This window comes from Lytechinus variegatus, chromosome 10 (assembly GCF_018143015.1).
Source record: "Lytechinus variegatus isolate NC3 chromosome 10, Lvar_3.0, whole genome shotgun sequence".
Classification (NCBI taxonomy): Eukaryota; Metazoa; Echinodermata; class Echinoidea; order Temnopleuroida; family Toxopneustidae; genus Lytechinus; species Lytechinus variegatus.
The window spans coordinates 21187527-21323079 of NC_054749.1; the positions used below are offsets into that span (position 1 = coordinate 21187527).

Sequence of the window (135553 nt, forward strand, 5' to 3'; positions counted from 1 at the left end):
GGTTTAGACATGAACTGTTACATTGGGGTTGAAACAAAAATAATAGATATTAAAAATTTAAGACATTTCAACTGCCGTTGGTAGATTCATATATTGGGAAATCTGCTTTAGTGACCATTGGACTGACTGACTGGATATAAAGACCACTGATTTGGTTTTCTTTAATGTTTTTCTTATTGAAACCTGTCTAAATGGACCACCTGCACAAAGAGTTATTTCCCTTGTCTTGTGTTTATAATATGCAGATTTCACTCTGTTTAGAAAAACCTAATAAGTAGGTTGGTTAAACTAAAAAAAAATGCAGAGCTATTTCATTTTTCTACATGTTTATATACAATATATATATATATGCCTACTTTATTTATTAGCTTCAAGAATAATTGACATTTCACTAGATAGTAGAATATCTGTATACTATCCAGTAAAGGACCAATTTGGTTTTGGTGTGTGAGGCATTTCAATGCAATAATAGTGTGTTGTATTAATTTATTTTTTTCTATTAAGCCTAGATTTTAAGTCGAATTCCATTTTTCTTTTCTTTTCCATGAAATGTTTATAGTCAGACTGTCAATACAAAATGTCAGTAATGGAACAGATATCTTGCTCTGATACACATTATTCATTGCCATAGCATTTTAGTTGGACATAATTGGTTTTGCATACATGCATACTGCATGAAACATACCTCTGTTAATTCTTTTTTAATTTTAAAGAATTTACATTGCAACGTATGTTGTATTTTTTTCATTTATGTTATTTCCAAACTGCACTTCTCTCAAACACGGAGAGGAAGACATGAGATAGGCCTGCTCATGTACATGTACAAGCTCCGAGTATGTTGCAATAAATGCTATTATTATGTATTTTAATGGGTTTTATGATGCCCATGTAGTTCAATCATTCCATACCAGACGGTATTCCTCATAAAAACTGTACCAGACGGTATTCCTCATAAACACTGTGATTAATTCATTGAGAAGTATCTGTCAAAGAGAAACAATAATTTGAAATTTTGAGGTGATATTTTGAATTATTGCCCCTTGTATCAAGATCGATAGAAATAATTCAAACACCGTTTTATGCCCAGAAAAATCAAATGCCCACATCGCTACCCTTTTAGAGAGGTTCTTATTTTTATAATTTTCTAACTAGAAGACAGGGATAACTTCTCCCTTTAACTGCTGAATTTCATACATTATGACACTGCATACATACCATTGTGTTACTTGTGCAAATGAAAAAAAAATTTCTTGTTACATAGTGGTAGTTTTTATACTTTGCTTTATAAACAAGATTAATTATATTTTTTGTTGTATTTATATTTTCTTTATAATGGGGGAAATCCATTCACCTTCATTATAAAAGTGGATTAACAATTGCTTAGCTGGCAGGAGAAATTAAATGAACGGCAAACCATGAAAAAGGGATATATTTGATGATTCTACATCAAAAGATGTTAGAAACAAAACCATTGTTACATCCAGTATCCATGTTGCACCTCTTCCAAGGTTACAACCTCAATCCATTTTTAGTGGTTTGCATATATATCAAGTAAAATCTCTTTGAACCGCACTGTGTATACTAATCTAAATAATTCAAGCACAAATGATTCTGTCAATAAGGGATCATAATCTTTATTTTGTCAAGGAATTTATGCTGGTGGTTGTAGAATGAATCTATATATGCATAGATCTATATGTATACCTAAAAGAAGGGTATGCCATATCAGTGTATTATAAGAATATTTTTACATGAATTAAAATCAGAAATAGGTAAAATTAACCTGTTTTGCACGGCTTTATTATAAATGTGGTATGAGCCCCCTTCTCGGTTCACATCCTCTTCCAGGATGGGGGGGGGGTACATTTTCTCAAAGTGATAAATGAAAAAAAAAAGTCCCCAAAATTAGTAGTCCCCCCCCCCTCTAAGGTACATGTATGCTAGTGTTAGAGAGTAAGAAAATAATGACGAAGATGAGAACAGTGATGATGACAATGATGAATATCAGGTGGTGGTGGTGATGATGATTGTGATTATAATTACGAGGATGGTGGTGCTGGACCTGGATAAAGATGATGATGATAATACAAAATTGTCACGGCATACAATGTCCCTAAGCGCTTCCCTTCATCCATCCATCCATCCACTCATTCATTCATCCATCCACCTATCTATCCACTGATTCATTCATCCATCCAGCCATCTTCCCACCCACCCGTTCGTCTATCCATCCATCAATTATTCATACCAGACAATTTTGGTGTTTGCTTTGTGGGGGCAGGGTGGGTATGGTTACTCGCCACAACCTACTGCCTTCATCTAATACATTAAGCTCATTGCAGAGCATTACCAAGGTGGAAATCGTCCCAAGCATCTTATCTAATCTTTCCCCCCGATTCAAATACTTTTATCTATTCATTCACACATTAATTACTTCATAGATTACCTATTTGTGTGCAATATTTTTCATGTCAGACTGGTGAATTTTGAAATAAATCATTAACAATCAATAGAGTTTGGGAAAATGGATGATATATATTTTATATGGCTATAATACACCCTAAACATACACATCTATAATTCAACTGTACACTTCCATTCATAGATGAAATACTGTACAAATGCATGAGTATAACAAACACACAAAAACATATATATACAGCAGAAGGGAATATCTGAAATATAAATGTAATTCAAGTTTGAAAATATATTCAATTTACTTTACTTACTTTACGGAATGTATGCTACAATATATGGCTTTTACCACAATACATTTTGTACAAGTGTGTTGAATCACTGGTTTATTGCAAAAAAATGTTGAGCCCTCCCCCCACCTTTCAGGGTAAAATTGTGAGGTAAAGGATACCAACCTATCTTACGATAGGGGTAAAATCTTTTAATTTCAGACAGAAATGTATTTGATAAATTGGACGGGTTATTGTCTGAGAAATAAGTGGACGTAGATGAGGATAAGCGAATGTGGAAATTGAAAAATAAGTGGAAAATAATGGCCCACTGGGAGAAGTTTTCAGAACTGAATTGGCTACCCTGGGTAAAATATGACATGATTATTATTATCATTATTCATCTAAGAGAGAGATTTCAACATAGTTGCATGTCACAGCATACAGATAATAAGATGATATTGATATTGAATGTGATTATTATAGCTGAGCCTTGTACTGAGCCATCTGCAGTTCGTGTTTCATCCTATCCGCTTCCAGCTGCCTCCAGCATCCTCGTCTCTTTAGAGCTGTTCCCTGGCATTCTCTGACCTTAGATAACGGATGTGCTCATCATAGCTGAGCCTTGTACTTAGCCATCTGTAGTTCGTGTTTCATCATGAAATGCAGACATTCATATTGGATGTGAACATCATAGCTAAGCCTTGTTCTTAGACATCTGTAGTTTGTGTTTCATCAGGAACTGCAGATATCCATATTGGATGTGATCATCATTGATGAGCCTTGTACTTAGCCATTTCTAGTTTGTGTTTCATCCCATCGGCTTCGAGCCGCCTGAAGTATTTAGCATCCTTGTCTCTGTAGAGCTGTTCCTGGTATTCTCTGACCTTAGGTAAGATGATGTACAGATATTGGATGTGATCATCATAGCTGAGCCTTGTACTTAGCCATCTGCAATTCGTGTTTCATCCTATCGGCCTCCCATTGCCTGAAGTATTCAGCATCCTTGTCTCTGTAGAGCTGTTCCTGGTATTCTCTGACCTTAGGTAAGATGTACAGATATTGGATGTGATCATCATAGCTGAGCCTTGTACTTAGCCATCTGCAGTTCGTGTTTCATCCTATCGGCCTCCAGCTGCCTGAAGTATTCAGCATCCTCGTCTCTGTAGAGCTGTTCCTGGTATTCTCTGATCTCTTTCTCCATCTTCCTCCTCATGTCAGACTTCAGTCGTTTCATGGCCTGCATGAAATAGGAGAGGAAGGAATGGTTATATCATAAGAGATAAACAAAACTTGTGATAAAGATAAAACAGTCATGGTGAGCATTCTAATTCTTTTTGAAAAAATGATCCACTACAAGGAATTGCTCTTATAATATCCTTATATTAAATCGGTGTGTTGGCTCAGTTGAAAGAGTGTCCATCACATGACCCGGAGGTCGGGAATTCAAGCCCAAGCCTGAATATACCAAAAGACTGTAAAACATGGGAGCTGCTGCTACCCTGCTTGGTGTGTTCAACCATTCAAAGGATTGAGCTACATTGATCTGGCACCTTACAGTGGCTGCCGGGTCCATGATCAATTCCCAAAAAGGAATTTTTGAATTAATTCTATTTCAGATTTAATTTCGAACAATAAAATATGGATTTTCATTTTTATATGCGATATGTTTTTCTCAGTGAGAGGGTCTATAAATACACAAGTCCTGATCAGGGCCTTTGTGCTGCAAGTTCAGACCACTTTCTTCGAGCAAAAAAGGTTTGAACAGCAACAATCAGCAACCCCTGATCTCCGGGTATGCCAACAATTTTTTTGATAAAACTTTGTAGTTTTAAAAAATTGGAAAATTGTTCAAAACATGTCATGAAATTACAGTTCTAAGGTACACTTTCTTGTTCTAAATCAATTGTTGCACATATATACTCACATTGGCCTGTGCTCTGTCTCTGACATTCACATCATGGCGTTCCTTGGCTATTGTTTCAGCAAGAAGGTTGAACTGATCACGATAGCTGGAAAATTATTTCATTAAGGAATTTTTCCATTTTACATAAATTATAAACAAACATATGAATTAAGAACACACTTAGGAACTATTATGCAATCAACCATCAATCAGAAAGATCAAGAGCTTTTAAATATCAAACTACAGCTTTAAATGAAGTATAAGAGTCATTTTTAAGTGTACAGTTTTGGAAACTTATGATCACTTAGATCTATGGAAAGCCACAACGGTTTTCCAAATCATTTTTATTCATTCATTTTTTTTATTAAAGCTTTTTGTGTACTTATTTGTCTTTTGTATTTCATTCATCTTTTCACTTCATTTAAGTTTGATTCAGTTTTCGCAACTATATGAAGAGAACATGTACAGCCTCAGAGGGTTTTTTTGATCCTCCTTGTTTGCTTTAGCTCGCGTTTGAATATGCAGATTTTGATAAACTATTAATACTAATATTTCATTGCAAAGTAAACTATTATATCAAATTATATCTATAAGCTCCACAGGATAAAGCACCTGACAAATCTCATTCATTACTATAATTATGACATTTTTTTAAAGGATACTAATTTTCAAGAGATTCTACTTCATCCTGTTGTTGTTTGGTAGTGTTCTCTCGTTTCTCCTTGGCGTATTCACGTAGCTCTCTGATCCTCATCTTCTGTATGGCCATGCCTTCCTCAAAGAGATGCTTGAATATCTGAAGCAAGTAGGAAAAGAGGGGGGGGACAAAAAGCTGGAATTAAAACAATTTTCAGTTGTGCCATCATTGCCACGAATGTTATCAATAAAATGGTTACCTCATACCTTGTGCAGCAAGTTTTTTCCCTTGAGATTACTGTGTAATTTTTTCATCAAGATTGTTTCCTCTCTGATTCCTACCATACTTGCGAGTAAAATTTGCAACTGAAAGCCTTTGTTTTGGGCAAAATATGCCATATGTTGGTGAGCTAGGTCTTAAATGTAAAAATGACAGTAAATAAAATTTTACATACCTTGAATATCAATCAATTTACACCTTGTATGTAAGGCAGGAGCTTAATAAAAGAATGCAGCATAAGACATCATTTACTATCCATCTATCGAAATTTGGATTGATTTATTATCAGTCTAAATACAGGTGCATAATAATTGACAGCCATAGGATAGGAAATGTAATTAGGTCATCAAGCTATGATTTGAGCCTAAACATTCTTAAATTCGAACTGCAATCTTAACCCTAATTCTCCCGGGGGGGGGGCCATAATGGCCCCCCCTCAACAATTTTCGCGATATATCTGCTGCGCGAAATTTTTTCACCTCGCAGCTCACTGACTTTTTACATTCAAGTCTCGCGCAAATTTTGAGACCAAAGTTGTGACACCCGGGTACGCGGTTACGACATTACGCAACATTATGCAAGTGCATGTCAGACCCAAAATTGCTCATAAACGTGATTTCATGTACAAATCCAATGCAAATTGCGTATTTAGCCAAAATTCATAAATGTATCATTATTTCTACTTTTACTGATTAAACTTAATTAATTTTGCCTTGTTTATGATCAGAATTATGTCTGGAACAATTTCCATTGAAAAAACAATAAAAAACAAAAAGTAAAAAAACAAAGAAATACATAAGAAATTCATAAAACAATAAAATACATGAGAAATTTATTTCCAAACCAAAGTTTTTTTGAATTACGATTGTTAAGAATGCTACAAAGAAAATTTTTACCAAAATTAGCATTCTAGGAGCTTTATTTAGTGAATTAGAGCAAAAAGTATGATTTATGCATAAATTAGCATAATTAATTCATATAAAATAAAATCTCATTATTTTGGAAAATTTTACCATACAGCCTTGTAGATTACATCGCACACTACCAGCGTGCAAATTTTTGCGTCGCTCGCGCGATCGGCGGCCGAGATCTTAAGGGGGGGCCATAATGGCCCCCCCGGGAATGACAAGAATCAAAATACCCCGGGAGATTTAGGGTTAATATCTCTACATTTACTACAGAGAGATGGTAATTTACACATTTCAATAAACAAATATTGTTAAAGCAGAAAATGCATAGGGTTTTCTCCTCATAATTTGTTTGAAAAATTCTCAATCTAACCTGTTCCTCCTTAGTTCTCCTCTTCAGGGCTCTGGATTTTGCTCTCACACGATACTCATCATAGTATCGTCTAGCCCGGGCATTCACCTGCCTCTGTTCCTTAGCTTTAGCCTGAAGAGCCCTCTCTTGATTGCGTCTTTCTTTGATATCTCGCTGTATTGCATTAAAAAAATAGACATTCAAAATGTCTTGTATGAAGAAGTAAATTGATGATAGAAAACTAGAAATTTGACGTGTAAAAGGACACAGATGCCCCCACTTAACGTGATCAGAATTTCATTCAATATGATTGAAGAAACTCGCATATATGAGAGTGACCTTTGACCTGCGGACTCCGAATTCAAACTTAGCCTGTATTCTGGTGTCATCTACCTACACACCCAATTTTTTTTTAATCTGTTGAATATTTCGTAAGTTATGCGGAGAGCAACTCACATAATTAATGAGCTGTGACCTTTGACCTGCGGACTCCAAATTTGAACTTGGCCTGTATTTTGGTGTCATCTACCTACACACCAACATTTTTTTCAATCCATTAAACATTTTTTCAAGTTATTGCGCGGAAACCAAGTGGGGGACGGACAGAGGCAACACTTAATGCCCCCTCTGTACTTCATCTGCGGGGGCATAATTACAATAATTTACATTATGCAGAACTTAATTGTATACTACCTCTACTATATATCTTTTGAACCATCAAATTCATTTAGAAAAGTTGGCTGATCATGCGATGTGAATACTGTGAAGCATGATCCATTCCATGTATCATCTACTTTTTTTCATGTTTTGACATATTGGTCTTCAAGTTATTCACAAGTCAATCCATGGGTAACATTTAACATGACTGTATCTTTGAGTTTCCTGTACCATGACTTACCAGTCTCTGATTATGGGCAAGTTCTTTCTTCATGATATTCACAAGGATTTCTTGTTTCCTCTCTGCTTCTTCAATCTACAAACAGAAAAGATACAAATAATATTACATAAAATTGTACTGCAAAATAAAATAGTTGCTGGACATACTGCAAATATCATTGTTTCATATTCACTATAATATACTTCTGTCTCCAGTTACGATGGCGACTCTCTCCTTTCCTGACTGTATAACTGCAGGAGACCCCACCAAAACATAACTTTCTAAATCTCCTACCAAGATATAAATACAGAGCTGCCAACCTGAAAAAGGAACATTTCAGTATTTTTGAAGCTGAAAATCAGTATTTCGGTGAGGAAATCAGTATTTTCAAAATATACCATAGGACCACACATACAACTATGGCAGCTCTGTAAATATCCACTAAGCACTAAATCTCTGGTGAATGACAAATTTGTAGACCCATTTTATAATTATCTTTTTCTTGAAATACTGAAAACAATGATTTGTATGACTAATCTGATCATTCTGTTTTATTGTTTTAGTGGCCAAAACATAGAGCTCTTTGTTAGCGCAGTGAAAGGAAAATGAGCTACATCAAATTATTATTGGATTGGATTTTGAAAAATGAATGAATACATTGATCAATTGCACAGTTCATTCTCATAAAAAATACAAGTCTGAACAGGCAGATAAAAAGATTATATTACCTTGGATTGTGTCTTAGGTTTCTTGTATTTCTGTGAGATAGCTGCCTTGGTAAGATGTTCCATGTGCTTCATCTGTTGGGCCCACATCCTCTGAGCGGTGTGAGGGGAGAGGTGAAGGAATGGGAACTCATGCATCAGGGTTGGTAGAAGGTCGTCATCACCAATCCGCACTGTAAATCATAACAATATAGAAATATAACACAGAGAGAGAGCAAGAAAAAAGATCTTATATTTGATTTACTGATGTCACAATTTCTTTCAGTTATATGAATGCAAATCAATAGGTTCTACTTAAATCAATCTGGCACTGCACAGCGGCTGCCAGGCCCACGATCAATTGGGCAAAACAAGTATTTCATTTCTGGTGTCTATTTCGGACAATAAAATATGGATTTTATTTTTAAATGATTGATTTTATTCACAAATTACCAGAATTTCAACTGAGATTACTTTACTAGAAGAGGATATCAAATTAATTTAATCAATTAAATTATAGGTTAACTGTATAGTAACTCTAGCAAGGGTGTTTGTTGATGTGAAATATCCTATCATACCACATAGTACACAGAGCAACTACCATTGGAAAAAAAAATAATTACATGTGATGGTACCCTACCATGTATCATCATATTCCAACTGTAATGCGGTTGTTATGTGAAAAATCAACAACATGTGTTGTACACAGAGTAACCATTATAAAAAAAACATGGTTCCCTTCCCTTGGCATTTTCCAATAACCTGGACTATCAACAGGCAATTCATTTTACAGGGCCAACTACATTTTTCAAATGGATATGTATGTATTATTATTTTGCATTGAATTATGTATTAACAATATCAAACAGATGCAATGATAGCCAAACTGAAGTAGTCACAGTAAATTATTTTTAGAACAAAAAAGGACCTTAACTTAGAGCAAATTGTTATATCAACAAAGTAAGTTTTGACATTGTTCAAACAAGCAGAATATTGTATATAGTGAAAAACTAGCTGAAAACCAATTTAACCAAGTAAGCTGAAAATCATTGACATGGATAAACATGTGCGGGTACGTGTTATATCACATATGGAAAGAAAATGGGGGAAAGGCCTCACAAAAGACTGAATGCCTTGCTTATTTTGCCGATTACTGAGTGATCACTCATTTTCTACCAGAATCATTTTGCACATATAATGTATTTGTACAGTGGTGTTCATTCTGTTGTATTCTGTGAAAATCAATTTTGTGATCATTACCACAACTGGATTTATCTTTAACACTGAGTGGTAAAATGTGAATGGGTTTTCTTCGTCTTTGCCAAATGCTGTGTATGAATAAAATTGATTTTTGCTTTATTTTCAGATTACTGCGCACCTTGCAATGAAAGAGTTCACATGAAAGGGTTGCTGAAATTACACACTGTATAAATTACAATTAATTGAATAGAAATAAATGGGTTGCATAAATTTATTCATTGAAATACACACCTTTTAATCAGCTATGATGATAAATGTGCAATGCAAGGAGTGCCATACTGGGTGTCATACCTGACCAGTGTTTCCACTATTCCTAAAATTCAGGAAATTTCGACTTTTTCCAGGAGAGGTTCGGGAAATGAAAATATTTCAGGAAATTTCAGGAAATCCGAAAATTACATTTAAACAACAAATGAACGTAGAATCTATCAATATTCAGGGTAAATTTAAACTTTTTACATCTATAAGTAGCTCAAAATTTTCTGCTCGCACTCCGCGCTCGCATTTTGTAATTTGTTCCTATTTGTTAAGAGGGCGTAAACAAAAAAATGCTAAATTCCTTGATTTTGGCTACCTACGCCAAATTTAGGCTCGCTGTATTATTGCCCGATTTTTGTTTAAAATCAAAACCTGAAAATTCCAGGAAATATCTATGAATTTCAGGAAATTTGGGATTCAGTTTCGGGAAATTTATTTTGGAGCTGTGGAAAAACTGTACCTGACAGACATGAGCACTATATAGGAATCCATTATTATTATTTTGATTATCATTACTAGTATCATTATCATCCTTAAGGAAAAAATAATTTAAGACTGAAAACAAAATTATAAAATCAGAGATGAAATTCTTGTGTGATTTGGATTTTTAAATGTTGATTTTACATAAAAAAACAACAACAATCAGTTGGACTCCCAGTCTCAGTGTTGAACGTGATCATGTAATCAGACAAGATTCAAAATTTGATTATGCATGCTACTTATATGCCTGACAATGATCTGAATAGTTTTGGGGTATCAAGGTCACAGAGGTCATTTTATACAAGAATACTAAATTCTCGCAAAATTTGGTTCGAGGTATCAACTTCAGAATTGGCCTTTGTATGTATATGGGAGGGAAGATGATTTGAGTAAATTGGGTGTCACAAGGTTATAGGTCAAAGTTCACAGATGCTCTTGTATACATGGAAATTGTGCATTCTTGCAATAAATGAAAAAAAATATATTTCAAACTTGATTTTGTATGCATATGGAATTGACAGTGATCTGATCAAATTTTGGATAAATGGGGCCAAAGGTCAATAATCACATAGGTTTATTGTATGCATGAATGTTTTCTATGATAATCTAAAGAACCATTTCATTGATCAAACTCAGTTAAGGCATACACATGACATGACAGTGACTGATCTAAACTGATTTTGGGTAAAATGGTCAATGATCATAGAGTTCATGCCTAATTGTCAAAATAATTTTAGATCCAAGAGATAAATTAGAATTAATCTTTGTTAATTAATGCATATGATAGTGATTGTGAGTAGGTTGTGAATTCTTTAAGTTAATTGTGCTATTGATTTCAGATCTGGCAATGGTGGAGGCATACATTTAGATTGCGCACAATCTAGAGTCAATCTAGTTTGACCTACAACTACCTGCTAACTGCTACAGTATTTTTCAATTTTATTTCATTTCAGGATATAGGAAATGAAGCCAGTGAAACTGTACGAGAAGACATACAGGCATATGAAGCTGCATCGGCAAAAGTCATGAAAAACAAGCATGTAGAAAATGGTGTACTTCAACTTCAAAGCACTTGCCCCCCCAACAGTATGGTGTATTCCATGCCAGCAAGAACTATTAAAGCGCTAGTGTGAAAAGGGGAATGGAGTCTGTGAAAAAACACATTAGGAGACCCAAACAACTTGCAAACGTTGCAAATAGGTGCAAACATGTTGCAAGCACTGCAGCAACATTGAAACACAAAGCAGATGACATATATCAAGAAATTTCAATCAAGTACCCAAAGACATATGAACTGTTTGAGAGAAATGGAAAGTTTTTCTTCATTTTCAGATTTGTCTTGGAAAGTTGAACTTATTTCCTGAAAGGGGATCTCTAGACAACAATGTGGAAATGCATTTGGTTACCAGAGAACACATGAAGGCTCTTGATAGGTCAAAAACACAACAGAAATCCATCATGCAATCGTTTTAAAAGCAAGGACGTCCAGAGTCAATGGGAACAGCTGTCATCACTGTATCATAAACATCTTAGTGTTTGGTTCATTAGTGGGACATGAGTCGGATGGAGATGCCCGTAGACGCAAGTTAATGGTCCAGATAGCGTTTAATCAATCAAACAACCATACTTTCAACCATCCAAATTTTTTATCAGAACCAGTAAAGGTGGAGGGAAAGCAGCAGGTAACTGGTCTGATGGATCAAGACTACATTCATAATGCTAAAAAGCTGATAAACCCACTAGACCACTCCAAACGGGTTCTAACAATGGGTGGCAACATGATCCACATGTCCCATGATGAACTGGTATTCCGTGTCAAAAATGCTGCATTACATGGACTTCGTAAGGGTGATGTTTGCCGGGACGATTGCAAGAACTGGGAGGCTGTCCAGCGCTGAGCTTTTCCAAAGGTTAGTGACTGTTTGATGTCACTAGTAGGATCGAAAGAAAAGCCTGTTTACACTTCAGGAACTGTTGCTTATTTGGATTTAATCTGGCATTACATCAAAATTTTCTACTAGTATTCAGCTTCACTATTTGATCGCATAGTATATATGCAGGATTTGTTGCAAACTTCTTGAGACTGTGGAGACAATGGATAATTCAATCACCACATCTGAATCTATCAGACAATTTCATCAGCAGAGAGACCTATATTGATATCTTTTTGAGTTGCCATTTTGCAATTCTCTTGGTAAAGGCAGCAAGGGACTTTGGTCCAGGGCATCCAGTGCTATTGCAAAGAACCGGCTCAGATGCTTGTGAAGACTTCTTTTCAGAGAATGGTTCATTTGTTATGAACAAACACACGTATACATATGGGGACATGATAAAACAATCTTGGTGCCATGAACCGCCTGCAGGAAATCGGAAGTGACCCTTGTGGGCCAGTTATCAAGAATGCTCATATCAAACAAGAAAAAAATTGGCATAAGGGAAATCCTGTACCAGATCCATAAAATGCTCCAGACCTTCATGGACCATCCTACAGATGAGAAGATAACATCTGCATGGGATAAAGGACTACAATGGGACCAACAAAAGGTAGCAGACATGGACATGCACATTGAAGACAATAATGAGTGGTATATCAATTCTGCAAACTTGGTCCAGGATAAGGAAGAAGACCAGGGCAATGAGCTCGCTGGAGAGCTGGAAGATGAAAGCAGTGAGGAATCACAGAATGCTCAATGAGGTAGGCAAATTGTGTAAATGGTCCCTGGCATCAAAATACAAATTCACATGTTCTGAAAGTTTTATGCTTTAATACAGTACAATATTTCTATTCAAACACTTTTAAGGATGTGTGAATTTGTTAATATCTTTCATTGTATAATATTTCAATCTCTCCACCCATTTTCATCACTTTCCCTTCAATGACACCTAAATGTATGAGCACAAAGAATTCACTGCCTTATCACAATATTGATCATCGATTCAAGATTTTGGCAACTAAAATAGAATATTAATCTTTTAAATAAATGTGGGCATCCATTATAATCTTCTAGTCAGATGGACAGCCTGGCTCATTTGTATTCATGAAATTTCAAGTGCATCAGAATTGATAATCTGATAATTTCACAAAGTTCAGTTTATGTAACTGAACCAGATCGACGAGGATATAGTAATACTTAACCTTGGTTTTACAGACTTTCTCACGAAAGCAGTGTTTTACTGCACCTACTGTAATTTAGCTTTAATTTAGGCTAAAAGATGGCTATTCAAAGTGGCTAAAAGAGGTTTCCCTGAGAGTAATCATGTTGGCCTTACTTTCAACAACTTCCAAAATGGAATCTATACCAGTACTGTTGTATTAATTTAACATGCAGTCATCAGTATGGTATCAAATTAATCAATTTCGATATTTACGCCACTTAGGGTATCAAATTAGGGGATTTTCCATGTTTACGCCACTTAGGGCTGCTTTTCTCATGGGTTACGCCATTTATGGTTGCAAATTAAGTTAATGTAGCTACGCCATTTAGGGTGCATTTCTGAGGTTGTCGGACACGGGTGGGTAGCAGTCCATGCGGAGAGTGACCACCCCCCCCCCCCCCCGGAATCTCTGGCAAAGAAATCTATATTTGTGTTTCTTTTTTATGTCACTGACACTCTTTTTCCTTTCATACTATTCAGTCATCACAAGTAATCAATAATAACAGAACTTACGTGGACGCTCTAGACCAAGCTGAGAGCTTGTCGGGCTGGAAGATGCTGCACGCTTGCGCTTGGAAGCTGGAGTCGGCTTTGTGGATCTTGAGGGTCGTCTGCTGCCCTCTGTAGATGGCACAGGTGCAGTGTATTTCTTGGCTGGCCTGTATTGTGTGGTCTTGGGTTTGCCATGAAGGGCTTTGTAATCTTCATCCTGTTTGGGTCAAAAAGAGCCAGAAGAAAGGAGATCAAAGTTGAAATAATTAAATCAAATTTTTTCCAGCACAACACAAGTTTACGAGTTACACAAGATCACTTTTCAAACAAATAAAGGAACTACTAGTATTCAAGCTCCATTAAACGCATTGATGTGGGAATTTATAAAAGCTATAAAAACTTGTATTGTAAGCATTGGAACGGCTATTATTAGGTTAAACTTTCCACTATGATCATGCTTTAGGTAATGTTTACCAATACCATCAAACATCCAAACTGCCAGCCTTGATAAATATGGATAAAACGATCATCAATATTCTGCACAAAGAAAACAGAAGGATGAAAATGTTTCTTTTTCCTAAATAACAAGACTACTTGCACATAAGAACTTGGGTCGAAAATCAGACATGGGCATTCACCTCTATCTCAGTGTTCAACATGTCAAAATCCTGTAGTCAAATCTAGAAGAGCATTATATGTATGAAGTGTCTATGCGCCATGGACATCAGGGCAGAGGATTATCTGTTGTTTTTTGAGGGGATGCAACAAAAGATGTCCCTCCCAAAAACAAAAGATAAACCTCTGCGCTGATGCCCATGCAATGTGTGATATAATTTATTTCAATCACTAATACTTCCAACATGAACTTTGTGGTAAAATGGACTCGTCTTACTCACCAGTTGTTTTGTGACCCTCTTGCGGCGAGTGACCTGCTGTTTTACTCCTCTCTTGACCTCGCGCAGGTTGTCTTCATACGTGTATCGAAGCACATCCTTCATCTTAGCCTGATGGCTGGCCTCATCTGCTAGCTGACGCCGCACTTTACCCAGGAGGCCCTTTGCATCTCGGTTCATGGCATCTTCAAATTGCACCCTGAGCGGTTCACGCCTCTGGGGAAGGGACTTGGGAAGTAGCACGCTGCGTTGTCTGTGGCCTGTAGATATTCAATCGTATGAATCCATGGATTAAAGGTTATCTCACTGTGGGACATTTCCCTCATGATGGACAAATTGAACTGTCTTTATTAAGATTTACTTTGGTGTTCTGAGGAAGACTTGTCATTCAAGGTGGCTGGCCTCATCTGCTAGGAACCATTCAAGGAACCCTCCTCAGGGGATATGTGTTCCAAATAAGATAAAGACTTCATTGTGGTAACTAAAACAGGGTAGCATGGCTCAGCAGTTAATTGAAATCAAAGTTTCCATGGAAGTTACCATAATGGCAAAGCTTGATGGGGGCCCTGTAAAGGGTTCAGGTGCAAATCATACTTGAAGGAGTTGTCCTCTTATGCAATTAATGTACGAATCTTTACATCCATAATTTTGTAGAATGGTTCTCAATTGTCCTCTCGCTTTAAACAGGGATGAAAATTATCTTGTTACAATTTCCTTGAATAAACAGGATAAGGTTGTAATAGAGATTTGATCCAAAACATGATAAGAATTCAGTTTGTTCTTAGGTTTAGGGGTGGGGAAGATTTAAGATTCTTGATGTGAGGATTTTGCATAGAAGCAATCATAATTTCAGGAAATATAGGCAAAAGGGGGGCAAAGACAAGGATCTGACTTAAACATTATTCCTAATCGGTCCCTGTCTCATAAAGACTTACAATCATGGAAACTACCATTGAAAACTTAAAGCTTAAATACTCTCGAGCTGATTAACATGGTAGTTATCCTGATTGCAAACTTACCGTCATTAGTCTTTTTTGGTCTACTGGTAACATCTAACACAAAACCAAAATAGGGATGATTGTCCACTCTACATCAATTATTACATGTTTAATCTTTCTCTTACTTTTATCGCCATGCTCTTTCATTTTCTTCACAGCACCAGTCTTCTTCCTAGTCCTGAGATCATAAGAATGAGCCTCTTCTTCCTTCTCTTCTTCTTCTGAGTCAGTCCTTGATTGATCTTCTCTTTCTGGTCTGGTGTACCCAGTGAGATGACTATAGGATGGGCCTGTCATGTCATTTTCTTCATCATCACTCTCTCTGCTGAATCTGAAGGGGGAGGAAGGGAGAGGGAGATAGATAGAATAAGTATAGGTATAACAATGAGACAGGATAGTGCATATGGAATTTAGGGAGTAAGAGAAATACTTCACCATAACAACTGGGTAAACTACTTGAATCATAAATTTCATACCCTATCTAAGGTTTTTAAACCACCTGACCAAAACGACCAATAGTTTACCTTACCTAAACCTTTGAGAAGGACGTTCTTCATCAGAACCTTCTGCAGGGAAACTTTGTCTTTCTTCATCTTCAAAAGCAACTCGTCGTCTCCTGGCAACCTTTCTCCTCATGAAACTCTATTAATTGGAAACAAAAACATTGAACCCTTTTAAAGTAAACCTCTTTCACCACAGAACAGTCTTTTCATATTTTCAAGTAATAAATGTGGTTATTTGTTACAGGAAATAAAAAGGAAGGCTTTTATGATTAGAAATGAAAATGTGAATGTGAAAGGTGATTCTTTCTATTGTTAAAAATTAACCTTTACAAAGTTGGGATGAGATTTGATCTGATTATAAACTTGACATTTCTTACTAAGTCACATGCAAATTTGCTCCAAAACTTGACATTTTGTTTCCATAGGACATGAAATTACAATGGACAAATTTTCCTACAGTTTCAAAATTCATAATTAACCTGCATTACAAAGTTTTCTATTTTCCTCCAAATGTTATGAAAAACTATCAACTAATTATTAAGCAACTCAGTGCAATGAGAAGGGACCAACAGTGGATGGATGAAGGGAACGAACAGGTGCAACACTTAATGCTGCCTTCAGACATCACCACCTCAGTCATAAAGTGCCCAATTTCTATGGTAAAAGATGACTTATTATTCCTACCCTGTCATAAGAGTCTTCTTCATCAGCCCCCAAAGAGGAGTCTTCTCGACCCCTCTCCCTTTTCTCTTGATCCAAACTCCTTCTTGCACTCCTCCTTAATCTTGAAGCGACTCCTGGGGACTGTCTGATACTGCTCACATCACTAGTCATAGATGGTATTGTTGTCCTGGAGTATGGTGGCAACATGGCTGGATACCTATCTTGTTCTGTTGTCGACGACACTTCTTGGCGGGGTGGTGAGTCACTGTACCTTCCGGTAGCAGATGAAAAGTGATGATGCGGTAGTCGAGTAGGGTATCTCTCCATTTCTGCTGAAGAAGCCACTTCTTGTCCAGTTGGTGCATCCATGTATCTCCTAGCTCCAGGAGATGCCTTATCCAGCGGGAGCTTTGCTGGGTACGACTCCGCTATTGCTGCACCGGAATGCCTTCTAGAAGCTGTAGAACCTTGATCCACGTTCGCACCATCATGCTTCCGCCTCAACTCGACTGGATATCTTGTCCGAACCGACTTTGCAGGAGACCCCCTAACTGGTGGTGAGTGTGCATGCCTCACCCTGGTCTTTGAATCAGGCTGTGGCAGTTTGGCAGGGTACCTTGCCTCCTTGCCATGAGGTGTAAGCGGTTGCCCAGCTGACATCAGCGGCACCCTTGGTCCATGCCCTTCTGATGAGGTGAATCTTGGTGATCTACGCTGGGAGGGCTTTTGATCTTTGGAGGACGAGCTGTGGGACACAAGGTGAAGAAAGCAATATAATTTAATACAAGTGGAATGCCTCTGGCCGTCTCACCTGCATCACGCGGTTCAATATAGCAGCAGTGCTGACTTTGAATACTACTCTAACTCACACAAGATGTTCAGTGATACATGGTTACTCTTATGTCCACTTTTTATGAACTAGACCAATAAACTTACAGAGATATGATGGTTATTCAACAAAAAAACCCAACATGGCCAAAGTTCATTGACCTTTCATGACCTTTGACCTTGATCATGTGAACTGAAACTCAAACAGGATGTTCAGTGATACTTGATTACTCTTATACATGTAGAAGTTTCATGAATCAGATCCATAAACTTTCAAAGTTATGATGGTAATTCAACAGATACACCCAATTCGGCCAAGGTTCATTGACCTTTGACCTTGGTCATGTGACCTGAAACGCACACAGGATGTTCAGTGATACTTGATTACTCTAATGTCCAAGTTTAATGAACTAGACCAATAAACTTTCAAAGTTATGATGGTAATTCAACAGATACCCCCGATTCGGCCAAAGTTCATTGACCCTAAATGACCTTTGACCTTAATAATCATGAGACCTGAAACTTGCACAAAATATTCAGTGATACTTGATTACTCTAATGTCCAAGTTTCATGAATCAGATCCATAAACTTTCAAAGTTATGATGGGAATTCAACAGATATCCCCAATTCAGCCAAAGTTCATTGACCCTAAATGACCTTTGACCTTGGTCATGTGACGTGAAACTCATGCAGGATGTTCAGTGATACTTGATTAACCTTATGTCCAAGTTTCATGAACTAGGTCCATATATTTTCTAAGTTATGATGACATTTCAAAAACTTAACCTCAGGTTAAGATTTCGATGTTGATTCCTCCAACATGGTCTAAGTTCATTGACCCAAAATGACCTTTGACCTTGGTCATGTGACATGAAACTCTAATAGGATGTTCAGTAATACTTGATTAACCTTATGGCCAAGTTTTATTAACTAGGTCCATATACTTTCTAAGTTATGACATCATTTCAAAAACTTAACCTCAGGTTAAGATTTGATGTTGACGCCGCCGCCGTCGGAAAAGCGGCGCCTATAGTCTCACTCTGCTTCGCAGGTGAGACAAAAACTATCATATCTAATCCAATCAAAAGGTGATTTGATATAGTGCCTTTTCCTTTCCGTTACAAAGTGCTGCGCACACACTACTCCATGTTTGGGCCACTAAAAAAATAATTCATAACATGAAAGAAGTTGAAACATTAAAGCAGGGTGCTTCATTACTTCTTAGAAGCACTTGCCCAGTCGGGCAAGTAAATTTTTAGATAGTTGGAATATACTTGCCCAAAAATCTATTCCACTTGCCTGAAAAAATCATTGAAAAAAATTTTGCCTCTCCAAAAAAAAGCTCTGCACTTTTATAAACCATTGACCTTTTTCTCTCTTTTGACATGAACTGATCTACTTTTTAATTGCACTTCTTTTTCCAAAGTAATTTTATCTTGCCTGCCATGACCAAAATTAGGGTCAATATATCATATCAACCCTAATTTTGGTCATTCTACTGTGAGACTATTGCTTGCCCAATTCGGGCAAGTAGTTTTGGTCTTTACTTCAAAACACTTGCCCGACTCTAACTTTTTCTTGCCCCGGCCAATAGGGCAAGTGCTAATGTAGCACCCCGAATTAAAGCAAAGAAGTGATTGAAGTTGACGTGAAGAGGTTTCATGGTCTGAAGGATATGTTCCTTGTTGGGGAATCTCTTTGGGTCCCTTCAGAAAGACTTGCTATACTCTACCCACAAACCAAACATGTTCAAAAATAAAATAGTTTGGAAAGCATTATGAATGTCATCGTGCCTAAGCACACATGGACTCGATTGTGTGATCGATATGCCCTATGCAAGAAAGGTTCATTATCATTATTATTATTGCTGAAATATTTCCGAGAAGTGCGGACAAGTCTGAATTCAATGCATGAAGTAAAATAAATCTGTAATGGACTTGTAAAGAAGCATCACCAACATACATATACCAAGCACAGAAGAGGAATACCTAAAAAAGTTTCCTACCCAGATTTGTCACGTCCCAATGCAGACTCCAGTTTGTTCTCTTGCTGTGGAGTCCTATGTCGAGAACCCGAATGTAATGGAGCTGAGGTTGCTGTGGCCTGCGGTGTAAGGCGGAGAGACCTGCGAGGTTGATCAATAGCAGTTTCTGGAATGTAGCCTTTGGTGGTTGAGGACTCAGTATGAACGGTTGTCGTCGCAGGTTTTCCTATGGCGAGGATTGAAGTTGGAAACCTTAATGTTTTTAACATTGTACAGAAAAGGTTGTCATTGGAATTAAACATGAAGGACGACAGACATGGAAACACCTTTCCTATAAATAACCTGGCATATTAGAAAATGAGTAAATGAGGCAAGATCTTTTTAGAAAATTTTGAAGTTTTGTACCCATGACTCATTTGTGAAAACAAAATATCACTTTATTCTTACAGGCAATCTTATCTTTTTCTTTTCTACATTGTAAAGAATATAATGGCTCATGACTGATTCAAGAAAAAACAATCACAATAAAATAAACATACTTTTTTCCTTTCAATATCGTTAGGTATATGTATTTGCAGATATGAATATGGTGAACAAGCATACATGCACTTGATTAACTTTCTTTCATCCCCAAGCTAATGATTTGATCACTCATGAACAACAAATCGTAAAGCATGTGTGGTAATATTTTCAAGCAAAGTAGAGTGTTATGAAAGAAATACATGTAAGTGATGTGTCAACTGCTATCGTACAATGATACCAAACACAAATCTTGCTGTTAGAAACACATAATAGTTGGAGACATATATGTATAATTGTGACCTTTGCAGATTACATGTGAGTAATCAAACCTGTCTGATAGCCTCTGCTTCTCTCCAACCCACTGAACTCATCTCCTAGACTCCCCAACAGGCTGTTGTATGGTGACATCTTCTCTGCCATGAAGGCCTTAGTATGGGCTGGCCGTGAGCGGATGGTGCTGGCGGCTGGTTTGGAGGCTGGTGATGGAGAGGATGCTGTACTGGGTGCCTTGGGCCAGGTTATAGTGGAAAAAGAACCACTCATTGGCTGTAAGCAAACAAACAAATAGAAAAACAAACAAATTGTCCATAACGGTACTGTAAACAAGATTTTTTTGTTCAAGCTTGGCAAGCCTACCAAAAGCGGATAATCTCCAAATTTTGTTGTGTCCCCTACTTGACAAAGGCAGTAAATGAAGTCAGATTGGATTACACAGCATCAGCTTTACATCCTCGCTATCGACAACAAATGTTAGGAAGAACATCGCTAATCAAATGCGATGTAAAGATATATATCTTTTGTTTGTTTGTATTTATTTCCATATAAAAAGATAAAATATATACATGATCTATTTAACATAACATACAGATGGAGGATGGCCCATTTCAGAGGTATCAATAAGATACCACTGTTCTTCCATGGGGTCCTTAAAACATAAATACATGCATATAAAACAAATATACAAAATATACACAAAACTTAATCAAATGCATGAAAAGAATGAAAATCTCTTAACTTTGACAAACCTATCATGAAATGTACTTATATCATTTATTTTATGTTTTTAAATCTTTGTACTTATCACACATAAAGAAGAAAAACAGTTTTTGAACTTGTTGATCTATGGATTTCTATTTGTGTGCTTTATATCTATAGTGGTGCTCAAATGTTAGTGAACCCCAACAGAAAGTTAACATATTTAAAGGGTTCAAGTTCTGCCATTTTTTAGATATGGCTCGCCGAACCTTGGTGTTGTTGTCTACATTCAACACTCGGCATGGAGGAGTACATTTTGTGGGGGGTTCACTAACTTTTGAGCACAACTGTAAATCACAAATAATCCATTGGAAATGAGACACAAAGATCAATTTCAACTTATAAACAGAAAAGAAGTCACAAAGAAATCATTCACATGCAAGGAAGACAGAAGAATGAGAAAGAGATAAGAATAATAATAACCTTACACTACAAAACCACTTTTAAAAAGGGACAAAACTTTTTTTAAATTAAACACATCTAAAACTTATGAGAGTTCAATGATCTTACATCTTGTGCAGACATAGTGGTATCCTTGAGTGTGGTATCGGTAAGCTCTGAGAGACGCCCTTCTGAGATACCATAGCTACTAAACATCTCGGACAGACCTGATTTCTGATAGGTTGAATTTAAATCCCTGCTCTTATCATGTTTCACAGCTAGACATCATGAAATTGTGAAGAGAAAAGAGGAAGCATTAAGACAAAGGCATTATAAATATGACTACATTACAACATAAAACAAGAAAAAGTAAAAGGACATGAAATATTGAAGGCCAAGGAGTAGGCATCCAAAGGCCTGGCCTTTGATTAGTGTAAATCCTGAAAATATATCATCTGGAGAGTTTTATAGAACTTAAATGAAATTTCATCAGATATAAATCTTACTACACAAGGCTCTTCATTTTCAAATAACCTTGCCAAATTGTTTTTCCTCATTTTGCATTAATGTATGTGCTGACCTATGACCACGGCATAACATATGTCCCAGACACCTATATAATTGTTTTCTTCATCACATTACCAATATTGCTCTATTGGCATCCCTATAGACATCAATCTTCAAACGAAGCAGAATGGAAATCATATTTACCCGTATGTTTGCTTCTGTAACTGGCAGATTCCTCCCCAAGTCTAATAAGCTCTGCCGTGGAGTTGCTCCCTTCTGATAGCTCCTCTACATCAGGGCGGGGTGAGATGCTACTTGGAAGAGAAATACTTTCAAGGGATCTGGATTATGAAATAAAGAAAACAGAAATTTCTCCTCACGTTGCTTCTCTGTAAGAATTTTTTGCTTAAATTTGACATAAAATGCAAAGTACCGGTATTGAATTTTATATCAAATAGTAAAAAAAAATTTCTCTATTCTAATTTTCAAATTATCAATATCAATGGAGAATTTGATGACAGCAAATTACCACAGCCTTCCCTTCCTAGGGGTTTTTACAAAGCAGGGGAGCATTTCGTGAAACAAATAGGCAGTTATTCTTCACTAAAAAAGATTAGAAGCTACTGAAATCCCCAGATCTAATTGGCTCAAAACAAACTAGTTGCTTCATGAGACACTCCCCTTGAATATCGATTGTATACATGTATACCAAAAAAAATTCTTAATGTTTTAGGGCACAAGTTACATTGCATAGGAAGAAAATATCCTCTTCTGACAAATAAAGAAATTTGCCTTAACATATGTTTGCTGTAAGAATGTTAATAATCTACATATAGATTTGAATTTCAGATTAACAAATATTTCACTAAATTTGAAACTAAATCCAGGTTCTGAAAACTACTGCAGCAAAAGAATTGCATGCAGAATGGAATTTCAAAAACACGTGGAATATTCTGAATCGCATTAAGAACAAAGCTTAAAGGTCAAGTCCACCTCAGAAAAATTTTCATTTGAATCAAAAGAGAAAAATCAGAAAAGCACAATGCTGAAAATTTCATCAAAATCGGATGTAAAAATAAAAAAGATATGACATTTCAAAGTTTCGCTTATTTTTAACAAAATAGTTATATGAACGAACCAGTTACATCTAAATGAGAGAGTTGATGATGTCACTCACTCACTATTTCTTTTGTTTTTTTATTGTTTGAATTCTACAATATTTCAATTTTTACGAATTTGATGATTAGGACCTCCTTGCCTGAAGCACAAAATGTTAAAATAATGGAATTCCATGTGTCCAGGGAGGAATGAAACTTCATTTCATATGACAATGACAAGAAAATAAAAATATTTCATATAATAAAATACAAAAGTGAGTAATGTCATCACTTCCCTCATTTGCATACCGACCGAGATGTGCATATAACTGTTTTGTGAATGAAGCGAAACTTTAAAATATCATAACTTTCTTATTTTACATCCGATTTCTGATGAAATTTTCAGTGTTATGCTTGTTGAATTTTTCTCTTTTTATTCAAATCAAGTTTTTGTTGGGGTGGACTAGTCCTTTAAGAACCCAACAATGCATTTTGCATGAATTGAAGTTACATCTCCTTCCTACAACAACTCCCTGATCAAACTAAAAAATCAAAGTGTGAATTGTAATGTGTAATGTACCTTGTTTTGATAATAGACCTGTCTCTTGTCTGTCGCCTGGAGGAACGTTCTTTCTCTGAATGGCAGCTCACTTCTTGAAGAGGCTGGAAGTCTGAATGAATTAACAGAAATATTGTCCATTATCCATGGTAAAGCCATCACTTTGCATTCCATTCAACCCAACATTGCAGTTTATCATGAAGGAGACTACATATTAGGCAAATTTAGAGACTATCACTGCCATATTCATAATCATAAAAAGAACAAAACAAACACCAAAAACAAATCAAGAATGAAAATTGATGGTAAATATCTATGATATAAATGTGCATTTTCACGATGGTTCATTGCTAATAATCAGAGCATATGAATGCCCTGGTAAATATAAAGAAAGGATAACATAACTAGTAAAATAGGAACTCCCAAATTATGTGCTTACACTAGATGCGATGCAAGATCGTTAGGTAAAATTTACTGTACAGACTAGCAACCAATAAGGTGTGCAGACAATTAAGACAAAATCATGGATTTTTTTTTTAAATTTGTCCATACTACACAATGATCAGTCAAAATCTTATAGCAAAGGATCATCATCGCCTAGGTCCCCCCTCCCCACTCTTAGGCAGAGGGTTAGCAGGTAAATGAATGCTGCAAAAAAGATGGAGTCTAGAAATGAGTAAAATTGGCTAGACAGGGATGATAGAAATAAAACAGTACCTCTCATTTACTAGAAATATAATAAAAGGTGCGATAGCCCAGTCGGTAGAGTGGGGGTTTCAGATTCCGTTGACCTGGGTTCGATTCCCACTTGGTGCGCTAGGGCATTTTGATAAGGCATTTATCCTCATTACCAGGTCCCTTGGAGAGGACCTTAAGCCTTCAGTCCTCTGGTTGCTTGCTTACAAACATTCATGCTTTCTTAGCAATTCAATCAAGTGAAAAATCACCACCATTACCATTACCATATTTCAATAATACAATACTTCAATATTTGGGGGACAAAATATTTTTTATGAACCAATTGTGGTTCTGAATTATCTGAAGAAAACGAAAGAGACAAAATTCTAGAGCTGATGGAATTTTGTGTACCACACCGAAAGGAATCTAAGGAATATGATTATACCGTCAATCTCACTGGACGTCTCGCTACCGATCTGTTCCATGACATAATCAACTAGGCCTTCAAGGATCTCTAGGAGATACTGGATGGAGACAATATCACAGTCAACGATGGCTTGACCAGTGATGTGGGAAAGATCACAATGAAGGACATCCCTGGACAGGCTATCAATCACGCACTGGACATTGTGAATTTCGTCCTCTCGGGTAACTGGACTCTGAATGATATCTGATAATGCAATGCACAAGAACATGGTAATGTCAAATTTTAGTAGAGAATTGCACTAGCTTTGTTCAATGAAATTGATTAGTAATGAAATATGGTTAACAAAATTGTATCATCTTTGTGTATTTAATCAGCTTCTTTTTGCACTCTATATAATACAAACAGAATATTACACAGTTACACTTTTAGTCTACAAAAGCTGACTTTCCATGAAAGGTCAAGGTCAAAACAATTGTCAGACCAGATAATGGAATAGATACCTCTTCTAACTTAAAGCCCCAGTCACATATAGACACGGATCCTCACGGATCAACACGGCAATGCCGGCATGATCCGGGGAGGTCCGGGATAGTTTTGCCCCGGATGACTGTAAACACGGCATCAACACGGCAGCTTCACACGGATCTACACGGACCATGCCGGCAGAGCACGTCGTCAACACGGACCAACACGTCAGCAACACGGACCAACCCGTCAGCTACACGGACCAACACGTCAGCAACACGGACCAACACGTCAGCGACAAGGACCAACACGGACCAACACGGACCAACACGTCAGCTACACGGACCAACACGTCAGCTACACGGACCAACACGTCAGCTACACGGACCAACACGTCAGCAACACGGACCAACACGTCAGCTACACGGACCAACACGTCAGCTCAAGGACCAACACGGCAGCTATATTGACCAGCACGGCAAATGAAAATCTGTTCATAACAATGAGCTGATATTTATCTAATTATTTATTTATTTATCTATTTGTTCATTTTTTCTCATCCTTGTCGCAAAATTATCATGTTGTGTTTAAAAATATATCAAAACTTCCTTAACCAGTAAAAACGCAGTTTTTTATACAACACAGTTTACTGTTTTAACAGTAGTTGTTAAATGTTAAGTACTTTAAATCTTGAACGACAAATGTAATTTCGATTTGATTTGATATCACTTCATTGAAATCACAATAAAGGAAAGAAATTTACAAAGTCTATACAAAACATAATAACAATTAAGATAGGCCCAGGTTATGACGCATATTACTGTCGATGCAGGGCAGTAGCATAAAACTTAATGTACAATTTCGATGTAACAGGTACATAACATATACATATAAAATATATATTTAAAAATGAAATGTGAAATAATAATAACAGACAAAGTAGTGGGTAAATATTAGGAAAAAAGAAAAAAAAAATTATTCATACATGCACTAAGTTTACAAATATTAGGTTGGGGCCAATCTCCAAAGCGTAAGAAAATATCCTGAATCATTTAATCATCCACTTGAATAAATTAAGCATGTTTGTGTCAACTGTTTACTAACTACTGAAAAGTTCATAAAGTAAATAGCGCTGTAATATTTTGATGGGGAAAAAAGAACACGGACTGCCAAGGATACTCCAGGCAGCCACACGGACCTACACGGCAGCTACACGGCAGCCACACGGACCTACACGGACCATCCCGGATGGCTTTGCCAACACGGCAGTCCACGGATGACGCCGGATGTTTTTGACAGTCAAAAACTGCCGTGTTGGCCTCCCGGACGTTCAAGGACCAACACGGACCACCCCGGACCTCCAAGGATGCCCAAGGCGCCAACACGGATCTCTCCCCGGACCACCCCGGATCAGATCCGGGATGGTCCGGGCTCTATATGTGACTGGGGCTTAAAGAGGCCACTGTGTGTGTTGGGAAGAGGGGGAGGTAACACAGTTCTTGGGGGATCCCGAGTGTATTATCAGTATAAATGGTATTAAATAATCTTTACCCCCAAATATATGCAAATGAAAATGTGGAAACGATTGTTTTTTTTTATATTATAAACACATTTTCTTTTAATTTATAAAAGGGGCAGTCACAGCCCGCCGCCCCCCCCCCCCCTTATACCACTAAGCCAGTAAATCTAAAATACTTGTTACCTTTGAGTCTATCTCCCAGGATCCCCTCATACAGAGTGACAAATGATGATGGCTCACATTCAGACAGACTTCTCACTGGAGCGATGTGAAACTTCTGGAACAGTTCATTGGCGAGAGCAACAAACCCTGTCGGAATAAAAAAAAATCATATGTGGAAAATATCAATAGCAGTAAAAAGCTACAGATGGGATTGCAGTGCTCGTGCCCAAGGCAATCCATATGATTGAATGCCTATGGGCTTGCATGCTACAGATTGATCACTGCGCATTGGTATTATGTTTTTACTTTGATATGTTACAAGAAGGCGGTGTGAACTTTTTAAAAATTTCCTTTATTCATAAAATCCACATTCAAGCTATCATTTATTATTATTATTGCAGGTCCTTGCAAGGAAATTTCCCATTTTACCATAGAATAAAATGCTAAATCAATGTTCCATGATACAAATAAGTAAAGAAAGTAAAAACATACCATCTTTATGGGAGCCTGATTCAGAGGAACCGTTCCTGGAACGAGGCATCACTTTAGCAGCAGCACAGTTTTATAAAATGAAATATCTGTAAAAACAATACCAATTTATGACAAATAATATTAAATATAAATATAAGAAAAAAAGGTTGCAGTTTCATTAGGTGTGCAAATAACATGATCAGTCATCTGCGAGTAAGGATAATATTTGTTTTGACTACGTCTTTTAAACAAATGATGAGTAGGTTTAATAACAAGTCCACTGGCATACTGCCCGTCTTGTAAGAAATAATAAAATGGCGGAACTGCCAACCAAGACCTGTAAAGAGAGATAAAAAATAATGTCCTCCTCATACAGGGTTCTTACACTTCCTTAAAAATAAGAATTTCAGTACAGAATTGAATAAAAGCATGGAAAATGTAATGGAAGTTACATTTTATCATTAAAAAATATATATCATTAAATCAGAGATAGTTTTGGAGGGAGTTCATTTCAAATTTGCATTAGGGGGGAATTCAAGGACGTTTAAGGCCTGGGAAATGAAAAAGCAAAACCTAGGACTTTGCAGGTTTCCAAGGACCCATGAGAACCCAGTGCTTGTTCAATCATAGTAATTAATGAATCATTTTTTTTAAATACCGGTACTAATCAAAATACAACTCGGCACCTAACAAGCCTAATTTTTCTTATTGCTTGACTTTTCCAGTTCCACTCCCACCATCCATCAGAAGAATCAGCACACCACGAACATTCCTGAGAATTTTGCCCTAGATCTACTACATAACTAGGCCTGTAGAAGCATGCGGCCAATATGGGAGACTCTCTCCAATAGGGTAGACAATCTCCCATATTGGAGACTAGACCAAAAGCTTCGGGCGCTTTTATATTGGTTGTTCTATAGAATTCTGTTGGCTCCACTCACAAATTACAAGGAGAAAAAAAAGTTTCAAAAATGTTTAAAAATTCCTCGAAACAGATCGCTGCCAGCTGTCTAATTGGAGACATGCTTTACAAAAGAAAAAAAGAAACAACATCAACCAAAATTTTATGTCAGCTCATTGAGGTCAAAAGCCAATTTGATGTGTGTAGAATCTATACCGTGAATTTTTAAAGTAGACGGTGTAATTTTTCATGAGGATGATGAGGAATCTGCTTATCACTTTCCATTTGCCGCCAAGGCCAAGGTAATCTTTTTGCAGCAAATTTAAACAAAGGAAATTGCATGATTGGTCTGCCAAACTGGAGACTGTCTCTGAAAAAAAACTAGGCCCTACCCTAATTAACTTACAATTATTCTAAAATGTAAATAGATCTAATCTCCCTGCCCTGGCCAGGCCAGGCGCATATTTTTTTTACATGAGAGTTCTGCTATACTTGCAATAAAATTCAAGAAAACTGGTGGTGAATGAGTGCCGCCGGGGCAAATTTAGATTGCTGAGCTAGCTGAGCCCATTAGTTCAGTGGCTGAGCCTGACATGCATATTGACTGAGCTATACAAACGTGCATGAATGCACATAGGCTAGTTGCTGTCTGTGTCAGTTAAGCATCATGTTAGCAAGAGCATCAGTTTCACCACTTTGGTTTATGTTTTTGTGAATTTCTTTCCCCCGTCTCTCCTTGATCTTTTCTATCGTGCCTTTCTTCGTTTTCTATTTTGTTTATTTCACTCTTTTCTCTTTCCTCTCACAACTTGTGTAATTCCTGTTATCTTCTAATTACTAATATTTCTTTAGTTTTTCTTTTCTCTTCTATCACCTCTTCTTATCTCTTCTATCACCTTTGTTTTCCCCCATCTCCCCTTGTAGTACGTACTTACTCTTTTAATTCCTGTTTTCTTTTTCCTTTCAATAAATCCCTCCCATGCACTGTTTGTCCTTCAACTTTTCCCCTGCTCTTACCTTACTGAAGAAAGTATTTGTCTCTTCAGTCTCTCACCTGTTTTTACCTTATCTTCATTTTTCCTTCAGTCTATCTCCTCTTTCCCATCCTTGTTTCTCTCCAATCTTTTCCTTTTGTATTTCTTTGTTTTCCCTTCCAATTCCATCTACAATATTTTCATGTTTTCCCTTTTTTATATTGTTATAATTATCGCACTGTAATCCCCAATCCCTGGCTTTCGTATCATGCTAATTTTGCTACAACCTGACATGTATGCCTACGTGCTGACGAGTTAAACTCATTCACCACCGGCACCACACCGGTTTTGTTGAATTTTATCGTGAGAATGCAAATGGCAAAACTCAAGTAAAAAAATAAGCCTAACAACAACATACAACACTAAACAATACATTACAAACGTTAGGCCAGCCGCGCCAAGGCCAAGCTAGCGCTAGCTCCACATCAAGATCAAGAAATCATGGCAAAATCATTTTTAATTCAGCACACACATGCACAAAAAAACAACAATGCATTACATAAAACGAACTCAGTATAAAACTGCCACTAGAAGTTGTCAAGGGGACTGACGCGAGATGAAGTATCTGGGACTATTCATTGATTTGTTTTAAAAACGAAGACGGACAGTGGATCTCTACAAAAAAAACTGTAATTCATAAGAGAAAATAGCGCAAAAGGAATATGCAACACCATATAAAGGATAAGATATAATGATAAGATCTTACTTTTGCATCTGCCTCTAAGTTAGACAGCGAAACTACAAGAACCCAAGACTTAAATTTGAGTTAAAACAACTGCTTCTCAGAATTTCTCGAATTTGGCGACCAACGAACGTAGAGGGCGTTGCGAGATACCCGATTATATTCTGTTCGTGATAACAAAAATGTAAAAAGTGCATGTGATCAGGGGGGCCACTTCCATTGACGAGTGGATACCATATGCGCGACCATGCCTGGGGTCTCGAAAAGCACCCTAAATACGTAATTTCCATATTCTGAAAATATTAACAAGAAAAGTGGGAACAAACGATACTCTTAGCAAATATGAACCCCTAAACAAGTACAGGAATATTTTATTGTTATGTCACGGGTCCTTCGGTCGTCGGTCCACACGCAAATCGCCTCTTAACACGTCTCGGGGCAAAAAGGACATCCTTTAACAGTTTGATTTTGTTTTATCATCCCCGCAAATTTGACCCTAAACACGCAACTTTCCTGGCGAAATAGATACCATTTTTTCATTATTTTTGTGTTTTTGACACCCTTATCACGTTACGTACGTAACGTGCCCTATCTTGAAAAGACATCCCTTTTACGTGTTTTTGGGCGCATGGTATCCACTGGTCAATATAAGTGCCCCCCCCCCCCCCGGGGATTAGAGAGATATATATCCCATTCTTGAACTCCATCTAACAATCTTTACAATATCCACTTTTCATGTCATTAGGCCACTATATAACACTATTATATATCAAGCATTTTTAATTTCAAATTACGCTTTGCATTGTTTAGTTTGATACTCATTGTGTTCATGATTACAAAAGGATCGAGTTTAGAATGCCATCATGTCGCTAGAGCTAGTCACCAAAATTGTGCTCGCTCCACTCGGAGGGGGCGGAACGAACCAAGGGGGGGGGGGGGCAGGGCAAAACAATTCACAGTAAGAAAAGGTGCCCTTTTTCAAAATGGAAATTCCCTTTTTTCAAAATAAAATGTGCCTTTTTTTCCAAAATGTCAATATATACCATTTTGAAGTAAAAAAATAATCAATGCATTTTAGATTAGAAAATGGCAAAATGTTTGACCCTGTGGGCTAATTATTTGCGCTCGCATCAATTATTTTTACAAGAATGCTTAGAATGTCCAGTTTACAGTTTTGAGGTGGAAAATCGCTATATATATTTGGCTCATGTTTCGCATTCTCATAAGGTTCTGTTCCAGGTGGGTGTTTCATAAAGCAGCTGTTCGTAAGTTAAGAGCGACTGGTGATCCTTTCTTGTGGTAAATGGTATAGGCGATGGTTTATAAGAATCAAAGGATCACCAGTCGTTCTTAAAGTCGCCTTAACTCACGAACAGCTTTATGAAACACCCATCTGGTCACAAAAATTACTTAAAATGTCCAGTTTTCAGGTTTGGAATATCACAAATTACGCTTCGCGTGCTCACATTATGAATAATATGATTGGCGAGATATGTATCCTATAAATGCAGTCCTTAACAGCTAGGTTACTCTTTTCTGGTTAGTAAAATTACAGCTCGCTCTGGCGATAATTCACATTATACATTACAAAACTGCAGTGCTCAGAATGAAATGTCGATTTGATCGAACTCACGATTCGCGTTTACAACATCTCGCAATTATCGACCAAAGGCGAAATCTTTCAACTTCAGATTTGATTTTTTTCCCCTTTCACAATCAGAAATCACTTTAAAAGGCTTTGCTTAACTTAACCTGTACACTAAGTACTGAAAAAATACTTCACGCAGGTAATCTCATGGTGAAAATATCCGTTTGCACCAAAATGCCCATTTTGACATAATTTGCCCCCCATGGAAATATGTTTCGCCGCCCCTGGCTTTATATTTATCAACAAAAAATCCCTGGTCATTAATGGTCCTCCAAGTTAACAGTGCTCAATCCGGACTTCACGATCGCATTGATTTCTTTATTGAGATACACAACTCGAGCTTTCAAAAGTGTGCTCAAAACGTCCGGTTTTCACGTTGGAATATTCATTTTTCAAAAATCAGCTCGCGCTTCGCGCTCGCATCATTTCTTAAGGAAGAAACTCGTACAGTATAGGTTTCACGGTAGGCATACACCATGTATCTTTCTTGGACGTTAGCGTTGGTCCTGAAAAGGACCACCCAAACTAGACGTTTCGACAAGTGTAATTGGCTTGTCGTCGAGGAGAATGAACAAAGTTTGTGACTTATATCCAGCCATGCAATCAGAGGTAATCATAATGCAATTAGAAACCGTGCATGCATACGGCACTTTGACAGAGTATATAACGCCGGGGGGGGGGCACTCAGTATATAATGCAAAGTGGGTATATGTGCCGCGGAAGGGACCTCCATTTTTACACTCAAATTTCCGTTCCAATGCAGCAGTTTTGTCTTATTGAGAAAAAGAACAAAGAAAGCCGCTCCAAAGCATAGCATTTTCTTCTTATCGAGAAGAAAGAAATCCGCTCCAAAGCTTCGCATATTTTTCGTTACGCCGTTCCGGTCGCATTGATATGCAACAATGAGCTGCAATTTTGGTGAAAAGCGGCCGCAGCGCGCTGTCCGACCTCGCCTCTGCGCGAGCGAACCCTGCGGAGGCCGCGCTTGCTGCATCATGCTCGCATGCCCGTTCCTGATATGTGCACTCACACGGTAGCGATCAGTTCCAAGGACCCGTTTTCACAAACATTTGTAGTTCGGATGTCCGTAGTCCGAGGACCCACCTTTTAACAATAAGCCCGCTCCAAGGCCCCCGTTTCGTCTCGCCCGCGGCACACCCCTACCACTTTTTTTGGTCGAGTGCCCCCCCGGGATATAACGCCTGTTCTTGCAAACTTTGCCCATTCTCCTGAAGACTTGTCGAAACGTCGAGTTTGGGTGGTCCTTTTTCAGGACCAATTGAAGATACATGGTGTCCCGTGAAACTACTACACTTATTCTTCTTCGCCATGGAAACCTTCATGAGAAACTCATGCATATTTTTCATTATTAGGAAAGTGAATACGGAATTAACCATTTTTTATTTTAAGCCTCGAAAAATCTCGCGCTTCGGATTTACAATAATTTCGGGTAGGGCATAAACAGTTACTCTGGGCGTTAATTTTTCTGGTCTGAATGCTTACAATATTAAAAAAAAATGATCTTGCCCTAGCTCGCATTATTTATTGAAGCGGCCGATCGGGGGAAATGTAAGTGACCCCCCCCCCCCCCCGTATTGGCGAACTGGCTAGCTGGATCAGCCCCGGGAAGTAACGAAACTGATCATCATACTACAAAGGGTTCACTATTTTTGAAGTCGGAACCCCCTCATACAAAATCCTGGCTCCGGGTCCTGGCTACGGCCCTGATTTGGGAATAAAATAAATGCGATGCTTAATTGGCCCGATCTTCTAAGAGGGGATAGTGGTCTTTTAGTGAAAATGTCGGACAAGCAAAATGAAGAAGCTTATGGTCAGAAAAACCTGACAAGCAAAAAAATAAAATAAAATTCACTTATTTCCAATTAAAGGTGATTTTGGGTGACCAAATTAACCCCCCCCCAAAAAAAAAATAGAATGTGAATCTGTCCTATATGTGCTTATCATTGGTAAAAAAGCGGCTTATAAAGCATACCACCCAAATTTCCAGGAGGTCTGTGTTTTTTGAGGGAGGATCATCCAACCTGGCTTCAAAACAAAGGAAAAAGAGAAAGAAAGGGGGGAATGGGTGAATTATTACGCTTCAATCACTATCATTTCTTCGTAAATACAACATTTCATATGCCCCTCAAATTGTTGACTCATTTCAAAGGAAAAATGCAGAGCAGTATTGGTAAGGGTATATCTTCAATATAGTCTTGGGTGAGCGCCGCGACTGTATGAAAGGATTTTAGGCCCGCGATCGATCCGACGATACCCGATGATGATGAGAACCGTTATTACTTCAGTATATATATCCGATAATTTGTTGGAAAAAAAGATATTGATGAAATGCTTTCCATTTTTCCCACTTCTCATCTTTAGATTTTGTTTTCTTCATTTATTATTTTTTCTTTCTTTTATTCATTTTGTCCTCTTCTCTCCAAAATCTTTAAGTTTATTACTTCTGTTATTTTCTATTCCTTATTTCCCCATGTCTTTTGGTCTTTTTATAACATTTTATTTCTGTATTACTTTTTATCTTCTTAATGGAGATAAGAATGGCCCATCTCTGCCCCCCGCCCCCCCCCCCCCCCCGTCCCAGCATAGCTCCCCTAAGCTATAGGCCACCGAATCGACCCCCCTTGCTATGAAAGGTCTTACATTCAGTCGTTCTATTTAACTAATGCTTACATAAATCGAAAATTAGTCCCATTAATTCTTAGGGAATGTCAAATATATTAAAAGTAATATAAGATATAGTAATAATCATTTTCATATCATTTGTTTATACCGCAAATAAGAACGAAATTGCATTTTGATGATATTATGGCCGATTGATGTAGGCTAGATTTAGATGGAATTCATTTTTCTGTAATTGTACGTGGCGAAGTCTGGTTAGCCGGCTAAAATGCTTCATTTTGTGCTTCGTTTAGGTGTCAGATTCAGATAGAACATCGATATTATTATTTTGTAAGTAAAACTCTAGCCAAAATCTATTTAAAGAATTTCTCAGATTATGAAAATAATGGGAGATATTAAATTTATCACCGACAAACAGAGAGGGATATTTGTTTTTTTACGTTAGAAAAGCTTAGGTCGCGTCCTATTTGTACGGTACGGACATCCACCGATTCGTACCGGGCCGGGCCGGGGGCATCAGGCGAGGTAAGTCGAGGAGAGCCGAAAAGGCGCAGGTGGGAGCTCAATACAAGTATGGACTATGGAAATATAAGTTTGGATCGTATTACCGAACACTTTTCATGAATTCAATCATATCAAGCACATTATTCTCATAAAATTCACCAAACTTTCCCCATAAATACAGTCAATGACAGTCGGTATGTAAAAATTCTGCTGAATTCATTTTCTTTCTTTTTTTCGCAATAATTAGTCGGTGTTACTGTTAGTAGGCCTAGGCCTAGTTAGGATATTATATTTATATTATAGTTGGCTTCCAAATCGGACCCCTCTTTGCATGTAAAATATTTTGGTCGCTTGGAAAAGGTTTTTTCAATTCAGATTTTTCTATGATTTTTAGCTCATCCGGCCCGAAGGGCCAAATGAGCTATGAGCTTATGCCGTGGCATGTAGTCCGTCCACAATTTCAAAATGCTGCTTAAAGTCTGATTTCAATTATGTTCGCTTTATATGATAGCACTAGGTGGGGAATTCAAAACGTCTACACAGAATTTCGAAATTCATTACCTTGAAGAAGTACTGGTACTCCCGAAAAGCGTACACGCTGTCCTGGAGAGGGTTAGCATTGTATGCTAATTTATGTGCATTTTTAAAATTAAAAAAAATGCTTCTTCATTTGTTGACCGATTTTGAATTTTTTGCTTCCATCTGGTAGAGCTTCATTAGGTTCACCAAACTTCTACACAGAATTTTGAAAATTTGACCAGAGCAATTTTTATGCTAATTTATGTGAAATTGATTTATTCATATTTTTAAAAATTCACATAAAATGCTTTTTCTTCTTTAATTGTTGACCGATTTTGATTTTAATTCTTCCAGCTGGTAGAACTTCATGAGGTTTACCAAACTTCTACACAGAATTTCGAAATTTTCAGTAGAAAATTATGCTAATTTATGCGAAATATATTCAGAAATCACTTTATTTGTTGACAGATTTTGATTTTTTTTCTTCCATCCGGTAGAACTTCATGAGGTTCAACAAACTTCTACACAGAATTTTGAAATTTTCAGTAGAAAATTATTTATGCTAATTTATGCAAAATTTATTCATAAATCAAAGAAAATGCCTCTTCTTTTGTCGACAGATTTTGAATTTTTTCTTCCATCTGGTAGAGCTGCATGAGGTTCACCAAACTTGTACCCAAAATTTTGAAATTTTGTTTGGAAAATGATTTGTGCTAATTTATGCAAAATTTATTCATAAATCACAAAAAAATTTTTTTTCTTCATTTGTTGATCAATTTAAATTTCATTTGCTTTATATGATAGCTCGTGGTGGTACAAAATTTCAACACAGAATTTTGAAACTAATATGCTTATATATTCATATATATAACTCACAAAATTACTTTATTTGTTGATTGATTTTGATTATTTTTGTTCCATCTGAGAGCTACATGAGATTCACCAAGGTTTTACACAGAGTTAAGAAATTTTGACTAGAAAGTTATTTATGCTTAATTTATATGAACTTTATTCAATTCATAGATCATAATAAATACTTTTATGTCATTTCTACATCAATTTCAATTCTATATCAATTTATATCACCAATATAATTCACTACAGTGTCAATTGTGTGAAATTAAAATTGTGTTAAATTTTGTTGTGTGATGCTGGATGAGCTCCACATCATTGATGTGCTAGTTTCACTCTTGCTTACCTTTGTCCTTATTAGTTGGTACTCAAACTCACCTCGTTTTATCTGCAGTCAAGACCTCTTCCCGCTATGCTAGTGAGAAGCGCTGATACCAGAAGAGGTATTTTAACGATTATCAGCCAATAGTTTGACTAATATAGACTCACAGACCCTTTACTGACCAAATTAACTGATGTCTATGGACAATTACACGCACTAGATCCTGCTCGAAATTTGACTGAATAAAGCCATAATCTGGTATGTATTTCCACTCCCCCATCATATATATGTTCTATATTAGGACTAGATATATTATTCTGAACCTTCTCCATGTTTTTATTTTTCAGTTTTAGTGGGGGTGCATATGGAACTCTTACCTCATCTTTCTAATCAAGGTCCCTTTTGGAGGATGTTGCAAAGTTTTGAGCATATGAAATTATTTTTTTAAGTGTACGATGCGCGCGTTCGATGATACAAGGCCTGTCGGTAATACAATTAAGCCTGAGTCATATCGATTATTTTGAAAACCGGTGTTCGACAGCTCTAATTCGATCGAACATCGATGCATCGAATATTGAAGGCGGGGAAAATTTAGTCTTTTGTTTTTGCGTCGATGCGATGCGCTTTGCATATGCACTACGCACTGACGCTGGCGTTGGCCGGGTGAGCGTTGCACAAGCAGATGACAGCAAAGTTCGTTTGTATTTTCCATGATCACAAAACACACAAAAAAGGCCGGGGACCAAAGCAGAATTCTTCCCAAAATATCTTCAACAATGATATTTGCAGATGACAACATATAAGTTTAAAATGAAACAATAATAAAGACATGAATCACGCAGAGTCGATCCGAATGATTTTCGGTCAACTAGCATTCGCAGTCCATTCACCAGCCCCGTCCGCAGCTAGCTAGCTCTGTACACTCACTCTCCCGAAACGACAGGCGTGCTTGACGTCAGCGCCAGCAAACAAGTGCAATCAACGGAGAGCGCTGTAACTTGCCTGAGATTGTGTAGTTGGATCCAAAATGAGCTCCAAATAAATTTATGGGAATACGTAATTTTCTCTGGATGGTCATTTGAATTGCTATTCAATGCTGATATAACGATTGTGAGGAAAGATTGTGGAATATGAGTTATGACGATGTTCGAGAATTAATCCTGATAATGACAATCCAGTTTTTTAGACGCAATTGAGCATGCAATCAAAATAAATACGAATGTTTCGAATCGAGCCCTAAATTCATCTAAATTATTACGATTTAACAAGATTTTATGGTCATACTAAGAATATTGACGATGTCAGCAAAGTATGTTATGTTCATATGGAAGAATTAATACTGGCCGGATTATTTCTATTGTTATTCCATCTCTGGACGTCTCCTCCAAGCTCCAAGAAAATAAGCACAATGCGCATGCGTGTTCGATGACGTATGACATATTTTCCCATTCATGAAATCTGAGCCCAAAGTTGGGCACAAACTAGCTTCAAATTGATGGGAAAAAAAATCAAACGCAATTTTCTCTGTTTTGTCATGTAAAATGTTATTATATGGTGATATTACGAACTTGAACAGAGTTTTTGCATGTAGACAATGTTCGAGAATCAATCCTGATGTGATGATTATTTTTTTAGACAAGTGCACTAGCTCGAAGTCAAGTCGATCGTCATGAGATGTCCGCCATTGAAAATTGAAACGAAATACAAACGTTTCACATCAAGCTCTAAATTCATATTAATGATTATCATATGCAAATTATTGTTAAATATTATGATTAAATAATGTTCTATGGTCATGATATTAATATTGTTCATGAAAGCAAGATTTATTTTACGTTGATCGCGTCAATTTCCGGCCATTTTCTGGTTTGATTAAAGAACAGTACTGCGCATGCACGATCGATGGCCATGACTTCCATTCATGAATTCATCGTGCATAAATTATCTCGGCACGAGCAGACGAGTAAGACTCGAACTATGATCGAAATAAACTTCAAATTAATGGTGAATAGCATAATTACTCAATCGGTTTCATTTTGGGGGCAATAGAAATCAAGTAAGTAGTAGTAAAGTTGGACATTACTGATATTTTGATGATTGATTGTGTAAACCAAACGAATCGGCCGGCCGACGTATTTTTTTTTTTTCGATGCACCGATTTTGCAAAATCTGCACCGGTGTTCGATCGATGTCATCGAACACCGATTTTAAAATCGATTCGACTCAGGCTTAAATACAATCATTCACTATATGAAGGGGGACCTAAACTTAAAGCTATATATTCTGAAAATCTTCTTAACGCGTCATTCTGTAATGACTGCCCCTTCCTCATCTTCAATCATCTTCAACATGCCCGGTTTTAGATATTACCTATCATCATACACTTTATATTTTTTATAATTATATTAGCAGCTGGGATAGAAGCATTCTGAGGGTCGTATCTCGATTTTTTGGGGGGGAGAATGATTGTTGTGTGCTATTTTAAACCCTCTTGTGATGTTTCATGGCATCTACTAATGCAATGGAGACCATTAAAAGCAGTTCATGCTATAAGAATATATTGTGTGGTTATGTGAGCATAATAGTGGTGATTGTTAATGTACATTTTTTTACTTAGCAGCTCAAGGGGAGGGGGTTTACCTTAAACACCCCTAAATAATACTTTCTAAAGAGAGTTAGAGTAAAGCATGTAATGTAATTTCCTATTTTGAAGCTGGCGACAATCAAATTCCCAAATATTCTAAATCATGCAATGCTACTTTGAATATTGCTGGTAGATCAAATTCTTTCTTTTTTTTCAAATAGGGTTTTATTTCCTATCTGGAGATGGCACCTTGGGGACTTTCTGACTTCTTGATATTAGACCCGTGAGTGCCGTGACGCTCTGCTGATATCAACACCACCTCCAGCGGTCGAAGACATTTGCGTTCTCAAGACAACGCTCAGGGTCCCGGAGCTGGTGACTTCTTGGTGGGTTCTTGAGGAATGTCATTGGTTTACTGCCTACGTCATACTGAGCATGGTGAAGGGTTGGGATTGGCTGAGGAATAACTGGATGCTGCTGAAAGAGATCATGGCTCGTAACCCAGAACTCCTGAGTCTCTTCTTTGCCCTCGTTCTCTCGGGTATCGTCTCTCATTTGGACAATCCTAAAGGGTAGGTTTCTTATTTCTTCTTGAATCTTCTGGAATTGATTTATGGTATCTTCAGAATGAGTTTACCACCCTTATTACGAGGGTGGTATGGCAGCTATTGAACAATTGACCATTTATTTCCTGAAACCATTTATTTATTACCATGAAGTGTATTATTGTGACTGGTCCTCAGTGAAGCTATAGATGTTGTATCTTTTTCTCAACATTAATCACAACATCAGATGTGGTACTGATATGCCATGGATCTTTGTTTACAATTTGCTCACTATGGTGAAAGGCAAGTGTTATTTCTGTAGTACTCAATAGTTTAAACATTGACTCCTGGTTCACTATTACTAGGTTAATGATTAAATATTATGATATTGTGATACATAGCAAAATCTATCTGAAGGTCTATGGCAGCATATTTGATGTTGTGATCGATATCAAGAGAAAGATCAAACAATGGCTTCCCTGAGGTGGCATCGTGTTCTAGTGGTACGACTCTCATTTTTCAGCCTGAGGGACATGGGTTCAATTCTAAGCCATGGCGACGGCATGTTTTCCTTTAGCAAGAGATTTATCTGCATTGTGCTGCACTCAACCCAGGTGAGGTGAATGGGTACCCGATAGTAAGAAATTCCTTGAATGCTCAATTGGCCAATCAAGGTAGCCATGTTAAAGCCAAGGTAATGATAACATTATTATCATGCTATGCAGGGCCTGCAGGGAGAACAGCTTTTGGAACCGAAGTGGGCCACCGTGGGTAAAATTTAACATTAATATTATTATTATCCATTCTCCCCCCCGAAACAGGAGCAAGGCAACCCCTTATGTCATCCCTATCCCTCCCAAGATCTTTGGCCCTCGATCCTCTGTCATTGAGTTTCCTACCGGGGACATGAATTCTGTCAGGAATGTGATAGCGTCAACCGGAGCTGAAGTTTGGATCATCATGTATTATGCCCACTGGGACGCCTACTCATTGGAGACCGCCAAGGAGTTTGAAAAGGCTGCTGAAAAGATGTCCAATCAGGTGAGTCTCAAAAGTCCTAACAAATATTTGTTTGCAATAACAGTGGGACAAAATAGGGTTGGTTGTGATTTTTATTAAAATTCATTTGTTATTTTTTGAGGTACGTTCATATTAAAGCTATTTTCACCTCTTATGCATACGATGGAGACTTCTTGCATATTATCATGGAGCAGTACGCATCCATGATACATGTGCATATAAAATGGATGCCATGGGTTGTTCAGACTTCATCATTCACAAGTTTTACCAACCTTTTCTGTTAAAAAAAATGTTAACAATTTATGAAATGGTGAAAATAGATTAGTTCTTCACATTTTTTCCCTTTTGAAATTGATTGAAATAATGAAATTCGGCAGGTTTTTACTCATGTCGTTCTGGTTGTTGCAAACAAAGTTGTTGTTTTTTGCCTAAGGATGAAAGAATAAACTGCTTAGAGCAAAAAAAAAGGAGCACACCACTGTAGAACTGGATTCATATTCCAACCACACCCCCCCCCCCAAAAAAAACCCTAGTAGGAAAGTGTGATGCATGTCTATGAGTTCTAGACTATATGAGTCAGGAATGTATGAATTTTTCTCATTTCTCGTCTTCCTTTAGGTGCTGTTCATGGCAGTAAACTGTTGGTATCCTTATGGAGGCTGCAGGAATAAGGTGATTGTCCCTTACTTCCCCATCATCTTCACCCATCGAGACAGCCGGGAAGGAATCCAGTATACTGGCATCCAGAGGGCGCCTGAGATGGTTGACCACTTGGAGAGGGTGTGTTCTCCTTTGAAGGTTGTCCAGGATCTGGAGTCTTTGAGGCTGCTGAGAGCACAGCATGATGTAAGAAACTGGAAAAAGTTTGGAACTTTGGACTTGATGATGGCGAGGTGTGGGATGATAAGTAGGAGGAAGGGGAATAGGATGTGTTGATGAATGATGAATGATGATGATGAATGATGATGATGACGACGATGAAAATGATGATGATGATGGTGATGATGATGATGGTGATGATGATGATAGTGATGATGATGATGATGATGATGGTGATGATGGTGATGGTGATGGTGATGATGATGATGATGATGGTGCTGATGCTAATGGTGATGATAATGACAACAGCATTGATGATGATTACAAAAATTTAAAAATTTGATGAGGAGGAGGATGATTTTGATGGTAGTGTGATCATAATTTACATTGTACAGTTCCTTCTTTAAGATGTGAACAGCCAAAACAAGTTTATTTGCACTTGGCTCCTATTTGTACATGTGTATAACCTTTACATTGTTTTGCATAATTGGCACACTTATTTTCACTCATTATGCACCATTCCATTATGGGGAACAATGAATACAGAAGTGGTATCTCACAAGAACCTAAATTCACATTAAAACCGCAATTAACCAGCAAACTTTTAATTCATAAATCTTTAACTTTCGGATTCTTCCAGGCTGTAGTACTTGCCTATTTCAGCTATGAGGGCACACTGGCACCCAAGGGCCTAGCCTCCTTCCAGTGGGCTGCAATGCAGCACCTAGAAAAAGACACTATCCAACCAACACCCTTTGCCATCATTACAAACAAACACCTGGCACGCAGTCTAGGCCTCTCCCATTCAATGAATCTCACCTTACTCAGAAACTTCAATGTATCTTTGGTAAGTCTATGATATATGGTCATGTTTGTAATGCATAGCAAGGAAACCTTCCCTTACAAAGCACGTAATTAATAAGAGCTTTTTTTGTAAATCTCACTTTATGTATCTTGATATCTTGTGTCTAAGAAGAACAGAAAAAAATTGAATCTTTGGTAGCTACGATTTAAAATATAAGAAAGTTATAAATGTGTGAACTTGCAGTTAATATAAGGTTGTTGGCCGGTTTTAAGAGGTGTGATGATTAAGATTAAACAGAGTGCTAGGTGTTATGTTAGTTTTAGATTTTTCTTAATGTGCAGATTTTCTATTAGAATATTTTTCCGGAGCAAAAGCTACAGAATTTCTTCATTCCTCATTTTTACTCTGTGTACTCATGCATATACACACTATTTGGTAACCTCAATATTTTTTTTATTTAGTATATCTGCCATATGTATTTCATAAAATCAAATGCCGAATGATCAATGAATACAAAGTATTTTATGTAAACTACTTTATAGGCTGAATGACACAAACATTTATTTAACTTCCATCTTATTTCTACTGCACTGTTTTTCAAATGATTAACGTGGACACTTGTTTCAAGTTACATTGATAAGATGATTTGCTTTTGAATTGCAATGATTGTACATATTTTATTTTTACAAGCAATCCCAAATAATTAGAGTTTCAGGATAATCATTACACCTTTGATGTTCGTTAACTAGCTGTTGAATTTTTTTCTTTCATTTTCAGTTTTACCCTCCATCACAAGAGTTCAAAGCAAAGCCAATCCTTGAATTTGTGACCGCACATAGAGAATCGGTGAGTATGAATTATTTGTATACACATAGTCTGCTAGCAAATGGTCTAATTCTCAGACCTCTAACACCATAATCTCCACTTGGTCTAACTGTAATTTGGTCAAATGTCCCATTGGTCTAATTTCCTCTTTATCTACTTATTGTTTTGCACTTTGTCATATATGAACATATTTTCATGAACACTTCATCTGATCATATACTAAGTGGTATTTCAAGCAGCTGTAAAAGAAGTAAACTGATCTGGAGTAATTAATGTGTGATAAAACAATATCTTATGCCTTTTTTTGCTATTATATTCACTATGCTTTCAAGATTTGTGCTTGTAATTGTCATTATTTTAATCCTTTTCAGATGGTGCAATGGATATCCCCACCCGGTCTGAAGAGTACAATCTTGTCTTCCCATGTCTTCACTCGCCCCACCCTCATTGTTTTCACTCCTCACCAGCATGATAACGTCTTTGCCAATTACTTCATGATGGTAAGAAATAAAAGGAATAGCTAATTTGAAGTGTTGGTCACTGCCAGGGCCCTGTAACATCAAGGAATGCAATTGACCATTGAGCCGATTTCAATGATTGATTGTATTGATTACTGTGTGTGATCAAATGTAAAAGTAAGTCCTACGATCAATCTCTGATATGTGATCAATTACTTCCTGACTACACAGCTTAAGATTTGTAGCACATCGTATTTGGCAAAATGATATGATTATGAGCATGCCTGAGGCAGCCGCTCTTACATCCTCTAAATTCTCACAATGGTTCTGGCCAATTTACCATCAAAACAATTATTTTGATTCCTTTCTTGAAATGTGATGCCACAAAGGCAGAGTTGGTGGATACTGTCTTGTCCGACTGCTTTCTGGTGTCTTCCCTAAATCTGGCCTCTTAGCAGCACGTGACAGAATTATGGGAGAATGCATAGGACAGTAAGGACACTGTCACCTTTCTTAAATTAGCATTGCAAATCTAAAGCTACCCATTATCAAAAGATGACTTGATATAGATTTATATACATTTATATACCTATACAGTTACGTGAAGCCACCCTAGAATACTACAACTGTGCCAATAACTCCTACATCCACCAACTGCAGAAGGTTATCCAGGAAGAGCGTAAGAAAAATGTCCCTCAATCTTCAGACTCTTCTACTTGCAAACCCAGTGAAGATTGCGTAGATCAGGTTTCATCAGGAGACAATGACTGCTGTCAGACCCTGGCCTCCAGAGGGCGTATTGAATCTGTTTCACGTGCGAGGGGTAACGTTTGCGAGATCTGCGAGACCTTCAGCCAGTCATTACAGCCATTCACCGACCCATGCACCTATCTTACATCGAGTTCAGGTTCGCCTTTGCTTCTTGATGCAACCATTGGCGTCACTGCATCAAGCAATGCCTGCCTCTACCTGAACAACTTCTACAGCCCTTTCAGCCACTATCGCCTCTGCTGCCAGGATATCGACCCCTTGACCTGTGACCTTTGCTCTCCATTCCATTCATCCCTGCATAAACATTCCCTTTTTAGTGGATCAATGCATTCACCCCGCACACAAACTCTGGAGAGTCATTTTGCTCCCCAGCATAAAATGTTTGATTGTTCTCAGCGTCTTTCAAAGGATCATATTGATTCTTTTACAATTGTTGATCACAATGCTGCAACCTCAAGTGGTGATAATGAACAACCCCAACATAGTCAATCTTCCAGGACTACAGTATTTAGCCATCAGGAAAATGATTTGGAAGCATACTCAGAAGGTCTTCAGAAAAAATTTGAACATCTTGGGTGCAGAACGAATAGAACGTTAGTTTTCCGTGCAATGAGATCTGAATATTTTTGGTCAATGGCAGATCGACTCGGACTATCATCGCAATATCAACATAAAAATGCAAGTGTAGGCGTAGCCATTGTAGATATACAGGTATGTCATGTGGCATTTAGTTGAATATTTCATGTTCAGAGCTTGATGGATGTGATACCTACCGGTATACAAGAAAGACTATTAATCTATTTGGATGGATGATTTTCTGGTCTACCTTTGATTGGGATCAGTTGAACCGTACTCTGAGGGATACTGATCAAATAGATATGCGATCACTTTACTTTTCCACCTTGAGATTTTCAAATATATCAGAATTCTGCAAGGGGTCCAAATAAATCCATTTATGTAGAAGAGTTGTAAAAGATGACCATCTACCAACCAATGAAATGGGAAATACTGCCAGTAAATCATGACAATGGTGGTTTAGTGGTGATGGTGCTGGTGATGATGATGATGGTGATGGCAACGATGATGATGACAATGATGATGATATGATGATGATGATGATAACGACAATAAGGATGAGCAGAACGATGATGGTGCTGATTATGATGAGGAGGAGGGGGATTATGATTAGGATGGTGAGGATGAGGTCGAAAGGAGCATGAATTACTGTATGGAACACATGATATCTAAGAGAAATAATATTAAAAATTTGACCTCAATGATCGATGATCAGGTCCTATACATTTTAGTACTTTCCATGATTTTTCTTTTGTGAGAGATCAAAAGCTTAACTTTAACCAAACAAAGATGAACTTTCATGATAAAAAATAATATTATGTCAACCATTTTCCTCTCCAGAGTGAAACCCACCATATCCTTCCATTGGACCAATCAGGTTTATCCTTACCACTCCTGAAGCAGTTCATCATCGACTACACCGAGTCTCTCCTACCAAGACATAGACATTCTACCTCTCCGTCCAGTACTTCACCCAGCACCTCAAGATGCACCAAGGCATCGGATGATACAGTATGCATTACAGAGGTCACAGAGGCAACATATGAGGATATGGTACTAAATACAAGCAAGGTAATTTTACGCTCAACCATTGTAAGATCTAAGGTGATCGAAATGACACCAGAGACCTGTAACATACACTTAGCGATTGATCTTGGGGTTGATTTCTACGATCAATTGCAATGATTGTTGTGCCTGAGTAATTATAGAAGTCTGCCCCATGATCAATTGCTAAGCTCTTGGTGGTGTGGTGAGAGGGCCACATTCTCAGGTGTCAAAAAGCATTGGCGAAACACATGTTTTCTCCTTGAGGTAAGACTGTCCACTTTTAATTTAGATTCTGGTGAACATTTGAGAAATCTTTAAACCTTCAGTTGGGAAATAATTTTTCAAATAGTCGGATACACATATCTCTCCCATTTTTATTTTTTCTGTGGAGGCTTTTTGTCCAGGATCCAGTCATGTTTATGATTTATAGTGCATTTCACTACATTTATTGATCTGTCTCACCCCCATATAATCTTCGATTTATTTCCTTCACATCCGGTTTTCTAATTCCAAAGGTCTTTTTTCAAAACAAACTTTTTAATCAGACATATGTCCTACTAAAATCCAATGACATCAGATTCCTTCTGGGGAGCGTTTCATGAAAGGACTTTTCGGACGTTTTATCCGACAAGTACTGTTTTATCCGACAGTTACTATGGTAACAGTGACTCTCAGCCAATCATTATCAAGGAAAGCTGTCAGATCTGACAACTTGTCGGACAAAAATGTTGATGAAACGCTCCCCTGAACTCTGGTTCTGCTTTACTGAATGTGCCTCTTTTATCTTTTTGTTTACATAAATAGCATTTTAGCTAATTAACATTGGATGCTGAATTTAAAAAAAAAGAAATAGGCTCCTTGTTAACTTAAGCACAGTTACAATTCTAAATTCAGAGGTCTCAAGTATATGATAAATATTTTGTCACATTAGACCATAATGGACTTTCATAAAGATGCTTGTAAAGCTACACATGACTATAGATATGACTGGAACATGTTCTTAAGTATTATACAACACCTTTTTAGCTTGTTGTATGCGAGCAAATGGGAGGCTGAATGTCAAACATTAGTACCGTTGCACGCGTACCATCGAAAATTTTCCTGTCAATAATGAAAAGTTGCTCAATCATTATAGAAATTAGAATTCAATGCATTGTTGCTTAGTAAGTGCAGGTGCAAAACGCGTAGGGCTTACTGGCTAATTGCGCATTGCTGCTGCTGATCAGATGCACGTTTGAGGGATTTTGCGTTTTGCTTTCAATAATTCTTTCTTATTTTCATAGATTAACGTAAGAAAAATTTATTATTATTCATATTTTTTGCTTACTTCCAAGGTGTTGTACAACACGAATAGCGAATATTCTTATTTGTGCAATTGTGTAACATTTTGCATTCGGTGAAAGAAAGATGCACTCTATTTAACGTGGCTAATGTCTTGTCAAATAGAGCATCTTTCACCTTATGTGAAATCTCGCACCATCGCACTCATGCCTATTCGTTATTTGTATACTGAGTTGGGTACAAAGGGATACATCATTTAGCCCAAGAAGGGTCACCAGTCATGTGTAAGATCATGTGTAACTTGTAATCAGCTTTATGAAACATCCTCTCCCACCCTCCCCCCTTAATTTTTTTGTTTAAAGTCAATGCCTCAACTAAGAACCCATTATGTTCCTTTTCTTCCAGGATGTCTTGCTGTTGTACTATGCCCCCTGGTGTGGATCCTGCATCAGAATCCAACACATCTATCTTAAGCTTGCTGCCCTCTTCAGATCACATGACAATCTACGTGTCGCAAGAATCAACGGTGACCTCAATGACCTTCGCTGGCACCTCCTGACCCCAGCATATCCCACAATCCTCTTCTTTCCCGCCCACGATAAATCAATGAGCGTCAGGTTTCCCCAAGAAAGTGCAATCACGCTTCCAAATCTTGTTGATTTTGTGTTGAAGCATAGTAGGTGAAACTAGATTAATTCAAGATTTATTTCTTTGATTTTAAGCAATTTACACTGTAGGTGGTTTCAAACCGCCTCGATCATAAGAATCCCTGTTAAATTACGAGAGCTATTTTAGGCTGAAAAATACCCATTAATTATTCCTGCATTCACACCACCCCGAAACACACCCTTTTGGATAAGTTCCTGAAGTTACGAGCATGCGCAGTATGGTCTGATAAGCAGGCAAGCAGCCACCCACGGCGCCCGCGTCCAACGACACGCTGGGCTTAAAGTTCCTGTAAATTGCTTTCACATTGCCAAAATACCTGCGACCTTGGAAAAATCCCCACGAAAGTTCTCGTAATTTCGCCAAGTACCTACTATTTAACGGGTATTTTCTTTCAGGGAAATTACGTGTAGTTTGCTATCACATTACCTGGTATTTTCTGATCCCAATCAGAGAATACCTGGAACTGACGAACTTCGAGGCGGTCTGAAACCACCTTGTATTTTTTTGTCATTTGATTGGTTCTATGGCAATTGCTCCACTGGCAACCCTAACCTTTTACCAGAAAAAAAGCTTGGAGCAATTGTCAGAGGAACCAATGTTGTGTCCATCATTTGAACAGTATCTTTAATATTCCAAAAGTTAATATTCTTGATTGGTCATCTTGAAGGTCAATCATTAGTATTAAAGAAAGATATGATTTCCTGAATGTTGATTCTGAAGCCCCCTTCAGACTTGGCAGAAAAAAGCATGGCATTTTTTAAAAATTGTATTCAGATGTGGCGAGACAAATCTTTTCATTTTATGTTAATAAAAAGTACATTAAGTCCAAGAAAATTATCAAAAATTTTATGGAGATACTCCTGAACTTGTATTGCCATCAGTATGATGTCATAATAATTCAATTCATTTGTCAATCTGGACTGATTGTGATGTGCTTTTTAAACTTGATTTATTTTGCCTTTTATTCAGTCATTGTTCTCAGTTGTCGCCTTGTGACAAACAAAAAAAACCTGTAGCCCCTTTAATATGTGTTTGACACCTCCATCCCATTGTAAACTCTAAAAGGTTTCCATGGCGAAGAAGAATAGTGTAGTAGGTTTAACGGTACACCATGTATCTTTCTTGGACAAATGTTGGTCCTGAAAAGGACCAACCAAACTCAATGTTTTGACAAGTGTTCCTGAAGACGACAAGAACACATATTTCAACCATCGAGTTTGGGTGGTCCTAATCAGGACCAACATTTGTCCAAGAAAGATACATGGTGTACTGTGAGACCTACTACACTATCTGTCCCATTGACTTTCAACACGTGAATGTTGCTACGCTCTATGGCCGAGCCTCGTCTATCGTACCATTTCTGTATAAGCCTTGATTCTTCTTATCGTATGTAGCTGACACTCTGCGATATCAACTCTTAATAGCAACATATTCCTTCCAAGTACCCAGATGTGCCGTTAGGGGTACTTCCGGTGCAAATAACTGATCATTGTTTGCCAGCATTACAGGAACATGGGACTGTTTCAAAATCCCTTCAGCTGTCAAACTGCCAACCTGTGACATCGATCCATGCTCGTGCAAACAAATTAAAAATCTTGTAAAGCTAGAGCAGCGATGAAATTCACACTTTCACAATCAGCTTGAGTTAGCTAGCTGTATATTATAATGCTGAGCAGAGCTGCTGCACTAACGGTGACCAGAAGTGCATGTCCCAGCAAACTTACCTTGGATGTTGGCATTGATTGTAGATACAGTCGAATATCGGCTGAATGCAATACTTCAGGGAATTGACTTTATATATGCTGCTTGTATATTAAAAAAAAGGAATTTCATTGAAATAAATCAAAGATTTTATTTTATGCTGAAATCTCTACCAATATAGATTAATTTGTTTGATTAAAGATTGAAAGGCTGACTACTAAGAGAGTTATATCATATAATTCACTAAATGTGATATTAGGACAATTTTTTTGCCAGCCAAACCAGTTTCATAAATACTTGTATCAATTACCAATCGCCAAATCTCCCCATGAATACAAAGGGCATATGAGTTTACATCTTTCTCGATCAGTACATGTGATAATAATTTTGTGATTAATCATCCTTAGGAAATTTATCAAGATTTGTTTGTATATATTTGTAATTCTTGTTCATAAGGACATATTATTTGATTTTAAACATTCTTTAATTCATCAAGGTGTATGGTTCTATTTTGAATCAGGATTTTGTTACTAATCTTGCCAACTCAATTATAAAGTACCATAGGTTACTTGATTGATACTGACAAAAATGTATTGAGATCATAGATATGCACCAATAAATTATTCTGACTTTGACAATAGTTTTGACCATTATTTTGGGAACTAGAGATTGAAGTTTGTAACGATGGGTAAATGTAACTGAAAACTCAGAGGCTCTTAATTCACAAAAGATGTTTTCTGAAACCTTAGTTTGCAATAGATAAGGCAGATTGAGTGTAGAGCTAGCAGTACATGTAAATTATGGCAGTAACATAGGAGGAAGGTCTTTGTTTTGGTCACAGGGTGCTGAATTATTTTTTTTCTGGTGTGAGTCCATTGTTTATATGAACTGATTGTAGACACATTCATTCCCCTCTATTGATTTAGTTTCAGAATAAGAATGGACTCAAACCACAGCAACAAGTGTGAGTTTGAAAAGATGGGGCTGCACTACCCAGTACCCACAGCATCACTCTTCTTATGTTGAAGAGGTACTAACCATACATGCCCCAAAACTGAACTTGGTATAAATACAACAAAATTGGTATTCAACCATGAAGAATTGTAAAGTGGATTGTGATTTATCACCATCTTGTGCAGTTTCATGGAGAAGAATCAAGGAAAGTGAAAACAAAATATGGTATTTTAGTTTATGAACTTTCTTGAGATAAATCGGAATTGATAATAACAAAAAGGACTTGCGTTCCTAATTAAACTCATATCCTAGAGTTGACAAAATAATTGCCGATATGGTCTGATTTAGGCAGTACATTACATGTTTAAATCCCATTTCTTTATCAAAGCTTGTCAATGTTATCTATATATCAGTAAGATATCAGTAGAAAAAGAAGCTGATAGGTATATTGCTATTATAACAGAGGTATATTTTCCTTGTTATATGATATTTTCATTTATAGTATGTAGTTCCAATCATGCCATGAAATTAACTATAAAATCTCTATGTAGTCTGTAGATTTCTAATATTTGCTTACTACTTTAAAACCTGTGTTATAGTCTTCTCATTTGATATTTACAGAAGTTTAAAAATTGCATAAAATTCTCCTTGCTATCTTGGTTTGGCAGAAGGAATAGATGAAGCATTAATTGATTTGTCTGTGGAAGGTCATCGATCTAAATAAATATTCTTAGCTGTAATTTTGTGCGTCAGGAATTTAAGACGCAAAAGAAAAATTTGTGTGTAAAATTGAATATTTATTTCATTGTTAAACTTGATAAGGGATATCAAAAGTTTACTCATAGCACATTGTATCCTTTGGAAAAGGTGCTATTTAAATCTATTCATTATTAAAACAAAAAAATTATCACAAGAAATGCTTGCTAGTCATAAAGCTGTGAATTGAGTTGTGTGTAACTTAATGCACAGCTTTATACCCACAGGTATGTTTCTTACTTACCAAGGAGTGTGGAATTTTTACACCTGATTATACATTTATGGACTTCAGTTTTGTTCAAATCCACAGCTGTGTAATTGTAAAGGTAATTTAAATTCAGTCGCGACTGTTTACTTTTAATAGAGATATATGCAACGTGATAGAATAAAGTTGCCATATATGTAGATGCTTATCAATCTCGACTGATTTTAGAATCATTATGTTTATTGAAAATATCATGTCGATGTTTATGAAGTAGATACACATTCCAGCTTATGTCTGTTTTCAAGGTAAAATATCCATTCTCTTTTTTTCAAACAAAAAATACAACAATACTTTAAAGTCAATGCTAGAGCCCATTTCCGAACCAATCTTTTTTTTTGTTATCATTGAGAGTGATAAAACGAAAGTACTTTTTTGACAATTTTAATAGTATTTTTGAATAATTCTTAGTCACCTACTCATATTATTTTTCAATTTGAAGGCACTTATATTCAACTTTTTTCATTTATATTTTGTTGCTTACATTATGTTTAATTTCTTGCTGTCACAGTAGGTATATTCAGACCAACTTAATCATCAGAAAACCCATAAATTTAAGATAACTTATTCAAGACTCAAAATATCTGATAATTATTTTCTGTATTCATACCAACCAAACCGAACAGCAGACTAAATTATCAAAGCTATGAGCATGTGCAGTATGGTCTGATCAGTAAGGCGAGGCGTAAGCGGCCAATGGCGCCCACGCCCAACTACTCGCCAAGTTTTTCGTTATTTACTTTCACCCTGCGACCTTGGGAAAATCCCTGTAAAGGTTCTCGTAATTTTGACAAGTACCTTCTATTTAGCAGGTACCTTCTTTTGGAAATACAAGTATTTTGCATTCACATTTTCAAAAGACCTGGTATATTCTGATTGGGTTAGATCAGGGCAAATTCCTGCAAATACCTGGTTTTCTTGAACTTTGAATAGGTCTGAATATGCCTTATATATTTATTTATAGTTTTAGAAAGTGGGCCCTACCTATAAAGGACTGTATTTTTATTCAGGGTCATCCTAAAGACTTCATTTACAGATCCCCAAGAGACATATCTGTAACAGAAGGTATTTCTTTTGCACATGTATATTTTGTGGTGCTGAAACTAATTCAACATTTTGTGGTGCTGAAACTAATTAAGCACTTACTCTGAGAAGACACATCCTCAACCATAAAGGCATGAGACAATAACAAGTATTCTAGAAAACAAAATCAGCATCAACTCGGTTTCAAAAAAAAAAATTCCGCTACCCATTGTGAGATAAGACACCTTACATAAAAGTAAGATCAGTATCTGTTACACAGGCACCCCACAAGTACCTTTCTATTGCTAATCACATTCACCATTGACAAAACTATGGGGATACCGGGAAGCTGCTGCATTTTTCAAAGACACAAAGGTCTCACTGTGACTCTCTTACTTCCCCTGTTTTTGTCTTGGATGATTGTGAAAATTGGTGAATTGATTGAAAAGACACTTTCATGCGTGAAAGAAATGGCTCTTACTCATTGGAAAGGTTCCTTGGTTCAAGTAAAAATGGAGTACTGAGTAGCAGTATGGGCCATAGTTTTATATAGTGGCTTTCATTGTTTCTTAAGTTCATCAATCTTCTAGATTAACATTTTATAAGCCAGTTCATAGTTCCACTCTGTATGTGATCAGAAGATTCTGCGTATGATCAGAGGAAGGCCATTTGTACTAAAGTGACATGGTGGTTTAAAATTTAATGAGAAAAGCACCAACTTTGGTATCTTTATTTTCATATATTCTTTTGAATTGTGATTGTCATTTACATCCACAAAAACAGCAATGCATCCAGAAACGACTGGTATTTCACAGTTTGCCAAGTACATTGTACAACAAGCTATAATATGCATTCAAAGTAGAAATGCAACAATTAACCTTCATAGAGTGTTCATTGGTGTGCTATTCTAGTTACCTGGTCTATTCAATTTCTTCATCCTGCTATGGAAGGCATGCTTACATAATATCTTCCTTTGAACTCTGCCTATCACGATGAAAAAACATGAAAGGTCATTTGACAAAAATTGTCCATGAAGTAATTACGAACTAGTCTATCGTGATAATCCCAACTCTTTGGAAAAGAGATTGATATAAGATGGACATATCTATACTTAATGTTTATTCATTTGTAACATGACTACAAATAAGAGAAGGCAGTCATGAGTGGTGTATGGGATGGTCAGTAATTATTATTCTACATTAAGAGGGAGATATATTGATAAATTGTGAATTTTATATATAAAAGAGAAGAAACAATAAATATATGGACATTGCAGTTTGTGTAGCATCTATTGTTTCATTTCTACGATCAATACATGCGAGTACATGTTAAGTCTGTCTAGTATCACTTGGCACTACAGAAGTCTGTTCAATTGTGAGGAGATTTGATACAAGAGATAAAAATTACATGATGGTATCACTTTGGAGCTGTTTCACAATGATTTTCATGTTAAGTTGTATTTAAATTCAAACAATCACATGGTTTTTGACACCTACTCTTGGTGATGACTGTGCAGTAGGGCACGTTTCCTTTGCATGATTTGGCCATTGATCAGTTAGCCATCTATAGACCTAGGTGAGTCAACCCAAGCCAAATCATTTTGGGACCACACGAATCCATTTACCTTATAGGCAAAATATTAATTTAAAAAGATAGATGTATATATGTTTGCACAATATGTGGCCTGTTTCATAAGACTTGTTACAATAACACATTTGCAATAATAGATTAAAGCTACTGACGTCATCTGATTTGATTGGCTGGTAGTATACCTTTGATATAAATTGTGCATTTGTTATTATAGCAAGTCTTTGTGAAACAGGACCTTAGTCTAAAACCTGCTGTGACCCAGGTAATTTACCTTAGTGAAGGTTGGCTTATGCAGACTTTATTGGAAATAAATTTTTAATTTAGTGGGACTTCAGGTCAGACATCACTCTTTGTGAAGCTGCTGAAGCACCCGAGGTTCATCAATTGTGAGATTGACTTGGGCAGAGATAACTGGGAATTAATTCTGCAGTTATTGATTCTCCTTAGAACAGGTGGTGAACATTCAATACAAAACATCCTTCATCTTGTTATCACATCTTAAGCAAAATATGATATATATCACAGATTGAAATGTCAAGTCTTGAGGTATCGAATTAATCTGTCATATACAAGCACAAATCCATACAGGTCATGAACAATTTCATCTACAATTAAGAAAGCCAAGGACCTTTATGAAATCTTGGATATCTTTGAAATGTCATATAGATTGAAATTAGGCATGAGAAGATGCAGCTTATTGGAGGTATTACAAATCAATCTTGCAATCATAAACATTCATTGGGTGCTATCACATAAAAAGGCAACTGATGTTTCTCCTACTTTGTTTCCCATATTAAGCATATCAAGATGCCATCAAATAAACCGAGGCATTATAAAGGATTTGGGGAATTATGAAATCATATCAATTTTTGTCAGAGTTTAGTTTAGCTTTCAGGCTATCGGGCATTTCAGGTGGTGGAGGTCGAGGCATACGGAAGTAGATCTTGAACGAATCATAGATAAACCATTGCAGTGCGGTCAGGGTACCTATCATGACGACCCTTGGTCCAAACCCCTTCCATAGACCTGACATCCCAAGAGACCTAGCTGCTTGGACCATGGTACTTCCTTCATCTTGGTTCAGCTTGGACACAACAGAATCTGCAGGATGGGATACAAGGACACAGAAGACTCCAGCTATGTAGCCTCCGACAAAGGTCACCACCAGTTGCTGGGGCTTGGTGCATTCGTCCCGAGGCTTGGGCACGACATACTTATACAGGGCTTCCACCGTGCGTTCAAAGCAAGCAAACTTCATCATGGTGTAGGGGATCTGACGGAACCAGAGTGGTGTCAGACCTTTGTAGAAGCTGTAGAATCCTTCCTGTGCCCACATCTTTGGCAGTGCTTCCCGCAGAGTTCTAGCAAAGCCTGGTTGTGTCTGCATCCTGACCTTGGCAGCTTCCATTGGACTCAGGGCGATGTCTGCAAAGAATTCTGCGCTGGCACTTGCAGCAAGGTAGACAGAGGTTCGGTACTTGTAAGACCACTCTTCTCCCAGAATGGCACAGTACTTGATCTTAAAGAACTCGTAAAGTCCAAACTTGTGCATGCCCTGCAGAGAGTAGCCAATTGCTGTTGGTGCCCAGCCAATTGCAAGTCCTCGGATGCCATCATTGGCAATGGTCATCCTGAAACCATGGATTGTATTCTTAATTGCTGGATCAACCTGCATCCTCGTCTTGATAATATCTAAAGGTACCACACCAGTGTGGGTGATTCCACAGCTCAATATCCCTGCCAGTCCACACATGGCAAGGTATTTGTTTGATCCAAACTTTATCTCTGACTGCAGATCATCCGTGGATACTGCTAAAAGCTGTCTTGGGTATAGAGCTTCTTTCCTATATCTGCAGATTTCGTATCCTTTTGCTGGAGGTTCCTTCAAATTTCCCTCCAGAACTGAAGATTCAATACTTGTTTGGTCACCCATAATAATAAATTCTTAACTGTGTAAATACAGTATGTGTAAGCAAGGTCTTTTTAGAAATGGCCTTTTGCAAGACAGTAAATACATACAGGCATCTGCTGGGTGTACTGCATCTGTTACTTAGAAGGCTCGTATTGCCAATCTAATAAACGGTATTTAAATTTATATTTTCCAAATATGTAGGATATGGTACACAGCTTATTCCTCTGATCCTTGAAAAAATGTTGACACTAAAACTTCCGTTTTTGTGGTAACCCTGTACGGAAAGTGTCTTGGTTTAATACCAATGTTAATGTAACTCAAATAGAGAACGAAGCATAGCCACTCTGATCATCTTAATATTGTATGTCCATTGAAAAGATTTGTCCGATTTGAACCAAGCCAAAATCACCAATCGGTCCTCGATGCCGGATGAGCACAAGGCATTACCCAATGATGTAGCAAATAATCAAGTTGTGGTATGCACACAAGTTCCTGAATTATGACGTTGGATCCTCGCAAAGTGTAAACGATTGCGCTCAGATCTTGACCTAATGCCCCTTGCCCTTTGATATCGTAGTTAATATTTATCAATGAAAGACTGACAAGAATGCTGTTTACGAACACGATTATTTCTCTTTTTTAATCATAAATTTGTCAATAATGAACAACAGACACACAGCGTGTACAGGTTATATCGTTTCCCATATAAGCAGTACTATGAATTGGTCTTTAGAATTGGTTCTTTCGAATAGCTTGTATATAAGCACAATGGGCATAAATGAAAAAATACCGCCATTATTCCCTATAGCTCACAACTTAAAATATCATGCATTATATTCAACGATGCATGAAGATCGACATGATGTATTTCCGCTTTGAATTTCTTTTTTGTTTTGGTTTCTGTTTGTTATTATCTGTTTGTGGGCCGGGGCCGGTGCTTATCCCAGCCGATCAATGTTGTTTCATAAAAAAATAATAAACGAGAATTAAATCACATATACTGTTTGATTGGCTCAGAAACATTTTGCATGTTCAACTTTAACATGTTTAAGCGGACTTCTTTTCACTTACTGGTCAAAAAATGATAAATGACATGTTAACTTCGGGCCATGATAAATCCATTATCCATAATAACTTGATTAATATAGGCTTATCCAAATGACCGGGATCCAGATGACGGGCGGTGAAGGTAGGGAAATCGCAGATTTGATTCAAGACAAGACAATTATTTAGACGACATGTATTCAGCTGTCAATTAGAATTTTTCAAACCGATATTATTGATCTCCGTTTTATCACGGATTTTCCCCCCTTAACAGTGGCGTAACAGGCGCCCCTCCCTCCCCCAATAGGCGGCGGAAGCGGGGGGGACGTGTCCCCCCGCTAAATTTTAGGTGGGGGGACGGTCCCCCCCCCCCACTAATTTTTTTTTGGTAACCTTTTTTTTTTTTTTGCTTGTCAATTTTTTTTCCTGCGTCCCCCCCTAAATTCACGTGGCCCCCCCTGAAACGTGTGTTGTCCCCCCCCCCTAAAATTTAAAATTTTTTACATGTGTCCATCCCAAAATTTCAGGGGACATGCACCCCCTAAAAGTAATTGGCTTCCGCCGCCAATGCCCCCCCCCCCCCGGCCCTGGCGGAGTTCACCGGTAAATTTTAAAAAACGGGAAAAGAAAAAAGGTGGAGAAAGAAAAAAGGGAAAGGGAAAAAGAGGAAAGAGAAAATGAAAAAAAAACTAAGAAAAAATACAAAAAGGGAAACGGATCAAGAAAACGGGGGAAAGGAAAGGAAATGAGAACACGTGAGAAAGAACATTTCTTTCCGATATACAAATACATTAGCGTGATTAGTAAGACAATGAAATAAATTATTGACAAAAAGGCAAACAAAAGCGGGAAATGCAGGTAGAATGGAATGAGCAAAAATCTAAATTGGAAAATAAAGAAAAGGGACAAGATAACACTACCGGCTGCCGGCAGGCTGCTTAGGATTAAATATAACGATCGGGAAGAAAGATGGATAGTATATAGCATTATTATAGCGTATGAAAGTCCGTCCTAAATTTGCTAAATTTACAAAGCTATACCAGGGTCTCTGTCCATGCAAGACCCCTTGCAGTGGGGGCTCTTCAACTATAATCTTTAAAGGGCTCTATAACGGGCCCCTAGCTGTATGATCCTGCATTAAGATTTGCGTTGAAGCACTGGCGTACGGGAGAGGGGGTGGCTCTACAGCCAAGGAGGCAGCGAAATGAGATGAATGAAAAAAATCGGACATATTTGCTAAATGTAAAAATCTATCACATAATTAGAATTTCATTTCAAAAGGTCATTTTTCTTTCTAGCTCGCTTCGCTCGCTGTCGACTTTTAAAAAATTATCCCACAAGGTGTGCTCCCTCAAAATATTTGGATGACTAATTACGTACGGTACACAACTGCATTGGATTTATATGTTGTGTGATGCAATTTGATTAAAATTAGTGGCCATCTGTAAGGTTTAAAATGGCTTTAATATCAAGATTTTCAAGAATCCTATTTGGGGCATTTCATGTGACGGTCTCAAAATGCAGCCTTTCTCATCAAAATCCCCGAATCGGTGTGGAAAGTAAATGGGTGCGAGACACGGGGAACCATTTTTTTTTTCAATCTGAAAATGACTGCTTATCTCTTAATTAAGCGTCTTATTGAGTATAAGATGATTTTCTTCCCGTGTTTTTTTTTTATACTATTGTTCTAAATGCACGTAATTCCCATACTGATTTCCACAGAAGTCTTTTCCCGGGCTTAATTCTTAGTTCACGAACCTTTAGAGGATCTTATGACATTATTTTCATTTTTATTTTTGTACTTGATCGAGGGATAAGCGTCTTTTCTCATGAGCCAGGGATCGGCGCCGTAAGATCGCCTGAATCCTTAATCGGAGTAACCCATCCCGGTGACCCACTGAATTTCGTGATAAAATGGGAGAGTAGTCGCAATCTGTTCACTAAATTGCCAATAAAAAGTCCCTAAAAAGTATGGTTCTCAAACAGATATAAATCTTATTCTTGTCCGATTTCTTCTTATTCTGTTTTTCCTTATTTTCTATTCTACCGTGGTCATTTCTCTTTATATTTTCTTCATATTTTGATTAATTCTGAATCAGGCTTTTCCATTTTTCCGAGATTTCTCATCGCTATGTTGTATCCCCCCAGCCCCCACAAAAGACCCTTCCGACCATAGAGATGTATAGATTATCTAGAGTGCGGGGTCCCCATAGGCGCGCGTACTTAACGTCTGTGATCGCGTGGAGCGGGGTCGGCCATTGCTCGATAGGTCTAGATTAGCAAAAGTACCCGGATGTACGCATAGCTCGGGCGTTGTAACGCTGAAAAAGGAATGCCGTCTCCGGCCTTTTTTCTTGAAGAAAAGAAGCCAACCTCATTACAATCGAAAATATTAATGACAAATTGCATCTCAATTAACTATTAGTGTGATTACATGTGGATTAGGCTGTGAATTTGGCATTTATACCTGACTTCTCTGGATGAAATTCTCTATTATGATTTTTTGCGTTTACCTCTCTGTTTATATGCCTATTTCCCGGGGCCTATTTTAGATGATAGATGACAATGTGTATTTATATCAGATAAAAATGAAAATATATAACGTACATTAATGGAAAGATTGAAAATTAATTCAAAAGACAGTGAATTAGCCCATCTTCTGTGGATTTCCCGACCTTGAACTGCATCGTCCTTTAATTTTCTCACATTTCCTCCATTCACGTTCTTTGATTCCATGTTCTCTTGACCAATTTGTTTAAATTGGATATGATTTTGTAATGTCCACGTAGGCCGACCAGTATGTACCTTGCTTTAATTTTCTTTGAAATATATCATTTTTTATGTACACTGATTTATATAACTTAGCGGTTTTGATCTTTGATTACTGGATGCAGGGCATTTCATTATTGTTCTTGGTAACTTATGAGTGTTGAAACTTGTGCTAATGGTACGACGTGTAGGCCTAAGTGATGAATTTTCCCATAGGAACTAATAAATTCCAAAACCTGTCGGCATATATGGCACTGAAAATGAAATTTAAAATGTCGTGAATGACTTTTTACTGTTCCAACTTTTTGCTTTTTAATTTGCTTCACTTTAAGTTACTATTTTTTTTTAAATTCGCTGTTTAGGGGGTGCATGGGTATAATTAAAGTGACATAAGCACCCAAGCAAATTCACTTTAACAATAATGATCAAAAAGAGAATAGAGGGGGCGCATTCGGACACCTCCCTGAAGTGAAAATGAACATGTACTGTCCCAATTCCAAAACCATTCCGCGCCCATAAAATGATATTATTATTTTGTTCATCCATGGAAATAACAAACCTGAATACTCATGTCCATAGACTAGCAATCGAAATCAAAAGAAGAAAACTAGAAAATCAAATTCAGTATATACTTTTAATATGACAAATAAAACTGAATATATAAAATGCGTATTTATCTGTTTAGTGTATACGTTTTGGAAATCTTTGCCATAAAGTTAATATTCAATCGACACAGACACAGTTAACACAATAATTTCAAGAAAGGAATATACAGCTGAGATTATAGATTAGGATGATCACTCAACAGCGGACAATTTGTAAAATCGTATTCCAAGTATTTGTAAGTTTTATTGTCAATATTATTGTTTAATATGTATGGTTTTGTATTCACAATTTTGCAACCGCTCTTATATGATAAGTTTATTAAGTTTGCAATTATCTCTTTCATGTCTGACATTGTTATCAATTGGTTTTATACACTCAGTTTTAGTAATAATATTCTATAATTGTAGTAAAAATACGAATTATAATATCCTCCTGAACCGCCCCTTTTCTTCCCCTATATTTCTCCATTTCCTTCTTCCTCTCCTTATATTACTAGTATCCTGTCCTTGATTTGTTCATATAATATTGGTCCATTGGAATCATAGGATCACAAACACCAGCTATATATATCAACAAAATATTTCAGCTGGTTTGCTATATCAGCATAGTATTTCAGCCGGGTTGAATCAAGTCCGACTTTCCAGAAAATCAAAGTGAATTGTTTTATGTTGCACATTGTAATTTGTTTACTCTCCGAAATATGGAAATGTTTGCAAGTCAGTAGTACACTGTAAATATCCTACCCCCCCCCCCCCTATTTAGGCCTCCTGTACATTGCAAAATTGTGCGAATGAATGCGCACATTTGATATGCAAATTTTGCTGTCAACGAACTTTTCTACATTTATCGCATGTAAGAAAGTACTAGTAATCAATATGATCGATGTTGCCTCCATTGGAAATCTTAATCATCAATTAACTGGACCAATGCGTAGATCATTTTTTAATATTAAAGTAATATGATACGAGTTATTGTGATGTTACATCGACGTTTAAGCCAACGGGGAAAGGGAGTTTGGCCCTATTCTAAATTTCTACATATAATGATTTCTATATATTGTGTAGATATAGATAGAAAACAACAATTATCAAGTGAAGAAATAAATTATCAGCAATCAGCATCATAGTAATTAGGAAATTATACTTGAAAAAATACAGTCGTGTTTTTTCGCGTCTCAGATGCATCAGTCAGTGTGATAGGGCCTGTGAAATTTTTGACGTACATGAATACCAAATTATATTAAAACATATTAAATTTATTAATGAGGTAGAACGAGATACCTAGGCCTACATGTTATTTTAAAAATTCATCACTTCCAAATCATTAGAAAATAGAAGTCATATCATTATATCGAAATGTTATGACCCAAGTAAAAAATTATTGGGGATGTAGCCTATTGATCTTTGGCATACTAATGTAGGGTATGTGCTATAGATAGGCCTATATAGGCATGCCTGTCTTCAGTTTTGTTCGATTTTTTTGTTCATTTGAACTTTAATCTAGTGCAATATTTACAATTTTGCTTTTCAATTTGCTTTCGCTCTCATATGTCATCATTTTGTTCCGGTTCTATGCTCATCCATGTACATGCCCCATAGGTACTGTACGCGCATGGCAGGCTGCGAAGACCTATCGAGTAATGGCGGCCGGTCTCCGCGTAATCACAGCGATTTGACGAAGTACGCCCTCTAGCGTTATTAAGTATATATCTCTATGCTTCCGACCAACCCCCCTTTTTTGGCCTGGCTTGTCGCCCTCTACGTTTATTGTAGAATTAATCTGCAAGTCATAGAAATACGTTCTATCTAACGTTAAATTTCTGACAACAGTGTATCCATTTAGACGATTAAATTAACATTTCCTGAGTAGGCTATTCTTTATCATTCAACCTAGCATGTCGGGGACCATTGTAAGTATTGTTTAAGAATGCAAAATCTTTTATGAAAGTATCAAAATATGATTTTGAAGGTTACTTGATGTGAATGACTGAGTCTGAGTGACTGTGCAGTCATGACTAGAGTCAAGATTTCACAACACTTCTCAGTTACCGAGCAGTGAGATCAAGAGAGCGAGTTAGCATAAGCATTGGCCATTGCACTGACTGACTGAGTCAGGCCTCAGGCCCAGTGCATATTATTATTGGTAGTGCAGTGCTGTGCATAAGTCGAATAGTCCATTCTTCATTGCATAGTGGGTGGGTGATTGTTGGTGTTGTTGGCTGTAGACATGGTAGACCAAAAGCTTCGGTCTCTGTTTTGTTGGTAAGCGGCAGGAGCCCAGGAGCTTACCGTGTAATTGACCATACTCACGGGACAAGGGTAGATTATGGTCAAAATATCTAGCAAGATAAATTATGAAAACAGAAATTATGCACTTACTACGACAGGGCGCGACAAACCCGCTTGCCCGGGGCAAGTGAAAATGACGTGCGGGCAAGCACTTCTCAAAGTCAATTGCCCGATCGGGCAAGTGGTTGTTGCGTCTTTTTTCTGTACCGTTCCTCGTTTTTCCATAAATCATCAAAAATCCACACTCAAAATCATGAATAAGCCTTAAAAAATAGCGAGTAGCGCAGTTTCAAATTCCGAAATTGCGTTATTTTTTCTGTACCACGTATTTCCATACATGGTACCAGGTATGAAAAAAATCAATGCAATGGCCGGGAAACAGTTGAATGTACATGTAGTATAGGGGTCCATTATGACTACCACCACGTGCAATTTCTAATGCACATTTTCCCCCTTCCGATATCACAATTCTGTGATAAAATAATTAGAATTACACAGGAAATAAATCACAGTCTAGTAACCGCGCATTGGTGAGTTGTCATTCGGCTTTGCTTTTCAAAACGGCCTATTAACATCAAAAATAACTTGCCGTATTTGTTGATTATAACTTAAAATTCATTTGTTTCCCTTTTTGAGGGGATGAGGTAAATATCAGACAATAAATCATCAAACAAAGCTCCATCTATTTTACAAGGCCGGCGGGAGGCTCACGCACGTGCGCATACTAGCTAGCCAGTCTGAGCTCTGTCTCTCTGCCAGAGCTCTGGGGGACAATTCGCTCAGTAAAGGCCTCAATGATGGTGATTTTCTGTTTCAGACAGAGTTTACATTTCGGGTATATTATTCAAAACTTCCAATGAAGTTTGATGATTTCTTCATTGTTATGTATATTTAAGTTATTAATGAATACATTCCCACCAAATTTAGACTCCCCCATGGAGAAATGCAATTTTCGTAGAAGTCTGCGTTTTCAAAGAACTTCAGGAAAAGTTAGGGTATGTGGGCCTTTATTACATGGCCGAGTACAGGTTATTGTACTGGAATAGGCGAAGTAGAAATTAGATATTGAATTAATTTATATCAAAGTTCAACTCACAGTCACACCCACACAAACACGCACACACAACACACACACACACCCAAGATTCTAAGCATAGTGAAAAAATTACTTAAAAATCATACAATATTAAACAATGTTAGTAATAATTCATTAATAAGTGAACAGGTATTCCTCAAAATAGATAAAAAAAGTAGCATGTGAAAACATGTAGATAAAATTATTGACCGAGTGGAACATCATAAAATTATGAAGAAAAGACTTGATGGTTTCCAAATAATTTTTTTTTTAAACAAGAAAATATGGAAAATAAATGACCATTTCATGGATTTAAAGATGCAAAATGTGAAATTTTAGCCACTCCACTTTTGATGATAAAATAATTTTTTCCGAGTCAATAAAGAGCTGAACATTTTTCAATGGCTTTCTTACTTTTCTAACTACGGTAAATGAAAGCAATTCTAAGGAAATATGGTACGCAGGAAGCAATTTCATGGATTTAAAGATGCAAAATATGAAATTTTAGCAACTTTTGTTGAAGGGTTTTTTAAAACCTTAAATACCCATAAAAAATTGATTTTTTTTTCTCCAAAATAAACGTAAAGACTTAGGCCTACGTTGCTGAAAATATCCTTTTCAATGTGTGTTCTTTTATACTGGACATGATTCTCAATTGTTATTTTGTATACCTTAATAAAAACAAGAGTAGTGCCGTCATAATGAAGAATTATTTAAAAAATTGGGCAAGCAGTTTTTTCTATCGGGCAAGCAAATTTTTTCATCACTTGCCCAACAGGGCAAGTGACGAAAATTTTTTTTGTAGAGGCCTGTACGACTATATGGATGATGGTCTAACGAGTGGCAGTTTTTCTGACATCTGGGCACAGACACTCCTAGTACCAATGAGGTCCAAACATTAACATGTATGGACCTCATAGGCGACATTACCCAAAAATATGGGTTAGACAATGCTGTTCTGATTTCCAACCCAAGACTTTGGTAAATGTACGCCTTAATACAAATTGGAGTTACGTGATATGACTTTCATTTGGTGGGGATACATTAAAAGTATTAATTAAGTAGTTCAAATTAAAATATATTATCATTAAACTTACATTTCAGGCCCTTTTTGTTGATTTTCGGTGAGCGTTCCACACAGCTGCGACGAGTGATCAACTCCAAAGTGATACGCGAACTGGTCAGCTGATCGGTCAGGTGATCGGTAGATTATCTTTTTGTCAGACGTTCATAATTTATGTAAAGCGTATCAATCTTCAGTATCTTGATTCCAAAGTATCAGTATTGCAGATAAATGTCATTATTGATTGGAATCAGTGGCGGATCGGGGGGGGTGGGGGTGGGGGTGAGCATTTCTGCCCGATCCCCCTATTGAGATTTGTAGTAAATATTTTGGAATTAAATACGTTGTTCATATTAGTTATGCGACCCCTCCCTTATGATGATCACAGCATTATTTGTAATGGGGATATTTCGTTCATAATTATTCTTGTCTCTTCTTTCTCCTTTTTAGCCTTTTTTTGCTTGTTAAAACCTTTTTTCCTTTTTTTTTTTTGGGGGGGGGGGGCTCGCCAAATTTTACGTGGGTCAAAATTACCTTCATTTTTTTAGTGACAATCTTTTTTTCATTTGTCCAGTTCTACGCGAGACAAAATTACCTTCGATCATTATTATAGTTAAAAACTTTTTTTTATTTTTTATTTATTTATTTTTTTTTTTGGGGGGGGGAGGTTGCCAAATATCACGCGAACGTTTGTCAGCTTTTACTGTTTTATTCGACTTATAATCAAATATTAAATGGGGCTTACCACAGTTTTTTTTAAAGTCAATTCATAAGAATATTCCTCCTCGGGATTTGAGCTTTCTTTCATGAAATATCAATTTTTTTCATGATTACCAAAAATACTTAAAATTTTTTATCGGTGTATGCCTATAAAGCTTTAGCTCATGCGTTGCGCCTGCCATATTTTAATGCTGATCAACTTTATGCTTTTAATGAATTCCTTAAAACAATAAATTCTCAGATCATCAATTTTGTCGCAATCGAATAATTCGATTGCGTCTCTCTATCAGTTTTGAATATTCATAAAAAATATCAGCTCGTGCTTTTTGCTCATAATATTTTGATTAGTAAATTCTTCTCTTATATAATCGAGTCGGATAGATAGATAGATAACTAGAGAGAGAGAGTTGGGGGGGGGGTCCCTCAGCTACTTGTCCTCGCTTATTTGTTATTATTTGTTATTATGCTCATGTTGTGAGAGCTTTGTGTTTTCACATTTTTTTCTTTTTCAACCTTTTTATTGTCTCGGAGCTTCCCTCTATTTCTTTACACTATAATGTAGTCCTGTTTCAATCATTGGCGGCGGAAGCCCCAAATTTTAGGAGGGGACAACCTAAAAAATTTTGACAAGCAAAAAAAAAGGCTCTCAACCCAAACATTTTAGGGGGGACGTAGGAAAATAAATTGACAAGCAAAAAAAAAGGTCAACAACAAATTTAGGGGGGAACGTCCCCGCTTCCGCCGCCTATGGTTTCAATTCTTTTTTTGTTCTCATTTCAATGAAAACATCATTATTAAACTGACGTACATGTAGAAGACTTTATTACGAAATTTTGACATTGTTTTGTTTCATTTGTTTGGCTTTCTTTTTTTCTTCTCCTCATCTTCTTTTTCTTCTTACTTTTTCCCTTTCCTTATTTTCTCTTCAGTATTTCATTCAGGTATCCGCCAATTTATACAACACCAAGCATATAGAGGCGGATAATCAGTGAGGGAGCATGACGGTGTGCCGCTCTAAAAAAAAGGAGGAATATTGGAAGAAAAAAAAAAGAAGGGATGGGGAAAAAATAAAGAAAAAAAAAGATGATGATGGCAATGACGATGATGAAAATTATCTTGGTGATGATGATGGTTGTGGTGACGGTTGTGGTGATGATGATGGTGATGCTAATGATAGTGGTGATGATGATGATGACGAGATGTAATTTTGTTATTTTGTCTTTGAAAAAATTAAGTAGTGCAAAGTTGAATTCATTTAAAGTTTATTATGAAAATAGCAGAAAAAAAATTGGTATGCGTTCGAGGAAAATCCATCCCCCACCAATCTTTTTCAAAGGTAAGATTTTTTTTTTTGCCCGGGGGGGCCACTTCCATTCACGAGTGGATACCATGCGCGACCATGGGGTCTCGAAAAGCACCCTAAACACGTAATTTCCATATTCTGAAAATGCACCCCTTAACAAGTATTGGCGTGTGAAACCCTACCCTTAACAAGTATTGGAAACAAAACGATACTCTTGGCAAATATTCCCTGAAATGAACCCCTAAACAAGTACAGGAATGTTTTATTGTTACGGGTCCTTCGGTCGTCGGCTTTACCTTATTTGGTTTAGTACGACCCCACCTAGCTTCTACACCTCGCGCAAATCGGACTCTAAACACGAAGTGTTGGAGCAAAAAGGACATCCTTTATAAAACATTTTGATTTTGTTTTATCATCCCCGCAAATTAGACCCTAAACACGACGGTTTTCCTAGCGAATTAATAGATACCCTTTTTTCGTTATTTTTGTGTTTTTGACACCCTTATCACGTTACGTAGGTAACGTGCCCTATCGTGAAAAGGACATCCTTTTTACGTTTTTTTTTGGTCGCGCATGGTATCCACTCGTCAATGTAAGTGCCCCCCCGGCCCCCCGGGTTTTTTTGTGACGGCGTAGGCCCTTGCAAGCAGCTATTATTATGGTAAAAAAGTAAATGAAATGTCAAGAAATACATGATAATGATTTTTATGGTACATTTTAGTAGGCCTATATCAATTCATACTTGTTATCAAAAAGAAAAAAGTGGGTCGTTACGGACCATTAAAAATGGGAAATTTGGGCATTTTATATTTAGGATAGAGCAACTGCTCGTTATAGACGTCACAATAAATCAAGCATTCTAAATTCATCAACTCCATTTTTTGTCAAATAACACCTTCATCGATATTTTGAAATGATTTTTCTCATATTTTCATCATCTTTTTATCAGGGTGAAATTCCCCTTTAATTTACAAAACAGATTCGCAAACAATATCAAGAGTAGTGGGAGGCAAGGGTGGAAATCTAAGGTAGGGGACCAGGGGCTGGAAAACAGGCAAAAAAAACAAAAACAAACTAACAAAAAAAAACAAAAAGGAAGGTTTATCACCCCCAAAAGAAGGTCGTCTCGTCCAAAATACATGTTTTACTTCGATTTAAATGATGTAGGCCTATTTCTTTCCATCATATATAAAAGAACAAAAATAGTAGGGGGACATTTGATAATGTGCCCCTACTATTTTGGGTTAGGGGGAAGTGTCCCCCTGGGATTTGCGCCCATGTGGGTGGGGGGTGCTGCACCTCCTTTCGGAATCATTATGGAACAGTGTGAATAGTCGCTGTGATTTCGATCTCATACCTATAAAAAAAATAGAACAAAAGAACGCCTTGACCACAGGCCAAAATGCCTAACAATTTTTCCGCGGCATTAACAACTCTCGTAAGGGGCGCTCCATTTATAAATAGAGTTGCATGTGTAGCTGTCTATGGCAACAGAATCCATCGCAGAATTGAAGCCAGAAGCGTGGGAATTTGGCAGAAAATTCAAGAAAAGAACCGGTGAGTACCGATTTAATAGTAATTATATATTCATTAACATTTATTGAATCATAAGAATAAAGATTTTTTACGGAAAGAAAGCTTAGTTCTAAGCTAGGGCTGCCCAAATGCGCGTGAGTGGAGTCTCAGTTTCTTAACACGGGTAAGTATTGCGGTGTCGCCTAGAGTGGGCACAGACTGGAACCTCAAAAACGAAAAGTTTTCTCCTACCCCCGTCTCGATCGGCCATTTTTGTTATGAATGGTAACAAAATGGCCGATCGAAACGGGGGTAGAAGGAGAGCTAATTGCAATGCAATACCAGGAAATTATTCCCTGACAGTGCCTGTGAAATAAGTGAGATGTCGTCATTGAGCTTGAGATGAGCATAATAGAAATTTAAAAACATTTCATTTTCATCCATGATCATACAGTCATTGTGATGCAGACATCAGGATGGGCATGCCATGATGGAAAATTTTACAATCTTGGTTTCTTTCCTAAAGTAAGGTCTAACGTTAAGTTAGATCTCCAACTGCTATGTTTTTCTTTGATGGCTGTTGATATCTAATGAGGATTTTGTGTTAAATTTGGGTCTAAATCCAGATGGAAAGTATTTTGATATAGAAACTAGAACTAGATGTAAATCTAAATGATCAAGAAAACAAAACTAAAACTTCTAGCATTAAAAAAGGAAATACCGGTATATTTTTTGTTTGTAAGACTTTACATGTATCTTATAGTTTAAAAATTTAAAGAAAAAATGTATTTTGTAATTTATGTTATATTGAGTTAACACAACTAATGAAACTGACTCCCTTGAAATAAAAAAATGTATTATTATGTCTTTTAGATCATTCGGATTCAGTCCCCTGATGGCAATAAACGAGTCACCCTTCCCCCAACAACAACCCTCTACAAGTTCTTCCAGAAGGTAACTTCATCTCTTTTTTTTCTCAGGGCAAAGGAGGATTTTTTTTGGGGGGAGGGGGTTAAGGAAAAGAGATGTTTTCTGCAACAAGTGCTGAGTTTTGACATTCATTTATTCATTTTTTTGTACTTTTTGAAGAGGGGGATTATTGAGATAATAACAGAATAATGTTTTAAAGCACTTGATTCCCAATTCTTCATACATGTATTTTGTTTTACATTGCAGAGGGTCATAATTATTTTTTTTCACCAGAAAATTGTTCATAGTTAACAGCATTGAAATACCTGAAGCTATCTCCACTTTTGTAAAGTACATGTAGTATTTTCTTTAACAGTTCTTAAATAGGCCTATAGTGCCATGAGAAGAATAGAATCATTTTAATGTAATTACCTTAGCCAAAAATAGTTCAAAACATTTTTTTATTTTATATATTTTTTTAGGCTTCTTGCATTGTCACTCATTTGAGTGATAAAGGTATATCTTTTCAAAGCAGGGAAAAAAATTCATGGGAGCTGGGGGCGATTTAGCCCCTGAAATACTCAACATGAAAGCTAAAAAAAAGAAGCTTTGGAAATCCCCATTCATAGCAAATAAAGCTTATCTAAAAATGTTGCAGTAATTTGTGAAAAGTAGCCCCAAGAAATAAAGAAAAAAATTAGTGTGTTTCTAAGAAATTTATCTTGTCAAATATTTGATTATGCTTTATTTTTCTAGGTTTCTCAGACAGTGTCCCTCCCTGCTGATGGCTTTAACCTCTACAAATCACGTGACAAGACAGATCAGCTCAAAGCCTCCAGCAAAGTCACACTTAAATCACAAAGTATCAAGTAAGAGAACTGCCTCTTCATCCATGATTTCTTGGGGGGTTACCAGTTTTTGTACAAGAAAAATTATGTTTAAACCTCGTAAACATTTTTTTAAAAGGAAGAACAGTAGTGGGAATGGTTCATTAAACTCTTCCTTAAAGTACGCTTTTAGGATTGACTGAATATGATGCTGATATGTTTTATTGATATTTCAAGAAAGTGTGCTTTAAAATCATCTCTCTAACCTTCATTGAATTGTTTCTAAAATGTAATGGGATCAAAAGCATTTGGCACACCAAGCATTTGAGTTTGGAAACTTGCTGGGATTGGAACATTAAATACATTGCTGATAGGATCAAAGGTTAACAGTCTGAATTACCACATTCCAGTTGTTGGTAAGTCATGCATTAATTTACAAATATACACAACAAAACAAGTAAGTCCCCCTAAATCAATTTGTTGTAACTTTTGAATGGAATTATTTTGAGAAATGATATTTCTTAGGTGGTTTTCTACACTCATTAAGTAACTCCTGGGGAAAAATGAGATTGATGGAGGAGTCATGCATGAGTAATTAAAGATTGAATTAAAAATGACCATTTTTTAAAGTCACAAGAGTCGTTTTTCAGATTGTGCAAATACAAAGTTAGGCAAAAGTTGTTTTAGGTGAATTTTATGGTGTTAATGCTGTTTTAATTTCCATCATGCCGCCGCCTTCCACTTTTCTTGCTTGACCAATAACTCCATTTTCCGCATTACAGGCAGGCGTAATAGCGACACTCTTTTTTAAAATAGTTTCAGATAACTTAAAAAATGTACTGATTTTATCTATTGTTTATCGCTATCTTTTCTGCAGGCATGGTGATATGATATACTTATTCCCAACTGCAGTAAAGGAAGATGGTATTGTAGAGCCTTCAACACAAGTCAAATCATCTATCCCCACCTCCTCCTCATCATCATCCCTATCATCGTCATCAACACAACCTCTGGCATCAGTTGTCGAGGATGAAGTTGACCAGTTTCTATGGAAACAGGATGGTAAAATCTACAGGAAAAGAGATGACCAATTGTGAGTAGCATTATTTGACAGGTTTCAGTTTAGCCATTAAGAGAAGAAGATGAATGTTTTCAGTAGAACAAAATATTGTTGGCTATCAATGCTGCAATTTGATATGTTTAGAAAATAATGAAGTAAAATCAATTTGATGATGGTAGGAGGTTATTACATTATGATATTTCTTAGGGATACTTAAAGCTCACTTGTGTAAAACATTTAAAGGGATGGTCCAGGCTAGAACTATTTATATATAAATAAGTAGAGTAAAATTCATAGAGCAAAAGGCTGAAAATGTCATCAAAATCGGATAACAAATAATGAAGTTATTGAATTTTGAAGTTTATCAATATTTTATGTAAAAAGTTAGATGCACATTGTCATTAATGTTTATCAGGTAGGCTGATGATATCACATCCCCATTTTCCTTTTGTTATTACATGAAATCATAAATGTTAAATTTTTTCATACATGTATAAATGATGTGTCTCCATTATGATGAAATATGTTGTGGCAAGAAATAATATTTTTTGTCTCACCTACGTTGCGGAGCGAAACATAGGTATCACTATTTCCGGTGTCGGCGGCGGCGTCAGCGTCGGCAGCGTCGTCAACAATTGTGTTGTAAAACCAAAATAACTTTCTACAGCTTCGAGGTGGGATCACCAAATTCATACCAGAGGTCCATCTCCTGAAGGCACAGGTCAAGTTCGAATATGAGTTGAATTTGAATAAGGTCAAAGGTCAATGAACTTTCCATGACTGGCACTGTGCTGTGTTGTACACCCAATAACTTTCTATAGCTTCGAGATGGGATCGCCAAATTCATACCAGAGGTCCATCTCCTGAAGGCACAGGTCAAGTTCGAATATGAGTCGAATTTGAATAAGGTTAAAGGTCAAAGGTCAATGAACTTTCCATGACTGGCACTGTGCTGTGTTGTACACCCAATAACTTTCTACAGCTTCGAGGTGGGATCACCAAATTCATACCAGAGGTCCATCTCCTGAAGGCACAGGTCAAGTTCGAATATGAGTCGAATTTGAATGAGGTCAAAGGTCAATGAACTTTCCATGACTGGCACTGCTGTGTTGTACACCCAATAACTTTCTACAGCTTCGAGGTAGGATTGCCAAATTCATACAAGAGGTCCATCTTTTGAAGGTGCAGGTCAAGTTCGAATGTGAGTTGAATTTGATTAAGGTCAAAGGTCAATGAACTTTCCATGACAATAAGTTTGCCATAACACCTTAATAATTCAATTTTACTATTTCACTCACATTATTATGAATTACATTCTTTTTCACTAACATTCATTTCCTTACTTCCATGGAAATCATTATAGCTTCATAGTATTAACAGCATTCTTAGTGTTATCTCATTTCCTAGGGATAAAGTAGGCCTATAGCATTATTGCATATGTAAACTGTCAGAACCACAATTCACCCCCTAAACTGCTGACAGCCTCGGAAGTCATATAGCATAGTTTTGACATACATTCTCTTCATGACTGCAATATGCAGGCGAGACAATGCTTGGCATTTGCCTTGTTTAATAAACCTACTTTCATATAATAAAATAAAAAAGAAATAGTAGGGATGTGACATCATCAGCCTGCCTAGTGAATATTCATAAAGACATGCCTAGAACTGTTTCACTGGAATAATGCAAATCTTTAAAATTCAATAGCTTCATTATTTGTTATCTGATCTTTATCAAATTTTCAGCATTTTGCTTTGTGATTTCTACTCTATTTATTGAGATATAAATATCTCCAGCCTGGATCATCCCTTTGAAACCATCTTTCAGTATTTTAGTATTAAAGAATTTTTAAGAAAAGTCAATAATTGTTCCCTTTTGGGGAGCACTTATTTGTTACTAAATAATCCCATCTTTATTTCAGATGTCACCATGGTGTCAATGCAAAGTGTGTCCATTGTGTACCATTAGAGGTAAGTTATACTTCTATCTCTACCTATACATGTACATGTACACACTGGGGCAAAATGATGCTTCAGACTTTGTCTATGTCTGGCATAATCTCCACAAAAGTAATTTCCATTCAATGAGTTCAAGAATAGTGATTAATTAATTATGATTTGCCCATGATAGATTCAAATGTTTATGATTACAATCACAATAAATGTGTATATATATTTTTTAAAGCAAAGTGAAATAGCGAACCCTTGTTAAACTGGGGGGGGGGTCAATTTGACAAATTTTGTCACCGTGCCGTCGCGCAAAATTTTTTGACCATGCCACTTCCTGACTTTCTACTTTCAAGTCTTGCGCATCTTTTAAAACCAAATACGCAGTTCCAAAATTGCGCAAGATTTTGTAAGTGCATGTCAGACCAAAATTGCTCAAAAACATGGTTCCATGTACAAAGTCAGTGCAAATTGTGTTTTTCAACCCCAAATCATAAATGTACGATTATTTTTTTGTTGATTTAAATGGATTTATTTTATGCTATTTATGATCGCATAGGACCCTGACATTGGAAAAATCAATTAAACACAAAAGTTTGATAGAAGAAATGCATAAGAATTTCAAAAACAAGAAAATATTTAAGAAATTACATTTTTGCAATTTGTTTCTAGATATTTGCTAGAAATGTGAAAATTGATACTGTCACCAAAAACTAGCATTCTTCTAGCTATATAAATTGAGATAAAGGCAAAAACATACAAAAAAAACAAATTTCATATGCTTATTTGCATAATTGAGTAATAAAAATATAAACAATATTGAAAATTTTACTATACAGTCTTGTTGTTTACATCTGGCTCTATACGCGTGCATATTTTTGAGGCGATCAGGCAATCAGCGGCTGAATTTTGGGGGTTTGACCCCCCTATATCCTGGTCTGAAATAGCCCAGTTGAAATAGGGTTAAAGGACATATAAATTAGTATAAAAAAAAGTCAAATGCAACCAATATACATACATGTATATACTGTAGTTTAGTGATTGTTTTGAACAAAATAGTCACTGTACATATCTAACTTTTTTTGTTTTGTTTTTCCCCTCAGTCCTATGATGAAAGATATCTGAAAGACCATGATCCTCCCATTAAACATCTATCCTTCCATTCTCACATCAGGAAACTCACTGGTGGTGTGGATAAGTAAGTTTAGAAATTTGGTTGCAAAACTGCCGTGAATGCCACAAACATTGCTGATGTTTGCAAACTTATTAGTTGTGTTGGTACTTTTAATCTTTGGTATTGAGATGTTTCATAATAAAAAGAAAAGGCATTCATTGCTTTTTTTTCGAGATTATTTAACTAAAAATATGGATTCAATAACATTTCATTACTCGAATGTACCAATAATCCTATGTCTGTTCAACCAATAAGTTTAAAGCCTATTGTTTTGTCTCCAGTTTTAATATTTAAGCTCTGGATGGACCGCGAGCTGATTATTATTTTCATTCTTAAAGGGGAATCCAGCCTTGGCCAAAAAATGTTGTGTTGGGAAGAAGAAAAATAAATTAAACAGAATGGCGAAAGTTTGAAAGAAATCGGACAAGCGATAAGAAAGTTATTGCTGCTTTAAAATTGAGATCACTAATAGTATGTAGATTTCAAATTGGCAACTGGGTAAGTAAATTATGACAAGGGGCAAGGACAACTTTCCCATAGGCCATGTACTTTATTATCAAGGATTTGTGGTTTTCTCCTAAGTACCCATTCCCCTGGGGCAGTAATCTTAATATAATCCTGGTATTGTTTTATGTCCTCATGAAAGAAAAATATAATTTGAAAAAAAACTTTGGGGAAAAATTTTAGCCATAATATGTATTGGAGTACATGGAAGAGTAGTCCTTGCCTTACATCACTATGACATCCCATATGCGGCCAATTTGAAGTCTCCATGGGTATAGTGATTACCAATATTTACAACTTTTAAAAATTCATAACTTTCTTGTTGTTTGTCCAATATTGTTCAAACTTTCACCTATTAACTTGTCTGATTTTTCTTTTTCTTATAAAAACAAGTCTTCATTTGGGTTGGATTCCCCTTTGAAAATGATTCCCCAATGCATCTGTTCTTACAGGTTAAATAAAGAAGTCTATTTCTAAGACCTTTAAAGCAGATGTAATAGTATTTCCATGTCAATTTTATTTTCCTCAGGGGAAAATTTGCATTTTTAGAGAACATTAGCTGTAAAATCAAACCAGGATGTACGGAGCACTCACCGTGGCCTCATGGTATCTGCACAAAGTGTCAACCAAGTGCGATTACATTAGATAGACAAGTGAGTACAGAGCAGTCTTTCAGTGTTTTAAAGGGACAATCCGACATGGGTACTAAAGGCAGAGCTGCCAAGTTGTATGGCTTTTCTGAATTTAGTACTGAAAAATTAGAAGATTATTGATGGTTTCATGCAAAATACTGATTTCTAAAGTTTCAGTTTCATGTGTTGTGTTATGGTATTTCTTTAAAAATACTGATTTCCTCACCAAAATACAGATTTTCAGCTTTTAAAATACTGAAAAGTTCTTGTTTAGTTTAGAAGCTCTGTAAAAGGTACTGTCAAATTAAGTGGCATCTCAGATATCTAGATAATAATTTTATTCATCTAATAACATGATGAGTATATTATCTATCCATTTGAATATAATACTAGTAGTCATAAACATGAGAATTTAGCAAATTATTCATTCAAGTTTCAAGATACTTTTCAATGCCTTACACCATAAACTGTAATAAGATTAACCATTATGTTCAAAAATAAATACAAACACAAATTATGATAGAGGTCTACGTATAAGTAGTAATCAAAATTATATTACTGCACATTTCATTTAAATATCCCAATGAATGTAATATATTTTCTTAAGTTGGTACAATTTCTTATGTTTTTTTATTGTTTATTTATCCTTTCTGCAGCACTATAGGCATGTAGACAATGTGATGTTTGAGAATCCCATGATGTTTGATCGCTTCCTAGACTTCTGGAGGAAATCAGGGAACCAAAGAATAGGCATGCTATATGGGAAGTATGAACATCATAAAGATGTACCTTTAGGAATCAAGGCTACCGTCTTAGCAATCTATGAACCTCCACAGGTAAATATTCATTGTTTTTACTGAAGATAGAACAATGGATTGTCTGTATTAATAGGCAGAAGCTAATCACTTAAAGGGGAATCTGACCATTGGAAAGTGTCTTCTTCTTTTTTTTAACAAACATAGAAGCAGATCAAGTCAAAGATTGAACAAAATCAGACTAAGAAAAAGAATTTTATAAATTATCAAAGTAAAAAAAGTTTCATCTCTATACCTCTGGGGACATCAAAATAGCTGTAAATGTATTAGGTAATTTCATTGTATCTCAAGGCAGGGTCACTTCCTCTGTTTGCTTTATTAAAAAAAAGTCTATTAACTCATTCAAAAGTTTTACTCAGAACTAAATTTTCTCTGTTATTTAGACATTTAACAGTATGCTCTCAATTTCATGTTTATGATTGCCATTCCAAGGGTAAAGGTGCCTAGTCGAAACCACTAATTTCCTATATTTAAGTACAGGACAGATTGGAGAGTAGCCCTTACCACTTTTCACATTATACTTGCCGAACTGCCATTTTGATTAAATACGCTCAGTGATCTCATTCTTTATCAGTTTCACCATTCTATTTCTGTTTTTTTTTAATGCTAATTATGTAATATTGATATTTTAAGTACCTAAGAAAACAATTTATTTCAACAAATTTTAATAAACCATAGACTCAGATCGTAGCAACATCATTGAATTAAAGCACCCTTTGAAAGCAGACTGTGATGTGCCAGCAAGCTACTTGCCAGGAATTTGTTTCTGTTATGCAGGTGGATTCTATTTTCCCTATATTACAGATATTCACTGTTGCTCATTTTTCAAGCATGTTTTTAATGTGTGTCTAGTTATTTGATGGTTCATTAACTAAATGTTCTCTATTATTGATTCAATTGCATTTCAGAACAGTACATCAAATAGTTTAGAATTACTAGAAGATCCCTTTGCAGAAGCCGTCAACTATGTAGCATCCAAATTAGGTCTTTGCAAGGTGAGCTATCCTTAGCATTTCTTATGCATTTGTTCAAGTATATATTGGATAATTCTCATGTAATAGTTGTGAGAGAATGTATGACACTGTAAGTACTTGTAGTCTTGGCCCTGTTACCCTGTATCATAAAGCTGAGTCATTGATCGTGGGACTGATGATTACAATTGAACACACACAGTAATCAGTGCAATCAATTGTAGAAAATTGCCCCATAATCAATCCCCAAGCTTTATGTTACAGGACCAGGATTTGAGTTCAAGCTTGCTGTTAAAGCCTATTGCACAGCTTAAAGATTTAAAACTATATGATCGGGTGAAGGGATTTGGATTTATTTAGAGCCACAGCTCGTGAGGCAATTATAATGGTTTGTCTTCTAGATAATTATATGACGATGCATCTCTGCATTCTAATGTGGCAGGTTGTGATAATGGATTACCCAAATATGCAATATTTTGTAGCCCTAGTATTTGAATCCAAGGTAGTGTTCAGACTTGTAATTGCCCTATTTATTCTTTTTATGACTCTCCTATGACTGGATGTGTTTAATTGTGTTGTTTTAGCTGTAGGAAACTCAAAATTAAAGTTGAAATTTGATTTAGTAGATTACCTAGTCCCATCATATGGGGAAAAAATACATGAGGATAAAACAGTTGTCAAATGTAAATGTTATAGTTAAGGCTGCATAATCTTTTCTTCCGTCTATTAGGGTTAAAAAGTAACAGAGTGAACACCCCTTCAAAGAGAGTACTGTACACTTGCAATATAAGCCTTTCCTTTGTTTATAATATTATACCCTCTAGGTTGGATGGATATTTACTGACCTGTTGGCTGACGACCTCACTAAAGGAACAGTCAAACATGTCAGGAATATGGTAAGAAATTCATTTCCCATCCATTTGTTTGTATTCCTTTGATATTTTTAGAAGAAAACTTATATCCTTAATCCTGTTTGCCCCCCCCCCCAAAAAAAAAAAAATCGCAAACAAACATCGCGATCGCGACATCGCAAGTGTGTGTCAGACCTAAAATTGATCAATAACTTTCATATAAATATTTTGTAATTTCAAATAACTGAGAATCTGATTTAGAAAGGGTCTTCATCACTTGTGCGTAAAGTTGGGTGTAGCTTCTGAGCAGCTATATGAAACATCACCAAGAAGTTTTAGTTGTTCAAGACTGTAGCTAGTGCTTCAAGATGGATTTGTCATGTTGCTTTCTAAATCATGCACTGTTGCCGCAGAGCTGCCAAGTAGAACTGATTTTCCGTATTTAGTACTGAAAATAGAGAAGAATACTGATGGTTTCATGCAAAAATACTGATTTCTTAAGCTTGAGTTTATGTGTTGTCCTATGGTATTCCTGTGAAAATACTAATTTCCTCACCAAAATACTGATTTTCAGCCTTGAAAATACTGAAATCTTCTTGTTCAGGTTGGCAGCTCTGTGTCGGTTAATGTGGGGTCTGTTACATCAAAGGATTACTGTAGTATTAGTTGTGTAAAAGTCCAATACCTGTTAGATAATGAACCTCTTGGTTTTGTTGAAAACACAGGATGCCCACTTCATGACAGCTGAAGAATGTATAATGGCTGGTGAGTTCCAGAACCAACATCCAAGCCCATGCAAATTAGCGACAGAAGGACATTTTGGCTCCAAATTCGTCACATGTATAGTAACAGGTATGTTCTGATTTTTTTTCTCTCTGTTTGTTGTTTATTTTTTGTTCATTTTTTTCCGAAGAAAAAATGTGGTGGGTGGACCACATATTCAGCCAAAATTCACACATTCTTTTGCACATCTTGGCTGGATTTTTGCAATTCCTTTCCTTTTGGGCTTTCTAAACTTCAGTACTTTAGTCTTATATGTATTACATTTCTGTATGAAAGGAACATAGAGCTGCCAAGTAGTACTGATTTTCCATATTTAGTACTGAAAAATGAGAAAAATACTAATGGTTTCATACAAAATATTGATTTCTTAGTTTTAGTCTTATGTGTTGTCCTAAGGTATTTCTTTGAAAATACTAATTTCCTCACTAGAATACTGATTTTCAGCTTTAAAAATTGGCCACTCTGCATAGTTGGCAAAAGTTTAGATTTATCTCTAATATTCGACCAATAAATGAAAATGAAATTATTCATATATTCATTTGTACTCATCATAACCATCAGAGACTTTGAAATATATCATCATCTGTTTGAATCATATTTGAATCTTACAGGTGATTCAACGAATCAGATACACACAGAGGCATACCAGGTATCAAATCAATGTATGGCACTGGTCAGGGATGACTGCTTGGTGCCTACCATCGATGCACCAGAGCTTGGCTATATCAGGGAATCTACAAATGAGCAATATGTACCTGATGTATTCTACACAGTAAGTCAAATCACTTGGTTTGAAGAGGGGAGGGAAAGTGAATGGTTTTCTATTTTACCATTGTATGGCACTTTTAGGGACGACTGCTTGGTGCCTACTACTGATGCACCAGATCTAGAGCTGGGCTACATCAGGGAATCTACAAATGAGCAATATGTTCCTGATGTATTCTACACAGTAAGTCAAATCACACGGTTTGAAGAGGAGGGGGAAAGGGTGACCGAAATTGAATGATTTTCAAATAAGTGTCAAGCCCTGGTTATGGATGCCTGGTTGTTGGGTAAGCTTTATTGGTATGTCATCTCAACATCGAGACATACAAACCTTTTTAAAACAAGGGGAGACTTTGACTAATTGGACAAATCTATGACTCGTGCAGAAGTGTACACTATCACCTAAGAGCCATATGCACTGATAAAAATGTGCTAGAGGTAGAATATGATGCCACTGGCGTTTTATGATAGAAATCAATGTGAATCGGGCACATTCTTTGACTTACAGTTCCAGGGGGTATTTCACAAATATTTAGTATGACGTAGAGTGTGTGCCCGTCAGCACTAAGCATGACTTTAAGTCATACTTAACTCTTTGTGTGAAACACCCCCAGGTATCCCACCTAATATTTTTTTCAGATCAGGGAATCTCAGACAATATTCTTTAATCCCATTGATAAATGAGTTTTTTTGTGAGGAATTCAAGTGTTATTCTCTTCATCAATTCTTACTCTATTCACAGGAAACTGACAGCTATGGCAACTCATCAAAGCAGCTAGCAAGACCCTTACCAGTAGAGTTTCTTCTTGTTGATGTAAGTGATAACACATCCTCTTGCCATACCTTTCTACCTGTTCATCTGTAATCAAGATGGAAGGTCGTTTTTTTTTTCAAGGCTCTCTTGTACTGAGTTTGATGATTGATTGTACTTATTGTTTATGTGATGATCAGTGTAATCATGCAAAACTTGGCTGTAAGATAAATCACCAACATTTCTGCTACTGAACCCAGATCATGGTGTATCTATATCTTTTTTTTATTTGTGTGTCTTGGTGTATTTTAAAGAACTTTTAGATTGAAGACACTTGGGTACCCAGATAGGTCATGTGAAGATGGACCCAAGTGGGTGTGTGATTTTTCTCATCAATTACTGAATAATTGATCTTTCTAAAAGTATTATGCTTGGTATAATTTGAAAATAATGATTTATCTTCTAGATTATACTGCAAATATATTTCGTACAATGAGAGATTTGTCACTCATTGTGCCGTGAGAGTATATTTTACTTTTTGTTCATTATTCATGAATTGAATTTACCAGTTACCGGCTGGGTTTCCCAAGGATGCCACATTTGCCTTCAACTCGCAGCCAGGTCTGAAGCCCTTCCCCATTGAGAACAGAGTAGGTGTAGGAGAGGTTCAAGGCATGGAGTCACTCACTCAATACATGGGACAGTTTGAGAGTGGTCAACTAATGGAAGCTATGCTGGACTTTCATCTCCTAGTCTATCTTGCCACTATGGATCTATTGCCACTCAGGGTAATTGTTTTCTTGGATCGTGTCTTTAGTGGGAGGTTGTGTTTTGGCTGTGAGACAAGGATGACCTGGTCATTGCCTTTGGTGGTGATTGTGATTGCAATGAACACTCCATGGTGTGCTGCGTCTGTATGAACCTCCGGTTTTACCCAACTTTGACAGGTTGTTGGTTGTTCTGTTGGATGTGAACTATCTTGATATCATTGGGATGAAGTTTGTTGAGGGATTGAGATGATGATGGTGATGATGATGATGGTAATGGGGATGATGATAATGATGATTACAACAGTGATGGTAATGTTGATGATGGTGGCGATGATGATTACTATGATTATGGTGATGATGATGATGATGATAACTTGCAATGCTTTTAACTATGTCAGTTTATTTCATTATGTTTATTGAACGCACATGTCTTGCTTATCCCCAAATCTATTGCTTTGATATATATGTGTTTTTTTTTTGTTTTTTTAGAAGAAGAAATGCATACATTATTTCACAATAAGGGATATGATAAGCCTGATTATATGGATTATCAAAATAATAATAATAATAGATCTATGCTTATATAGCGCATAATATTCAACAAAATCTCTATGCGCCTTACAAAAGGGATAATTTAATTAAGTCTAATACAGGTATACTTAGAATATAATACATAAATATTAATGAAGAATTAACAAAACATTGTAACATACCTTTCCTATACAAAATAATCTAACATGACAACAAGTACGTTTTTAAAGATTTGAGAAAAGTGGAAGTACATGTGATGGCCCTCAGATTATTAGGCAGTTTATTCCACAGTACAGGTGCTGCTGACTGAAAGGCAAGATCACAAAACGATCATGTTTCAGACGTTGGTACAGTTAATAAATTCTGGCTAGAAGAGCGTAGATTTCTTTGTGGGACATATTCAGTAATCAGATCATACAGGTACAATGGGGACTTACCAACTGATGTTTTATGACATATTGCTAGAATCTTGAAAACAATTCTCTACAAATATTCAATAAAAGTTAATCCCAAAGTTGCAATATCCTACAGCCCAAGCCAGAAGCCCATTCAATCCCTGTTTTATGTTAATATTCGTTCAGAATACTCGCCAAAGAAATGGTATGTTTTGCATTGAATTTAGATCAACCTCAATTTTAAATCCATCATACCTTTTATCATTTTTCATGTCTTGTATGCATTTATTTGGAACCAGGACCATATGGATCCTCTGTTAGAAGCCCTCAAGTCAAGAGACAAACATCTTGTGGATGCCTGGTCGAAATGTGAGCAGTGGGCGACGATGGAACACTTCATAGCAGCTCAGGGTGAGTGAACAATTCATTCATCATCGGGTTAGGTTAAGATAATTGTTGGTAGGTCGAAGGTCATTGGTATCAAGTCAAGTTTTGAGCATCTTGTGGATGCCTGGTCTAAATGTGAGCAGTGGGCAATGATGGAACACTTCATAGCAGCTCAGGGCGAATCAATCTAATATGCTACTCTATATAGGATTGTGCTAAGATTGAAATATAAGAATAGAAGAGTTACGATTGATCCAATCAACCACAACTATGGAAATTCAGCAACACCAACATCTAAAATACATTTTATTCAAAATATTTTCTAGATATGATGTATATTCATACATTCACTGTTTTCTGGACAATTCAGTATGCTTCTCTTTGTTTACAAATGACCTATGCAAATTTCCTAAAGAAAATAAATTATGACATTGATGGATTTCTGTATACTTGAGGTTGATTGGATCAATCGTTACTCTTTGTAAGATGGAGCCCAGATCTCTTCTGGGTCAGAGTAATGTAACCAGAAATGATTCATTACTTTATCAAACTATTTTATACCAAGTTTCTCTTGTAAAATAAAGATTTGGAATGAGGAATGATACATTTGCTATATCTAGAAACTTGTAATATCAACAGGGGCCAATTTCACAAAGAACTAACGACTAATGATCATTATAAGTTGCAATTATGGTAACTTCTATGGCAACAAGGCTCAGGAGCAAACCTACATCAAGGTATACATAGGGGCAAATTTACCATAATTGTATTTCTTTATGAACAAAGACTTTGGCCCCATTTCATTAAAAAATGCTATGATACCAAGTCATGCTGGAATGTCAACTATGATGACAAGACTGAAATTCTGATTTTTTTTATTGGCTCTTCCATTGAAAGCTGATATTCCAGTAAGAGTTGCCATCATAGCAACTTTTTATGAAATGCTGCCCTGATATCTTCATAATTGTTTACTACATTGAAGTAAAATTTAGACAAACTTCTTGATTATTCATTTACCAAACAACCAATTTTTATTCATTTACCAAACAACCAATGTTTATTACCTCACTCCTTTCCTCAGGTCCATCAGCGACGGGAGAGGCTGTGCCCAGCACGTCCGGAGCAAGCGGAACCAGTACCTCCAACTTTGTATCAGGGACATGGACCTGTGAACGGTGTACATTCATCAACCAGAACTCTGCTGCAAATTGTGAGATATGTGACGGCCCCAGGGGCTAGGCCCCCGAACGTGTACCTAGTTAGCCATCCTATCCTCTCTTAAAATGAAATCTATGAAGCTCATGTGTGTCATTGAATGAAAACTCCAAATGAAATGATAAAGATATTAACTAATTTATGGTGGTATGGTATTGATAAGTAAGAAGTGGAGAGAGTCAGTCGCAGATATTGCTGTTTATGGAACTTGTTTGCCTTTTGGGTTAAAAAAAGTGCTGTGAATTTATATGCACCTTGAAAAGATTTATTTTGCCAATGCAAACCATATCCAATAATCACTCATGTTTTCTGCTCAATGAATTTCCCTTAAAGCTCAACTCCTGTTTTAGTACCAACAAAAATATTGATTTGAAAGTAATCAAATATAATGTGAAATTGTCCACCTTGAATATAAAGACAAGTGTGCAAGTTAATCTTATATTCCATTCATGATTTTGGGAGACTTTCTGGGCATTTCTTTAAAGGTTGCAATGAAAAAAAAATCCACCTCAACATGGGCAATTCAATGAAATAAACCTTTTGAATGTTCAACCCCCATTTTGCTCCATATTTATATCACTTTGTGAACCATTCAACTCGGATGATTTGAGAGCATGGCATATTTTCATGTAGTGCTGGCTTTTCATAGATGTGATTGATTGGATCAATCACACTTCTTTGGCTTTAAGATCATTCTTTACTGTATCTCATAGAATGTCTTGATTGAGTATAAAGACCAGGGCCCTGTCTTACAAAGAGTTACGATTGATCCGATGAACCTCAAGTGTATGGAAATCCATCAATGTCATGTTTTTCCCTTTAGGAAATTTGTACAATGTCCTTTGAAAACAAAGAGAAATATACTGAATTGTCAAGGAAACAGTGAATGTATGAATAGCTATCATATCTAGAAAATATTTTGAACAAACATGTATTTTAGATGATGACATTGCTGGCTTTCCATAGTTGTGGTTGATCGGATCAATCAGAACTCTGTAAGACAGAGCCCAAGTTTGTATTTCATAATGCTATTTGTAAGTTTATGCACAGCTGCTAACTCTTTCTTGTGCTACTAATCATGTGTCCCTATGCACCTGACTTGGTACCTAAGAACATGTTCCAGTCGTGTGTAAAGTCTTGCATAACTTATTGAACAGCTTTGTACGACACCCCTAAGTGTTCCATGAAGCACTTTCTCAGTGATTTTAACTGCCGAATTTGCTCTCAGCCAGATACAATTATTTCAGTAGCTTATAACAGTCAGTGAAAATTACCCATGCACATCATTGATATGGCATAAACAAGGTCATCATCATTATTGTAAGTCTTATATGCAGGTATCATAATCCAATGTAATGAAAAAAGAGAAAACACAATGTACAACTGGTGCCAATTGATAACAGTGTAGGAGTGGTTTTTAGGAAAATATTCATTTGTTACTCATTGAAAATTGTATTTCCAGCAAAATTTGATAGGGGTGGGGGGATTGTTCCAAATCAACACTGTTACCACCTATTTTCATTTGTTGATATCATTCTGAATACATCAAGTAGTAATATTTCTATGAAATCTCATGTGGAGACATATGTTTATGTTTACTTCTTCTTTTTTCTAAATCACTTGTTTTTGTCAGGAATTAATAGTTAGAATATTCATTTCATATTTCTACTTTCAACTATATTTATTTCAAACCATCTCGTGTCATTTTGACTTTGAAGTTATGGTGATGCGCTCACTCCAAACTTGTCTTTATTCTAGGAGAAGTTCACTTTGCCAAAGGCTTTGTACAAAATGGAGTAGGGAATCAATGCACGAACGCTCCATTGAATGACTTGTCTTCTGCTATCATCGTTACAGCGGCAATCTAAACATGACAAGCATGTCCAATTGCATACAGGATAGATACATTTAAGCTTAAAGGTCAAGTCCACCTCAGAAAAATGTTGATTTGAATCAATAGAGAAAAATCAGACAAGCACAATGCTGAAAATTTCATCAAAATCGGATGTAAAATAAGAAAGTTATGACATTTCAAAGTTTCGCTTATTTTTAATAAAATAGTTATGTGAACGAGCCAGTTACATCCAAATGAGAGAGTCGATGTCACTCACTATTTCTTTTGTTTTTTATTGTTTGAATTATACAACATTTCAATTTTTACGAATTTGACGATTAGGACCTCCTTGCCTGAACCAAAAAAATGTTAAAATAATGGAATTCCACGTGTTCAGGGAGGAATAAAACTTCATTTCACATGACAATGACGCGAAAATCAAAATATTTCATATTTCATATAATAAAATAAAAAAGAAATAGTGAGTGAGTGATGTCATCAGTTTCCTCATTTGCATACTGACTGAGATGTGCATATGACTGTTTTGTGAAATGAAGCGAAAGTTTAAAATATCATAACTTTCTTATTTTACATCCGATTTTGATGAATTTTTCAGTGTTATGCTTGTTGAATTTTCCTCTTTTTATTCAAATCAAGTATTTGTTGGGGTGGACTTGTCCTTTAACATCAGTATTCTACATTGTAGTTGTAAAGATTGCAGTGTGAGACACACCTTTTGACTTTTCCTTTTGGATTGGGTTTTATCGTCTTCAACTAAAGAAAGATGAATCAGTTTCAAGATCTAAGATTTCCATGGCAACTATGACATCACAAGAATTGTTACTAAATCAGCAGGATATGATTTATTATGCTCCTAAAAATCTCCCTTTATTCCTTTATTGTTAATTCCATGATTGATTATTTAATGAATTGGAAGCTGTCGATGAAGTATATATTGTCTTGTTGATGAAAAAGGATGTAATTTTGTAAAGCAACGGAAATGTGTATCTTTATTTTGTCAGTTTTTATGGAGATTTCGATTATTGTAATATTTAAGATGTTGATTTATTTAAGATCTTTGATATGAATGTTGCTTTGTGGTATTTCATTAGAACATTGATAAAACTATCAAAAATTGGCATTAAAATATGCAAAGCTCATACGATTATGCTTTTTCTCAATTTCTGTGTCTTGCTTAGTTTCAGGAGTTTTAGATAATAGTATTGTTAACAAGCATTGATGAAGGTACATGTTCCAGACTATATGGATTGGATGGTGTAAGGTTGGAATATAATCCACCATCTTCAATAATAGCTGATTTGTGTCATCTAAAAAAAAGATCAGGAGAATCAAGGAATATAATATATTAAGGAATATAATATATTATATATAACCATATTATGGTTGATATCACTGCATCTACAATGGCACTTACCTCCATGATTGGCCGGCATTGAGGTCACATTTTGCCAGCCTCGGCCTGAGTCAAATGTACAAAGTCTATGGGAGATGGTTTTCTCTAGCAGCCTCAATACTTGTAAGTACTGGCATTGAAAACAGCCTTGATAATAGGTACTGTATCTTGGCAGTTTTAGGGCCAAGCCCATCCTAACAACAAGTTGAATTTGATTAAAAGAGAAGTGTCAAATAAAACTGCATAACACTGAAACTTTCATCACAAAATTGGATGTAAATTTGTGCATGACATTTGAAATTTTGCTTATCACAGAAAGTTTATGTGCAATATCAAATTTTATATGGGTAGTTTCAAATGAACAAGCCATTGCCATCACACACTTCTATTTTTTTTCAGTGCGTGAAATATTAAAAGATTCAAACATTATAATTTTGACGATAAAGAAGATTTCATTCTCATTACAATGTATTTTATATTTTTCATGAGGAATTTAACATTTATTTTCTGCACATTTTCAGTGTGTTGATTGTAAGGCATATTAATTGCCATTACTATGATTAGGCATGTGATTCCATCAAGAGTTACCTTGCGAAAAATCCTTAGAAGTGTAATAACACACCCAAAATGTACATTAATGTGTGACGTCATGGACTTTCATATGCATAGCACCCGTATTATGCTTATAGCTTTTAGGCGATTTTGAGCAAAACTTGAATATAATGGCATAATTTTACTTTTTAATTTATCAAATCTAATTTGATGATTTTATTGTCTCACCTGCGAAGCAAGTGAGACTATAGGCGCCGCTTTTCCGACGGCGGCGGCGGCGGTGGCGGCGGCGGCGGCGGCGGCGTCAACATCAAATCTTAACCTGAGGTTAAGTTTTTGAAATGACATCATAACTTAGAAAGTATATGGACCTAGTTAATAAAACTTGGCCATAAGGTTAATCAAGTATTACTGAACATCCTATTAGAGTTTCATGTCACATGACCAAGGTCAAAGGTCATTTAGGGTCAATGAACTTAGACCATGTTGGAGGAATCAACATCGCAATCTTAACCTGAGGTTAAGTTTTTGAAATGTCATCATAACTTAGAAAATATATGGACCTAGTTCATGAAACTTGGACATAAGGTTAATCAAGTATCACTGAACATCCTGCATGAGTTTCACGTCACATGACCAAGGTCAAAGGTCATTTAGGGTCAATGAACTTTGGACGAATTGGGGATATCTGTTGAATTCCCATCATAACTTTGAAAGTTTATGGATCTGATTCATGAAACTTGGACATAATAGTAATCAAGCATCACTGAACATTTTGTGCAAGTTTCAGGTCACATGATCAAGGTCAAAGGTCATTTAGGGTCAATGAACTTTGGCCGAATTGGGGATATCTGTTGAATTCCCATCATAACTTTGAAAGTTTATGGATCTGATTCATGAAACTTGGACATAATAGTAATCAAGCATCACTGAACATTTTGTGCAAGTTTCAGGTCTCATGATTAAGGTCAAAGGTCATTTAGGGTCAATGAACTTTGGCCGAATCGGGGATATCTGTTGAATTACCATCATAACTTTGAAAGTTTATTGGTCTAGTTCGTTAAACTTGGACATTAGAGTAATCAAGTATCACTGAACATCCTGTGCGTGTTTCAGGTCACATGTCCAAGGTCAAAGGTCAATGAACTTTAGCCGAATTGGGTGTATCTGTTGAATTACCATCATAACTTTGAAAGTTTATGGATCTGATTCATGAAACTTGTACATAAGAGTAATCAAGTATCACTGAACATCCTGTTCGAGTTTCAGGTCACATGATCAAGGTCAAAGGTCATGTAAGGTCAATGAACTTTGGCCATGTTGGGGTTTTTTGTTGAATAACCATCATATCTCTGTAAGTTTATTGGTCTAGTTCATAAAAAGAGGACATAAGAGTAACCATGTATCACTGAACATCTTGTGCGAGTCAGAGTAGTATGCAAAGTCAGCACTGCTGCTATATTGAACCGCGTGATGCAGGTGAGACGGCCAGAGGCATTCCACTTGTTTTTATTCTGGCCCATGGCTCGAACTGCCTTCCTAGTGAGATGGGGATATAATAAGAATTTAAAGGGGTAAGGCTGTTTTTCAAAAGCGAATGTGGTGCTCACTTTAGGGGTATCCAAGGCCATTAAAAAGGGCATCATGAATATAACTAAAATGTACTTTTCAATTGGGTACATGCACTAGAATCACACTGGGCTCCAAGACCTCGTGCAAAATGTCATTTATTTCGGCTTTCAGTCTACAAATGCTTGGAAGGGCATCAAAGCCTTTCTCAGGGCATACATCGGAGGCCATGGCCTTGTGTGGCCCTGGGTTATTTCAAGCCATGTTGGTCCATGGAATTACCCTCTAATTTGAGAGATTTCTTTAAAGTAGATTAACCTAATACCAGGGGCCTGTTGCATAAAACTTTTTACCTGAGAAAACTCTGGTAAAAACTGTCAAACTAAGGTTAGTCTGATTTCTGCCATTGACTTTAACACAGGGAAAAAACTCCGGTAAAAACAACCTGAGTTTTCTCAGGTAAAACGTTTTTTGCAACGGGTTCCAGGGATAGCACGTCAGAAGAGATAAGAAGCAACAGCTCCCTATGTAGATAGAAGAAAAAGAATTACGAAGAGGTAAAAAGAAGAATGAGAAAGAAAGAAGGAGTGTCAAAGAGAGATGTGAATCATGTAATGTATGAGTCCTTGAAAAAAACTTTTTTCGGATTTGATATTTTAACCCACTGTGTTATTTGTTTTCTTTTCCTTGTTTTTACAAATGCACGGAGTCCTGGGAGCGTTTTGTCAGGGACGTGTCGGGTACGTTTTATCCAACATTTACCATCAGAGATGTATTTCTCTGCCAATAAAAATCAAGGAAAGTTGTCAGATCCGAGAAATCGTCGGACAACAAAATAATATTGATGAAACGCTTCTCAGGAATTATTTATTATAATCGTCATAGGGGAACTAATTCTTTGAAAATTACTTTTATTAGTGTAAGTATTCAATGACAGAAAATACGTATTTTTGGATATGTTGCTCCTCCCCCCCCCCTTATCAAAATACTCTAGCCCCACCAGTGCCCTAGTGGAACATATACCATAGGCAGGCGCGTTGCCAGGGGGGGCGGTGGGGGCGGTCGCCCCCAAAAAAAGAAAAAAAAAGAAGGGAAAAAAGAGAGGAGAAAAGGAAAAGGGAAGGGAGGAAAGGGAAGAAAGGTAGCTTTGTGTTTTTTTCTTTTTATTCTTTATTTTTTCTCAAAAGAGAAACTCCTTCACTCTTCTTGCTCTAAATTCATATATGAATTTTGCTTCCGCGCTGCGCGCGGTTAAATGACAATATTGAAGTTCTCCATTGTTCCCCCACCTTTTCTCTAACCCTGTTTTTCCACCTCAGCTATGTGCTTCTTGCCAGTTAAAGTTAAAATTGTATACATTAGGGCATGAATTTGAGTAAGGTTAGGCCGAAGTAAATATATGAAGTTATCTTTTTTTTCAGTTGATCGCGCAACTTCTGGTCTGGTCGGCTCCGAGCGGGTAAAATCTTTATATCAGTTTCTGCCGTCACCTCCATAAAGTCAGCTTCTCCCGCTTTTCAGCTCATTGCTATAAACAACCATAATTTGGGGGCAAACAGGTTCCTAATTTAAAAATAGGAAGGTATGGAATTCGTGTCGTATTAAATAAAAAATACAATATTTTTTTATCAAATTGTATTAAACTTCATGTCATTTCCCTGTATACATTCATCTCCTGTCCTGTTTTGCGCCCTCAGTTTGAAATTTTGAATGACACTTAAGTTTCTTTATATTCAAAATAAAGCGCTTCAGGATAAGTCCAAAAAAAAATAATCATCCTTTATGATATAGATAGATAATTTCAATAAATCACAGAAGTTTCAACTTTATGCGCACTATTTTCCTTGTAATGAAGTTCAATAATCTTAGAAAATCAATTGAATTAGAGACGATTGGGTATTAGAGATATCTACATTTGATGAAACGTCCGCCCTTTGAAATTTCAGAGTTTCATTGCTCTGCGCGGGGAGGAATATCTTCCTCTACCAATCTTCTCCTCCGTTTTGCGAGTTAAAAATATGCACTGATGCTAAATTGTTTGTAATCAAATCTGATCTTTCCAAAGAAAGTTTCAATATATCTTTAAGAATACCCTTTTCTCTGGACCCTTTTTATGGCAAGAAAAATTGATAAAACACTTTACCTTCCGCGCTTTGCGCGGAGTTATTATCATTTTAATTTCCTCCATTGTATACCTCTTTTGTGCGTTCACAATCACTTTTGAAAACAAGGTTCAAAATCGCAATATAGTCAACCGAATTGGAGGTACTAGAGACAAGAGAAACGGCTCCTTTTCATTTTAATTTATGAAACACTAAAAGCTTCACCCCCTAGGGAGCGCGCCGCGCGCTTCGCGTGCATTTACCGCCCCTCCAAAATGAAATCCTGGCTACGCGGTTGACCACAGGCAACATGTTTGCAACCGGGCCCAAGTAATTCAATGTTTCCTAAGGAACTTTTTGAAAAAGAAAAGCAATTTAATCAATAATTACAAGGAGAGTTAAAAAAGAAGACGACGAGGAAGAATAGTATAGGCCTATAGTCCCAGCCATTTGCATATTTGTACCAACTCTCCCCTCTTTCTCTACCCCCCCCCCCACCCCATGAAACTCTAATTCTATCAGTCTATATACCTTTTGCACATGTTGTCGCGGTCCACCGCTTCTTATAGTCCCTGCATGACCCCGCCCCCCTCTCTCTCTCTCTCTCGGTCACTTTACAGGAGTAGCCTATTATAATACTCAGTCATAAAATATCCCATATGTATTCTTTTCTGAATTCATGGGCCAAGGACAGACATCTTGTCCCGTATTCACAGGAAGTCATTGCGAAGTCATTGATTGAATAGGTTCAAAGTTCAATAATATACTTACTGATATTATCTCTATGCGAAAACTCAAAATAATCGTGGTCGATTGGATCGTGCAAATATGGGGCTGTATTCTCTATTTGACTATGAGCGTCAGGCTAAAGAAACACTTAATAAAACTGCATGGGAGTATATCAACTATGGAAGGGAACGAAAGTGGTGTTTTCATGATAGCATCCAGGCATTTTCGAGGTAGGTCGAATTAAAAACTTTGATTCATAATACCTTTCTACCACCATGATAATACCAACTCGAGGAGAGTATTCCGCTACGGTTCACTCTCAAATTCAGTTTATCTAGATTTTATGTAAAAGTTGCCAATGCGTTATTATCCGAAACCTGACATAGAAAGTAAACTGAAACCAGCGTTTTGTTAACGTTAACGTAGAATTGATTTTTCTAATTATTATTAAAAAGTGAAGTTTATGCTCACATCGTTATTTTGTATGATTATGTTATAACTAAATTGCACTATTATGGATTATTTTTGTATATTGCAAGTGTAAACACAATTAAATTATGTATTGTATTAGTTTGAACGCAGTAATAAAAACAAAATAACAAAACAATCTTTATAAATATTTGTTTTAGTTGTAGACGATAGGCTTAATGTACCAAACGAGGAATATCGTATATACATAGCTCCTTTATAGTTGAAAGAACGGATTTCACGTTGTTGCATCATCTTGATATGAGCGGAAGCTTCTTTTACGTATAATAGATACTGCGCAACGTCTATTTCATTATTCCAGTAATATCCATACATTCGCTGGAATATAGTGGATTATATTATAAAAATGGACTTTGGAATGCATCATAATTGTCAAATGAAATACAACAGGCTTAGCGCCAGTGGTATAATGAGCCAAACATTTTGAGAGGGCTAAACATAGAGGGGAAAGAAGTTTTTAAACTTTGCGAGCGAGCAGAATTTTTGACATTTTGATGAAAAAGCACATTATGTCAGAGATTTTGGAATATACTGTATTTAGAAAATAAAATCGCATTTTACATTTTTGGCCTTTCCTTATCCTTCTTTATCTGCTTTTTCTTTTTCTTGTTCGTGGATTTTTTTTTTGGGGGGGTGGGACATGGCTCCAAGCCCCCCCCCCCCTCCACTATATAGACCAATGCTAATTAAGCGCCTGTGTTTCTGCCTGCCTAAATGTCCAGTGCGCCGCTATAGCCCCTATCTTGACATACAAAATTTACTTGGTAGATATTAGTAATGATGATAATGCGTGTTTAGGTAAAATATTGATGGTAAATACTTGTCGATGATTGCTTCCATCTGATCAACATTGCAGATACCGGATAAGAAGCCGAGTTCTCCAGGATGTTTCAAAGCGTTGCCTAGCAACAACAGTGCTTGGTCAGTCGATCCCTTATCCAATATGTATATCACCTACAGCTTCTCATTACTATGCTCATCCAGACGCTGAAAGGGCAACAGCTAAAGGTACCGGTTTTTATGATGAGTTTTTATTTAAGACTCGTATTATTATACGAGTTTTCTATGCAGAGTGTTTTCACAGGCACCCCTGAAGACAGGAAAGAATGTAAACTTTATTCAGGTCGTTTTGACTTCCAAGAGATCTCTTTTGAAGTACAGAATTAGAAACCGAGGAAAAATAGGGTTATCGTACTTCCTGATGTGTGTATGGAGGGTTGTCATCACCAGTGGTGTAACAACGGAAAAGGGGGACACGTGCCCCCAAATCGGCTGGCAAAAAAAGGAAGGAGAAAAGGAGGGAGAAAGAAGAGAAACGTAGTGGGGGCAGAAGAAATTGGACATTATGTTATACATATTATATTATTTCCGTAAGAGATATTTTTTTCATAACTGCATAAAACATTATTTATTACATGTGTTCATCATCCCTGGTGCTTGCATTGCCTGTTTGATAAGCTATATAATCATGCTTTACTAAAACCTCCCGTTTTCAAGTCAATATACACCAAATATGTTTCCTCGCATTTCAAATTATTATTGCTTTATGTTGTGACATATGTTTTTTGCGCGTCTACCTGTAGTGATTGCCCCCTTTTAAGGTCTGGATAACCACTGGTCGTGTGGTCCAGTGGTTAGAGCATTGGACTCATAATCGCAAGGTTGTGAGTTCGAATCCCAACTCTGCCATTGTCTCCACTTTGATAAAAAGGCCCGAGAGTGATATCTGTCGTCTATAACGTCAGTCACTATGACCGATTAACCTAGACGTAAAATGTTTCATAGGTAATTGGTTATATACCAGCTTGGCGTTTACCAGCAAAATGCTGTCCTGCCGAGTTCCTACGGGAGTTACCACAAACAGAAACAGAAACAGGATATAAAACATTTCCAGTCCGCGCTTACGTTCGCATTAGTGGATTGGTGAGATGTGTCTGCTCTTTATGAATCCCTACATACAGTCCTTAAAAATGTCCCTTTTTTATTTGAACATAAACAATTTTCAGCTCGCGCTTTGCGCTCACATTATTTCGTTAGTGAAATACGTATGGTCTTAGTGAATTCCTACAAACAAGCCTTTTGCCCCTCGATCTTCAGGTCTGATCGATCTTCAAAAATTTTCAGCTCGGGCTTCGCGCTCGCAATATTTCATTAGTGAGATACGTATCAGGTTCATAATTACAATGACGACAAGACGTGCTTCATGTGTTTAGGTGTATTCTAACAAAATCGGCAAGAGCTTGGCGCTCGCATTTGGATGACTATGGTGAGATATGTATGCTCTTTGTGAATTTCTTTTAAAAATAGTCCTCATAATGCCCCTGTGTCGGGTCTGAATATAAAATTTATGCTCGCGCTTCGCGCACGCATTACTTTTTGATCAGTGAGATACATATCCCTTTAATGGCACAGTCCATGAATATCTCTATCGGGTCAAGAGATACCTGGCAATCGAGCGTGCTTCGGGTCCGCTAAGTGACTCAAAATTTTTGCAGGTGCCTCCCCCCGGCAATGCCGTGACTCGCGGTACCCAACTGGTCATCATATACCAGGGGCCCATCTTACAAAGATTTGCGATTGATCCGATCAATCACAACTATGGACGGCCAGCAACGTCAACATCTAAAATGCATGAATGCCCAAAATGTTTTCTAGATATGACGTAAATTACATAAATTCGTTGTTTTCTAGACAATTTGGTGTGTTCGCCTTTGATTACAAAGGACATTTTGAAAATTTCATGTAGAAAGAAATTATGTTACTGATGGATTTCCATAGAGTTATGATTGATTGGATCAATTGTAACTCTTTGTAAGACAGAGCCCATGAGTAATTGGGCAGATTATTGGTTAAGGGCAAACGGCTATCTATTTATATGAGTTAGGGGTATACGATTGGCCTACGACTGATATGTCACACTTCTGCTTTGCTATTTTATGTTTGTAACTTGGGTATACAATTAAACATCGACGCTCCTTTTGTTTTAAATAATATTTGAAATTTATATGCCATATCTTCGTAGAGTTTAAAAGGAAATTTAAAACGAAACGAAACTGTCATTCTAGACATGTTATAGGGATACGTCTATCCCTCCACATCTGTGTTTCTTTCAAAGCCATAATTTGTAGAAGTCCTCGACTAAAATTGCATTTCCCACTTTTTGTCGCTCAATGTGGAAAGTGATTGTAGCAGGCAGGGGTGGTGTAACACATAAGGTATCATAGGCGATCCCTCAAGTTATATTTCAAGCAGTAAAAATTTGAGAAAACTATGGGCGGAAATCCCAGGGGGGGGGGGCGTGTCCCCCCTTACTCAAAATAGTGGGGGGACACAATATCAAATGTCCCCCTACTATTTGTGGTCTTTCATGATGGTAAGAAATACATCATTCAAAATCGAAATAAAACATGTATTTTAGGACGAGATGACCTTACTTTTGGGATAACCTTTTTTTGCTAGTCAAATTTTCCAGCCCCTTGTCCCCCGTACCTTTTGGGAGAGATTTTTGCCCTTGGAGAAAATATTACTTTTTTCCCTCAGTCTCCCCATCAATATACCGCCACCCCTAGAAAGATGTCTTTCCTTTTCCTTATCAGGAGCTGAAGCTGCAAAAGCATTGATGATACTCTCTTGCGATGCTACCTGTTCCATGGATGACGTCACCGAGGCAGCACCCGAGGGACTCAGATGGATGAACATCTATCCCTTCGCAGATCGTCAGCTTACGGAATATACCATTCGTAAAGCAGAGAAACTCGGATTCAAGGCTATTGTTGTCACTGTGGATTCTCCGGTACCGGGTATAGATGGGGCTGTAGATGAACTTTTGTATGGAGTGACCGACCCCCTCCATCGGTATGAATTCAAGAGTTGAGAGAGGGTGGCGTGAGAGAGAGAGAGAGATGCATTCGAATTATACATATCCATCTATCTGCCTATTTACTTATCAATTTTACTTCCCTGATAGACAGAACGCACTTATTTCATATCGTATAGTCTTTAATTTCACCTTAGATGTTCCTCCACACAATGATTTGTTTGTAAACAAGTGCACACCTCGCTACCAATAATGCATATAGCTTTTCCATTTATTCGAAAGCAGGATAAAAGAGCATTGTAGATTATATGCCTTGCTCACGGGCATAGGTGCCGCGGCCGGGGATCGAACCCCGGACTTTCCATGTATATAGCCAGGCGCCTTAGACCACTCGGCCACGGCACCTCCCATCTCTCTTCGGCCACGCACGGCACAATGATTAGTTTGATATAAATCCTACATAGCGCCCTCTGTGCATGCTCACTTGTTTACTTTTCCACTACAAACATTACAGAATCAAATTTGAGCAAAAGAAGTTCAAAAAGGTGTTTTTCCTACTTCTCTCCGAAATTTTTATTTATCTGTTAAGTGCGTTTATAGCATGAGACCAAATGCCACTTTTGAAAAATCACAAAAATCTTTTCTTTTTTTTTAATGCCAGAATTATTGGCCCTTAGATCATTTCAGTTCGCGGAATCGTTTGGTACCATAAAGCCATATCAATTAACTTTTTTTTCTTCTTCTTCTAACGAAGCATGCCCATCTATGATGTCGATATTCCCTCAGCTCGTGCTGCTGACCAGACTAACATGACAAATCACTGGAAGTACGTGGACGAGCAGCTTTTCAACCCAAAAGCTACATGGGAAGACATACGATGGATGAAGAAAATCACTTCCTTGCCAATTGTCTGCAAAGGCATACTCACAGGTAATCAATCAATCAATCTATCAATCAGAAAGCATAATTCATAGACACAATATCATCAACTATCACTTCTTCGCGAAAAAAATCTTGACGCAGACCAATATCACTTTGAAAATATATTTTCAAAAATGTTCTCCTTGTTCACACACAAACGCATGTAATTAGAAGCACAAAAAGAATAAGAAACCCGCTAAAAATGAGAGTTTTAACGCAAAATGTTCATCTGGCTAGCGATGAAAAATGAGGCATACAACGTGTATTGTTGTGATTTGTAACTTATGAGCTATCGATATAATACTAGGTTCATTTGACGATCTCACAATGAAATTATATAATCTCTCTTTTTTTTTTACTGATACAGCTGAATCTGCTTCCGATGCAGCAAGGGCAGGGGTTGATGGGATACTTGTATCAGCACACGGTGGAAGACAGTTGGAAAGTTCACCAGCTCCGGTATCTAAATATAATTCTTTAAAAACTGTTTGTAAAGCGGGGAGAGGCAGAATGCGACTGCTCTATTATATCCCAAGTATCTTAGAAAGAATAGGAAACGAAAGAGAAAGAGGGGTAGGAGCAAAGGAAAACGGTTATGTGAGTTAGTAATAACACTGCAATTCAATTTTTAAAAACATTACTTTTATGCCCGACCCCTATCGAAATATCTGGCACTGCCCTTGTCCAGATGACTGTAATGAACTGAATTCAAAATCTGACGATAGAATCTTAACCCATCATGTACATGTATTTTATAATTGACACTAAATTGATCCTTCTAAGCACTTTGAATAAATATCATTATAACATATTATAAACCCCTCAAAAAAAGTTCTGCAACTCAAGTTTGAGTGCTAATAAATTTATTAGTGAGCCATCATCATATGTAAAAGTTGTACCATTGGAAAGTATGATTATTCCTCTTTACAATCATGTGTCATTTGTAATGCTAATGTTATCATGAAATACGCAGACATGATAAATATGCAGCAATGTAAAAATGAAATGTTGCAAAATTCGTTGCCATCTCATGTTTGAGTTCTGCAACTCAAACTGCAAGTTTGAGTGCCAATAAATTTCTTAATGTGCCATCATCATGTGTAAAAGTGATATCTTTAGAAAGCATGATTATTCTCCTTTACAATCATGTGTCATTTGTAATGCTAGTGTTATCATGAAATACACAGACATGATAATACGCAGCAATGTTAGAATTGAAATGTTGCAAAATGCGTCGTTTCCAATAGCGAATTTCCAATTGTTTCGAGGATGGACCGAGTGCATTCACTGTCACCGGCCGGCCTGCATGGTGGAAATTCTATAGAAATGGAGACTCTTGTTAGAAATCAATGCACTTTGCAACATTTCACTTCTGACTTTTCTCAGTGTTCATGGTGACTGCATATTCCATGATTACATAATCACAGCAAATGGCATGTCATTGTAAAGAGGAATAATTCAGCTTTCCAATGAAACCAGTTTCATCTTTTATACTTCATTAACCAAACAGATATCATCCCCCAAAACTGAGTTGCAAAACTTTTTTTGAGGGGTTTATTATATATGAATTAACCCTTGTCAAAATTGCCGGCAATACTGTCTTTAAATCCAAATGAAGCAGTAAATTCGCTCATGATATATATTATCCGTTGTTGGTCTTTTAAGCAGTTTGAGGTGAAACAGCTCTGCAGAACAGAATTCTTTTAAAATAATAGTAATAATAGAAACACGTTTTTGTTTATAATTATTCTTCTAAAGATCGATGCATTGTCTGAAGTCGTTGAGGCTGTCCGTGATCAAGGAATCGAGGTCTACATGGATGGAGGCGTAAGGACGGGAACTGATGTCTTCAAGGCTCTTGGACGAGGTGCAAGGGCCGTGTTCCTGGGCAGACCCATCCTCTGGGGACTCGCTTGTCAGGTAAAGAGACCATTGACACCACACAGTGTCCATTGATCTTATCTTCTCTAATTTCTTTCTCCTATTTTTTTGTTTCCTGGAGAATCGTGTCTTTATTACCTGTAAATTTAAGGCCTGTTCCCGGCACACCAAATCTGGTACTCTTTATAGGAGCATAGAGCTGTTACAGATATAGAAGGATATGCGGTTCTATGGAGAATGGAGAGGGAGAATGCCTTTTTGTTGTTGTTTATCCCGGGGACTTTCAACGAGCTCTGTATAATATGTTCGGTTAACCCTTCCGCTCTCTTTATTGTTTCAGACGGAAAGAAAGATGCACGAAATGAATAGTATATTCAACGGATGAATATACTTCTTGAAAGCTTGTGTGAGGCTTTCCTTACTTAACAGCAAGTACTGGATTCCGGTTATTTTAGTTTATGTATAGTACTGGTAAAAGGTGATAGAGAGGAATACACACGAGAGACAAGAAAAAAAAGAAACATCCATAAATTTAAACAATAGACAGACCAATTTGAATCATCTTATTCAGGGGCCTGCTGGTGTCAAAGAAATACTGGACATTCTTCGTAAACAACTTGATACAATTTTAGCGTTGGCAGGTAAGATTTAAATTATTTTTAATTCAATCACCTGGCAGGAAGGTGAATAATAATAAATAAAAAATGATAAGCATTTGCCTAATTATCGGTTAAGGAGAGAACATGCATATCTAAATTCATTTTGTAAACATTTTCAAACTTTCAAACATGCTTTGTACGTCATATCTATTTTGAACTCTTGTTAAAGCTTAAGAAAATTCTTCCGATTGTAAAAGCCAATTTCAAATGCTTTAAAGCCAAGTGTTTCGATGCTTTTCACCCATTCTTCGAATGATTTTCCACTTTTGGTATACAATTTCATTTTTCATTTGTAATGTTTTAGAAAATCTCAATTACTAACACATCTTTCGTGTATGTTTTAGTCAATGACGGATCCAAGGTTTCACGAATGAGCAGGTATTTTTGTTTGACATGCACCGTTTCCACAAACAAAATAACGAAATGTTCTAGGTGACAATCAATGGTTTGATCGTTGCTTGTCAGGAAATGGTTTTCACGAATCGTAAGAATACACTCTTCTAGCAGGGGAAGGGACGATAAGCCTCTGCAGCCCCCCCCCCTCCCATCCGCTACATGATTGAGTAAACTGACTTGCGAATTAAGTTCTGTATATACTTGCTAAACTAAGGGGTCGTTTGATATACATATTGACATTTGAATATGACATTGATTCTAATGCACAGTATGTCTGTAATGATATAGCACCCTATATATATATTTTCATTTCTCTTTATTTTGTTTTTTTACGGAAGGTTGCACATCTCCGAATGATATCCCCCAAGGAACGATTGTCCACGAATCGTACTACCATAAGCCACGATGAGCAGACAATAAATAATTAGACGAAGTTTCCAAGGAGAAGGCTGGGGCTTAAATCCGTTTCCTGCTTTGCTTTTTTCTTCTCTTTTTGTTAAGGAGTGGCACAAATCTAGATCATGACTTTATCGCCCTATTAAACGAGAAAGCGATGCGACCAAGGAAAATAATCGACACCCTCGTGGTTAAAGTGCTGTATTTCATCGTGAAAATGTAGGCCTTCATATATATGTTGCTGACAGTGCCCGCTTTCCGGAATCAGATAGCATCAACAATCCTGTATACATCTAAGCAATCAAGCGATAACAATTTGGAACATTTGTACTGTGGATATAATCTTTCATCAAACATAAAAAAATATACATACCTTCTCAGAAATGTTTTTAGGCCTAAATTTCTCAATTCGTTTTTACTGATAAGTGCTGTTATCGTGCAATGCCCTAGTCACACTGTCACAATGATTGACCATCGATCGGTTTATTTGGAATCGGTTTCGTTGGTGTGACTGTGGCCTAGCTTGGTAGAATGAGGAAAGGGGAGAAACGAAATGAGTAGGTAAAATAAAGTGAGAGAAAGGATGGAGCGAACGGGAGGAAGAGTGAAAGAGAGAGGGAGAGGGAAGAGAGAAAGAACAACCTAATTTCTCCCTATTCCCTTCCCTTCTCCGCTAGCTATTTACTAGATTGTCACAATAAGCGTGCTGCAATCTTGCTGCCACCTTTTAACTAGCTTGAACCACAATAACCAGCTTGCGACTAGCTAGTTCGTAAATGAGTTGCACGCTCGCTTGCTCAATTAAATAACTGAGCTGGCAGCAATCTTGCAATGTTACTGTATAGCTAGTATACTAGCTTACAGAAAAAGAAGCTAGTTTGTATAATAGAGGGCTAGATAGTGACAAGATTGTCATAAAATTATCAAGTTAGTTGCAAGCTTGCTGCAAGCTAATCGATCGAGCGAGCGCGCACCTCATTTACATTATTTGAAACGAAACTAGCTAGTCGCAAGCTAGTAACCTTTTTTCCAAATGTATGAAAACGTGTATAAGGGTGTTTCCCCCCTTTTCACACCGCGCGGTTTCTTTTTATCCTTTATTTCGTATATTACTTTTTAAAATCACATTTGCTACTTTCTTTGTGACAACTTTTGTATACTATCGTGACTTTATATTCTCTTTTTTTTGTTGAAATAAACCAAATCTATAATTTAAAAGAAAATGCATTCATTTGTTCTCTGTTCTCTGATTTTCCACTGAACGTAAAATGTGAAATGGGGGGACAGGGGGGTGTCGTATCATTAAATCATTCTAGTAAGTAACAACACACATATATGCACAAATTATAGTTATAAACATGACGAGATTTATTTACTAATATACAATTTTTGCATAGATATAGAATTCGAATTGATAATAAAATTAAACAATATTTGTGTTGGTTTTCAGAGAGTTAATAACATGTTTTAAGTAATATATTTAGAAAATGTTATGATCAGAGAGTAAATAATACAGACATGACTTCGCTGATTACCCGTTTAAATAAACTTATGTATTTATTCAGTTTTATTTAAACACAGGGTATTCATTTTAGTACCCAAAGGCCTCCTTAAAAATAACAGTAAATCTTTTCAAAATGAACGAATCTTTGTTCATTTTTCTTCAAATATACATTATATTTATTCCACAATATTTATTTCACATTTTTGCACTTAGCAACAACTTGTTCTCTCTTCTACACATTCTCTCCAATCACTATATTTAATGTCTATTGGCAATTCAATGGATGTTTGCATGTCGTTTTTGTTGATTAGAGTAGAAATCATATTCATTCCACAATATTTATTTCACAGTTTTGCACTTAACAGCCGCTTGTATGACTTGTTCTCTCCTCTACACATTCTATCCAATCACTATATTTAATCGCTATTGAATATCCAATGCATGTTTGCAAGTCGTTTTTAGAAATCATTAAAAATATTAATTATTGATGCATGTCGCGAGTCATGCAGTCTTCCGAGGGCATAAATTTCAAGATATACCAAGATTATACACACAATATTTCTGATGATTATTTTCTATCATGACGTCGATAATAGGATCCATGATGGGGGGGGGAACACAGCAAACAAAAATTGATGGAATTATAGTCAAAATTAAGATTTTATACTCTAAAAGGGATTGGTCAAATTGACCATTCTCTTGGTTAACATAAAATATGTCTGTTAATAATGGTCAAATCAATAAAAAAAAATGGTTAAAATCTACCAGGAGTTGATATGATTTTTACCAATTGTATCTGTCGGACATATAAGAACCAAGAGAATAATCATTTTGACCAGTCCTCTTTAAGTGTGTGAAAAAATTAGTCATGTCAAAAATAGAATTAAATTTGAAATATCATTCCTGCAATATTTGATCAAATGTTGTAGCACAGATTACGTGTTTTCGTTCTTATTGTTGATCGGAGCAATGAAAAATACTGACATCAAAATGAAAATAATCAACGGTTCAGAAGAGATTATGTTATGATTTTACTCACGCAAAAAATGATTTTGTGCATACGAAAGACCTATATCTATTCACTTAAGCAAAATATTAAAACATGTTAAAAGGAAGTCGTATACCATCTATGATAATGCCATGATAAAAACAATACATAACAGGTTGCAAACGCTCCTTAATTTCACTTTCGAAAAAAAAAATATTGTGCCAATTGATGAATAAAACAAAATGACATCCTGGAGGAATCTTTTTTTCAAATATTCGATTGCATGATAATGCTCATGCGCCAATTGATTTTGTTGATATTAAGATCAATTTCAGAGCTGTAACGTAAAACCAAACCCTAATCCTTAAAAACTAATGGCAAGTTTGAAAATGAAAATATGTGCACACAAAGAAGGATACAATCCATGATTTTTATACAAATTAATAGATTAATCCAGAATTTCATTTACACAGGATGCAAACTATTCACAAATCTTTGACACATTGAGGCATCACACTCGGTGCATTTAAGAATGATAACCATTTACATGGAGGTGATGTTATAGATGCATTTTGAATGCGTTTGTGCCATGTCATATTGAAAATGCTAAATTATGCTTTTATTACAGCATAAAGCACTACGGTTGTCAGGAGCCTGGGGACGATTTTTTTTATAAAAGGGTGCTGGTTTGTTAGAAAAAGGTTTGACAAGAAAATATAATGGGGGATTCAGTCCCAAATGAAGGTGGTTTTGTTCAGAAAGAATTATTTCATTGTACATCATGAAACCTCGACTACTTCTTCTACAGTGATGTTATATTTTGAAACAATTCATTTAACAAATAAGAATCTAGAGCTTCACTGTTCTTCAAAGGAATATAATCTTCACCTATATGATTCGCTATCATTTACAATTCAACCTTCCAATCCTAGTTTAGAATGTTTGGCCCTCTTCTCAGTTACTCATTTAATATTCAAGACTGGTCAAACATACAGAAACTTTCTACGTACGGTGATCGAATTGGAATCCTCTTTCCCCAAATGTTGTTAAATTCTCATGTTTCCCTATTTTACACTGTAAAAACTGTGGTGTTAAAACTGACACCAATTGGTGTTAATAGAGGACCACACCCTGAGGTGTTAAAATTACACCCTAAAGATTGAACATAACACCAAAGAGTGTAAATGAAACAACCAAAGGTGTTGTAATAACACCTATAGGTGTAAAACTAACACCACCAATTTAACACCGGTGTAAAATAACTGGTGTGGTCCTCTATGTACACCGGTTAACACCACAGTTTTTGCTGTGTACATTGATATATCGATGATAAATTGATATCTACATTGATATCTACATTTTAACAATGTTAAAAAGAATCTGCTACCTATAAGCAAAATATTCCCATTTAATCACTGCGGGCACTATCTGAGGATTCGATTGACCCTTTCTTCCGAATTTAAAAAAAAATAACTGCTTTTTTGGTGTGTGTCCAGACAATCGATTTCAAACAGCCATTTGGAACAATTAAAGGGAAAAGTTCCAAGAATTTTCCGTATAAACTATTTTTAAGCAATATTATAGAGAATAAAACTGAAGACGATTACAACTATTGAATTCATATTTATGGAGTAATTCAAAGCTGAAAAAGAAGGTTTCAAAATTTGAAAGTGTCTGGACACCCCTCCTCCCCCATCCTACATAAAAAAAGCAACATTATAATTTATTCAATCAATCTAAATTTCTTTCGGTGGTAGACAACGCCATACAAAAATGTAAATATCAAAGTCAAACTTGAAATGTCAATCAACACGGTTATCAACACAGTCGGATTAAGGTTATCATTAAAGGCTTCGATCCTTTTGATCAATATCAGAAGCAAACCCTAGAAGCTTTCTTTTTCAACAAGAAAAGATTGGTAAATTTACTGACACCACATTAAGGCACAAAATCCCATGGCATACGTGTACACGTAAATTCTTATGCAAACAGTTTCTGCCCCAACTTCGATCACTTTGCCATTGTTGACGTCGTGTCTAAGGCATGTCGTTTGGTTTCTTCCAAAGACTTTGAATGTAATTTCTTGGGTTGGCAAGCAAGTTCAGGAAACCACTCAGAGATGTTCAGATGGACAGGCTTGATTCTGGCCGCACTCAGTTCAATCGCCTGTTCGACAGCGATGGTGTCCGACTTTGCAACACGGGTCGAAACCTTTTCACTGGTCGACGCCTCCATGTTGGTATTCGAGATAGCTGGAAGACTGCTTCTCAAAGTCATGTTCGATTTGCGTCCGGCGTTAGAAGTATCAGGGTTTCCCTTTTTACCGTCCAGAATGACCAACGGATACCGACGTCCGTAGTATTCTCCTGGACGCGATTTCAAGTCCGCTCTTGAGTTCGGCGAGACGATCACCCGTAAACCCCGCTTGGCTTGCTCCCGCCTGGTTATCGGTCGTTTCTCCGATTTCGTCTCCGTCTGGCTATTCGACGACGGCTTCGTCGGTGGGAGCAATCTGCTCTCCAATTTGCTGATGTCCACCGACGAGGACTTCATTCTCGGTGACAAAGCTGTGATACATTCTGGAAGCATTGTCGATGTCGTATCCGACCTCATGACGCTGGGAATGCTTCCTTGGAAAGAATGCTTGATGATGGGAATCCTGGGCAACATCGGTTTCGTTTTCATGGTGGTAGTCGACAGCGTCCCGACGTTCGTCGTGTTTTCGATTCTCGTCAAATTGTTACTCGGCATAGGATCATATCTATTCGAGTCTGATTCGGCTAACCCATCAGCAGCCTTGGCATAACGTGCGTAGAGTTGGATAGTAGGTGGTTTGATACCAAATGATCGAGCTTTTTCTTGGAGTTCCAGATCTGATGGGATAGGTCCCATTAGATAATATTCATCCTCATGCATTATTTTCCGGCGGCGAATGAAGGTTCGCAAGTCGTTCTCTGTGTAGCTTCGAATATTCCGAAGAGTTTTGGTTGCCTCCGGAGTATGGTCTCTTTTGGATATTGTATGTATATCTTGAACTAATCTACGGCCTGTAATACAATGTTTTGCAGAGAATGGCATCACGTATTACAGGTAGCACCCATGGTGAAAATCCAAGTATGGATTCAGGCTTAGAGAAATGACGTTGTAAAACCTTATCACTTTCCACAGAAATGACCCGAATGATATTCACATTTGATAAACTACCAAATTATGTTCCCTCGAGTCGGCAATCGTTAATATCTACAAATCCTCAAATAGGTTTTATGGAATTCCCTTCAAGTTCGTCAAGTGTATAAATGCCATATTCATCCAATGGACAATTATCTTCGCTTCCAGTTGCATAGACACCACGCTCAAGCTGTTTATCCTTTGTAAAGTTCAGTTCAAAATATTCTCTTGCACAAATATAATAGTTTATGGAATGTCGTAATTGAATTCACCCAGTATAGAAAAGCCTAGTCATGGCAACACAATTCTATACTGTACCACGAGTCGGATCATCATGCACTGAACAAGGATTTACGTTGCTGAAATGAGAAGATAAGATAGTTTGATGTTTGAATGTTGTTACAAGAATAAGGTCTCCATGAAATCGCTTAATCCATTAATTATCACCTCCTGGTATTTGCGCGGGCAACGCTCGTGATAAAACAATAGGATCCGATCAAAAGTCAAGATCTTGCTCAGCAAGTAGTTTGCCTTAAACCTCCAGTATCGATGCGTAGCACAGTCAACAATTATCAAAAAGCATACCACATATTATTGGTATACTTTTGATGGACTTTTGCGTTGTTAGCCTTTCTTTTTAGTTTATTCTTCTTTACTCTGTTCCTTGAAGTTCTTCAGTCTTTGATAAAATTGGTCATAATCTGGCTTCCCTGCAGTTTGGCTTCGCCAACCGCATGTATATGCCCTCTCGTTAAGTGTTGGTTCGATTTGGTCGTCTGTACAGAGAAGCTTCCTATCCTTAGGGGAGGGGGTCGCGAGTCTAACAAAAGATCAGATCTGATGCCATGAGAACCATATTGATTAACGGACTTCGAGTGGGTCCATACCCCCCATTTCGTGTTCAATACGAGCTCATGGGGCACAATTGTACATATTGAAACTCCTAAATCCATAATCTATGTTGCCGGTTCGATGGATTTTAATTGAAATATTATCGAGTCGATCTATTCAAGGCAAGGGAATGGATGCATTTATTGTTGATTTCTAATTTTAAGGGTATTCATGCAGTATGATTCTGTTGTAGATATGATCTTAATCTGTTTCATTTTGGTATAGTGTTATTGATAAAGCAATTATTGTTTTGTTATTCATTATTAATTACCTGGATTGTTCTCATACACCGTTTGTCTTTGATATCAATATTATCTCTAATTACATCAGGAGTATAGATGTATATTATCTTATGTTGTTTAGATAACCTTTTCATCATTGGCGACAAATTTTTATTAAATATGGAAGCGCTTATTCATGCATTTATTAAGTTATTTAATTATTGGTGTCTTATTCATTGTTATTAATTATCATGTAAGTATTATCTTTATGCTTATTCATAAAATCATTTTACTTTATTAGCTTTTATCAGTGAATTAGAGTTAATCCAATATAAGTGTGATTATACTTTTAATCCATTTCCATAATTTGCTATGTCATCTCTCCATCTTCATTCCAAACTCTATCTTTTTTGATTCTCTACTATTACATTTCTCATTCTGGGGGAACAACATATATTATTCTGAGCATTTGGTTCAAATCGTCAAGCATCTGTTTTCCCTTCTTCAGCCGAGCCATAATGTTCAAGCATTCCCGCAAACGTCACCGACTGGTATGAAAAAACCCCGATGTCGTGAAAATATCGGATGTGGCTCTACAAACACCTCACCCCCGTAACAAGCGGCATCGACACCCCCAGTATTGAATCAAACATCGATATTCCTTTATTTATCCTTTATCTCCAGTCAGACAACATCAGACAATAAAATTATTCACCTTCTCATGGCTCCCCTTTTCAAACCCACTCTTTAGCTCCATTCCATATCGACTGTTTAGAAACGCAATTGTCTGCTGAGAAAGAATTAATGTATTTAAGATACGGTGAGAGATTGGACGGCCCTTTGAAAGAAGGAAATATTGATCTAGGATGGGGAGCGAAAAATCGATAAACCCATGATGGTGCTTTTCCGATGTCCTTTATAAGGAATCTCCTTTACAGAGTTTTGTCAAGGTTTTTTTATTATTTATGTTTCATTGAAAGAAATCATCGAAAATCAAAATATTTACAAAGGATTTATATGATTAAAAACATGAAATCGTGAAACACAAAAGAAGACTAAAAAAGAGAAAAAAGGGCGGAAAACATTAAAAAACAAGAAAGGGTTTTCAAGAGGGAAGCTCGGAGACCGATCAGCGAGAGAGAGAGAGGGGGGGGGGGGGAGAATAGTACACCAGGGGAGCGTTTCATGAAAGGACTTGTCAGTCATTTTATCCGACTGTTATCATAGTAACATTGCTTATCAGCCAATCAAAATCAAGGAAAGATGTCAGATCTGACAACATGTCGGACGAAAATGTTGATGAAACACTCCCCAGGAGCATAGTAAAAATCGGAGTGAGGACAAGCAGCTGATGGACCCCTCCCCTCCCCTCTCTTCCCCTCCCTCGCCTTTCTCTTACACACACGCACATACTTGGACCGTTTGCTTGGACCCAACCCCTTCACCCATATACAAAAATTTTGTCAATGTTGATAAGTTGAAAACAACGTTTCCAATGTAGTTCTCTTCCATACTTTGTTAATCTTTTAAATAACATGTAATCAATCTAATTTTGTTTTACTTTGTATTTTGACGATTCCACAGTTTAATTACATCGTTTGTTATCATTTTACTTTTTTACTATGTTAATATATTGAACGTTTTTAATGTTTATTTTTTATTTTAAATCTCACTACAATTTTCTTACTGTATACCATCTGCGATAGGATATGGTGTGTACATGTCAAGATGTGATGAACGTGATCTGTTCTTTTCTCCTCTTTTCCTCCTTCTGGTTTCTCCTCCCTTTTCTGTCTCCTCTCTTTTCCATTCTCTCCATTTATTCCCTTACACCTTCACAACTTCCATTTACATTTTTCTAGTTTCCTTCTTTCTTTTCGCTCACCTACCACTGCATTCTTCTTTTTCTCCACTGACTTTTTTTTTCTTCTCTAAGATCACATAGTATACATAATAGGTTCGTGTATCATTTTAAGAAAATGTTACGATACTTTGTATGAGAACTTTATATGTAACTTGCATGTTTGTAAAATTGATCACAATTCGGCCTTTGGCTGCGATGATCTTTTAATAAACCATTTTATCTATCTATCTAACATTGGTTGGTTTAGTCTCCGTCAAATACGGATAATCTCACAATTCATCGTAGGTCTACTCTAAGGTCCATAACTGTGTGTGGTGGTGTTAAATTGAGCACTTTTATTTCATTTCCACATTCTTTGTTCTTTGATCTTACTAGTACATTGATACGGTATTTGTCAGTTCATGATTGTTTTTCATTGCCATATTTGTACATGTAAATACTGAATTCACAGCAAAAAACATCAGCACGAATCTACACGTAGGAACATAATATTACAATTCTTTTCATTGACATTGTTAGTGTTGGGTAGTTTGTATAATTGCAGCGATATCATATCGTGAGGGGCGGGAATGACGGAGTACCAAAAATCCCCGCCCCTACTATCTGTTTAGATAATGTTGACGAAGTGGTATAACGGATTAACAAATTACGCAAAGATAATAAAGAAGAAAGATACTATTTTTACAATAACAAATATAATTCTAACCTAAAAACAATGGAAGTGGTTTGACGAAATTTGTCTTTTTGACTTTATTATTAAGCTTTCAAATTTGAGATGGACGATCTTACAGAAGAGATCGTTCGGTACATCCCCCACCCAGTTAGGAGTGCTCTTCATAATCATAGTGATTTCGTCGCTTATTGTTTTGTAAATAAAATGGCTCTTTGTACTGTTTTTTTTTATCCTATTCATTAAATTTATGAAATGGTTTGTTTTGAATTAAATATATGAGACTAGAATCCATATAAATGTATGTTTGGGGTGTGATTTGTGTCTATACCCACGCAGCAACAAAAAGGTGGTTAAGAAAAGTTTCGAGAAACAAAGATGGAATAGTGCTTTAAACACTGCCATAATCAAATTGTCTTTATAAAGGTATGACAGACAATTCATGCCTTGAACATTATTAAAGATTCGATGGAGACAAACTAGGAGAAGATGAAACATATTGCTACATCGATGTCTGCGATTTTAACGTTTTGACCATGTGCTCAGACGTTCACGGGGAGGACTTCCCGTCCGGCAAGGCGCCGTGCCCAGCCGGCTACCTCCCCATGAGGTCTCGTCGTGTGTTGGTAGGATGTGCCGGGTTAAACTAGGTTATTGACTTAATGTGAAACAAAACCCCAGAGAGAAATATTCTTGTGAGGTGAAGATAACACAGAGGAGTCGGTTCGTACAAAATGGATAGCATACTCTGACTCCAACTTGTATTATAGACTATAGATCCGATAAGATAAATCAAGCATGTTAAGAAGAATGTATGAACCTTTGGTGACAGCAAAATTAGACGAAGCACGATATTGACGGTTTACAAAAGCATTGGTAATGATTCAAAAATCGAAAGGGATAGGCCTACATCTTCAATTACTTCAAAGCGATATGTAGGTCTATAAGCTCTACCTGGGTCAAGAATGGCTAGTTTGGAGAAAAAGTTTGTCATGTTTTTGTATATTGCTCTAAATCCTTCCGACTCTAGTCAAAATACTCATCCTATAAACATTATAAAATCCAAATGCGAATGCAACCACATTTACATATCAATGCAGGTATAGGGAGGAGGCATGCAGAGGGAGTTAGTATCTGAAGACGAAAAAATTAAGCAAGACAGAAGAAGAGTGAGAAAGAGAGGGAAGTACTTGGGGGTGGTCATGACAGAAGATTATACAATCGAAATTCGATGATGATCAGTGGTGAAATAAAACAAAATAAGTAAAATTTGACAATATTCAAGGAAAATGTGTGATGTAAAAAATCACAACAACAATGACGAAACATTTGTAAAGGTTTTGGGGACTTCGCACCCTTTTCTACTAATTCAACAGTATTAATGATGATGATAGTGGTAATGAGCGCGGTGTGATGATGATGATGTTGATGAGGACGACGATGGCGATGCTGCTAATGATTATGATGATTACGATGAGGACGACGATAACGATGATGATGATGATGAATGATAATGCCGATGACAATGACGATACTGATTGTGATGACGATGACGGCGATCATGATGACTGAGATGATGGATTGATGAATGCAATGCAGAGTTATGGTTGAGGGGTGCCTAACTGTATTGGAGTCGTGTATATCCCCAACGGATGCATCATCACTGCATTTGGACAGGATCTCATGCCCCATGGCTACAAGACCTTCATGAAGTTTGGGCAAATAATTATCGAATCACGTCGGACCAAAATGTCAAAATGGGCGAACGTGCGTTCGTTCGTTCGGTCTGCACACGTCGTCTGCTGCAACAACGGTGTCTGAATATAAATACTCCTTACCCGCGGTGAATATCAACATAATTTTTCATTTCGTCATTCATTAGTTTGTTGGTCATGGCAGTAATTGTGATTATTTCCGTCACTGGTTTACTTGCGGTCGCTGACAAACGAGCTCACTGCGTGAAAGACGTCACCTTTCGGCTTTACGTAGGTGTTGCGCTAAATGACCCACTAATTTTAGTCGAACATTTGCAGCGAGGTCTGTTTTCATGGATCGTCTTGAACTCGCAGGATGGAATTCTTAGACGATGAAACATTCAATATTTTCTTTATCTTTTACCTGTGGAGTTGTTTTTTCCGTTACCCAATCCCATGCACCTAACATATCCGGATGACAGGGATAAATATGAATTCGGCATTGTTTCATGTTCCATTTGTTCGTTTTCGACGCTTGGCTGATAACCCTCTAAACGTCAAGTGAGACAACATCATCTCTATTATCTAGCGATAACATTTTGTTTGTGATCAATGATGTGGATAAGGGTCTTCATGATGTTTGTCTCTGCCGTAATCATTGACGGCGCGAAGAGAGCGACGACGAGGAGCAGTGTATCTCTCTTGACACGACCACGCCCGGTGCTCCGACCAAGCGATCGCATCATGCCGCTACCGCTCCTTGAAGACCCTCGAGATTACACTCGACCCGAAACTCGTGATCTTCTAGAGAGCAAACTACGCCGAAAGATGGGCAACGCTCTCGATGAACGATGGATGTCAATCACGGAACCGACAACGCCATCGACAAACGGAGTCGACAATCCTCCTAATCTTCGCAATACCTGGTTACGTCGTCAGCTGAACTCGTTGAATCTCTCACGAGACTCGTCGATGGTAAATCTATCCGATCAGGAAGTTGCATCCTTGGAGTCTTGGCTAATGTGGAAAGCGAACTGTATCGTCAACTACGAATGGGTTTACGTCGGACCCCTGTTCTGGCCATCGTGGGTGAAACACGGAACGTGCCCCAAGAAGCCGTGTTCGTGGCCAGCGGGAATGACCTGCGTACCGGGGGACAGTACCAACATCAGACTCTTACGATGGCATTGTCGAAGTCGTCAGACGTCGACGGTCACCAACGAAGAATCGCAGGGGAAGTCGTCCGGTGGTTCGTCCAGCGGGAAACAATGCAGGTGGCTCAAAGTTCCATACGTAATCACAACACAATGTGTGTGCAGTTGCAGCTAATATATACTCAATCATTATAAATATAAACATATAAACATGACGACTTTGGAGAGAAGAATATTATTTATTGATTTATTGATTGGTGTCTAAAAACGCAATTTTGGATTGATGAAATATTATTTTTATGATATTGATTTATGTATGATGATTAAATCTACAGTAATGTTTAGTAGCTTTTTATTACAATTTTACTCCATTTGTTATCACAAACCAACTTTCGACCTTTATCATTATGTATTATAAATGTTATATTTGTGCTTCTTTAGACTATATGGTAATGAGGTCGAATTTGAGGTAGGTTACTTTTATTTGAATTGGAATGTAGCTGAAAAGCTAAAACCAAACAGAATTAATGTTATAACTGAATAGTAACACATGTAATATCCCTGAATGAAGCGAACGAAATGGTATCTAAGTTGTTATTATTTCTAATAAAAATAGCAATTGTCTGTCTCTTAATATGTTTGGTGCTTTAAGAAAATCAAACAAAAATCTTGTAGTGAACACAATTAACAGATTGAAGCCAGATAATAACATATCATTTGACATGTCTGAATTGAAGAAGTGTAAACTCATCATCAAAAGTGCGAAACTGCGATTGAATGGAATCTTTTTATTTTACATGTGTGACACGATTATTCTTGTAATATCTGAATCGATTTTAAACAACGAATTTTTGTATTTTATCATTTTATATAATATAATATATCTCAGTGCTAATGAGACCCTTTGAATCATATTCAAGTGATATAAGCGTACGATTGAGCCTAGTATTAATGTATGTTAATCGTTAATTTAAAATGTTTTATGCATCGTGCATAACTGTATTTTTTTTTATACTATCAATGTTAAGAAAAACATTTTCATACCATTTCGTCATCCCTTTTGCAGGCCATTTGTAATCATTTTTTTTTTTTGGGGGGGGGTATTCATACTAACATTTCATTATAACTTTCACTATTGTGGGACATTTTAATGATTGACTCGGGTTGTTTCAAAGCGACTTTGCCCTTGACATAATGTCATTCAGAAAACTAACATGTTTAGAGCCATCTGTTACCCACATTTTGCGTTTATGTCGATGTTTCCTAGCGTAGATCACAATCACATTAACAAAATGAATTCTGTGGCCCGTATTCTGAAGTCGGGTTTAACTTAAACTCAGGTTTAAAGTTGTGGTATAAGTATGGGAAGCCAAAAGTATCGAAATTTTTGTTAAGTTGTATGTTTCTTATGTTTACTGTGCCCTTTCCTGATTCATCAATGGTGAAGACAATCATCTATTTATACTTCCTACACAGTTATGAATGATTTGAGAGCCGAATGAGCTGAAGTATGATATCTCTATTATTAGTGATTATGTAATAATTGGCTGTCCATACTTAAACCACAACTTTAAACCTGAGTTTAAGTTAAACCCGACTTCAGAATGGGCCTATCAATTCAAAGTGGATGTCAACACTAGCTTAAAACGATTTCTGCATGTGTTTTTTTTTGTAAGTTCAGAGATGCAACGAAAATTCGGTGAAAATCAATATGACTATAGAGTTAAAATTGATATATTTTTAATTTAAATTTTGTTTAAATGTTGATGTTGTAATGTTACTTGCAAGCTTCTCTCTCATTATCAGTCCATTATACTTTTATGCTTTCTGATTTGTTTTTTATAAAGGTGAATGAGTATGGAATAGGTCATACACAGGTCAACTAAACATTGTCTTTTAATGTCATCTTTAGGGATTGTAGGCAGATTAACATTTATTATTCATATTTATTTTGTTAATTACTTTTTAAATATCAAGTGTTCAATTGCAATTATCCAAAGTACCTGTTCTTGCTGTCCGCCCTCTTTTTAAAGGGATGGTCCAGGCTGGAGATATGTATTTCTTAATAAATAGAGTAAAATTCACAGATCTAAATGCTGAAAATTTTATCAAAACCGGATAACAAATAACGAAGTTATTGAATCTTAAAGATTTGCATTATTCCGGTGAAACAGGTCTAGGCATGTCTTTATAAATATTCATTAAGTGGACTGATGATGTTATATCCCCAGTTGTTCTTTTGTATTTCATTATAAATCAGGTTTGTTCAAAAAATTTCTACCAAAAACTAAAAATAATTGGATTGAGAACTGATTAAGTGCATTATTCTATTTATTGCCGCAACTTATTTCATCATAATGGAGACACATCATCTACACATGTATTAAAAAGAAATGAAACATTATTTTATGATTTCATGTAATAAAACAAGAAAAGGGAAATTGGGGATGTGAAATCATCAGCCCACCTAATGAATATTCACGACGATGTGCATATAACTGTTTTCACAAAATATTGATTAACTTTAGAATTCAATAACTTAGTTATTTGTTATCCGATTTTGATGAAATTTTTAGCATTTTGCTTTGTGAATTTTACTTTATTTAGATATATAATTTTTCAGCATGGAGTATCCCTTAAATATTGCACTGTACTCCGTCTCTAGCCCCCCCCCCCTCCCTCTCTCTTTCTTAATGTAATATTTTTCATTACTTAATACTCATTAAGTAATTCATGTTTTGGAAATTGTACGTACATATTATTATGACCTTGATTTTTTTTTTATGTAATGAAACTAAGGGGCTCGCCGCTCATAAAAGTTGTTGTTTTAATGTTTTTTTAATAAATGCTATATTTTGAGCCGTATTTTACTTTAATGAATTACTTACATTATATGATACTATTTAAGAGAATGCGCGTCAAAATATTTTGTTTATGCTTAGTTCCTACTATACAGTTATCTGCAAATGTAACACTATTTTCTATCAATAATTGTGAATATTTATTTTGCAAGGTTAAAAAAATGAAACAAATAATTTTTCAGCATGCCCCTCAGTTTTAATTTTAGATAAAAATCAACTGAAATAATTCTATTCTTGTGTTGTGATCCTTAAATCTGTAATTGCGCTGTATAGTATATTACGTCCCGTTATACATTTGAAATTGTTATGTTTTGATTATCATATTCATGATTACAGTTTATGTACAAATAAGAAACGGAATCAATAAATCAAAGTAGGCGTTCGTACAAAATATATACATGTAAACATTTCTACATACACAAAGATGTAACGATATTTAGATTTCTTTAGTTAAATGTGTGTGGTTCAATGACCTTAACAGTTGAATTCGTATAGTGACTTTTGACATTATTATGTATAACGCGTGGTCGTGAATATTTATTAACGAATTAATCTGTACCATTTGGTAATAAAGCAGCTGTTGTGTTTTTTGTACATTACTTTTATTGATGACCTATAAGAATTCGTCATACTATAAAAATAACTTATCTGTAATATTCAGAGTCTGTGATTAGCTATATTAATGATGTCATAACTTAATTTCTAATGGAATCTATACAAAGATTCAACAAGGAATGTGGCGGCTCGGATACATAAAAGGTTGCCAATTATCCTTTGTATCCATGTCACTGATTTGCGACTAACTTGCCTGATATGCAATTTGCCGATATTTTAAGTAAATGCATGTTCAGTAATTATCGTAATAATAATAGTAGCCAGGAATATTTGTATTTATCAATTTGGATTTAACAAGATTGAATTACTTTACGGTTGAATATTTGACAAAGTGTGGCATTCAGTTATATCAGCATAATTCTTTTTTTTCAATCCATTTTAATAGTTATTCCAATTTTGCATTCGCATAATAGAGTAAGGAATTTATTTCTGAAATAACTGACCCTTCATTTGGAAAATTAGAGGGGCTCTTTTCACAAAAGACCTGTTTAACATGGTTTCCGAATTTCCTGACCCGCCGAGTATGATTGTTCAAAATATGAACGACTATTTTCTGCTTCTTAAAATATATGATTTAGAATACCTTTAACAAATCTTATTCATCTTTATATTCTTTGTTTACTCCTAATACTAACATTCAAGTTTTCATCGTCAACTGAACGGATATGTGCTAAAATATTATTTACTGAAGATATTGAATGAGTGCATTGATTGAAATAATGTTATGATACTAAAATACCATTAAAAGTATTATTTTGTATAACCGTGATGTAATGTACTTCTTCGAATTTTGTTCTCTAAAGTGCACTTTTTCAAAGTCATAGAGGGGTAACACGTCCAATTTATCAAATTACGTGTTTATCCACTTATGTTATTATATACAATTGATTCTTTAGTTTGTTCTCCTCTTAGGAGGTAACGTGTGGAGTTTATCTCCCTGCATGGTTTTCAAACGCAAGCACGATATCTTACTTCTGGGACGTGATCATCTCTTCAAATAGTTAGATGTGTATATACCCGACAAGAACATGGTGTCAGTTTTGTGTTCTTTGCAAGTCGGCACTAATCTTCAGATTTTGTCTTAATATTCTGATATAACTCGCTTAGTGTATTCAACTAAATGCAACTCATTTTGCTGAGACCCCATCTTTATCGATTATTGGATATCGTCCTCTCGATCGTGTGAGTTAATATACAGGGGCCGTGGAACGGTTTTCAAAGTGGGGGGGGGCTGACCATGCTAAAAACCACAATCATATGGTCAATTTTACGTTTTTTGTACACGGTTTTGGAAAAAGTGGGGGCTGAAGCCCCCCCCCCCCGGTTCCGCGGCCCCTGATATACCCCATCTCAAGGTGGTTCCCTGCACCCCAGCCAGTAAGCTCGCGCTTCGCGCTCAATTTTGCGGTATTTGCGATTTGATATTGTCCGCCACTCGTTTCCCAACATTTTATTTGCCTTCCACTTTCCTGTCCTTTCTTCAAAATATTTTGGATAAAAGGAGAGATTGAGCATTTGAACTGAATATTCAACACCACTCAATTTCGAGTTTTATTTCTTATGATTAAAGAATAGATGTCTAATAAGATTTTAAAACGATTTAGACATCATTATTCTGATTCGCCCCCATCGACTTTGCACCGCTGTTCACGAAGTGGGGGTTGATTACGCAGACGATTGATAACGGCGGGAAACCGCTGCGTGTTTTGACGGGAAACGTGCTACGCCAAGTGGTGTATCGTCGGACCACACGTACACCCTCTCCCATGCGCCCTAGTTTTTTTCTCTACCCTTTTATTTCATATTTTTATATATTTTTTTTTCATCTTGTCGAGAATGGTTGGAAGTTCAACCAAGTAACATGGTCTGATGGGAGGTGAGAAAACAGATTGGATCATGTTGCATGTTATAAATTGAATTAGACGATCTCTGTTTGATTCATATTTCTTTTTATTCGGTTAAACGTTTGATATGGGGTGGGCTTGCTATTCTGCACATTTTAGTATTTGTTATGCCGCCACCTTTAGGCATCATATAGTCACTGATTGATTTATTTTTTTAGGTATTTCTCGATCCCCTGAGGTGGATAAGATCATTGCTTTTCCTCTATAGCATTCTTTACCCCATTCTCCTTCACTTTCTCTCCTTTTGGGGGCTCATGGCACGTGCCACCCCATTTTCTGACCCTTTTTGGGGGTAGGGGTGCTTGACCCCCCCAAAAAAAAATCAAATGGAGTACTCCGTCTGAGTGATGATAACTTTTATTCGGCATGTATATATTTATTTTTAGAAAGTAAGCCCTCTCCCTAAAAGTAAATACCTCGCAATAAGGTGTAAACGGTTCAATTTATTAAGTTGCTGTTACGTAAATATATGACTCAGTCGGTCATCTAACCCATAATCTCCCGTTATAAGGGACAGTGGTACACTTCCACCATGATCATGCCCCATGTAGCAATTTACAGATACCCCAAACGTTGGATTCGAATTGCTCGTGCACAATGCATGCACCCCCCTTGATCCATGGGAAGCGTTTAATTCAGAGCATGTTATACCGCCATTTCACACGGTAAAAAAATCGTAATGATGATGATGATGATGTGAAACCAAATTAGAGCATGATTAGAATCACGAACGCTAATCCCCGCGCTAATCAAAGTCATGATAACAATTACAATACTATGATTATTCAAGATTCACGTGTGAAAAGGCTCCGAGACACTTAAAAGTAAAATGTTACTTCAACAATATAAAGGTTGGATGAGTGATAGCCTGTTTCAAATGTTATATCCAACCTTGCATAAATCGGAATCCAGAAATTTGAGTGTATGGGTCGAACAACTAACAGTGATAAACACAACATTATTTTAGAAAAGGTTGTCACTCCTCCAAGAATTTAATTTCTGATTAACATTTGATTTTTTCTAGTGCATCGGTTTTCGCATCCCTTTGGGCACCCGTTTTTTGAGAGAGGCAAATGTAAAGTGACGCCTTGAGAAATAAGAACCTATAGTGCCGCAGTGGAATTAGAATACACGAGGAGATTGAGAGAGAATTAGAGAGATGAGATGATATAGAAAAAGGGAAGAATGAAAGGTGATAAAAGTAGAAGAATTTGGGTCAGTAACGATCCAATCATATTAACTAATATTCATACAGGCATATTTCATCACAAATTCTTTCATAACCACTTATATGATAGATCAATATTTGCTTTTACACCAAAGTTAATAAATTAGTGTCGAAATGTTTCTGCCAAAGCATTTAGCTCAAACTGAATGAATTAGGGGATATTTTTGGGGGTTTACATTATTTTACATATTTTCAAATTTAATGTGAAATATTTTGTTCACGAATTTCCTTGTGATTAATCTTTGATTCTTCAAAATGAATTAGATCGTGTACCTGCATGATTAAAGATGTGTTTATTCAATATGCAATCAGCATCGTTTCTCCGATAAGCGAAAAGTGTTATCTCATTAGTAAAAACGCTAATATGTTGGTTTGCTTGTTTGTACTTATTTCCATATAAAAATGCTAAAATATAGACATGGTCAAATTAAACAAATCGTATATAAATCATATAAAATATGGAGGATGGCCCATTTAAGCAGTAATAACAATATACCAATGTTCTTCCGTGTGGTCCTTTAAAACGTAATATGAAGTATGTACATGTATGACCAGTGCTGGTGGGATTCTGTTTGCTATTACAAGTGAAAGTGTTTAAGTATTTAAGCTAGAACCTCATGAATTTTGCTAATGCTCTCATCTTTTTTTATATATAGACTAGTACAGCTACTTTCAGCAGGTGGAATTAACAGGCCCAGAAGGGCTTCATTTTTTCTTCAAAAATTCTATAAGCCCCCCCCCCCTTGAAAGAAAGAAACATGTATAGTTATAAACCAAGATGAGTGTTTTCCCTTACGTATTTCTTATGACAAGGGGAAAAAGAAAAAATAAGAAGAAACGTCAGGCTATCACTCCAATCACCTCCTTCACTCCAGATGTATGGGCATAGATATTTAAGCGCAATTATTCGTTGTCATTTTTCCGAAATCCCAATACTCTTTTCTCCTGGGGTGAGGGTCCGCACCCCAACCCTTGGATCTGCATGCCACTGTCTTAATTCCTCATGGACATCGATTCATTTAATAATAAATTTTTCCCCTTAAATCAATAAAACGTTGAAGTATTTTACATGTACCAAGTGAATTTCGATGATATCATAATAAATTGGTTTTGTAAGATGTACTTGGCTCATAACACCTTTTGAAATATTTTTTGTTTCATTACATTATGAAAGTTATGAAACTAAAGCAAATATCATATTCCCGAACGACCTACTTGTTATGGTCTATGAGGCGGACTTCGGACTCCGAATAGCATAAGCTCGCATAAGTCACATCCCACGTAATTTCAATAACAAGCTAAAAGGCGCACTTTCATGAAAATCACTTGACTAGATATTTCTGGTTCAGTGATGAAAATACGTCATAGCTAAGTTTATGGAATGTTTTTTTTCGTGAAATAGCTAGGCTTCAATTTGCACCCTTAAAAATGCAAGGTGAAATCTCTCTGTTTTTTGCATGAAACCTTGCACCATAAGGCGAAGCTTTTTGTACAATCAGGGGTATAGTTGGATAGAATTTTGAACAAAAAGGTGCAGAATTTGTACACTTTTAAGAAAGGTACACATTAACACCCTTCTAAATGCAAAAATTCTTTGCGCCATATATGTTTCAAACATGTAAATTTTGATAAAATAAAAATATTAGACTTTCAGGTGCAAATAATATATTTTAAAGGTATTTTCTATATATAGGGTGTAATACTTCACCATAAAAATATGTGCTGTCAGGTCCAGTTTTGACAACCTTAAGATCCTTTATTGAAAATATATTAATAGAGTATGCTAAAATGTTGATAATCTGAGCACATTAATATTCTTCATCTGCGTCATTTGTTATATATTTATATATATATATATATATATATATATATGTTTGTATCTATGTAGGTGTGAGTGTATGTGTGTGTGTGTATGATATTTATCTTTCAGAAAACTTCAGGTATGTATCACATCAAGGAAATTATTTTTCGCTTACTTGAACTGTTCTCGTTGTTTTATTGAAAATGAAGTATATAACCACGGAGGTGCGCATTATTACACGAAAGCGGTATATAGCAATTGACAAATACGAAGTTCGAATAGAAAGAGAGAGAGAAAAAAACAACTGCTACTCTGATTTCGAGATCGGTCAATTTATCTGTTTGACCAACTATACTCAGCATGATAATGGACAAATAAATTTAAGTATATTTGCTTCTACTCAACAGTCTCCACGATCTCTGTGGTAACGAAGATCAAGCAATTAAATTGAATCCTATACAATCGGAATTTCATTTGGCTATCCCTCATTTGGTGAATAATAATTCTTTACTATTTACATACCGGAGCGCACATGGACCCGCATGTGAGAAAATCAAAGCAGTGACATAACGAGAGCAAACTTTGCTCTCCTTTAGCGCAGTGTCCGCCAAAGTTTGGGGTTACGAAACAGGCTCTATTGTTCGCGCACCATTCCTTTGTGGTTGTCGAGGACTCAGGGTATTTAAGAACGAACAGCATTTTGTGGCCTAGTCAAATGAGCGTCGTCTGCTATGAGTGAAGTTTCTCGACCAGTCCCGTCTGAACAGATAATTTAAAAGGGTAAGTTTCTTGCTATATTCTTTATGTCTATATGTTGTATGTTTTTGACAAAGATAATGATTCATATATTTTTATTATATCAGCATGGGTATATACGATTGTATTTAGTTAATATCTACTACAGATATCTGTATTTCTGCTGGATGCTAAGGTATTACAGGCTTGTATCTCAAGCTCGTGAATTGTGTGGAGATGTGATCCACGATTTTAAAACGTTATATGTGTAAATATTACACTATATGGACACCCAGCCTGATCGAGTGATCACAGTGTACGTGATGACTGATATACTTTTGGAATCCGATTGGAATATGAAATTCACATAAATTTCAGCATGAAGCAGAAGCTGCGGAAGCGCGGGGGGTGGGGGGCTTCAGCCCCAACTTTTTTCAAAAACCAAACCTATATGACCATATCATTTATGATTGTGAATTTATGATTGTGATGTGAGCCCCCCCCCCCCCGCACTTTGAAAACCATTCAGCGGCCCCTGTTAAGCATATGTTGCTGTGGAACACTGTTTTCAGTGTGTTGCAAGGAATAAGTTTATATAATTTGTCTTTCTTCTCGATCGAGTTAAGTTAAAATCCTAATATCTATTTTCAGGTATCCATTTTAATAATATTCAAAACGAAATTCTATATTCATGTAATATATTTCCATTTGGTGTTTTTTCCCCAGTTCATCAACGAGGTCGAATAATCAGCCATACACGATGTCGAAACCGAATTCGAAAACGAGCGATCCTGTTTATATTTTCCTGGCTTTCTTTGTCCTGGCCGAGTTCCTTGGCGTCGTCCTCGTCAACACTCTTGCGTCTTTGCCTTCAGACCCCACAGGTAAGTTACTCAGGAAAAATATTTCACTAGATTAATGGGGTCGGGCTCGTTTTACATTTGTAGATGATCTAGACTGTTATCTGTTCTACAACCTAAAGTATGTAGTATATAAAGGGTTACATAATTATTAGCTTTCAAGAAACTAAAATCCTAATTCAAGGTATTACGACTGCACTATATTGAACTTATTGTTTGCCACTTTTATTGCCTTCGTATCGCGTGGATTTTTACCTTTGAAATACGTTTAGTTGATTTTGACTATACAGCGCGTCCCAAAAAAAACTATACACTTTTGAAATGGCCGCCAAATAAAAAATCTAGCACTTTGGGGAAAAAGACTCTCATATATGGATAGCCAATGAAGTCAACTTTCAAATGACACCAAAAAGTTAGAAAAATATTAATGCTTGAGCGAGCACTGCCCACTGAAACAAAGGGTATGAAAATTAGGGTGGGCTGGAATTAGCCTTCCAATTTATTTCAGTTGTTGAGAGACAAATCATTTCGAACTTGCAAAGTTAAGGGCGTTGTGAGAAAGTAATGATCAACCTTGATCAGTTTTGATAGCTTAAGCAAATTTTTTTAGTTATTAAATTGAACTTTTATGCATGAGTGAACACAAATTACACTTTTGGAGCAGCATTTCAGCTTTATCATTTGGATCTCTTTTGGGGCAGCATTTCAACTTTATCATGGCGATCTCAGCAATGTGTTCATGGGAGTCGGCCAGTCGGGAGAATAGGGGGTGAGATAGGGCTTAAGTGGGAGAAGTAGGTTGATGGAATAAGGGTCAACAGAACATTCAGCCCCGCCCTCTCCCTCTTTCCCACCCTCCCCTCCTGTTGAGAGACTGATGGCTATTCTTATGTACGCGTGAAGTCCAGAGCAGAATGTTGGTTTAATGATTAATTCTGAATTAGGGCATCAACTTTTTCCTATCAATCATTCAATCAACAATTTATCAGTAAATTAACTCATTCAATGTGCAATGTGATCAATAAAACATTCATTTTTTCCAATGAATTATTTCATTAATCATCATAATCATTAATTTTTTTGGTAATCATTCAAACTGACCATCAGCCACCGGTCACTTGGCAGTTAAGTTTTGAAAAGGCTACAATCCGGGAGATGAGACAGAGAGAGAGGGGGGGGGGGGCTGGAAAATGGAGGTGAAGAGGGGAGGGTACCTATGACTTTTAATTTGTAAAAGGACAAAAAGAAGAGGAATGCCCTTTTAACCAAGTCTTAGCATACCTCGCCCTCTTGCTTGTAACATGTACCATCACATTACTCTGACTCTCATGAACACACTTTTGATGTCCACAAGATGAATATGCTACACTAAAATTGCATTCCTGTTCACTCATGCAGTACATTTCAATTGAGTAATTCATGAAATTTGCCTATTAAAACCAAAACTTATCTCACTCATGAATAGCAGAACACCCTTAGCTTTGTAAGTTCCAAACGACTAACATCTCAAAAAACTGTATGGCTAATTCCTGCCCAGCCTAGCCAAGCTTAGTCTCCCAGGAGGAGAGAAGTGGGGGGAGGGGGTAGAGATGGAGGGAGGGGTTGCTAAATGTTCTGTTGACCTTAAGCTCATCAACTTACTTCACCTACCTAAGTCATATTACCCCCTCTTCTCCTGACTGTCATGAACACATTGTTAAGATCCACATGATCCACATGATAAAGCTGCACTAAAAATTGCAATTCATGATCACTCATGCATTAAATTTCAATTTAATAACGTATGAAATTTTCACAAACAACAAACTGATAACATCTGATCTTTAACTCACCAAATAACCTTCAACTTTGCAAGTACCAAACAAAACATCTGAAAGAAATTGGAAGGCTAATTCCAGCCCACCCTAATTTGCATACCCTCTGTTTCAGTGGGCAGTGCTCGCTCAAGCATGAATAATTTTCCAACTTTTTGGTGTCATTTGAAAGTTGACTTTATTGGCTTTCCATATCTATAAGTCTTTTCCCCAAAAGTGCTACAATTTTTATTTGGCAGCCATTTCAAAAGTGTATAGTTTTTTTTGGGACGCACTGTATAGTCACTGTAAGCTTATTACGTAAGTCTGTTTGACAAAAGCAGATTATAATCATCATGCATACTATAGCCGTATGGTAAGTCCACGTGATAGTACAACAGCGTCATCATTGCTTGGCGAATGCATCACGAAGAAATATTGATTGAATCCAAATCGAATGAAACTGAATCACAATGACCGAAGAACACTAGAAAATGTATCGTTAAATGTTCTGCGTGACAGAGAACAACCAACTCGAAAATTGCTGAATCAAAACCACAGTTTTTCCTGGATTCTGGACAAACGACTTGTTTACAATTTTTCGTCAGCTACAAAACTTAATTAGAACGGAAAACTGTAGTTCCGGTTTACCAGTTTTAGACAAAGACCTCTCAGCTCCTCTTTGTCTTTTCCAGTACATTTACCGTATTCTTGAATTCGTCGTGCCTTAATGTGGAAGCAGAAATTCCTAATTCATAAATAAGCCCAAATTCTGAAGATCCAGCGTTTGCTTGAAAAGAGTTTTCATAAAACACACACTTGCAGGCTTATGATTTATTTTGTTTCAAATCAGTTTACACGAAGTGCTTATTCGGGAGTGTTGCATTAATAAAAGCCATAATGCTGTATTGAAACAAGAAAAACGGAGTTGTGTGAGAGTGTATATATTGAAAATGAATTAGCCTAATTAATTGAAATAGTAAAAATACAAAAAAAATGTTAGTTACAGGATGCCTTCGCGTTTTGCCTATACCTGAATATATCGGCCCAATATCAACAGGGCTGTAAGATTTAAGATTATTTGAGTCTGGTGGAGAGCAAATTAAATAAGTCTTGCTACATTTGCCATTCAAAGATGAAATATTTTTCACACCAATGTGGGTACACTTTAACCGAAAAAGGGAAATTCTATAGCAAAGGGCTTACAGAATGAAGCAATTGAATTTTACCCCCCCCCCCCACCTTAACCGAGTGTTTGCTGTTGGTATCGACAGTGTAGTTGTTACGCTGGTGTGGATGCAATCTGATGCAGCTACTATACCCAACCCCATCCAAAACCATGGATAATAACAAAATTTGTTTCCAGCAATATTGCTTATTCCATGCACAATGATACAGAAGTTTATAAAGTACCGAGCAGATGACGAAGTAAGAAAAAAACCGGGATAAATGACGAGAGGACGAGTTGTTAGAACTCGACATTTCGACTAGTTTTCGACAAGGTGACGAAATGTTGGAACTTGGCCGATTGGCTTGTATGGGACAAAAAGACAAGATGATAAATTGTCTTGTTTTATTTTCCAAGCAAATTGACTTGCTAGGTTTCAACTTGTTAACCTGTCTTCTCGTCACAAACAAATCAACTGGCCAAGTTTCAACAACTCATCTCTTCTCTTGTTCCAAACAAGTCGAAATACCGAGTTCCAACAACTCTTCTTGTCCCTTATAAGTCGATATTCCGAAGGCCAACTAGTCGCCATCTTGCCTTCTTGTCCCAAACATGTCCACTTGCCAGGTTCCAATAACTGGTCATCTTGTCTTCCAACAAGTCGCCATCTCATATTCTCGTCCCAAACAAGTCGACATGCTGAGTTCCTCCCATTCGTCTTTTCGTCATTTAATTTGTCTTTCCGTCTTCTCATCTCGTCACCTCGTGAGTACTGATAAGTTTCCGTACAATCATCATTACCATTCATTTCTAAATCTTCACAGGTTGGTTCCTGAACACGACGGGGGACATATCGGATAAGTACGATGTAGCCATCACCCCTGCTGGTTGGGCCTTTTCAATCTGGTCTGTCATTTATATCTGGCAAGCAATTTGGATCATCTACGTCATCGTTAACATCTTCAGAACAAACAAATTTGGAAAGGTACGTATTTCCTCTATACACATCGGTTAATAATTTATTCTCATAGACAGTAAAAGTACTACTTAGGTGTTCTATAAAACTGATAGTATGAGATTATCCTTCATCATTATGTAGGAGAGAGATTTTTTCTAGCCAAGACGCGTTCTCGGAGGAAAACATTTTTTTCTATTTAGCATTTTCAGAGTATTTTTCTCAGCATGGACTTATAATTTGGCGTATATTTATTCTTTCATTTAGTGAATCCCTGTTATTTGCTAGTAAATTGTAACTTGATCAATCTAATAAGAAATGATTTAATTACCAAGTTTTGCAAAGAGAAGAAATAAAAGTAGAATCTGCGAATTCCCACCATTAAATGTACAGATCTTAACCCCCTAATAAACTTCCTTGATTAACACAGGTTTACATGAACCCACCGCTCGTCCCGCCAGTATTTCTGGCATCCTACTCCGTCAACCTAGTCCTCAACATTGCCTGGTTGTTCTGCTTTGATAGAGAGTATATACCAGTCGCCTTCGGTGTCCTAGCCCTCATCGCATTCAGCGCCTATGTATGTCTCTTCATCAGCTACCGAGCCGTCAGTAGACACATAGATCAACTCTGGGAACATCACAGGTAATTTTCGTATGGTTGATTGATTCGTCAAGAGTCCGCTGAACATGCCTATCCGGACAACTTTTATTTATGAAAAAAAATTGTTTGATTTCATGCTTTTGGTTTTCAAAGGACTGTGAATGGGGTTATTAAAGAATGTTTTTCATTCTTGTCTTTCTCTTAAAAGTTTTCGAATCGTATCTTGGCTGATTCTGGTACTCCTTAGACCCTGACTGTTAAAGAATCATATTGTTAATCATTGCAGATACAATGTCCTAATAATGCAGATTATTTCTAATTTTTAACTTCGGTAGAACCAAGTTGTTGAATGAAATTTGCCATTGAATCATCCATGCGACGATGTAGCAATTAAACACATAATGCATTTATCTTACCAATCTAGTAAATTCTTCTTTTTTCCCTAAATTTCAGGCTCGATCTTTGGCTAAACAGTATCTTCATCCAAAACGGCATCCTCATATACGCAACTTGGTGCTCAATCGCAACCCTCCTCAACTTTAGTATGGTCTTGACGTACTGGGCTAACGTCGAAGAGAGGATCGCCTGCCTTATTTGTCTCTCCATCCTCGCCGCCGAGCTCGTCCTCTACTTCCTCGTCGATATCTTCTTCCTCGAGTACCACCTGCGATCGGCCTTCATGGTCTACCCGGTTGTCATCTGGGCCTCGACGGCCGTACTCGTCAACAACTGGGACCCCAACAGCAGTGTGTCTATCTTCACAGCCGTCATCGTTGGCTTAGCTTCCGCTGCATTCGTGGTCAAGCAAATCAAATCAATCATGACATGCTGTTGTCGTAAGGATCAAAAGACTGATGCAAGCAAAGAGAAAATGTCTATGGAGAATGTCGCCTAATTTCGACTGCCATTTCAATATTTTGAAGCAGCGGACTGCAAAGCAAAGACTTTCTGTTTCAGGAAATTAGTAGTTGAAATACTTTTCATTAGTGAAATATCTTTATTTCTCCTGGCGTCACACGCAGTGAGTCTGTAAATAATTCAATGAAACGATCAATACAAGTTGAATTATGTCCCATAGTTAGCGATCAGAAAACATGTAATGTGACAATGTTGGGATTATTTTATTACGAGTAATTTAAGCGTTTGTATTTTGAATATACCACATGATGTTTCCTTGAAATGAATGTGGATAAGTGCATCGCAATGAAATATCCTTATATCGTTGCTCTACCATTTCGCATCTCAATTATTGGGCGGGAAATTCTCATATCTCTCGGCAAGTCATACTTTGATCCCGATGCATTACGTAGGCTCTATTTGGACGGATGTCCTTTTTTAAGTGACCTGCTTGCAAGAAGACAATCTGGGAATTTTGGAAGAGGGAACTGAGGGAATTCGCGGAAGAGGGGGGGGGGGGTCACAAAGTAGGCCTATATTTGACCACCCTTTTTCACCGAAAGAAGGGGGTGGGGTATTCAAATGGATGGGTTTGCTCTTTCGCTATTTGAACTCTGAAATAAAGTAAATATTGTAATACCGTTTTTCGTGGACAGGGTTGTGACTCCATCCCCTTGGCTCTTTTAGCCAGCTCATGCGAGATTGAAGTTAACATGTGGATATCGTCTTCGCTGTTTTAGTCTTCGAGTCAAAGTAAATAGGTATTTCATTACCCCCCCAAAAAAAAATACATGAATAATAATCATCTCAAATAATGATTGCGCAACCATTTTGCAAATATTTATCTACATCTTATGTAAACTGAAAAGACGCTGTTTGAAATTTTAAGAACTGTTTTTTATGCCCGTCACTTGCATGACGTTTCCAAAAAGGTGTTTGAATTCTTTTAAAACACTTTCAAAGCAGTTTAAACAACTTGTTGTTATAGTGACGGGCTTAAACAAACAGCTTGCGTTTTTACTGCGTAGCAAGACCTATTAGGGAGACCATCATTGTTTAATTATGAATGTCTTTTGATTGAAAAAAAAGAGACATATATATATAGATAGATATCTACTTATTTATTGTCTTTTTCATTTATTTACTAATAAAAAAAGTAACTAACTACATCGTTGTATCCATTGTTTTATTTTGTATCAAAAAGTGGCATAAAGATCCGTATTACAAGCATGATCAATGATTAACACAAGGGATGTGACAACGTCCTGTAAAACAAGAAGAATTATTGTATTATTGTACAATAGAAAAATGAATGATATCCACTCCTCATTAAGATCAAGAGGAGAAGAAATGCAAGTGGTTTTCATCACTAATTTGACGTGATCACAGGAATACTGATTACTGGGATATTTGACCACTCGGACAAGAGAGTATGGGCGATGAGAGGGATGGGGGTGACAGTGCCTGGGAACGGGAGAAAATATAAGACGAGAGGATGAGAGGGAGGTAGAGAGGGGAATAGACAGACAGAGATAAGGACCGATAGAAAGAGGGGGTCCAGACAGACAGAGACAGAGGGGGGGGGGGGAGAAAATGGATGAAACTAAAAGAAAATCACCGAGCATCGCTCTCCTTGGCTTGTTGTGCAGTTGGAAAGTTACAAATCTCGAAAATCCGGGGGAAAAATATTGTCGTGTGATGGAGCTATACTTCATAAGTGCGACGTTATAAATCAACTCGACATGTTTCATGATACAATTACTTCTTATGAAAACTGGTTTTGACTAAATGATATTTACAGGAGCGTTACTAGATTGCATCAGTGTGAAAATTATTTCAAAATTTTAAAATATTCACTTGTTCGATATTTTGAGAATGAAAACCCCCTTTTTCGGGGTTTCATTCATTTTTCGGCAAAATGCATCTCCACATATAACTATCATTATTGCTTCAAGGGAAACATCCCAGGCTGGAATATATGCATGTTACCATGGATATGCAATAAGTGAGCTGATTGCGTCACGTCAGTCCTTTCCTTTTGAAAGTTTATTATATGAAATCACTTGTTTTTTCATACATGTGTATAAAAGTATTTCCTGTGACATCATAAGTTACAGCATAGCTCCATCACAATGATCTGACACCTCTCAGGGGTCCATCTTATATCTCCATTGTGGGAGGAGGAGGGAAAAAATGAATGATTGTAATTTAATCACCAATAGTTGAATAAGCCAGGTCACGGTTAGCTGATGATCAACTTTTCTCAAGTGATCTTTGCGATTTATCTTTAGGATGAGCACTACCATTTTCAAATGAAGATGTTGCGTAAGTTTTCCCGGCAAAGCGTTCATATTCTAAAAATGAAAGGCATTGTATAGAGCAGGTGACTAGAATAGTACATCAGGGGTAAATTTTGTTTAATATGTTTGTTTTATTGTCTGCTCCTGGCACATTTTGACCACTGTTTGGGCTACTGTCAAATACCAGTGATTAAGAAGACTTTCTTTCTCTTCAGCTTGGATTTGATGAAAAGAATATTTTAAAAGGAATACCTGAATAATCATCAAATCACAAATGCCTAGTGAATTTGAAAACCAAATTAATGGTTATCTTAAATGACCTTTTACTGCTTGTGCGCAGTTTACAACCGTGAACAGGCTTATACAAAAGAAAAGGGTAGGAGGTGATGTCTCATGACATCATCAGCTCGCTTCTTGCATATTCAAGACATGCAGAGACTAGATTCACTGAACTGATGCAGAACTAAAAAAAATGCCATAACTTTATTTTCTCCAGTTTTTATGAAGTCCTTACGATTTTGCTTGTACTTTGAGCCACGAGAATGCCTTCAATATTGCCGCATCAGTATACTCACCAGGGGCCGCGGAAGCTGGGGGCCAACTTTTTTTCCAAAACCGTGTACAAAAACGTAAAAATGACCATATGATTGTGATTTTTTTGCATGGTCCGCCCCCACACTTTGAAAACCGTTCCGCGGCCCCTATACTCACCATCTTAACCTTCAATAACCATAATATAACTTTGACACAATAATCAAATCGGTTCCATGACATTTGCTCTGATGGAAAGTCTACACATTAAGTCAAATATAAAACCTGACTTCCAAAACTAAATAAACCCTAATCATTATCTTTACATTATTCTGAACCACAAACTCTATTTACAATCCTAACTCTAACCCTATGCCCTATGAGTTATTAAGACCGGAGTAGTTGTCGCAGGGGCAAATGTCGTGTCACCATCAAGGTTATCAGTGACCGTTCTCCCTCAAAAGCGACCTGTATCTCCTTGTTCAAGAAAATGTTTTATTTACTGGGTCTACGGTTGGTTCTCAAACTATAAGCATAGAGCTATGTTAATAGCTCCATGCTATAAGGCTAAACCCCATTTGGTCTACTATCAACATGGTCTAGGCCTAATTGCCATTTGGTCCACACTTCACCTTTTTTAGTTTAATTTTCATATAGTTCAACGCCTAGTTGGTCTGAAAATATGATTCATAAAACAATAAGTCCAATAAATATTAGACAAAAAGGGTACAGCCTAAATGGAAATCATACAAAACGGTAAATGGCCTGAAGGCAATCAGATTCAGTAGCGTACGCAGGGGGGGGGGGTTCCAGGTGTTCAACCCTCCCCTCTAAAATATTGTTGGAGACCTTTTTTTTGCTTGTCAAAGTTTTTGAGGGTACGAAACGGCGTAATATTTTTGGTGACCCTCCCCCCTTTTTTTTTTGACTCGTCAATTTTTTTGGGGGTAGGAAACGACCCAAAAATTGTGGTGAAGACTTTTTTTTTTTTTTGGGGGGGGGGTGTCAACATTTTATTCAGCTTGAACCCCCCCTTAAAAAATCCTGCGTACACTACTGATCAGATTAAATGGTTGGTAGACGAACTGGTTGTATACAAGCTCAGATTAGACCAAGTGGGATGAGAACTGAAATATACCTTCCTATCCTGAACATCCTAAACATCATCTGTACCACCACCAACCAAATAATCATCCCCACAATCACAAATTCATCAACTTCATTTTCATCATTAAAACATTTAGCATCTTAGCCAGGGCTCGACATTAGCAGCGGCCCGGGGCAACCAAAAATGAGAGTCGGGCCACCAAAATTTTGTAAAAGCCAACACTTGGTGGCCCGGTTGGGCTACCAAAGTTTTGATAAATTGTAATGTTTTCTATTGTTTTAGGGCCACCAAAAATATGAAATTGATGATTTTGGTAGATTGTTTGGGCCACCAAGAAAAAAAGTTAGTGTGGAGCCTTGTCTTAGCCATCTTCAAACAGTAACCCAGACCTTTTCTAAATTAACATTTCATTTGCATTGTACCTCAACTTTCCCCTTTTCAGTAAATATCTGAGAAGTGGTCACATCTGAAACAGTTTGGAAAAAGAAGAGGCAAAACACTCTGTGATACTTGTATCAGTTCTTTGCTATATTTTCATCCTTTTTTTAATAAGAGCATGACTAAGCCACGTCTCATCATGCAAATGAAGGCCACGTGATGGAAACATAGGAATATAATCGGTTCTCTCGTATTCTCTTTTCGTTTCCTTGACAACAGTGGCTCTTATAGCTAACTAATCATCTACACTGCGCATACTAACTCTGTCACACTAAAATACACCTGACAAAAATACCTTCAAACGTTGATCTACCATCGCATACGAAAATACCAAAACACTGCTCCAAAATAAATAGCATTGGACAAAATGGGAACAGAGAAATTGGAAACAAGGATGGGACATGATTTTCATGATTTTTGCAAAATAAGAAATTGAGAAAGCTTGTAACATGTTAATTCAAAGGTGATGAATAGTAAGTGTAAAAGAATAACTCACAAGGATTTTAAAAAATCAAATCATGAATGTTAATAAAAAAAATAATATTAAAAACATTAAATTGCGAGTAATATATGTAGATTTTTTTTCTCAATGATTTAGGACTGAAACCACCAAACCATGATTGTGTTATTTTTTGCCATTTCTTTACTAATAATAATAATTATATAGGTATATTTACCCAGGGAAGCCGCTTCAGTTCCGAAAACTGTTCTCCCAGCGGGCCCTGCTATTATTAATAACAAATGAATTAAGGGAACAAAATCAAATCTACGCAAAGACAGATGGGGTATATTACACCTTAGAAATGACAAGACAAGGTTATCTTGAACAGTATGTTGGGAAATTGAGAGGAATTATTCACCGTTTTACAGCAGGTTTTCAATCAAATAATGCCAGAACCAGACCAAGAATTCCTAAGGATTAGTATTTACTAGGACTAGATATCATAGTATACAAAAATCATTGTTATTGTCCGTTTCACACTTTTCATTTGTTAGTTATCTCTGTATGGGATTTTTGTTATCATTTATATATCTTTTATATGTGTGTGATATAGGATTGGCAATTACACAAACATTAGTATCTTTTAGGCCTTTTTTATCAGTCTGAATGAAGAATTAATATAAATACAGATGGAACGTTAAAAATTACACTTATTACAATGTTGAACTAATAACAATATAGACCATAAATCATAGCTTTTATGCTACATACAGTGTGTATGCAGTCTTGAATAGAAGTTAACATTGTACTTTATACTGCGTCCCACAAAACACGAAACCGAGATCAAGCGATGATTTATCATAACTTAATCACAAATACAATAGACAATTGACCTACCAATGTAAGCTTAGAATCTCCTCTTTCATCTGAAATTACTTAAGATTATTTCTCATTCACTCATGAGTGAGCAAAAACAATTTGAAGAGGGGATACCAAAAAGTCATTTGGCAGGCTGTATTTGGATTTCAAAAAAAAAAACACATTTGTAAAAAGTTTAATAACTGCTCTTTAATTTGATGCCTCAATTACATAAAATGGTCAAGAAATAACAAAGTTCTGGTTATTCGAAATAAGGCTTGAATTTCAATAATTTCATAAAATCAAGAGGTTCTACAGGCTAGCGTCCAAACTCACTTGACACTCCGTTTTGTTGACGATCAGCCATGCATTAAGTCTTTTATTAACCATGCAATAGCTTCTGTCGGAAACCTATGAAAACACATTTATTTAATGAAATTATGGAAATACAAGCATTGTTTCGAGGGAACATAACTTTTTTACTTCTTTACCATTTTTTGTGATTAAGGTATCAAATAAAAGAGCAGATATTGAACAATTTAGGCATGTGATTTTCTTTTTGAAATTCAGATACCGCCCGCCAAATGAATTTTTATTATCCTTTCTTCAACTTGTTTTTGCTCACTCATGCGTGAATGAGGAATAATCTCAGATGAGTAATATCAGATGAAAGAGGAGATTGTAAGCTTAACATTGGTAGGTCATTTGTCTATAGTATTTGTGATCAAGTTATGATAAATCATCGCTAAATCTCAGTTTCGTTTTTCTGGGACGCATTATATAGGAAAGTGTAGTGCTACACATTATGATCTTACACATGAGGAACGCAGTTAAAGTCTAAGTATCACGGTATTCTACACCAAGCTCTACATGGTAGCGAACACTACTTAACACCATTAACGAGGCAGTGTTTACAACAAGCTTTTTTATCACTTAGCACCCCCCATGTTCAGCATCATAAGTAAACTAATTGATTGAGGGCGCACAGCTTATAACATTAAACACCAAAGTGCTTGACACTTTAGACCGTAATGTAGTGTAAAATATCAAGTGTAAAGGAAAGGGTGTTAAAACAGTATTAAAATGTATTGGTTAATATAACCCAGGCTCTTCCAAGAATGATATAAGTAAACCATCACTTTGCACCAATAAGTGCAGTTCCAACTCAATGTCAACCAAAGACCTTGGGGCTTTTTCACAAATAGTTAAGAATGATCTAATGCTATGCACAAGCCGTAACACCAATATATCAAATTCATCTCAACCACGAGAATGTGGTACACAAGTCCCTTATTCATGATCTATGTGGGAATGTGTTTTAAAAAACCACATGCAACTTGGACTTTAACTGCTATTTTTAAAATCAAACTTAACTATTTGTGAAAGACCCCCTTGATTTCACCTATCTAGCACAGCAAAAGCAATATAAAATCTGATTGGAACCATTAAATCCACCATCTAAAAGTTAAATAATGTAACTAAACAGTG

At 36.7% G+C, this 135553-nt stretch overlaps 7 protein-coding genes across 10 annotated transcripts; 5 read left to right on the forward strand and 2 right to left on the reverse strand.

Annotated features, from left to right (window-relative positions):
- Positions 1-3237: 3237 nt before the first annotated feature.
- Positions 3238-30417, reverse strand: LOC121422214 (centrosomal protein of 95 kDa-like). 2 transcript variants are annotated; one of them, XM_041617122.1, is made up of 21 exons: positions 30328-30417; positions 27708-27793; positions 27237-27362; positions 25088-25312; positions 23986-24076; positions 22513-22649; positions 21931-22079; positions 20715-20931; positions 19885-20089; positions 17072-17795; positions 16414-16526; positions 16010-16215; positions 14890-15146; positions 14015-14210; positions 8372-8541; positions 7665-7739; positions 6788-6940; positions 5253-5386; positions 4612-4696; positions 3862-3924; positions 3238-3710 (listed from the first exon to the last, which is right to left on the reverse strand). In XM_041617122.1, the coding sequence occupies exons 2-21, from the start codon at positions 27754-27756 to the stop codon at positions 3609-3611; spliced, it is 3477 nt and encodes a 1158-aa protein (XP_041473056.1). In that variant the 5' UTR covers positions 27757-27793; positions 30328-30417; the 3' UTR covers positions 3238-3608. The 2 variants fall into 2 exon arrangements, with proteins under 2 accessions (XP_041473056.1, XP_041473055.1); XM_041617121.1 differs by having other exon boundaries at positions 3616-3924.
- A 4391-nt stretch (positions 30418-34808) lies between these two features.
- On the forward strand, positions 34809-48442 carry LOC121422497 (thioredoxin domain-containing protein 11-like). Of its 2 annotated transcripts, none has more exons than XM_041617586.1 (10): positions 34809-34921; positions 39594-39944; positions 40739-40958; positions 41556-41783; positions 42397-42603; positions 43339-43407; positions 43758-43886; positions 44442-45326; positions 46032-46262; positions 47925-48442. In XM_041617586.1, exons 2-10 carry the CDS (start codon positions 39808-39810, stop codon positions 48201-48203), a joined length of 2385 nt encoding a protein of 794 aa, XP_041473520.1. In that variant the 5' UTR covers positions 34809-34921; positions 39594-39807; the 3' UTR covers positions 48204-48442. The 2 variants fall into 2 exon arrangements, with proteins under 2 accessions (XP_041473520.1, XP_041473521.1); XM_041617587.1 differs by lacking the exon at positions 34809-34921 and adding an exon at positions 36941-37046.
- A 6461-nt stretch (positions 48443-54903) lies between these two features.
- Positions 54904-56429, reverse strand: LOC121422758 (phosphate carrier protein, mitochondrial-like). The gene has a single exon (XM_041617938.1). It carries the CDS (start codon positions 56405-56407, stop codon positions 55337-55339), a length of 1071 nt encoding a protein of 356 aa, XP_041473872.1. The 5' UTR covers positions 56408-56429; the 3' UTR covers positions 54904-55336.
- A 6147-nt stretch (positions 56430-62576) lies between these two features.
- On the forward strand, positions 62577-84965 carry LOC121422530 (nuclear protein localization protein 4 homolog). The gene is made up of 16 exons (XM_041617664.1): positions 62577-62714; positions 69643-69723; positions 70435-70547; positions 71383-71598; positions 73487-73535; positions 74615-74709; positions 75719-75842; positions 76478-76657; positions 77545-77631; positions 78432-78503; positions 79184-79310; positions 79853-80013; positions 80749-80820; positions 81327-81545; positions 82753-82864; positions 83922-84965. Exons 1-16 carry the CDS (start codon positions 62700-62702, stop codon positions 84077-84079), a joined length of 1881 nt encoding a protein of 626 aa, XP_041473598.1. The 5' UTR covers positions 62577-62699; the 3' UTR covers positions 84080-84965.
- Positions 84966-92306: 7341 nt separating this feature from the next.
- Positions 92307-102008, forward strand: LOC121423310 (hydroxyacid oxidase 2-like). 2 transcript variants are annotated; one of them, XM_041618655.1, is made up of 8 exons: positions 92307-92485; positions 93601-93752; positions 96341-96599; positions 97316-97491; positions 97850-97941; positions 99241-99402; positions 99935-100004; positions 100757-102008. In XM_041618655.1, exons 1-8 carry the CDS (start codon positions 92355-92357, stop codon positions 100825-100827), a joined length of 1113 nt encoding a protein of 370 aa, XP_041474589.1. In that variant the 5' UTR covers positions 92307-92354; the 3' UTR covers positions 100828-102008. The 2 variants fall into 2 exon arrangements, with proteins under 2 accessions (XP_041474589.1, XP_041474590.1); XM_041618656.1 differs by having other exon boundaries at positions 100920-102008.
- Positions 102009-112555: 10547 nt separating this feature from the next.
- LOC121422658 (noggin-2-like) lies at positions 112556-113143 on the forward strand. Its single transcript, XM_041617818.1, has one exon. It carries the CDS (start codon positions 112559-112561, stop codon positions 113141-113143), a length of 585 nt encoding a protein of 194 aa, XP_041473752.1. The 5' UTR covers positions 112556-112558.
- Positions 113144-122051: 8908 nt separating this feature from the next.
- Positions 122052-129167, forward strand: LOC121422997. Its single transcript, XM_041618266.1, has 5 exons — positions 122052-122157; positions 122839-122996; positions 126758-126918; positions 127319-127533; positions 127945-129167. The coding sequence occupies exons 2-5, from the start codon at positions 122873-122875 to the stop codon at positions 128384-128386; spliced, it is 942 nt and encodes a 313-aa protein (XP_041474200.1). The 5' UTR covers positions 122052-122157; positions 122839-122872; the 3' UTR covers positions 128387-129167.
- The last annotated feature ends 6386 nt before the right edge of the window (positions 129168-135553 follow it).

Excerpts from the sequence above, each read along its gene's own strand:
- LOC121422658 (XM_041617818.1), top strand. The coding sequence starts at position 112,559 with ATGCCGCTACCGCTCCTTGAAGACCCTCGAGATTACACTCGACCCGAA.
- LOC121423310 (XM_041618655.1), top strand. The coding sequence starts at position 92,355 with ATGGGGCTGTATTCTCTATTTGACTATGAGCGTCAGGCTAAAGAAACA. Across the intron at positions 97,942-99,240 it reads TGGAAAGTTCACCAGCTCCG|ATCGATGCATTGTCTGAAGT; the intron begins GTATCTAAATAT and ends ATTCTTCTAAAG. Across the intron at positions 99,403-99,934 it reads TCTGGGGACTCGCTTGTCAG|GGGCCTGCTGGTGTCAAAGA; the intron begins GTAAAGAGACCA and ends CATCTTATTCAG.
- LOC121422214 (XM_041617122.1), bottom strand. The coding sequence starts at position 27,756 with ATGCCTCGTTCCAGGAACGGTTCCTCTGAATCAGGCTCCCATAAAGAT. Across the intron at positions 17,796-19,884 it reads TTGGGACGTGACAAATCTGG|CTCGTCCTCCAAAGATCAAA; the intron begins GTAGGAAACTTT and ends TGTGTCCCACAG. Across the intron at positions 3,925-4,611 it reads GAGACAGAGCACAGGCCAAT|GCCATGAAACGACTGAAGTC; the intron begins GTGAGTATATAT and ends TATTTCATGCAG.
- LOC121422758 (XM_041617938.1), bottom strand. The coding sequence starts at position 56,407 with ATGGGTGACCAAACAAGTATTGAATCTTCAGTTCTGGAGGGAAATTTG.
- LOC121422530 (XM_041617664.1), top strand. Across the intron at positions 79,311-79,852 it reads CGTCACATGTATAGTAACAG|GTGATTCAACGAATCAGATA; the intron begins GTATGTTCTGAT and ends TGAATCTTACAG. Across the intron at positions 81,546-82,752 it reads TGGATCTATTGCCACTCAGG|GACCATATGGATCCTCTGTT; the intron begins GTAATTGTTTTC and ends ATTTGGAACCAG.
- LOC121422497 (XM_041617586.1), top strand. The coding sequence starts at position 39,808 with ATGGTGAAGGGTTGGGATTGGCTGAGGAATAACTGGATGCTGCTGAAA. Across the intron at positions 42,604-43,338 it reads GAAACTTCAATGTATCTTTG|TTTTACCCTCCATCACAAGA; the intron begins GTAAGTCTATGA and ends TTTCATTTTCAG. Across the intron at positions 45,327-46,031 it reads TAGCCATTGTAGATATACAG|AGTGAAACCCACCATATCCT; the intron begins GTATGTCATGTG and ends TTTCCTCTCCAG.
- LOC121422997 (XM_041618266.1), top strand. The coding sequence starts at position 122,873 with ATGTCGAAACCGAATTCGAAAACGAGCGATCCTGTTTATATTTTCCTG. Across the intron at positions 126,919-127,318 it reads GAACAAACAAATTTGGAAAG|GTTTACATGAACCCACCGCT; the intron begins GTACGTATTTCC and ends TGATTAACACAG. Across the intron at positions 127,534-127,944 it reads CAACTCTGGGAACATCACAG|GCTCGATCTTTGGCTAAACA; the intron begins GTAATTTTCGTA and ends CCTAAATTTCAG.